We start from the raw sequence: 141,828 nt of genomic DNA on the forward strand, positions 1-141,828 counted from the left end.
GCTGGGTAAACCTCACCCTGGTCGTGATCTGCGTGCCTTTTTTTCAGTTGTCGTGCAAGAATATGCTCCACTTCCCGGGGGCTTTGGGGGGCCGGAGTTCCACTCACAAAGCACGCCGAAGCCCTCGGATCACTTTTACAGGACGCAGAGGCAGCACAGAGCCAAAGGCCACCGCTGCAGAGTGGCAGCTCGCACCGGGGGGCTGGCAGGAGGCTGCCCCCATGCCCACCTCCAACCAGCATCTCTTGCTTTTTGTCCCACCGGCGTGACATCTGCCAGAGGTGGTTTTTCCATGGCTGGCGGTGGCCGCTGGAGCATGAGCAGCGTGGAGCTCGCCTTTCCCACCGCCCTGGATGCGGGGTTGACCACTCCCCCTCCCTTTGAATAGGCAGCCCTGCTGCAAACACTATGGTATTTCCATCCTCTCCAGCTCCAGCGCAGAGGATAGCACCAGGTAGTTGGAAAGAGATCGGAGACAAGTGTGGGAAGCCGTGGAGGACATAAGCTTTTCCCCTGGTCTTTCAGCTAAGTAGTAAGTGGCGGTGGGGAGAGAGTCTCTTTAAACTCTTTCGTGGGTTGTAGGTACCTGTGTTCATTTTCAGGACATCTAAGATTTGTTTTGCCGGTGATTTACTTTTACTCTCTCCATTTCCAGTTTCACCCAGTAACTGATTCATGTGTTTGCTAACAGTACTGCAGGGTCTTATACAAATGTTGGAGCTGATGCTTCCCTCTAAAAATCCTTTCTTTTTTTTTATACAGAGTATATAAATTTTATATGTGTGTTTAGGAGAACATGATTATTTTCCTTATCTAGGTAGAAGGCTGTGCATTGGCATTATTACAGTGGATTAAATTTGCAGTTCCCTTTACGTTTTGAGTTTGAATGGGGGTTTGTTTGTTTTTGTTGCAAGGCAGGGGGAGAAGCAAAGTGCCCAGGGTCAGATGCTCCCTCGACTCCCTCCAGCCCCGTGTGTGGACTATCAGAGAAGGAGCGGACCCTCTCATATGGGGGCTGACTCCTGTCTTTGGAGGGATGCTTGTACGGGGTTTGCTGCTGCATCTCTGCATGTTTGCAACAGCAATGCCATCTCCCAAAGGGAAGAAAGTGCCACAGGTGCCAGCATTTGCTTTTGGGAGGAATTGGAGCTCTGAGTCTGACAGCTGCAGGGAAGTGCTGCCGTGCTGCTGCTGTTCCTTGGGAAGGGCACAATCCTGCACCCCTCGGTCAGCCAAAATGAGCCAGTGGGATTTGTGAGTCCCTGAGGAGCACAGCCAAGGCCTTCCCCCTTCCTATTAGCCTCTAAATCATCGCTTTGCATGCGGCCACTCATTTGGTATTACAGTTACCATCAACTTCCCATCCTGTGCTGTCAACTGACACCTTTGGGGGCTGTGGGCTGGGTCCAGAGCGGTTTCCTGCTTACAGGCCATTCGTGCTGCCTCTCATTTGGCTGCTTTTTTAAGCTCTCCCCCACCTGTCATGTAAACATTTTTCTGGCAAACCAGATTTTTTGGGCTACCTGGACATTTTTGCCTTGGGCAGTAGGGAATGGCACTGCTAACCCAGTGGCTGGGATTTTTGTGGGAGCCCACTGTGCATTTTGTGCACCCAGCATTGGGAAGCATGTATGTGTCCCTTGTCCTCAGCTTCACTGCTGAGTTCTGGGGTACCACGTGTCCCTCCACATCAGAAAACACCCAAGTGCTATTTTCTTCTTCATACATCTGGAAGCTGAGGCACAGAGAAATGGAAGTTAACCTAACTTTCTAAAAGAGTTTGGATACCTAATGAAGAGAGGTGCTTAGTGGGATTTTCAAAGCACCATCAGATCTGGGCAGGCTGGTCCCAAGCGTCCTGCTGCAGGTCATACAGGGAGTCTGGAGCAAAACACAGACTTACAGCTGGGCTGTCAATCCCTGACCAAGACTCCTTTGCTGCAGGGCAGATTGGACTCTCCGAGATGGGGAACGTGTGCTCATCATGGGGCCAGATCCTTCCCTGGTGTAGGAGATCCTCGCTAAACAGTGGGAAACTTACCCAGTTCTTTCCCCCTTTGCTTTGCCCTAGCTGAGGAGCTGGCCCATGAGGTTGTGCTCTAAATCTATTATTTCACAGAGGGAAATTCATAAGTGAAATAACAGATGACCTAATTAACCCCCCCACACCCATTCACATCTTCCTGCAATTGCAAGTAGCTGCTACGACCCAAGAGAGAGCTGCAAGATTTAATGGCAACAGCCTCTCTGGTTTAGGGTCTCACCTAAACCTCTCTCCTTGCCATGATCTGCTTTGTCAGCTCCCTATAGATTTGGTAGTACTGTTGACAGTGGCATTATTTTAGCTCAATTATAAAATAGCAGCTGAGTAATAGATGAATGAGCAGGGCAAGGGAGAAGTCTAAAGCAGAAAGCAGTTTACTACCAAGCCTAGAGAACAAGGGCTTGTGGGCGCATGTGTCTGGTCCAAATTGTCCTGGCACTACCTCGCGACAGCTGTCATCCATCTCAGCTAGAGTTTGTCCAGCCAAATGGAAGGCTCTTAAGGTACCATCATATCTCCTTCAGATCTGACAGCTACTGATAAAAGAAAGAGCACAGCGTTAAAGCAGAAAGTGATGTGCTGACAGGCAGCCCTCCCCTGCCCCTGCTAGCTGCATCGTTCCCAGAAATGGCGCGGACAACCTTCTTACAGCAATGCTAATCCGACTGCAATCACCACCGTGTCGTTAAGATAGTGGCTCAGGGGTTCAGATACTCAGCCTCTCACCCTCACTTTCTCCATATGACCTTAGCCAAGTCATTTCATCTCTTGGAGTATTTATGGAGGGTGCAGGAGGGCAATTGTTATATTGCTCTATTTACCATAACATCATTATTTACTGCCCTGCCTGGTTCCCCTTCAGTAAATCAGTTACTATCTTTGAGAACACTGCGAAGTTTTAAAATCATAACAAAGGTGGGGTCCCCTGATATGAAGCAGAGGCAGGAGGTGGCCGATCTGTTGAAAAGCATGGTTTGTAAATAGGCAGCAAGAGAAGCATGCTCATTTCTATGGCTTGTAGCCCTGCGTTGGGGATGCTTCCTTTATTTCAAGCTGGTGCCAGGGTTTGATGAATGGAATGAGGTTTTTAACATACCAACAGATCAACAAACACTCCTTCCCCTGAGAATCGAATTGGCAGGCGGCCTGGAAAGTGCCAGGGTTTCAAGGGTTAAAGCCTTGCTGAAGAATGTCATTTCCACGAGCCATTTTCCCCACCCCCTCAAAGATGATAAAATATTACTTGATGCAAAAATAAAATGGCTATCACTAAGCAGCTTTGGGTCAGCGAGCTGCCTGTGCAACACCCCACGGCAGATGGTTGTGCTGAAGGTGCTGCTTCTTATTTTTAAAGTCTTGATTCACATTCTTGAAGTCAGAAATATTTCAATGGGGTTGCTGCTGCCCCATCCTCCTGGCTTCCCACCTAACCCTGTGGAAAGGGAATCCTGTTGGTTTATTGGGATGGAGAAAAACTCCTGAATACTCTTTTGCAGCTGTTCCAGTTGTGGACCCCACAGTGACACCTTTAGTGGGTTGCCAGCCTGGGGCTGAGGGATATGGGATGGGCAGAAGCTGAGTGTGGTCCTACAGCTCAGAAGTTGGGGAGCAATTTGAGCTGCAGGATCTTACCACAGACCCATACATTGAGCACCACACTGGGAAACAGAGATGGGAGCTGCTGGTCTTGACTCTGCCACAGGAAAATCCCTGTTATCTCAGCCCTGTTCCTTTCTCCATCAAAATAATGTAATAGTAAAACACTATACAAAAATATTGTAAAGGGTCTTGATACATCCCATAGACAAAGTTTGCTTTGTTTTAGCATACATTTTTAACTCCTTCCTAACTTCTGCATGTGTGTGTGTTAATCATCAGGACAAACAGCTTTTTTCCTTTTTAAACTAAGCTTGGTAATTTGTTTAAAAAAAATAAACCTCTTGTAAAAAAGGAGGGATGGATGTTGAAATTAAATTAAAAATTTAATTTAGTTTAGAAATGACCCAAGAGTCTAATAGCTTTGGCTGGTACTTGATCAAGTCCCAAAATAAATGCTGTTTCTCCTGCACGTTTTCACAATAAGACAGGAATAATAAGAGCAAACAATAAGACTGAAGTCAAGCTGTTAAGTCATTAAGGATCTTACCAAATGGCTCTGATTCTCCGCTATTTATTAACAGCTCTCAGCAAGCCGTGGATCTTGATTATCTTGGTGTAAATCTGCAGTGATTTCCCTAACATCAGCCAAGTTACCTGCCACAAAGAGCGCGATCATTGAATTTAGTTCAGCTGCAAGCTCCTGAGCAGTCATTAAAGCTATCTAATGGCGTCCAAGGGGAGGAGAGGAACTATTTAGGCTCTTATTAGAGGAAGCTAAAGAGAAGAAAAATATCGCTCAAACATCAGGGAAACTTGCTGACAGTGAGAGATGTATTGGGCTGTGAAGTAGTTTCCTATGGGAAGTGGTGGAAGTTCTGTTAAAATTAGCCTGGACAAAGCATACTCGAGCTCCCTTTCTGCTGTCATCTTGCCTCCTGTCGCTGGCCTCCCATACCTGTTTTTCCAGAGCACAATTATTTTGTGCGTAGAATCTGCTCACTGCCTTTTTAGAGCAGGTCTTGTCTTCCACATCCTTTTTTTGCGGCCTGAAGCCTGCGTGTGTCTGTCATTTAACTGTTATCACCCACAAAATCTGCATCGGGTTGGGGGACTGATTTAACTTGCATTCAAGTTGGACTTGTCTTGAACAGATGGAGATGCGGGTGCAAATGATGTTTGCATTGTATTTCTGACCCCCTGCTTGTGCTTTTTAATAGTACAGCTTGCTGGGGAAGAGAAACTGAAAAAAGCAAACTGCCTTTGCTATAAATCTATTGGAGCCACTGTCTAGAGATGATAATTCCCTTTTTCCAGGCCAGGGCTTGGGAGGGGGTTGCTGGTGCTGCTTTACACTCTGGCAATCTTGATATTCTTTATTGCATGAAGCGTTGTCCTGGGTGTCAGGATGGGTTTAGTGCTTCTCCTGTCACCGAAGCACATGCTGCTTCAAGCATCAATGTGTGGTACTTTGCTGGAAGGTTCAGCGGGCAACTGCATCCTGAGAAAGATTCAAACGACACTCAGCGAGGCATGAAAGCAGTTCTCGAGAACCGGTGTGACTTAGGTGTCTTGATCAAAGGAAAAAACAAAACAAAACCAAAGCCCAACTGCCTATTGCACAAGATGCAAAGCAGGAAAAAAAGCTGCTGGTGGGGACTGGTGTTTTAACTGCTATTTTAACGCTGCAGCTTCTTACTTTCAGACACATGTGTGTCATTGAAATAGGTGAATCAGCCCGGCGATTTCTCCGTCTCCATTTTGCAGCGTCTGTCTTGCTTTGGTACAGTTTGGCAGCATTAATCTTTACTCCAGAGCAAGAGGGAGACCAGTTCCCTTTTACGTGAGATGGTTTACATTTGTTTAGGGTTAGGATCAGGGGACAAGTGTGTGACTAAGTGCCTTGCCCTTCATTAGCTGAGTTGCAGAAATGGGCTGCGTGCACCTTCTTTGTTTTACCCAGCTGCAGGCTGACCCAGCTGCAATGAGACTTAAGCAAACGTGTTTTAACGCCTAGTTAGAGCAGGCTGGTAGGGTGCACGCAGATGCTGAGATTAGTTAAGGCTTCTCAGCCACAGCACTTGCAATGTGTGTGTTTCTGGGTTGCTCTAAGCTTGTTGTTCTTTCACCGCGTAGGTAGTTTTCCATTTTGTGAATTAAGAAAAGAAGTTTAAAAGAAAAAAATTAATACTGGTGTTAGAGCAAAACATAGTAATAACAAGCAGGAAATGATGATAATAATTTAATACACATACACATGCAGGTGTTTCACATTTGGCCATTAGTCACAGAGCGCAGTGGGAGACGCTATCTGGAGTCCCTGTTTGCCGAAGTGGTGAGTGAGGCACAGCTGAAGCCGGCTCTGCCCTTTGCCGGCATGTTTGCAAACCGCCGGCTGGCCCCTGGCAGCAGCCAAGCCCCTGGCCCTGTGAGCGTGGCAGGAGGGGAGGGAATGCTGGGTGTGGGTCCCAGTGCCTCCGGGAGCTATTCGTGGGTGCAGCACAGAAGTGGAGGCTGAAGGCGACGTGGTTGCACTGGCTCTGTCTAGAAGACGACTTGGAGAAGTGTTTGCATCTGCAGCGGTTACAGTCGGTAGCACAGGAGGTCTGCAGAAATCAAAAGGGCGGTATTCCAGCGGTGTCGGAGCTGCTGTGTCCTCACAGAGGTTAAAGCAGTGGCGGCTCTTCCATCTTGCAGGCTATGCCGTGTATCAGCATGATGAAAATAGCCATTCCCCTTGGCTCCAAGTCATATCCTGTCTGAGTGAGCCCTTCTGAGCCCAGGCTACTCCCCCTTTACTCTTTCCTCCCAGCACCTTTGAGTCATATTTCCCCAAAATACAGAAAGTGCATTGGCCCTGCGTTTTCTGCTGTGCATTTAAAGGAGAGCGGGAGAAACAGCTACATGTATGAAAACAGAGCCAGATAGCACCTCCTTCACCTCGGCTACACAAGTAGGCTAATCAATGATTAAAAATCACGTCTAATGAACAGGACTGGTAGAAGGACTTGCTCACAGGAGTACGTCCCATGCTAGGAATGACACGTGAAACTGTGACATGCTCCTGTGGGTTGAAGATGGTTATTTAATGCACTGCAAATTATTCAGGAATAGAAGTCTCAGCAATGCAAGGGAGAGCTTTAGCAAGAGGAACGTAAGCTAATGCCAGAAAACAGAAGGTGCCTCTTGAAAACAGCAAAGTTCTTTGTGAAACATATTGTTTTTGACAAAACTTTTACAGGAAAGGTGTTGATCTCAATGAACTGGTCTCTTTTTTTTTTTTCTCTCTGAAAAGAAAAAAAATTGGCAAGAATTTCCCATCGATTCTACAGCAAAGGAAATATGATCTCATCTTCCCTCAGAGTAGCTCCATCAGCTTCCAGGTGATAATTCATTCACCATTGTCAGACTCTCAACAGTTTACACTTATGGATCTGTGTGTTTGCATTGTTGATACAACACATCAAATCACAATATCTGCTGTTAATACAGATATTTTTCCTCTTAACTTTCCCAGCTGAAACTCATTAAGATGATAGTCTGGTCCTAGCTTTATATGGCCGTGAGAAAGCACAGATTTAGCTGATGCTATCAATTTTTATGCCTTCTGCATCAGGGCATCTAATGTCCATCTCCATTTCTGCAGGCACCTCTGAGATGATGAGTTACTATATGGACCCAACCATCGGCAACACAGCCCCTTATCCTCTGACTCGCCCCGGAGTGATGGTAAGAAAGGAGTTTGGGTTATTTTTCTGTTTCAGTTTGTTTTCTCTTTGGTTACTGTGACTTTGCCAGCCCATTGACTAACACGGTTTGGTGTCCTCCACTAAATATTCCAAGGTTTTACGTAGTTCAGAGCAGTGCCTGAATGCTGAGTGTTTACCCGGAGCTTATCTGAGTCTCTCGAGCTTGCAAACCTCAACTGGAAGTAGGATCACTGCATCGGATTTCCTGCGCTTGTGTTTGGAGGAGGATTGTTAGGGTAACCATTGTCCTGGTGCCTCCGCTCCCCGTGCTGACCTTCACCTGCTGGGGATGAATGCAGTGGGATCAGCACAAAGCAGATCAGGCTTTGGAAAAGGTTCTGTCAGTTTTCTGGAGTTTTTGGACAACTTTGGTGCTCCTTCTCCTGAGCCAGCTCCTTTCTGTCTGTGCAGTTGATGGGTGGTTATGTATAATATATGTTTAAGTGTGATCCCGGGCCTGTCCGTGCCAACTGCCAGCAGCTATGGGACAACTTTGACAGTGCTTTGACCCTTATTTAGAGAAATCAGACCCTGATTTAGGGGAAACATATTAATAGATGTTTGTCCAAAGAAATGCTGACCAGCATTCAAGATAGTAGACAAGGTCAGATGAAAGCTGTAACTCTGAGCTGAGACACCAGGCTGCACATAAGACTTGCTAGAAAGCAAAATTTTCACCAAATTAGGAAAAAAAGACCACTCTGACATGTGAAATATTTCTAACATAGCTTGATATCTTTCCTTTAAATGGTTCCAAGCATGCATTTGGCTTTTAAATACTGATTGGAGATGAAGCAAAAGTATTTCCCTGCAGGGAAATAATAATAATAATAAAAATTGAAAGCATCCTGAATTTATTTGTATGTATGTCTGTGTTGTTATCCTCTTATATATGCTTTTGTGTACCATATATATTTTATGGTCTATGTATATATACATATAGGTATGTATACCATATAAGTATATATGATAAATATGTATATAAGGTGTATATATACACACACACTATTTACACACACTATATAGATACATATTTATAAATATATATGTATAAAATAAAATGAGAATTATATCCTGGGATTATTTCCATGTACCTATATATGCTTGTATATATAATACATCTATTTTCTTTATAAAGTATAAATAGAAATATATATACAATGAAAACAAATGTGTAATACATAATGACAGATATAACCTAGGTTTACATATGTGTGAGTGTACACACACCTATATCACACGTACAAACAATACATGTGTATACATATATCATGTATTATGTGTAAGCATATAATAATACAGTAGGTTCTGTAATATATATGTAATAATACATAAGTTTATATAAATATACACCTGTGTATATACTTCCTGTGCATACCACATACATATATACACATGTATATATATACATATATCTGTCCATGGACACATAGATACAACTAACATAAACACAAATAACGCAAATATAAACATAAACATAATAATCACAAATAATATCCATAGGAATATGAACATAAATGTGACGGCTTGCCCCAGTACCTGCCAGTGTGGGGCTGGGCTCCCCCACAGTGCCAGGCTGCGGCCTGGGCAGGGCCATGGCTTCTCCCTCCCTCCCAGCTCCCCACATTTCTTGGGGGGCTCTGGGGCTCCTGCCTCACACAGCCAAAAAATATAACTTCCAGCTGGGGGGGGCTGAAACGAGGCCCCCTCACGGAGGGTGTCCTCCCCATGGCTGGCCCTGAGGAGAGCCCCCTCGCTGCCGCCATCTTGCTGAGCACAGCCTCACTGTGGGCCTTCATTCTTTTTTCCCTCACATTTGTTTAAAAAAAGGGTCTTTTTGGCCTCATTGTGACACCCCTCAGCCAGGTGAATTTAGATGACAGTTTTTTCTGAGCAAACTCTGCTGGCCCAGGGCTTTGTGCCTGGTTTGGAGAGGGAGGGAACGGTGCACAGGGCAGCCATTTTGTGGTGCTGCGCCCCTGACGCTTTTCCCTCTCCCGCTCCCAGAAGCAAGGTGCTGCCGGGCCCTGTGAGGACCCCTGGGTGACCTGCGGCTTTCAGTCTGCCTGCTGCCAGCCGAGGATGTGCTGCCCGCTCTGGGACGAGCCTGCCACGCAAGAAGTGCCCACCGGCCTGGAGCACTACAGCACGGGTAGGACACCATACCAGCGGTGGGCTTGCAAACCAGGACGGTGCCTTTCCCCCCTGTGCCGTCGGGCTTGGCAGTGTGCCTAGGTGAAAAGACAAGCCTTAAAGGCCTGCCATACTCTTGTTTGTTGTCTAGCATGTCCCCCTTGTCTCCTTCCTTCTATATTTGCTTTCTTCCCCGGTCCTGACTTAATTTATTGGGGTGTTTTGCCATTAATACAGCCAAAGGGCACCTACTGCAGCATCACCGGGCTGGTACCTGACTTGCTGGCTGTTAAGGGTCTCCCTCAGTGGAGACGGGGCCAGAAAGCAGATAAAAATCTTAAAGCTGCTTTGCTTAACTGTTCTCCTGTCAGAGCTATGCTAAAGGATGGGAGCTTCCTTCTTCCCTGCCATGGCACAGGTGCCCAGCTGGGAGAACCCCTCTCCTCTTTCGGGTGGTTAATTTTGATGTCCTGTGTGCACCTCCCTTGCATTTAGGGATTGCAGCCCTGGTTACTGCTCCCTGGGGTCTTGGCAGACATGGGGGTCTCCCTGAGAATACCGTAGGCAAGGTGAACCTACCAACCTGCTGGCTGCATCTTCATCATTTCTCATGGTGCTTGCAGGACTGATGTCCTTGCCAGTGGCTTTGGAAAGTTGCTTTCATGGAAGGCTGCAAGGAGCCGGGGACCCCCCAGTTTTAATTCCACTGTGGTAGTAATTTTGGGTCTATTGCTCTTGGAGCTATCTCATCGCCTTGCCTCTTGGGAGGGTGGTGACATGCTCTTCAGGTAACCACAGCTGGAGATGTGCGGTCATGCTGAGCTGTCAGGGCTGCATGGTTACAAAGTGTTGCACAGATAAAGCAATCCACTGACTTGGACTAGGTGATCATCTTTAATGCATTTGTAATTTGAAAGTCGTTACAAAATCACCGGTGACTAATTCTTGCCCTGCACATTGTTCAACCCGTGAATCTTCAAGCTGAACTTGCAGTTTGGGCTGCTGCTTGTATAACCAACAGGCAGCGCAGATGTCTGGCGGGCAGTCGGTCCTCCTGCCTGTGGGACGGGTGATAAGGCATCAGCAAAGCAGCCCTGCTCTGCTGTGGCGGAGGAGAGGGCTCAGGTACGCTGTGGCACAGGCCAACCGCAGGAACTAAGTGAAAGAGCTCAAGTTGCACGAATGTGACCTTTGCAAAGGGCCAATATGAAGTTTATGTTTCACTTAAGTCCCACATAAGCCTATCATGAAGCAGTTAAATCCCATGTAAGCTTTTGCATGGCATGTGCTGGTCTTCTGTGACTTGTTCCCGGCTCGTTCGTTATGCACATTGGCCTCTTGGGAGGGGAAAAGCCCTGATGTTTAGAGACATTTTGCAGCTAAAGAGTTCAGCAGAACCAGTGACTGTTGCAGTCAAATGTATAGTTTGAAATCTCTCCTTGGCAAATATTCAGGCATTCCAATTTTTTTTTTCTCCTTTGGTGAGCACTGGTGTGTAAGCAGGAGATGGATGCAGAGCACTGTGCCTGTGGCTGGAGCAAAACTGCTGCCTATTCCCAGCCGTTCTTATTTCAGCTATTTGCTCAACTCCTGTGGGTGACCTCTCTCAGCATGATGTCAACTCTGCTCTGATGAAATCTGCCCTTGCAGCATTTGGATTTACTCAAACATTTTGCAAATCTGTGCCTGCAAAGTTTTCTTTGTATATTTTTCCTTACCCTCTCCCCTTTTCTGTGAAAGTGGTCTCTCCAGGGACCAACATAGCTGCAACCCAGATCTTCATTACCCCATGCTGGGTCTGTGAAATTTCTTGTTGTAGAGACTGGAGCCTGGTTCAGACCTCAGTGAAGCCAGTAAAAGCAAAAAAAGCTGTCGTTGTCTTCAACAGGTTTTGATCAAACTCTCAGTACATTGGGAGGTAGGACAGGCCTCTGATCCTCTTGCAATACCTAAGAATTACTTCACAGTTCTTCCTGTTGCAATGCAAGGTACTCTTTCTCTGATTTTTTTTTTTTTTTTTACATTGCTGTTTCTTCAGCTTAGAGCAGTTTCTAATTTTAAATGAGAGGAAACCCTCATTTGTATATATCGCTAGGAACAGTCTTTCATTTCTCCTTTGTGTTTTGGGTGCACATTAAAACCATTTGTCATCTATTCTTCTGGTGTACTAGAGGCTATTTTGGTTTTCATGGTCTTGATGTTGGTGAAAGAAACAAGTCAACAAGGAAAATGCAAGTGTGAATATATCCTCTTGCAATAGAAACCCACAACATGTCTAAAAGTTTTAGAGCTGCTTGCATTTAGAGAAGATATTTTGCCTTTGAAGCTTGGGTGAGTTTATTTACATTGTGCCTGAAGTCTGATAAGATTATTCAGTGATAGGGATAAAGGAAAGCCTGATGCAGATTTAGCTTGTTGCTAAAGACAAGAAGGGGTAGTGGTGGGGTTTTTTTGTTTAAAAAGAAAAAAATTTGTAAATAGTAAAGAGTCAGTTTTATTTGTTAGCTTGCTACCACAATCTGCAGTACATATGTTGGGACTGTTACTGCCCAGAGGATCGACCTAATCTGGACCCACAGCAAGCAAAGGGCACATCCCAGAGGTGGTAGAAAAAAACAGCAAGAAGAGAGCTGCTGCTGCCTGGTCAGGAAAAGTAGCTCTGCTCCTTGGAGAGGTGGGAATGGGAATGTGAAGGCCATTGCACCTTAGCTGAACCATCTGGCAGCCCAAAATTAAGGGTGCCCTGTGTCTGCCCAAAGCAGCAGGGTTGATGAAAATGCTGAAAGCCACACTTAGCACCGTGTGTTTAATTCATAAGGTAACACTATCCTAATATTACTCCCTAGTAATATATTTTTGCTGATACAAGGTTAGACAAAAACTGGAGTGAAGGAAAAGATTTGATAGCGGTATTATAATTCCAGCATGGACATAGTGCTGGCTGTGCTGTCTATTTGAGCCAAGGCCGTATTGACAAGCTCTTCCACTCTGAATGGGTTTGTTTTCCTTAGTGTTAGGTTAGATAAAACAGTGAGATAAAACTGTTGTTAATGGCAAGCAAGGGATGAAACAACTGGCTGAAGAAGTTTCTATGACTGTTGTGCTGAATTAGTACGGCTGGACTGAAGGTGCTGCTAGCCTTTTGGGCGCTACAGGAGCATTTGAGGGAGTGATCCTGCTTTCACTGAGGCAAATGGGATTGGCTTTGGGATTTGCAAGGCAAGAAATTAAATTAAAGCCTTTCTAGAGGAGTAATCACAGCTGTGGGTCTGATGCTGCCGTGAAAGCAGTTGAGCTGATTTTGGTCAGGCTTCCTGCACCAAGACACTGTCATGAACAAAAGGTATCACCTTAGGCTCACCCTCAATACCCAGCACCATTCAGGCCGGTGCTGTGGGAGACCAGCCTTACCCAATCTGTTGCCAGTGTTGTCTGGACGTATTAGCTTAGTGCCACCTCTCAACCCACAATATTTTGGGTTTATTAGCTTTGGGGGTGGCATCTCCCTAATGCAGCAAACCTGCATCCCACCCCCTGTTGCTTCATGGACACCGTGTCCCTGCAGCTTGGACTATGGTGGTGTTGCGCTGGGTTTGGCAGGAAAGCAAAGCCCTTGTAGCTGGAGCAACGCATTGCAGCGTGCCGCTTTGCTCCACGCCCACGCAGACAAGATAGGGATGCTCTCCCTTTGCTCCCATTCTGCTGACTGTAGCTGTGATCTTCCTTCAGGCTCAGCTCTCAGCTCAGCCTGGACTGCAGGCAGGGGTCCCATGGGGGCCGCCTGCATCTGTGGCAAACTCTCCCTGCTTTTCCCCACGTTGCCCCCTCCTTCGCTGCAAGACCTACTCCTTCCCTGGTGGAGATCTCTAGAGGAAAGCTTGTTCTGTGAGCAGTTTCTGGGCCGTCTTCCAGGCCCACGCTCGGAGGAAGGGGGCTTGGGGAGGAGGAGAGGGGGGGGAAGGTGAAAGCTGACCAGGCTCAGCCCGATGGCTTCTCCAGCTGCAGCGCATTTTCTGAGCGAAGCTTTTTTTTAAAAAAAAAAAAATCTGCATTTTTTTTCATGTCCTTTTATCCTATTTTTAACTGCGGCCTCCTTCCTTTTCTCAGCCTCCTCCAACACTTCCCCCCTCCCCTGCACTGCTGCTACCTCCCCCGCATGCTCTCCGCAGAGATGAATGGGCGTCTTTTCACAGGGCACGCACATCTGCTTGCGGATCGAGACCTAGCAGGACTTCTCATGCAGTTCTCCTGGACTGGTCGGTTTGTCCTCTCCCTCCTTAATAAATGAGGAGCAGACAAGGGAGGACGTGGAGGAAGGTGCAGGGGAACAGAACAGGGGGAGAAATAAAAGGTGTGAGCCGCCACTGGGAGGGACAAGGCGATGGATGCTAATTCATTTCAAGGCTCAGCAAAAGCTGTGTGCAAAATCCTGCCTCTGCCCAATCTGCTGCCAGTTATTCCCCCAAATCTGCAGCTCTCCCTGGCCGTTTGCTCTGGCCCAGGGGATGAATGAGCCCTTTCTGCCGGGCTCTGTTGTCATCCTCTGGCTGGTGAGGTGGCACAGTCTCTTGCAAGCCTTGGGGTCTGCCGCTGTTTATAGCCTGGTTGGAATGGGGGTTTCTCTGACCTTTTTTCCTCGTGGCACTCTTTGGGTGTTTCATTGGCTCCAGTCAAAGGCGCGTCACACCTCCTATACTTTGGCTCTCTGGGTTTGTTGAAGGACACGCATAATTTTCTCCATTAAGAGCACTTACTCCAATCTGTCAGCGGAGAGGAAAGATCCCTCTATGCCTTGTGAATGTATTGCAGAGCCATGGGCTGCCTGCCGTGTCTTAGACTCTCCTGGCCCTTTTGCAAGGGCCCTCTGAAGGATGCAGAGCAGTTACTGGTTTGCTCTTCTGGTCAGTGGGAGCTGGACTCAATGTCTGGTTTATGTGGATCTTAGTCATTTTGCAGGTGAGGAAAACACGTGCAGACAACCCATTGATACCTAATGATGCTCCCTCTGCATCCCCTGCTGTAACCTGCTGCAAGTCAGCACTTGTAGAGGTTTATTTGCATTGAAGCAACAGAATGACAAAAATCCAGGCTTTCACTTTTCTATTTGTTTCCTGCCTGACTGGAAAAATCCCTGTCTCTCCTCTCAAAGACAAAACCCAAGGGAGCTCCCTGCACATTGGGTCATCACCAGAGAATGAGTGCTGAGCTCTTTTCCCACTTGAGCTGCAGACTGGTGTCAGCTGGGGATCAGCTGCTGCGCAGGGAGGCATCATGCTCTGAACAGGGCGTTGGTCCCTTGGATGAGTCTGGATGAAAGCTGGAAGTTTTTTTCTTGCTTTTTGGGGTGATGCCTGCAGATTTGCTGAGGTACTCGGGTATAAGAGGAGGATGGGAGCTCACCAAGAGGCAAAACTCAAGTTAGTGTGCTGCACCAGGACTGTTGCAAAACTGAGCAGCAGCACCGGCAGCTTCAGTATGCCCTGGGGAAGGAATAACTGGATGTCAAGTTAGAGTCAAGGAGGAAAGGGAGTAAGCAACAGGCTATCCATAGCTTCTGTGATGCCTTGAGGATGACTGCAGAAGATGTCTTGTTTTTGGATGGTCTTAGAGTAGGATTGGTTCCTCTGTGGGGATGGAGTGAGGTGGATGTATCTGTTTCTTTTTCCGGAGAAGGCTCTCCTGCACCACCACTTGCTTCAGACAGGCCACACAAAGCACAGCTGCTTTTTTTTGAGCTTTCCCAAACTGCTTTGCCTACAGACCCATGAGCACTTGCCTCTGGGGACACTGGGCAGCAAAGCACCCTCTCTAGAGGGTTTGGGTTGCACGTGGCCAGCCCTTCTTGTAGCAGCACCTAGGTGGGTTTTGCTGCCCTGGCATGGAGCAGGGAGGGCAGCCTAAGTGAGACCAGCTACTGTTTCTTCTCTGGATGGGCTGGGCTGGCTGGGTGATGCCAGGAGAGCTATGTGCAGGGCAGGCAGGGGATGTGGGGAACATGGGGGGCTGGGACCCTGAAAACAGCCTGTTTCTTTCAGCTCCTGGCAGCATGAAGCACCTCTCTCTCCCTCCAGATGTTCGCTGTGTTTATAGCTGCTGAAGCAAGAGACTGAACTCTCTCATTAATACGTTTCTCTCTCCCTTTTGCTCTCTCTCTCTCTCTCATTGAAGCCAGAAGTCTCAGCTCAGAGGTTGCAGCTGGAAAGGAGCTGGGGGTGAGGGGTGGGAGAGAGAAGGGAGGTGTATGCAAGCCTCCCATCCCATTCAACTCCCCCTCTCCACTTTCCTCCCCCCGAATCCTCCCAAAATACACATGCCCTGAAAAAAGAAAAACACTAGCAGATTTTTTATTTCAGAAAGTAAACACTTAGGCCATGGGGGTCTGGAGGTTATGGGAAAAGAGGAAACCATTGGGCTAATCAGGCCGGGACACACTTCCCCTGCTGAAATAAACCAGAAATCATTGCATTACAGGGCGACGCCGTGGTTAACCCTGGTGCTGCCAACACAGCTGAGCGCTGGGGAGCTGCAGAGAGCCCATAGCCTGCCCACGCGTTTTCCCCTCGTCCCTGGTTTTTAGCCAGGGCGAAGCGCCGATGCGGAAGGGGAGCCAGCACACTCAGAAGCAGCCCTTTGGCATGCCGGCCCTTTGGGAATGATCCATTGGGAATATTTTAGTAGGAAATGAAACCTTTTTTTCTATGGTTTATGAGCCATCCTATAGAATTTCATAGTTATTCTTGCCTGAGAACTCTGCCTGACGGTTACAAACCTCTGCAGAGAGGAAATCTTTCTCTGCTTGAATCAGCGAGATTTGGGGGTAATTTCTGCAGAGCTTTGAACAGGTTTCAGAAAGCTCTTTTTTTCATCCTTGCTAGATTTGCGTTAGGTGTATAAACCATTAGATTACTGATTATTTGGTTGCAGACCTTTCAGGAAGGAATCCTTCCTGCTGTCTTTTACTCCTGTGTTTGTAGAGCACCCAGCATATGGGATCTGGCTGTAAGATGGGAGGAGACCCCTGCTGCTGCTGCAGGACAAAGAATAGCTGTAGTCCAGGTGTAAGCGAGCTAATGGGTCCTTTGTACCAGCTTTACAAAGAGATCTCAATTTACCCTCTCTAAGTTGGCCTTGGACTTCCCCTGGCTCCTTTCACAGTCTGAGTTGCGTACTATAAATGGATGCTCACTACCATGTACCACACATTTTGAGATCACTGCGTCTATCTGTGCTTCAGAAAGGCTAGGCTGGATCTGTAAGCACAAATGTTTATCACCGTAAATGAACACTAGAGATTGTCCGTTACTGTGAGCCTGGGTCTGTTTGATCAGAGCTCCTTGCTGCGTTTGCTGACTCCCTTTACAGCCTGCCAGGCTGAGATTTTCAGAGAAGACCAGCTGGGTTTTGCACCCAGCTCCCTGTTTCATCCAGGCTGCTTTAGAAACCCCACATCTTAGCATGATGCCCATGCTGACACTGTCTGTGAGGGAGTTCATGGCATAGCACCCTAAGTTGGTGCTCTCCCAAAAGCCTTCCCTCTGCTAGCAATTACTTGAGAGGGAGCATGACTGAAAGCAAAAGCCAGCACGGAACACTTCGTAGCCAAGGGAAAGTGATCTTTTCATTAACAGCACCCTAAGGTTTTACCTCATCTGTTACAGTGTAAAGGCTGGCGGTGAAAGGTGCCGTCACCGGTTCCTTGAGCCATCAGCCCAGCTCTTGCAACATTCCCACCAGAAGGCAAATCCCCAGATAGGGAAAGGTAGGGGAGCTGCAGACCTGCCCTGTCCCACCCTGCTATCTCAAGAATGCATTTGAACAGTAGCTGTTTCTGCAGCCTCTGGAGGTCGAGGCTTCAGATGGAAATCAAGCTCTATGGAGATAGTCCCACAGGGCAAATTTCAGAATTTGTGGAGCTGGTGGTCAGTTCAGATAAGCCCTTGAGAGCCCAGATACTTTATCTGAACCTTATCTGAGCTATTTGCATCACTTCAGTCTGAGAAACTGAGCTGTCAGACGTTTGGGGAGGGGGGCAAGTTGCATTAGGATGGTCTGTCTTTTTTTTTTCAATTGTTATTTCTAACATAGGGACACACCTCCAGGAGGATTGGACTGTCCTGTGCCCCATGCAGCTCAAGGAGCTTGTATGCAGGCTGGATGGATGAAGAGCAGGAAGGAGAAATACATGCTTAGAGCCATACAAGAGTAAGGACAGGATTAGGACAAACATTCTTAAAAGCCCTGTAAGGGTTTGCATCTCTCTGCTCTCTTTCTAAAATTGAACAGAAATAAGGTCAAGCTGCTCCCGCTGTTAATTGTGGATGGAAATGATTCTTCCTTTTCAGAGCAGACCCAGGTCTGAGCTTTCTCAAACATGGTGTGCTTTCTGCACCTTGTTTACTAGACCCTGTTTTGTTCACGTCTAGTTTCTCACCTTGTCTGGAGCTCCTGGGGGGCAATATAGGGTCAGTGCTCTTGCTGCTTTCCTAGCATCTCTCCTCTTCATTCCTGCTTTTCAGCAGTTAACTGTTTGACTGAGAGGACCCTGCAGTGACTGGTCTGTATAATGCAACATCCTCCTCCCAGACAGCGGGGCAGTTTCTTTCACTTGAGCTCTCAGTCCTAGTGGCTCTTCCCCAGCATCCACAGTCTTTTTATAGAAGAAGAGTTCTCAGGAGTGGTGGATTTAGGAGATCTGGCTGAGATCTTACAGCTGGGATTTGGAAGACTCTAGCTACATCACTTAACAGAAAATCTTTAGGCATCCAAATGCCATTGACTTCCATTGGACTGAGATGCCTAAATCATTCAAAAGGCTGCCTGTGAGCCACTGCATAGCAGTTTCTCATGTTGGAGATGCAGATGATTAATTCATTGCACATTTTATTGCGATGCTTAATTCATTGAGGTCAGGCGAGTGGCTGGAATTCCCTGGAGGATGTTGTACAAGTGCTTGATATTGTAAAAAAACAACACCAAACCCCGACGTCTTACGCGATACCAAGCTGCTAGCATGGCTGCCCCCTTGAAGCTGCCTGCAGTCTGCTGAACACGTGCTGGAGTTTACACAGCCCACGGGATGGAGCTTCCCCTGTGGGGTTTTGTATCAATAGGCTTTGAAAAAGTTGCAGCGGGTCAATTGTTGGCCATTTCACAATAGATGAAATAGGGTTTCTCTCTCTGCAGCTGGTTCCCGGGAAGGGAGGCTGCCTCTCTGGCAGCAGGCAGGGCTAATGAGGTTGTGTGTGTACGACGGGAAGATGGTTTCTCTGGTTTCGCTGCAGAAGAGCCATGGGAGACTTGCAGCAAGCAGCTTGCCGGCCTCCAAATGACTCGAGTGAGGTGTGGGAAAAGCTGGGGATGGAGGGTGGAATTTGCATGCAGGCTGTTTTTTTGGCATTAGGCTCATGAAAAGAGATTCTCAGCCAGCACGAGCGGCTCAGGTCCATCCTTTGGGAGCTGCCTTCAGAGACCTCTGATCCCTTCTTAGAAGCAGGGCTCCTCTTTCGGTGTTTTTTCTTCCCCTGTGATGCTGCAAGGGCAGGTTATAATTCAAGGCCAGGATCTAGCCTTTAGACCCTGAAGCCCACCGTGAGCCTGCGAGAAAACAGGGTTGGCTTCAACCTACTCAGTGGGAACGCTGCCATCGATTTCAGCAATGGGGAGTGGATGGGTGCACACACAAAAAAGCAATATAATAAAGTTCATGACAGGACTTCCCTTCCTGGAAAGGGAAACAAGGCCACTGGCATGGCATATGCTGTGTGAGCAGGGGCACGCAGGGTGGTAACAACCCTTGCAGATATTCATGCTTCCCGTAGCACAAATGGGATGGAGCAAAAGAAACTGCTCCACCAAAGCAGGGATTTGATTTCTGAGAAGAACTGGGCCAAACTACTTTTCCCTAACTCATCAGCAACTACTCTTCAGAAGTCAGAAATGCCTTTCTCCCCAAGTTTGTGTGATTCACTCTCCACATCCTAAGTTGAAGGGGGGCCAGAGAGCACTTGTTTTGGCCAAACTGATGTCGTCATTGAAGTAGAATAGGAAAAAAAGGAGAAGATGCCCCAAGGGAACCTGTTCATGGAAAAATTCTAATTTGGTCAGTTCCAGGCATCGCACAGAAGAGCCTGTGCTTGGGAGATTTCAACCCTGTTTTGCAGGCTCGAGAGGCATGACTAATTATGGAAAGTAGTGATGGAAATAAAGCTGGCATCTCAGTCCTGCCCTGGACTAGCTCCTTGCCACGCTGCAACCTTGGGGTATCTGCATCTCCTGTGAAACATCTCCAGAGACAACCAGACCTTCTCTTCCCTTGCTTTGCATCTAGTTACTGCCTAACCCCAGGAGACCAGATGCTTCCTTTGTCTGGCAGCTTTGGTTGTGTTTCTATCCAGGCAAACAGCTACTACATGAAAGTAGTAGCAGTTTCCCTTGCTTTACAGTAATCAAAATGACAGGATAACACGGCAACCCAGTAGCCGGCTTTGCCTTCCACTTGTGCCGAGTTCCAGGCTGGGTGTCAGCTCAGTCCCCTCTCTAGATGAACTGTGTCTTTTTTACTTTTCTTCTTGTTGCTGCCAAAAGCGACAGATCATTCTGCGGAAATCATCAATATTTTGTCAAAACGAAATCCAAACATTTCCAGCCAAAACTCAGCATTTTCTGGTGCTGGCTGTGTTGGTGCAAAAACAAATCTCCGTGGGAAATGCCAACATGGAAAGAAAATGGAGAAATAGATTGGGCTATTCTGCAGAATACTTCTCCTGGCTCTCTGATTCAGATGTGTGTCTGAGGGGCTGCAAGGCTGACGGTAGTTAAACCCAAGAGCTTCATCTGGACCCCTCGTATGTTTATTTAGACCAGACCGGTGTAAACAGACAGGCTCTGTTGACATGCAAAAGGAGCCTGGTCTGTGCAGTTTGTGCCACAAAGTACGCGTGCACAGTAAGCACCGACACTCGCTCCCTGCTTCCCAGTAAGCACCGACACTCGCTCCCTGCTTCCCAGTATCGGGATGTGATGCTTCATCCGAGCTACAGCTTCAAGCTAAGGGAACTGATTTTTAAGGTTTCATCCATCTGCTCTTGCCTTGTTTTATGTCACCCTGTCTTTCTTCCCCCACGTTTACACCTAGTAAGGCTGTCGGTCTGCCTCTGTGTTTAGTGTAGCAGATACTTCCATAACCATCCATCTTCCGAAATCCCTCTCCGTGGGCCTCGCAGTGCTGTAGTCAGCAGCTACAGTGGCACCAGATCACAGTGGGAGGACTTTCCGCTCCACACCCACCTGAAACAAAATGGTTTTATCGGGGTTCTCCCACGCCTGTCAAGTGCATCTCGATGCTCCCCTCCCTGTTGCTGCCGCTCCTCACTTCATTAGCGCCAGAGATGTTTATAAATGGAAGAGATAATATTTTTCGTTTCCAGTTTGGGTTTCCAGGGCAGCCACTTTCTAAAGCACTTAGGAAGTTTAGAGAAGACGAGGTTATATAAACGATTTTTCCCCCCTGGGCTCTTATTAATCAAGTGGCTTGTGGAGCCATTCCCATAGCTTTGGGATCAAGGGCACTAGCTGGGTGAGGGGAGGCAGGCGGTTAATGTAAGACATCTTTTTCTTGGCTCTTACCCTTTTTTTGGTAGGTTTGCGATGAATGAAGCAGTCAGACCTAGCTGTTGGGGTTTGAAAGCAGACAGAGGGCTGAGTAGCAGCTCCTAGGTTACATTCAAACTGTGTTTTCGTCTTGACTCTTGTATTAACCCCTTCTAGGCCTTCAAGTCATGTAGTATCTTTTAATGATGAGTTACCTGGCCCTGTTGATATGTCCCTGTAAAATCTGATCATTTGATGTAAAACATTTGCATTCCCTGAACATAGGCTAAATGTGATTTTAATAGCCATGGGCAATGAGTTGATCCTTGTCCTTTTATAATAAAACCCTATGGACAAACACATACACACACTGATTAATATATTTCCTGGCAAGCTCTGATGCATTTCTAAAGCTCCCCAGCATTTTCCCACTCAGGCTCACACAGCAGCTGCTACCCAGGATGACTGTGAGCAGCATGGGTAGCTCATGGGTTTGGGAAACAGGAGCAAGCTTTTGTTCCCATTAGAACAAATCCAAGCTCTGCCTCCTCCTCCTCCTCTGTGTCCTTCCTCCTGCTGTCTCTCCACCATGAGAGCTGAGGAATGAAGTCTTTCTGTTTTCCTTGGGTGCACAGAGCTCTGTCTGTAGCAGCAGGTCCAGCTGTTTCAAGCCTGGAGCCGAAGGTCCACAGGAAATCAGCTCATTAGTCTGTTGACCCACCTTCCCAGTTTTCCAGCTATGTTCTCTTGGTGTGAAAATAATGATTTAAATAGCCAAGGGTGGAAAATAATGATTTAAAGGAGGTAAAGGGGATATTCACAACTATTGCTGACTGTAGACTTGGCAGAAGGAAAGTGTATTTCTTCCGGGTCTTGGGAGCGTGTGAGAAAAGGTGTTGAACATCTGGAGTGATTTAGCAGTTTTGTGCTGTTGTGTGAGGCTGTGTGCTGCAAACACAGCTCACCCCAAAGCACCGGGATGGGTTGACGGAGCGAAAAGTCACTCACAGCTTTTAGCTTGAGCAGGTGCAGGCTGGGCATTACAGAAGAGCCATGTCGACCTCCTCTAGGGACAGGTGATGGTTGTGGTGGCCCCTGGCCTCCATGAAGCACTGCTGAGGACATTGCAGACAGCCCCCGTGACTTTTGGTATATCGACGGAATGAATTTTCTTGACTTGTCAGACTCCAAGTATCAGAGACACATTTTGTTTCATCTCACTCGTGATGCTAAAACATGAATCGGGCTTCCCAGCTAAAAAGGCAGATTAATTTCAGCTCATCCACACCTGAGACCTACCCCTCCCACAGAAACCTCCTTGAAGAGGTAAACTAACCAGGCAAAAAGAGGGTTTGTTTACAGATTACTTTTAATTGACACTTTTTTTCTCCCCCATTTTAAAAGCGCAATATTGAAAAGTTTTAGCTCAGGTTGAATGACACACCATTTTCCTTGTTTAATTTCTTTTCGTTGTTTTAGCCCGATGAGAAGTGTGTGAAAAAAAAATACCAAACTGGTTTGCATCAATCTGGAACATATTTAGAAAAAATATTTATGTCTGCTTTTTTCCTCCAACTACCAGCAAAGCACAAAAAAATAATAAATAAATCAGCTGTTTTCACAACTGCTGCTGCAGGCAGTGGGGGAGTACCCAGGGAAGCAAACCATTTTGTGTGCTAAACCCCCTTAGATCTTCTAAGTATTCCGAAGATACTTAAAAACCCTGAAATAAGTGGTGATGACGATGATAATAGCTGTAGATGGGTGACCATACTTCCACTGGTGTCGCAGGCCCCTGCTGACCAGCTGTCTCTTCCCCATTTACACCAGCAAGGATTTAGGACCTAGGCAAGTAATCAGGAGACCCTCTTGGGGAGAGAGGCGTGTTATTTAATTAGCTCTACAATGGACTGACTGGGAGGCACGTGGTGGCTCTAATGGAAGGAGATAGATGTCCTTTTAGCTGGGCTAATTGTTAGGAAATAGCAGAGTCTTTGTTCAGCCCCAGCATGTGGCCTGTGATCTCTCAGAGCCCAGGGCTGCCCGCTTATAATTTTAGACAGATCTATTCAAGCCTGCTCTGGAGCGCAGGGCCGAACAAGACGGGTATTGTTGCCGAGCCAGGATCGCCGTCCAAGAAAACCACCCCGAAAAACCCAAACACGTGTAAAGAGGAATATTTCTCTGTCGTTTATTCACTATCGGGCCGGGTTGCCAAGCGGAGACAATTGCAAGCGAGGAGGTTTCCAGCGCCAGGCGAGGGTTTTTCCTCTTTGAAGCTCACAGGCAGGCGAATCCTTCATGACAGGAGCGATGCAGCGGGCTGAAGAGTTGTCTCCAGTGGCAGAGCCTGCCTGGGGAAGGCAGCTTTAGGGCTTTAATTGCTAGGGTGGGTCCCATCCCCCAATTCCCTTGCTGTGGGCATGGTGTACGTGGGATACTCATGTCCGTTGCTGAATTATCTCCATAGCCTGGCTGTATGCACCTGTCATCTCACGGTCGTGGTGGGACGTGGTTTGGGCTGGAGGGGTCTTGGCTGCTGGACCAGTGTCTGTGCCTCCCAGGGTCCTGTGCAACAAGAGAGGGAATCTCAGTTCTCTTTCCTGAGCTTTTCTGTCAAATCTCTCTCTGGAGAGACCCTGTCAGTCTCCAGCCCCCAGGCTTTTCCTTCGGGACTGCTGAACTGATGCTCCCAGTCCCTTGTGAAGTGGGAAAGTGTTGTTTCATTAAAAAAGGGGAATGGAGGTACAAAGGTTTGTAAGAGGTCATGTGGAAATATTGCTTGAACCCCTATGTCCTGACCACAGCATTAACCTGGGGGTCATTGCAGAAAAGTGTTTTATTTCCCCGTGCTGACCACTTCCAACTGGCTGTGTGCAAGCATGTTTTTCTGGAGGCTGCCATTTGTATACGTGAATATGGCTGTGAATTTGTATGCTATAGGTTGGTGCTGGACTCACCTTCCTTGGGAGGTGCTCATGCGGCTCCTGGTGCCTTCCTGAAAGTGATATGTGGCTGTTACTTGGTATTTCTTGAATCAGTGGGTCTTTTTTTGTTGTTGCTGGGTTTTTTTGAAAGAGTGAAAGAGCAGATAAGTGTTAGTGAACACAGTCTAGCTGTCCAGCAGATCTGCTTCATTAGCAACAATCCTATTGCCCCTCCTTCATAATCCCTCACCTGTGCTCCAGGGAAAGGGATCTCAAGAACCGTCAGAAATCGGTTCGTAACCTCTGTTGCCAGAAGTCAGTGAATGCCAAGGTGAAATCACCAGCAGAGATGTGCTGCTTAAGTCTGAGCTGGCTGCACTTGTTTCTGCTATAAAGGAGGCTGCCCAAGAGATCTGACCAAAAATGAGAGCTCCGACGGGTGAGGTTTGATGTGTATCATCTGTGCGTGCTCAGAGCATTTGTGAATACCAAGAGTTAAACAGCAAAAATCCTCAGGTTATGTTTACCAAGAACTCAGTGCTGTTACTTGAGGAGGAGAGAGAAAACGTACCGAGAGCAAACAGCGCTGCAGAACAGCTTATGAGGATTTTCCATCCAGCCAGTTCTTCCAGCAGGGTAACAAGTGAGTGACAGCACCTCCCGCCAACGAAATTCAAGGCAGAATTACATTGCTCAAGCTCAGATTAGCTAATCAGGTTATGAATCAGCATGGGACCTCTGGGAAACCAATAGCAGGAGACACTTGAAGATGCTCAAGCAGCTTGCCAGACTGCTGACTGAGGTACCTACGGCGTGTCGACCGGAGCTGTTGCTCCCTCGCAGCCATGCAGGGATGTGTGCGTGCTGGAGTCCTGACTCCTAGCTGGCCACAAAGATGCTTTTGTGAGCCATCTCTGCTGGGAAGTTAATGAGAGCAGGAGTCAGGGAGGCTCAGAGGCAGCTTCCTCTGGTCGTGCCTGGAGGGCAATCAGAGGATGGTATTGTGGCAGCAGTGTCTTGGGGCTGAGCTGGGGCCTGAAGTCTGGATCTCCGCAGTGTGAACAGAAACTTGCTTTTAATGCAGACAGTGCGGAGGATGGGGACTTGCTGTGACTCCAGCCCTATAGTGTGGAGCGGTGAGGGGACCCCAGAGGCCACAGCCATCTGGGTCATGGAGGAGCCAATGCCTTTGTGGTGGTCATCACCTCCTAGCTGCAAATGCTAGATCTGAGAGCAGCCTGCCTTCCCTGCAGACAGCCCAGGAGGCACACGCAGTACGTGCTGACTAACAAGCTCTTCTTTCCATGTCCGTTGCTTAGCCAAAAAGGGGAGGCTGTAGTCACCAGGACTACTAATCCAGCCTCTTTTTACCAGCGTAAAACAACTCTCTGAAATACTTCCCAGCTATTACGGTGCTTGAAAGAATTTCTCATATCATTTTAAATTCCAGGAAAGGTATCTCCCTGGGGAACGGTCATGGCAGCTGCTTGCTCTTTCCTCTTATTGCAGAGGACCACCTCCACACCCAGAGCCACCTCCCTGCTCTTTCCTTTCCTGGAGTGGTGGTGGCTGCTGCTCTTTCCAACAATGTCCCCCTTACGATAAATCCTTTCATGTCTCCATTTCTCCCTGGAATTGCACGACACTTTCCCCGCCCCCGCCCCCTTCCCCTTTGCTCCTGATTTTTGTCTCATGCCCTCTGGATATTGTTTACTTGACAAAACATCAAACCAAAGCCGTGACCGCTTGCAGTCATTAAAAATGCCATGGCAGTTTTGGGGAAGGCTCCAATTTGGCTAATTGCTTTCTGCCATAAATATCCCCCTGCAGTTTTAATTGGATATGGTGTTCTTCATTTCCTGTCCATAACAGCTGGGTGGTGTTGCTCCGCATTATTACGTAGCCGTTGTGTTTCACCCCAGAGGTGGCCATGTTTTGGTAGCAGCGGTACTAGGAAAAGCTCCTTCTCCTGACTACTGCTTATACCTAATCCTGAGCCTGCTGTAATGAGGACTGGTAAATCCGAGGGAGAGAAGCTGTCCCAGTTCCATAACATCTGGAGGAGAGCCAGCAGCTGCCAATTTGCAAAGGGGCTGTGACAGGAGTGAATTTGGCCCTGCCAAAGGGTAAGAGCTAGCCCCAGCTAAGAGGGAGGTCATGGAAGTGCAGTCCCGCCTGCCTGCATGTTCGGAAATCACAGCAAAAGCTGCGGTCTCATAATACCATTCCTCGATGCTAAATGAATAATTATTATTATTCTTTTAAACCAAGGTTAGTCAGCGTCCCTGAGAACAATGTGGCATTACTGCCCGTCCTTTCTTTGTTCCAAACTGTTGAAAAACAGTCAGGCTGCATTGTGGAGGGAGGGCAGATGGTTATCTCCGATCAATGGCAAAATCTTTTGGCTATATTAATGGCAGGAGGGCTGTTCTCTGCAACTCAGCATCCTCCCTCAACAGGAGAGAGCCTGAATAGATATAACGTTGAATAACGACAGAATGGAAAAGGAGAGTGAGACTTGGATGTGGAAGAGGAAAGATTTTTCTAAAGCCTGTAAGCAGCAAATAGGAACCAGTTGCTGAGGCGAAGTCATGTTTGGCAGGTCTTGGACTCCAAATGGTCACATCCCAGCTGAAGAAACTAATCAATGGATTCCTTCCATGCCTTCTGCGAACACTGAGCCATTGAGCGGCTCAGCTGGAGTTCAGAGCCAGGGCTTTCATGTTGCAGGCTCTGAAGTGAACACAAATTAAGGCAGCCGCTAGGACAGAGTCGAGCTCGAAGGAGAGATTCAGCTGCCCTGGGAGGAATTCTCAGCCTGCAAGTCTCACCATTCTTTTCCTCCAGTTTGGTTTTTTTGCCCTGGTGCTACTTTTGGAAGCATTTCTAGTTTCCCTGCATGTAGGGGCTGCCATACATTGCACAAGCAAGATGAAACAGAAGTTTAGGGGAGCTTGGAGGGGGGGTGAGGTAGGGGAGTGGAGAAGCTCAAAGCTTTGCTGCAGCCATGCTGCACCAAGCTGTGGCTTAGTGTCATCGGCTTTGCAGGATCAGGGCTGAGCCAGCATGCCAAGAGCGTGTGTATCTTTCCTAATAAAAAACACATGAGCTGTGAGAAAGATCTTTATTAGAGTCTTTGTACCGGTCCAAAGGAGAAGGAGCCCCATTACAGGTGCACGGGACTCTAGCCAGTTCTTAAGACCATAACGCTTGCAGAAGAGTCTGAGCCAAATGCATCCGCCCACGGGAGCAAGGCAGCCGCTGCCTTCTCTGGTGCCACTTTTTTAATCCCACCAGCAGTTCCATCCGGGACCATCTCTGCTTATGAGAGCCTTCTGCGTGGCATCAACACCCTGTCCCTGTCAGCGCCCACTCGGGCGAGCCACGGTGACCTCGCTGCGCGCCTCCTCTTCTGTTTCAGTCTGGGGATTGTGGTTTGCTGCAGGATGCTGTGCTTGCTCTGAGCAGGGTGGATTACCGAGCGCCGCCGAATCGGGGGGAACACTTGGGTCATTTCAATACGGTTGGGACCGCAGGTGCTTTCTGATGGCTTCATCGCTGCGGCCAAGAGCCCACAGCCAGCTGTGCAAACCAGTCCCCCCCGTGCCAGTGCACACACACGCACACACTCTCCCACACTCGCCCCGCTGCAGGATTGCAGTGTGCCTGCGTGCATCCTCGCCCAGGAGTTTGCAGCGCATCGAGCAAAGTGTAGGAAGGGAAAGGTTGTCAGGCTGTGATAACTGCATCAGGTTTCTCTTCCCAAGCCTGCTCTGGAAGGGATCATACAGAAAGGCAGCTGTTTCTCCTGATCCCCTTTTGATTTTCAACTGGAAACGTTCTGCTAAATCTCTCCTCTGTGGTTGCTACCTTCAGTCATTGCTGTCCATCGCGTGTGGGGAAGAGGGGAAAGAAACCCAAAATGAAGGGCAGGTGCAAGCACATTATCCTGTACAGGGAGAGGCAACAGGGACCAAGTTTTATCCTTGCAGCCATCCTCTTTTCACTTTCAGATTTCCAGGTTCATTCCTCAAACCAAGGACCCACCACCTGAGCTTTTAAACCTTGTGTTCTGCCTCAACACAGCTCAGTTCTCCAAAGCACACAGGAATCAGTGGAAGGAGGTTATATATTGGTCACACAGTGAATCACTGGTCCTACTCTGCTGCTGCAGGAGTAGGTTGCCCATAACTGAGCTTGCAAGTAAATTGAAAACACGATTGCCTGTAAAATTGGAAATGCAAGTGCTTGTGAATGGGTGAGACGCCCGAAGGATGAACTTTTGGCTGGAGCTAGCTGCTTGCCCAGCTTTGCTAGTTCTCAGAGTTCTTGCTGGCTGTGTCTTGAGCTATCTGCCTTGGTAAAACCAGCTGCTTGTGCGAGCCAAAATCAGGCTCTCGATTTCTGGCCCCAGTACCTCGCAGCTTCTTTTAGTTACATGAACTTTCCTTCTATAAACACGCCTTAGGCAACTGAGCAAGGCACCGCTGAAGAAGCTAGAAATAACCCTGAGCCGTAACGTTTGCATCTGCAGCTCATCTTTCGGTGCGTTTGAAGGTTTCAAAGGTGTTTGCAAGCAGTACCCTGGTTCATACGGGTTAGCAGGCAGCCTTGAACCCTGGTGGCTGACTCAGGCAGCTGCCCTCTTTCCCCTGTTACACCCGGGCTGTTCACTTGAGCCCATCTCTGAGCAGAGCAGCCTGGTCTCTGCCAGCGTGTCGAAGACTGTTAAGACTTTCACAGTGAGAGAACCACAAAAGCTGGTTGCTAATGACTTTTTTTTTTTTTTTTTTTTTTTAACACTTGTACCGGTAAGTTGACATCTGTGAGTCATAATCTCCCTTCTGCTCTGCCGTTTGTGGTCTGAAGTTTGTGCTACCTAAATATAATAAAACATATTTCATGTGAAAAACCCATATTCTTCTGCTAACTTCATGCCGTGCCAGCATGATACTCATCTTGCATCTTGAAGACGTTTTTTATACACTCAGTTCCCAAACCTTTCTGGCCTCCTCTGTAGGATGCACACACCTGTGAACAACCTGGCCGTCACCCGTCACCACACGACTGAGCCTGGGCACCCACGCTCTGCCCTGGTCATTGCTTGTGGTGGAGAGAGCATCAGGCTGCTGCGAGCGTCACCAGTGATGGTGATGTGAGCATGAAGGGGCGATGCAAGTGTGAAGGGGCAATGCAAGCGTGAAGGGGTGGTGTGAGCATGGCAATGTGACCATCAAGGGGCGATGCAAGTGTGAAGGGGCGATACAAGTGTGAAGGGGTGATGCGAGTGTGGTGATGTGACCATCAAGGGGTGATGCGAGTGTGAAGGGGCAATGCGAGCATGGCGATGTGAGCATGAAGGGGTGATGCAAGCATGAACGGGTGACGTGAGTGTGAAGGGGCGATGCGAGCATGGCGATGCGAGCGTGAAGGAGTGATGCGAGCGTGAAGGGCCAATGCAAGCATGAAAGGCGGTGGTTCGTGTCGAGGCAGGCAGGTGAAGGCAACTGGTCTGGTTTCACGACACGTCGGTTCTCGGCAGCCGCCGGGGCTCCAGCGGCGTTTTCCCATGCTAGAACCGCAGCTCTCTCCGCTCGTGTGTCGGCGCTGGGACACCAGCAGAAGTCGCGGCAGAGGCGCAGCAGCACCCAACTTAGTGGGGGATGCGCTGTCCCCCCCTCCATCACCCCGTGGCCCCACCTCGCGCTCCCCACTCCCCGGACCCCTCGCTCCGCCGGACCCCGCCGCAGCGCCGGCTCCGCTCCCCGCGGCGCCGGGTGCCGGGGCCGCCTCCGGGGCGGGGGCAGGCGGGTCCCTCCCCGCCGCTGTCACCGCTCGGGGCCGGCCCAGCGCCCTCCCCTCGGCGGCTCAGCCCGGGCCGGGGCGGCGGCGGGGGACGGGCGAGGCGGAGCGGCTGCGGGGGAGCGCGGAAGGGGCGGCGGAGCAGAGCGGAGCGGAGCGGGAGAGAGGAGCGAGGGAGCGCGGAAGGAAGGAAGGAAGGAAGGAAGGAAGGAAAGAGGAGGAGGAGAAGGAGGAGGAGGGAGGCAGGCAGGCGCCCGGCCGCCGCTGCCCCGGGCGCCCAGCTCCGCGCACGGCGGGGCTCAGCAGCCGCCGCCGCCGCCCCCCGGTCCCGGCGCGACGCCCCCGCGGCGCTGCCCCAGCCATGAAGGCGGCGGTGGATCTGACCATCATCAAGACGGAGAAGGTGGACATCGAGCTCTTCCCGTCCCCCGGTGAGCGCCCTGCCCTCCCCTCCGTGCCCCCTCTCGCCGGGGAACCCTCTGGATCCCTTCTCCCCCTTTTGCGCAGCGAGGGCGGTGGCAGGGAAATACCAGAGCGGTGAGGGTTGAGGGTTTGTTGGTTTTTTTTTGGGGGGTGGGGGTGTCTTTGGGAAAAGGGGACGGAGCGCACCCCCAAGTTGCAGCGGAGCGGCGCCGCCCGGCGCTGCGCTCCCCGGCTCTGCCCCGCAGCACCGCTGGGGGAAGGTGAACTTGCTTCCCGAGCAGTTCTAAGACTTTTCCACCCCCACCCCACCCCACAGCCCCCTCCTTCTCTTAAAAAACAACCCGCCGCCCTTCCAGCCTCCTTTTCTCCTGGCATCCTTGCGGGGATGTGTGCAAGCACCTCCGCCTGGGAGGCAGGAGAGATGCACTCGGGGGGTTTGGGGTTTTCTACGAGCTCCTCGGTACCCCCCCCCCCCCTTTTTCCCGAGGGGGTGACCCACACCGGGGCTGGCAGCCCTGCACAAGCTCCTTATCTGCGATGTATGTTCCCCCCATCCCTCGCTGGAAATATCTTGTGTGGTCCAAACACTCCTTGTATTTGGGAATCCAGACTGCAGCGGTACCTCTAGATTTACCACATTTAAACCAGGAAAGCCCGCTACTTTGATTTCCCTCCCCCCTTTCTCTGGAACTGGGTAAATGGGGATAGGAAGGGTGTAGGAGCTCTCAGGGAAGATAGCAACATGTTACTGAAACGAGGCGTGTGTTGGGTTTTTGTTGTAGCGCTAAGTTTTAACTGCTGCAGGCTGTGGTTAATGCTAATAGTTGAGTTTTTACCATAATAAGGGCTGTTCACATACTGCTGTCGTCTGCCTGCCTGCTGACCCCAGACACTGAACTGATCCTGCCTCGCTCAGTCGAGGGAGAGGATGGGGCTTGGAGGGCCTGCAGGGAGAAAAACGGAATTCTCTTTCTGGGTCCAAGAGAGAGTGAAATGAGTCCAGTTGCTTCACCTCTCCCTGCTGTAATTCCTACTGCTCTGAAGTGATGGTTTGCTGGATTTTGTGCAGTGCCACTGGGGTGAAGAAAACTAAATTGGAGTTGGGCATTTCTTTGCCAGTTAGCAAGTTTCTAGGAAACCCAGAAAGGGGGCTCAGCTCCTGCCAGGCAAGATTTCAGGCTGCATGTGCGAAATAAAATGACAGCTGACTGCTGGAGTGCAAGGTGGGCCGGAGCAGCACAGGGGCTTGTGCTCAGACTTAAAATAGATGCTTGTGCAGGATCAGCTTGTCTGCAGAGCGCTCCGGTAAGTCAGCACATGCCTGGGGGTTCTGCCACCAGTGGGCTACATGGTGTCTGATGCTGGGAGAGCGGCTTTCCCATGATCCATCTTCCCCTCTACCTGCATGTAGAAAGAACCTGGTTGCCAGTTACAGCTATTTTGGTGCTCCGTGCCTCTCACAGCAAGGCTGAGCCTGGCTTTCAGGCGTGGGCTCAGAAGGACCAGACTTGCAATAGGATGCTGAGGAGGATTTTGCAAAGCACCTGTGCACATTAAATGCGAGGCTCAGCTAGAGCTGAGGACCTGTTTGTGCCTATTTCCTAAAGCTTTGCTTAAAAGAACATTTTACTGGAGACTCATTCCTGTGCTTCAGGTTGTAACCTTGGTCTGTTTGCTTGCAGGGGAAGAAAATGGGATGGGAAGAAACACCTGGTCCATTGGGGCAGGGCTGGGGGGATGTGGAGTTTATTTTTCAGTTCTGACCAAAGTATCTGTTTAAATTTACAAGTCTCCTGGCATAGGTGGGAGCGTGTTACAGAGGCGTCTCTGTTGTTTAGGTGTTTGAGGATTGGATCAATATAACTGCCTTGTGCCTAAAGTGAGGACTCAGTGTTTCGTGCTGCCTTACACTCGTTTTCTTTCTGTGAAAGCTCATTTGGAGCTTATGTCAGCACGCAATTTTTAGAGTTGACCCAAAGTTTAAACTTTGGCAGGAAGAGCGCTGAAAAACAAAAACGAAAAAGGTAAAAAAGAGCTGACTCCCTATTGACTTCAGCTGCAGTTGCTTCTGTTTTGGTGGCTGTGTTAACACTGTGAGCCAAAAAGGTCAATGTTGTCAATTAGCTGGCTTAACCTCATTTCCCCTCTAACTTTTTAGAGAATGCTGAAGCTTTCTTGCTTGGTCAGATTGATGTTGAGAGAAGGAGTAGGGATGCTGGTAGCTTATGTTTCTGGGATCCAGCAATGCCACATGTAGGGGGGCATAACTTATGCACATAATTTTTCTCTACTCCTGTTTTGGGGTGCATCTGAGGACTTTTAACTGCTCCCTGAGAGCTTGTTCAGGTCTTGGTCTTGGTTGCTGAATCTGCCATCAAATGTGCCCATTGCCCTTCTTTTCATAATGGGCATTGGCCTCGCTGAGGAGTCCAGCCCCTTGCTCCTTTACATGCCAGCAAGCAGCAAAGCAGATTTACTTCACGGTATCCATAGGGTTAACCTTACGCAGGGAGAGTCGTTACAGGCATAGGTTTTCAATTGTACAAGACGATTAATGCGCCAGGTGCTTGATGCCCCATAAAACTGCAGAGATGCGTTGGCTGCACAGTACCGTCCCCCTCTCACTCCCCTGAAATAAAACCCTGCAGCACGCCACACGTGCAGGCAGCCTCTGCATGGAAAAGTTGGATGGGATTTGCAGTGTGTCCAAAGGGTTTAAAAATAACTTGAAGGGGATGTGAAGTTGTACAAAACTTCCAAAGCCAAATCTCCCCCTGACCCTGCCGCCCCCACTGCTGTTGCCAGCAAGAATGTGTGAGTGAGATGAGTAGGTCAGGAGCCAAAAAACCACGGTGGTGGACTCCTCCTTTTATTTGCAAGTTGTATGTGCATGGGTTTTTATTATAAGGATCTGATAGTATTTAGTAGCATCACTTTTGATTGCAGACATATGACTGATCCATCAATGGGTTGGTGGGACTTGGTTTACTGGCTTTTTATCAGACAGTAAAAACCCAAACCATGCAAAAATCAGCCCCAACAGGAACTTCACTGTGCAACTGGTGAACACAGAAAAAAAAAGAAAAGTTTCCTCAAGTTCTGCAAAGCTCTCTATGCTCTCTCTCCGTGGTCAGAGTTAAAAGCAGCTCCGCAACCCTTGCTGGAAGCTGGCAGTGTGTAATTGGGAGTCCCAAATACTGAGGGGTAGCACTTTTTGCTAATGAAGCTACTGACTTGCTGCCCCCGAGGCGTACCACAAGGTGCCCTGGAAGGGCTTAATGGCCGGTGGTGATGCTGGGCATTGCAGGTGAGGCAGAGATGCTGGGCTCCCCATGCTCCTGCATCCGCTCCCCCTCTTGCTTCCTTTCTCTGCAGGTGTGTTACGGGTGCGGTGATGGATTTATTCCTCCCTGGCATCAAAAGAGGTCTGTGCACATGCAGCGTAGAAATCCTGACTGCCAGGAGATGGAAGGACCCCGTGTGTTTCGGTGCTTCACATGCTGTACCTTAAGGACAGCTGGGAGACAGACGCATTGTTTCCATTGGCCTGTGCGTGGGTGGCATCCCAGGGGTTTATTTTCATCTGGCAAGAGCCTTTCCCTCTGTTTAGGGTTTGGGACAACGTTGGGCTGAGGCTGAAGCAAGATTTCTCCTGCTGTGGTAGCTGCAGGGTACGGGGAAGCGGACAGCTTCTATGCAGTGTATTTTTGGATGTAGGACCTGCCTGAATCACGCTGCTTCCCCTTCCCAGAGCCAGGCCAATCTTTTTGTCCTTTGCTTTCAGTTTTAGTGCAGGCAAATACGGAGGTTTGCATTTAAAGCAAGCCTTCTGGAAAATGCATACCCTCCTCCACAGTGCCTTGCTGCAGGGAAATGGCAAAGTACTTGATGAATTAGAATACATCTTCATTATGGTCTTAGGATGGGATCCATCATCCTTCCCTCGATCTTGTCTAGGAGGGGCAAGTTTCCAGCCATACCTTCGCTCCCAGCTCTTTATATATATGCACAGAATAGGGTCACAGCTGGATCAGCCCATTCAAGGGGAGGTGATTTGCTGAGCTGGTTGGGGGTAAGAGTAGTGCGCAGGGACTTGGAACATCTTCTCTTCCAAAAAGGAAGACTTGATCCTGTGTTATCCTTGCACTGCACTCAGGCTTCAGGCTGGTCCCTACAGCTGTGGCAGCTGCTGGCTGACTCAGTTTCCCTGCTGCTGTTAAGAGATTGGTCTTGTTGGTGGCTTGCATGGTCACGTTGTCGCAAAGTGGGATGAAACAGTAGCAGAACAGCAGCATTTCCCTCTCTGCTTTGAGATGTCCTCTGTCCTCTGTCCCTTCCTCTGCATCTGTTGTACTAGAAGAGCATTTACCTGTCCTCGCCAGGATGGGCTGCATGCACACAAACTGCCAGAGCATTTGTCTGGAAGCCCAGCAAAGCCCGGGGAAAGGGAAGCAGCACTGAAGGGTGAATGATTTCAGGGATGCAGAGAGTTGCATCCAGCATCTTTCTGAATGCTTTTTGCTTCTGCATTAACAGCAAAGGTGAGAGCTCGGCTTTGGCTGTGGATTGCTCTGTGTGGGCATGAATCATCAGCCAACAAGGGCGAGAGACTCTAATAAATTGAGAGCTTTGGGCTCCTCTGGTGTTTTCAATGCTGATTGCCTGTGGAGGAGGTGAGAATTTGAACTGAAAAAGAGCAATTATCTTTCTATGCGCTTACAGAATGCCCATTACTGTGGTATCCAGCTAGGATGGGGTAATGAGAGTTTCCCAGGAGGGAGGGGACTATATGCACCTGGCTGCCACCAGCTCCAGCTTTAGTGTCAACTCTGTCTGCTTAAGGGACAAAACTGTGAAAAGAGGTGGAAGGAGGCCAGCTCCGTCGACCTTTCCTTCAAGTGATACACCCACGAAAGCACATCCCTGACTACAGCATTTTTAACCTGGATACAGGGAGTTAGATTTCCAGGGAGGAGGAGCAAAGCCCCATTCCTTCCATTTTATCATCATAAACTCCCCAAAGCATGTAACAACTGTGTAATTGCAGCGTTGTTACATGAAGTGGCCGCTAATTTGCCATGTAATTACAGCGTGGCATGCTTTGATAGGCCTTATAAAATGAAGGGATAACACAGTCTCATGCTGGAATGCTGCACTGAAGCTCTGCAAAGCAAGCTGAGGAGCCCATCGTATGCCACCCCGCTCTCCCAAATCCATAGCAGATTGCTGACAGGCAGGCAGCAAGTAGCCGGGAGTGCGCGTGCTCTCCAGTGGGACTGTGGCACGCTGAGTTTTACCGCGGGAGCCTTTTTATATACCGGCTTTTAAGTACGCTGCTGTGAAAAAGCGGTGACTGGATCCTCCTGAATAGATCCCTGTGGTGTGGCTGAGCTGAGGGGGCGGTGGGGATCAGGTTTAGGGTGCAGAGATTGTCCTGTGGTTAGACCCGGAGACTGCAGTTTGATGCTGGCAGCAAAATGGAAGGTGGCTTGGTGTTCTTCACCAGTTGGCGATGACAGCAGATACATCATAGGCACTTGGGGAAGAGGTAAGTGTAAGACCAGACTATTGTCTGAATACAGTTAGGGATACAAACTCGCAGATCTGTTATCCCAAATGGCTGTTTTCAGTTGTGGTACTGCTGTCAGCTGGGATTTTGGGGAAGGAAGGAAGAAATCCATGTAGATTTCTCCCAGACAAGGAAAGCAAGCTTTTTTGCACTGTCAGCTGGCCCTTGCATGGCACAGGGCTTAGGAAGGCAGGTGTCATTGCTGTCCCTGGAACGGATCCAGAGGATGGAGCTGCTGGCATCTTCCAGATGTACATATTTTGCTCAGGGGCAGACCTGTGCTTGGTAGGATGGTGCCAGGGGACTAAGTGAAGAGAAGAAGGAGGGGATGATCTGCCCGACTTGAGCCCTGGAGCCAGCGACTGACTCTTCGTTGTGCTGTGAGGTTGGGGGATCCCTACGGAACCTGGGGTCTTCCTTATGTGTGCCAGATTGTGCCTCCGTAGGTCAAGACCTGACTCCCCAGATTTGCCTTTTGGCTGTGAGGTGTGGGCCGGTCTGCAGCTTGTCCAGATCCGTGTAGCTCCACTGAAGCCGTGGATATATGCTCTGATCCAGCGTAAAGCCTCATCACTGCAGAAGCTGTGGGACAAATCTGTAGCCGATATAAACTGTACAGCTGTCTCACAGCCAAAAATTGGGCCTGCAGCCCCCTTTTTTTTTAAACCCACGACATAGTTATACATCTCAGCTCTTTTGTTCCTCTTCCGTGACTAAGCTGCTCGCTGCCTGTGTTTCTTTTTTGTTTTATTTTTATTTTTATTTCATTGTGTAGTTTATAATCTTCCAGCTAGATACAGAAAAAAAAATTGCAGTGCTGGCCAAGAAGGCTCTGGTTTCGCTGGCGTGGGGCCATGCTTACATCTCCAGTCAAAATACTGCTGGTTAAACAATAAATATTTATTGATTCTCCTACAAGCTCCTACATTTTTCCCAGGTGCAGTGGAATTTGCAGGGGGGCCACTTGAGTCCTGCCTATTGCAAAATTGCGAGATGGCTCCAGAGATAACAGCTTTCTAGTGGTCTCGAATGCGAAGGTGACCCTTGCAAAGCTGGGTTCAGTCCTGCTGTATGGCCCTGCACATCCAGCCTATAGATGTGCTCTCTTCTGCTCTCTTCTGTCCGGCCCAGCTTCCCCAGGTTTGAGGATTTGTGCCTGTAACTGCAGCAGACTTCGGTGGTAGTAACATGAAAATGTGCAAATTGGCAAGTGTCTTTACCAGCTGAACACCGAAGGGACTTGCATTCCGAGGGGATACAGTTTGATGTCAGGTCCAGAGAGGTGGCCCAAAAACCCCCAACCAAAAAAAAAAAACCCAAACAAAAAACCCAAACGAAAAAACTAACCCAGGGTGGTTTCAGTTTGTGATTTGGTTAAAAGGCACAGCCTTTGTATCTAGATTGTAGACACCCGCTGGATCTGAAAGCGTTTAACATTAACAGGCTGCAAATGTTTGCATGCAAAGGCTGAGCTGCTGCTAGGCTGCTTGTGTTTAGGTGGAGGCAGAGGTCTGGGTGCTTGCATTCAAAAGTGCTCGAAGTTGTTCTGTTCCTTTCTCCAATGTGGTGGGTGGCTCAGTAACTTTTGGTTTATTTAGCCCTGGATGGGGGGCAGACTCAGAGCTCTCCACCATTGCTCACCTTTTTCTGAACCGTGGGATGAAACTGCACCTAATTTTGTGTTGGGCTTTGGTGTGTTTTTTCCCCACTCAACTGGCAAAAATCTGAGCCCTGGTTTGCTCTTCTGTCCCACGAACAGCATCAAGTCATTGGGGCGATATCTATACGTGCAGGACTGAGCAGGTGATACATTTTTCCCCGTCACCTCTCCTGGTCTTGCTGACCGTGCACAATTTTTTGGCGTGCCTTGAATTGCTGTCAGTACCTGGCTTTGTCCGGCAACCTGCTGCATGCACTGTGCAGGTGGACCTGTTGTTTGGGAGAAGCTTGGGATGCTGTGCTGGTGCAGCGCAACCATTCAGTCCTGCATCTGGTTCCTGTAGGCATGCAGCCTGTGGATATTACAAATGTCCAGAATGGTATTACAAATGTAAGGAAGAAAGAGCAGCTTTATTTCCCAGAGAGGAAAATCCCCACATTTCTGTGGGTCCCTCTGGTTTGGGAATGAGAGTTGCAAATCAAGAGGTCACCGTGAGCCCTCAGCTGTTTGCTGTGTGCTGGCAGCAGCCCCTCTTGTGGATTGGGCTCTGTCTGGGTCGTCTGGGTCGCAGGGCTCTGTCTGGGTCTGAGCTGGTCAGGCTCCGGGGCTGTAATTCCTGTCCCCATCATCTCTCAGGTGGTGTTGGACACAGCAGCAATCCACTGCTCCACCAATCCCCTGCTTTCCAGCTTTTTTTTGCTCCTGGTAAACCTTTCCTGTAAAGCCAGAAGAGGCAGAGACCTCCATCTCAGGTTGCTGCTGCAGAAGACTCATCATTATTCATCATTAGAACACGCTGCAAAAAGTGTCCGGTGGGCTGAGCTGTGCTGGCTCAGCATCCCTCAGCACCCTGGGTGGGTTTGCAAGGAGGATTGCTCTCCTGTGCGTAGGAAGCCCTTCCCTGCTGAAGACCATGTTGCTGGGGTGGCTGTGGAGCTGCAGGCCGGCTCCTAACCCCAGCTAAGCGTTCAGAGCTTGTTAATGAACGAAATGCTTTTTCTTACACGGAGGGGATTTTAAATTGGCTCCACATGGATTATGTACGTTGTCGCACTTTCCCGGAGGGTGATGGCATGAGTAGGAATGTGGGTTTGATGAAAGAAGCCAGACACTGAGTCAAAAGCAGAGCAGCTCCCCCTGCACTCCCCTCCCCATGCCCCCTCTCCCCCCCATCTCATTTCAAATATTTGACGTGATTCCAAGGCATTCTTCAGATGGCTGGTGGGGAGCGCAGGAGAAGCCAGCCAGTGCGACTTTGCTTTTTTTTAAAATGCAGCATGCTTTGGGGGCCTCTGACTCCAAAAGATGTTGAAGAAAAGCTTGATGAGACCTGGGTTCAGGGGAAACTGAGGCGCAGTGGCCCCACTACCCTGCAGCAGTGATGTGGGAGCATCCCCAGCCATGTGGTCCAGGCCTCCCTCTGCTTGCAGTAGTTTTTCTTGTGGTCTGTGTTGAGCTGTACTGCACCTCTCTGAGTCCTCCACAGCGCCGCGCAGGCCAGGACCCATCTGCCTCTCGGCATTTCCAGTTTAAGTGTACTGGTTGAGTCTGATTTGGGCTGGGAGCGAGACTGGGAGGGAGGCACATGGCTCAGCCCTGCGTACCTCCAGGAACCAAGTGTCTTGCACAGCAGGATGAGGGTTGCGCATCCTTGTGGCGGCTGGAGTCCTGGGCAGGGTTTTCCACTGGGATGCTGCCTCTCCTGGGATGTCCTTGGAGGTCTCTGGATAAAACTGCTGACTAAGGGAAAGCTGCTGCTGATGTTGCAGCCAGTAGACCCCAGAAACTGAAGCTGGACACTGGGAAGTGCTTTGGGGTTTGTTTTCTGTTGCTTTTTTTTTTTCTCCCCTGTCAGCACCATCTATCACAATAATCAAAATGTGGCTTTTTGACCCACATGAAAGTTTTTTTTTTCGTAGGTGTCTGTATGTGTTTGTGCAAAACCACTGAATTTTGGTCAGTGTTCTGGAAGCAGCAAGGGGTTTTTTTCTTACCTTTTAGTTTTGAGAAATTGTTTACTGAAACCTGAACTGTCAGAAGAAACAACTTGCAAAAGCAGAGTACTCCTGGCTTTTTCCACTAAAAAATTAAAAAAAGATGTAGTGGAACACGTGAAATTTGGGTCTTATTTTTTTTCCTTCTCCTTTTTTTTTTTACACATTATTGTTAGAAGCGGTTTTAAAATGCAATGCCAAGAGCTTTCTCTTTTAAAATGCTCAAGGCATGTTACTCAACTGCTCTGTCTCTCCAGACCGCTTTGTGAGGTCAGTAAATGCAATTCCTCCTCGTTTGCAGCCGGAAGTGGGGAAAAACTCATTTACTCAATCCCCAGCATCAGCCCCAGGCAGCAGATGAGCCTGGCAGGTTGGTAGCAGCATCGTGGCTCCCCATGCCGTGCCCTGACCCTATAGCGTTTCCTGGACCTGTCCTTTCGAAGGGATGCGAAGAAATGTGCGCTTGGTGGCAGAGGGCTGTCCCCACTTCTGGGAAGCCCGGTGCCGCTGCGGCGCTGGGAAAGTTTCGCTTTCCAGCATCAGCAGTGGGGTTTCGAAGCTGTCACGGTAGCCATGGCCCGGCAGGGTGGTTAGTCACTGGGGCTGGTTTCCATCCCTTTAAGCGGCTCCAGATTTGAAGCTGGCTCTAAAGCTTGCAACTTGAAAGGCCCCGGCCGTGCGCCTGTTTTGCCTTTGAGCTGGATGACTCTCGCGTGTTCCTGCTTTCAAACAGCCAAGTGCCGGGACCATATGGATCCTATAGAGTGACCTGACTGCCCGTTGGACCAGCATAACGTCAGCTGGGTGAGGAGGGAAGGGAGCTCAGCAGGGAGGAGGAGGCAGCCCCGGCGCTGAGCTGCTCTCAGGGTGAACCAGCCCTCTTGCCACCAGCCTGAGCCATTTGGCATCTTCAGCCTGTGATCGAGGGCTGCTGCCTCTTCCTTGGCTTCCCAGGGAGTTTGCTGGCTGCTGGTCCCAAGCACTCATTGAAAGGCAGAGTTAGGACTAAAAACAAACAAAACAAAAAAAAAAAAAGAAGGTGGGGAGGGGAACTCACCCCTTCCCCAGAGAAAAAGAAGAAAAGCAAAGGGGACGGATAGTGTGCCTTTAAACAGCTGTGCGCCAGCGTGTGTAACTGCGCTCGCTAATCTGGTGACTAATTCAGTGCGCTGCAAAGCAGCAGCGAAGCTGGCTGCCAAGCCGGGCTGCGTCCCCGGCTGAAGGCTTGAGGAGTCATCAGGTCCCCTCCCTCCTTTCATCCTGCGCCCCGCCGGGCGCCGTCCCCCCCCAGCCTCCCCACCACTCCCCATGGCAATTTATTTACTCATCTGGAGGGCACAGCCCTGGCGGTCTCTTGACTCAGCAGTCCGGGGCCGATGGGAGCTGCGGGAGCAAATTCCAGGCAAGAAATAATCTCGTGACTTGTCTCGGAAAAGATTGCTTCGAAAAGATCCCCTTATGGTCACGGAGGACTCGGTGCCCGCCCCTCCGGCAGAGCCCTGACGAGGCTCCCGATTTCCCAACCTTGGGGAGTCGGAGCAGTCAGCCAGTGCAGCTCAGCGGGACTCATTGGACCTTTCTGCCTTGGAAAAAGAGGGATGGATTCAGAGATGGGGGATGGTGTGGGGGCCCTGGAGCCAGTGTCTGTCCCCCCCAGGGGCACAGGGGTATGGCAGGCTGGAGCTGGCTTCCCAGGGCAGAGAGCCCAGAGGTTGGGGTTATGTTGATTTTGGGGTCATTCCTCTTTTTTTTTTCCCCAGTTCTCACGGAGGGCTTCAAACCCTTCCTTCATCCCCAGGCAATTTGAGTTCTTCCATCAGAGTTTGTGCCGCAGCGGCGCTGGCGTTACGTTCAGTGGGGCTGGCGCTGTGGGATGACTTGCAAATCGTATTTATGCTTTTTTTTGCCTGCTGACTTTTTTCCATCTTACGTGCCTCTCTTGCCCTCTCCTTTTTTCCCCACCTCCTCCCCATCCAGAGTCACTTGAGTCCCATCCCCTTTTGAAGGCACTTTGGGAGGTCTGGTCCCATGCCCAGTGCCTTCCCACGGGTGCTGGGAATGGGGTAGGATTAGATGAAGTTGGGAATCCAGGATCTTTGTAAACCTGCATTTTTCAGGGAGGAAGGCTGGCCCCCCGGGTGGGCAGGGCTGCTGAGCTGACAGCTCTTGTGCCTCCTCAACTGGGATCAAGGCTTGGGAGCACGCAGCTCCCGGGGCTGTGACCGCTGGGACACGGGTCTCTACAGGCATCCTGCCTCCCTGGAAGGGTGCGCATCCACTGCAGCGGCCTTGCTGCTTTTGGAGATGGAGATGCCTGGGGAGAGGAACCAGCCTGTGGCTCCCGCTCCTCATACACTTAGGGTTTCCCCCCAACCCCTAAGCAGCAGGAGCACAGGACCAAGCCACCCAGGGCAGCAGGGGGGCTCACACCCCCGAGCCACACATCCAGAACCTTGTCGAAGCTCCTCCAAGCTTGTTATGGTCGGTGGAGGATTCCCAGAGTTCCTGGCCAGGGCTGCAGTCTCCCAAGTTGCCAAGTGACACCCCCTCCACCCCCTCCTCCATTTGTGTCTCCTCCTAATAGCCTCTTGGCCTGAGCAGCCGAATTCAATCAGCCCTTTCACCATCTGCTCCCAGGCACTTCTGCCGGGGAAGGCTCGGGGCCAGGGAGGCTGTAATTCCTTAATAGCTTCCGGATGCTGCGCATGGGGTGGATGCGAGGGCTGGAAGTGTCTCAGCCTCTCTCCCTCTCTAAGCTCGGGCTTCCTCTGGGCTGAACTGAGCACCGCTGGGCAGCACTGAGCACCTCCAGCCACTTTGATTTATCCCTGCCTGCCTTTTGCTCTCCCATCTCCCCAGGCTGAGGCCAATAGGTGACATAATCCCTGTCCTGGACAGCCCTTGGCTCTGGGATGGGGATGACTGAAGCTGATGGGGCAGCCCAGTTCATCTTTGGCTGCCTTCCCCAGCTCACTCCCACCTTCTTCATCTTCCCAGGGCTTTGTTTGGCCCAATCTCTGCACTGGTCCCTTCCCTGATGGGAAGTTTCCTAGAAGTAGGAGCTGGAAAAGAAGACCTTTTCGGGGTCGATCGAGAAGACTCTTGCTTCTTGTGCATGAGGATCGTGATAACCTGGAGATTGCATGGTGTAGCCCAGAAGAGGCAAAGTCCAGGAGCTTTGTGCTCACCCTGGATGAGAAGTTTTAACTCAGGGCTCTTCAGCTACCTAGGGTGCTTGGGAAAATCATCTTGTTCTTTGCGTTTGTTTCCTTGTCTGCTTAAAAATACATTAATACCAGGAGAATCGTTCCATGAAATTGATTTGGCACTGGTGTTTCTGTGGCTGTCTTTCTGGTGTGGGCTGGAGAGTTTTGATTCCCAGGTTTCTCTCAGGGCCCTTTCTGGCCTTTATTGCTGGAGGAGCTGAGCAGCTTGGTTCACTCTCCAGGAACAGGGAGGTGAAACAGTGTCGGGCTCCAGTCAGGCATCCAGGGATGGCCTTGTCCCTTGTCCCCCCTCCTGGCCCCAAGGCCGATGTGAAGTTGACCCTCGTTCACCTTGCCGCAGCGATACCTTCGCTTGCATGGCTTTCAGCCCAGCCAGCAAATTCATCCTCGGTTTGTGGTTGCTGCGGTCATCTGTGCAAAGCACGCCTCTCTGGGGGCTGGTGGGTGGAAATGTTCAATGTGCAATGGGTGCAGAGCGTGTGGCCCTTGTTTGTGGGCTGGGATGTAGATGGTGCTCATGGAGGTGTCATTTGGTGGCATTGGTGGAGTCATAAACCTGAGAGCTGCCTGGTGAACCAAGGAGATGGAGCTGGCTCAGGCAGCAAAGCGAAGAGAGCAGGTCCTTCGCTTTGAGCATCTTTTGCCTCTTCTGCTTAGTTGGTTCTTTCTCCCCTCCTGTTAAATGGTGCTGTGCTTGAGAGATGCAGCTGGTGTAGGGAAGGTGCTTGGAGTGTGCAGTGAATATTGTGAGCTACTCTCATTTTGATTTCAGCTGCAGGGGGCTATTGTGTGTATTTGTGAGCCACAGAGAGAGGGGAAGCATACCTTCAGAGAGCAGGGGTCAGGATACTTGCAAGTGTAAGTCTTCAGTGGCAGTAAATCCAGTGATGCAAAGAAGTAAATCTGTATCTAGTGCAGGGGAATTAGAGGTATGTGGATCGTTATGCTACCTGCCATCTCTTGGCAGCTGTTAGCAGTGTTGACTATTTGCTCTAAAGAGTTATAAATAATTTTGTTGATTAAAATGATTGATTATCTTTGGTCTAATATTATTTAGTCAGAGCAAACAGTGCTGAGATTTACCAGCCGCGCTTTCACCTCCCAACCCTGGTCTGTTTGCAGAAAGCCTGTGCAATTATTTGTTTGATTTCAAAGCGAAATACCCTAATCTCTCCTCTTCTTTGGTAACTGCAAAGACAACTGGACAGCTCAGCCTGATAAGGGAGGACAGACCTGGAGTCCTTGTGCGTGGTGGCAGGTCCCTGGGCAGAAGGGGATGAGGTGGTGAGATGGGGACCTGTTGGTCACCAGGTGAGGACAGGGTAAAGCTCTTGGGCTTCTCCTCCACGCCTACTCACCTTGCTCACTGAGTGCTGCCTGCGCTTCCTGGGCAGAACTGAAACACTCCTTGCTGTATGGAAAAAAAAAAAGATACTGTCGAAAGCCTGATGTTAAGAAGGGCTGTTCTGGGTAAGGCAGCAGCGATCCCTCTGCAGTCCGTGGGGGATGCGATACGCTGTAACTTGCACCCTGCCATTGAGCAATCCGCTTGGCTGTACGTCTGGCTGGCATTGCCCTGAAGGGAAGGGTTGGCCAGGAAGGCTGCGGAGGTGGGGGTGGGACAGGTGGCAGGAATCTGCAGCTGCAGAGAGATGTGGCAAGCTTCACCCCCATACCCTGCTGCCCTGGGGCAGCATGCGTGCTCGGGAGGTGACCCAAAGCTGCTGAGCCTTCCTTCCTTGTCATTAGCTCGATCCCTTCTGCATCACTGGCTTCGTGCTCTCTGCATTATGTGGAGATGTCCTGGGCTTGAGCAATGCCATAGGAGTATCTGAGGACACCTTCCACTCATGACCAATAGGCACTTTTATTGTATGAACACCACCAACGTGTCTCCAGAGCAGGTCCAGCCCTTCCAGCTTTAACAAACATTCTTGGTTTATGAATGAGAGAGCTGGTGAGTGGAGGAGAGCGACTTTGATGTGGACAGAGATATTTTGGGGGTTGAACATCATCCTAGCTTGAGGGCACTTCAGATTGTGCCTTGCCATGTGGTACCCTCGTGTCTGGCATGACGTGGCATTGACTCAGCCTTGGGGCAAGGGCTAAGGCCAAGACACAAGAGAGATCAGTTTTTGCAGGACTTGGGCTGAAAATCAAGTGAAGTTTGGGCAGTTCCTTGGGACAGACAGACCGGAAGCATTTGGCTGGGCGAATGCATGTCTAATCCCTTTGAGGCAAGGATAACTGAGGCTCCTTTTGGACCAGTGGGCTCCCAGCAGCAGGGACATCTGTGGAGTCCATCTACATCAGAAGTGTGTCATACTGTGATGATGTGCAGCACAAATAATTGATCGTTCTGGGCATGGAGTCATTTCATGTGGCCATGGATATGCAATGAAACCATCCCAAGCTGTGAGGTCATATGTAGCTGCTTACAAAACGTGTTGGCACGGCATGTTCTTCAGGTGTGTTTGAGCCGACTTAGAGGGGTTGGGATCTCTTTGTGGGGTGATGAAAGAGCTCAACATGAGTGAAGGTTCCTTGGCCCTTACTCCTACTGCGAGGGGACAGCCCTGCCAAGAGATCTCAGCCTTCCCTTTTCACACTTCCAATCCTGACAGCATCTTCCTCGCACAAAGTACAGCCAATTAACCTCAACCCGGCCTTGCAAAATCTTCGCTCTCCCTTTCTGGGAGACTGTCACGCATGGTTTGGCAGCCCCATCCTTCCCCAGAGCAAGCAGCTGGAGGCATTGGAGCTGAATCCCCATTGTGTCTGTCCGTATCCCTGGACGATGAAGGAGCCGGAGATTAATATCTGAAGGAGAGAGTGAGGGCTTGCTTGGCTAGAGAAATGCTCGATCTGAACTGCTCGGGTGTGATTACAGTGGTACCTTGGTAGCATCCCGTGTGTGCTTTTGCAGCCCAGGGTAAATATATGTCAGGTTACTGGCATGCATCCTTCTCTTGAGACAAATCCTCCAGTTGCATCACTTCTTCATCGAAGATGCCAGAAATGGCATCATCAGCCAGAGATGTGAGGTGAGAACAGCAGAAGTCCTGCTTTTAACCTGGTTGGAAAGAAATGTATGCTTTTACAGATATTGGGGAGTGCTGAGTGTGGATGACCTGGACCACTGTCTCTTCCGTGGAGTGATGGAGGCCAGCCGTGGGTTTGCTTTGGGAGGGCTCAGGCTGTGCTCTTGCAGCTGTGGAAACCTCCAGGGTGGTGAAGCCAGCACGGCTGGCCTTGCAGGTCTTCCAGCTCAGCCTGAAGAGAGCGAGGAATTTCAAGAGGCTTCTGGTCCCAGGCGTGAGCTGTTTAAATACCTCGGGCACCCTTCCAAGAAGCAAATGAATATCTAGTTGTTTGTTCGGTGGGGATTGCTGGGTTTTCGGAGGGCTTTTTTTTTTCTTTTTCTGTCATTGCTGTTGAGCAATTGGAGTTTGGCTGCTGGGGCTCAGGGGTGAGGAGCTGGGGTTTAGCTTCTTTTTTGCAGAGGAGCATCTCCCGAGCTGGAGCATTGATGCGGGGCAGCTGACACGGGCATGACCTGGACTTGCTATTTACACTTGACCTCCTTTTAGTCGGGGCTGGGTGTCCATTACAGGCTTTGCTGAGCCCACCCCGTGCTCCCATTAGTACGTGTGTGCCTGTGCATGGGGATTAGAGCTCTTTAGCAGCGTGGTTAGTGGGGATTAGAACGAATTATCACAGGGTGAGCATGTCTCATAGGTTTGCGGGAGGCAGGGAGCGTCCTCCCAGCCCTCCCAAGGAAGGGTGGGAGGCAAACAAGCCTGAAAGTGAGATGCTAATCCTATCTCCGGCTCATGTGAGGTTCGATTGGGAAAGCAGGAGGGTGAAGGGTGAAAAGGGCCTGATCGGTGCAAAAAAGGGCTTTGACTCCCGAGCAGGAGTGGTTTAGGCACGTGGAAGTTGTTCCTTGTTGCCGCTGTGTTGGCTGTAGCCTCCTGGTCTGGGTGTCTCCAGAGCACTGACCTGTGAGTTCAGCCTCTGCACGGGTTTTACAAAGGTTTAGTTAACCCCGGAGTCTGCCATCGGGCTGGCGGGTTCGGAAAAGGCTCGTGCAAGTTTTTAGTTGCAAAGCTGTAAATGTAAAGCGACAGAAGCCGTTTCGAAGCTGATTTGGGGAGGGGGGGGCATGTGTTAACGGCGGTGCTGGAGCTAAACCGCACCGACCTCGTGGCACAGCCTAACCTCTGCTGTTGCTTCATCTTGATGGAAAAATCTTTTTGCTGACTGCTTTGCATAGTTTTGACAAGCGTTGTTAAACCATGGCCGTGTTTCCCAGCCTGAGAGGTGGCAGCATCTCCTCAGTGCTTTCTTTCATCCGTCTGTGCTCCTCCCAACAGCTGAAATGGGGACGGAGTGAAGCCCTTCACGGAGGGAAGTCCTGCTTTGGGTTGCTGCAGAAAGGCGAACTGTAGGTCCCGTCCCTGGCTGCTGAGGCTGGGGAAACTTCCCTGTAATTGCAGCGAGCGTTGACTCAAGCCCTGTGGTTTTGCTTAGCTTCAGTCCAAGGGTTTCTCTAGCGCTTCTTTCCCTCCTCTCCCCCGCAAAAGCCGGGGAGGACTGAGTGAGCTGACCACCAGCCTGCTGTTCCCCTGTGAGCTCCTGGGACTGCAGGGGATGCCGCTTTCCCAGGATCTCCATCCAACACCCACATTATAAAGCTGGGAGAGAAAGAGAGGGATTGGAAAGGAGCTTGAACAAGGGAAGCAGGCAAGCTTGGAGGGCAAAGCCTGCGCCTTTGACACCATCAGGATGGTGGGTGAAGCATCCTTTCACCTGCTGGTGCTGCTGCCTGGTTCCTTGCCAGCTAGAAGACACCTAGAGCCAAAACAAATCCTCCCTCACCTTTTGGTTGCTTTGTGTCCGGTTTTCTTCATAGGTGTATCTCCCCCAAGCACCCTCTTATAGCAAGCTTGCACCCAGGTGAGGGTGTCTATTTTACAGAGGGTTGAAGCAACTTACCTCAAAGCCTGAAGCCAAGCAGAGCATCCTGACATCTCACCCTCATCTTAACCTTTCCCCTTCCTCACTCCCTGTGATGCTCTAAGTGCTTGAGAGTCCAAACTTGGAAGAAATGCTTTTATCTGCATTAAGGGAAGACAGTTTTCAGGCCCTTTATTTAGGGGAAGAGTTCGCCCCCATGACACACCACATCTCCATAAGAAAGCTGCTGAATTCCGGAAGAAAGCCGGCTTTGTTGTGCTTTCTGCAGCGCTAAGCAGTGTGGGCTTTCGGTTTCCTCTCTTGTTTTTCTCTTGAAGCCCAGCTTTCATCTCAGAGTATTTATTTTTCACTGCTCGAAGGAGAAAAAAAACACTTATTTTTATTTTTTTTTTTTCCCCAAAAGAAATATATTTATTTCAAATTAAAATAGCAAATGTCTGTGCCTTTTGTGCCATTCCTTGCAGAGGGAAGCAGGGCCGGTCTCTGGTGAGTTGCTGCAGGAAGGGGAACCAAATCTCCCCTCCATACTGCCTGGTCCTCTGCCTCTCTCCTCCCATCCCATCCCCACATCCCCAGCCAGTGCCTCTCCCTGTGCTCACCCCTTCTCCCAGTCTGTCCTTGCTTCCCAGATTTCCCTCTGTTCCCTTTTTTCCAGCTTTCTGTCCCTCTTTCCCTTTCCCCCCCCCCTGAATTTTGCTGCCCTTTCGGTCTGAGGAGCCCTAATTGGAACAGGCCGGCTCTTCTCCTGCTTCCTGCGTGGGAGTGAGAGGCAACGCTTGTGAAAACAGTTCAAAAGTGCAGACAAATTTTTGCCTAATCCTGCCTAAATAACAGGGGGCTCAGCCGGGGTTATTTGCCCGGCGTTCCCCGCTCCAGAGCGGGGGGCACCTGGGAAAGGCAAAGCTGCCCGGGGGGTGCGGAGGTGCCTGGTGGAGGTGGTGATGGAAACCTGAGATGGAGAGATGGTGCCTCCATGGTGCCTGGGCTGCTTTGGTGGGGAGCGTGGGAAGGGTCTCAGCTCCCGGCCCCCCTCTCCCCAGCCTCCTCTTATCCTGAGAAAGGTTTCTCAGCTGCTGAACCCTGCCAGCTGGGGGATGTTGGGAAATGTGTGCTCCGGCTTCCCCCATCACTAACTCTGCCCTAGTTTTGGTCCTGGTGAAGGCTGGGATAGAGGGGGATCAGCACGGTGGCAGGATGACCTCGGGCGGCGTTGGGCTTGGTGTGGGCTGGAGATGGGGAGCTGTGGGGCTCACTACAGGCACGTGGGAAGAAGGTAGGAGAGCAAACCCGTGTCACTCCTTGGAGAAGCTCTGAGAAACACCTCCTGCTCCGTCACGGACATCCAGCGGTGGGAGGACATCCTGCACTGTGGGTGCCTCGTGGCGGGGCAGTGCTGGTGGCTGTCACTCATGGGGCTCAGAGGAGGATCTCGGCTAGCTCCGGGCTGGAGGAGTGAGGTCTTCAGAGGGAAACCGGCACAAATTCTTGCAGCCCTTGGATGCACAGTCCCAGAGAGATGATTTTTCTCAGCTCTCAGCAAATGATACGGTTTGAAACCAACAGGCATCTTCTCCAAAACTTGTCCCCGTGCCTCTTTCAAGCCACCAAAAGGCCTGAAATCCTCATGATATCAGCATGCTGTGGGCTTGGTCTCGGGCCTGAGAAGGGGAGGATGAGGGGGCTGGGCAGGGAGCAGGGTTTTACCTGAGACAACAGCACACTGAGTTCCTGACCTTGGTGTCCATCCATCAGAGCAAGGCAGGAGGAGGCCACAGGGTCAGGTGGCTCCACTCTGACCCACTGTACATCCATTTACACGCAGGCTCCCGGGTAAAATAGTGGGGACCAGACAAGGACACACTGGGGCTTTTGACGGGAGAAAAAGTGAGTGGCCGAGGGGAGCTTTTAAAGAGGCATTGACCCCAAGTGGAAACTCGGGTGAAAAATGGCTTTGCTCCCATCCTCCTGCTCAGAGCATCTTTTTTTTCCCCTTACTGCCATTTATTTTGCTTATTCAATCAGATGTTAATGCTTTGGCGTGCAGCAGAGTCGCTTGTGTTTTAAGGTCAAAATCCCTAAAGTTTGTAAATCATAGTCTTTAAAAAGATCAGATGCATAGAAATAGTTTATACATGCGGAGCCTGGTGGGAGCAGAGTGGGAATTTGTCTGGGAGATGAACTTGGTGATCTTGGCCTCTTTGTCTGTTTGCTGGCTGGTTTTCTCTCAGGCTCCACAGCTGTTGGTACAACACCTAGCACAAGTGGGGTGGTGGGTTTTGGGCAGATCCCCCTTAACATGAAACCCATATAGGGATGCAGCACTGGTTCTTGGCAGTGTCAGGGTTGTTATCATCCTTTTGTCTTTCAGGAGTCCTGTTCCCAGGGATGTTGGGGAGCTGGAGGAAAAATAAGAGTCTGGTTTTGAGAAGCCCTTGGGGTCTCAAACTGAGCCCCCAGATCCCTCCTTGCTTTGGAAAGCTGCAGCCAGATGAATAGATGTCCCACTCTGCCTTCCCGCCGTGCAAGGCAAATTATTTATCTCTGCTCTACAGATGCTGGAGATGCTGGTGACATAATTTTCCAGAGTGACTGAAACTCCTGTTAGTATTTAAAAATCAAACTATAACACCCTGCCTGGTCTCCCAGGGGGGAAATCAAATGCAGCCCTCGTGTCAGTGCAGCAGCAGCAAGAGGAGGACATGGCATCTAGGCAGCAAACTGCACGTGGCAGCCGTGTCGATGAGGCTTTAATGGGTCTCATAAAAAAGATACAGCAGACCAAGTCTGGGATGCAGTGCCGTGGTCTCCTGGCCCCTGCTGCTGCACTTGCTTTTCGGATTAAAACCCTGAAATTTCTAAACTGAGTTTAGGAGTAACAGCTGGGTTTGGTGCTGGCTAATGCTGCTTCCCATCCATTTCTTCTGAGCCTGTGTGTGTGCATGCATGCGTGCATGTGTGTACTTAGTGGATAGCGGGAGGTACCCAAAAGGAGACGTTTTATTTGTGCAAGATTTGATTAAAATCTTGGAAACAGGTTTCAGATGGCAGTGAAAGCTGAAACCAGGGGAGCTAAGCCCAGGTTGCTTTTGTTACCGAAATTCTGCTTGGCTCTGACCTTGAGGCATCCCAGACTGGAGGTGAAGGACTTCTCAGTGGGTGCTGGAGGACATCACCAGGGCTTGATTCTCCTACCTGGGAAGTAACTGCCCTGCACCCAGCAAAGCTGCAGTCGGCAGAGCTGGGTAGAGCCCGTTGTGCTCCCTGGCCATGCAGGGATTAACAAAGAAAATGATACTTAAGTAAATACAGTATCTCAAAACCTGCAGAGGCAGAATTTAGATTAAAAACTGCCCGTCCCCCCTGTCTTTTTCAGATCACACAGCTAAGGCATGTCCACAAACATGTATGCAGAGCTTTACACACACATTTACACGTGTGAGCTTCTCTATCGATGTGGGACACTGCTGACTAAAATAAGGCTTCTACAAGCGTTTGCAGGCTTGGGGCTTTTTGGCTGGTTTGTCTTCTGAAGAAGTTTTAACTAGTACCTACAATCTAACAGGAAAAATGTAGATGAAGTTTCAATCCTAAATCTGCCGGCTACAACGTATTTTGAAGGAGAACCTTGAAATGCACATTTTGGTTTATTTTGGTGTTTAAATAGAAACTCTCTTTTGGCACTTTGCTTTTTCTTTTTCTTTTTTTTTTTTTTTCTCTTTAATTTGAAAATAGACTGTTTGCTTCTCCGATGACCTCTCCCTGGGAATCACTTTTAAGTCTTCCCTGTTTTGACATGTTGTTTGTGCAGAGCTCAGCATTCACCTTACTAAACCGAAACCTTATCCCCCGCTACTGAAAAATTGATTCGCTGGGTATGTGCAAACCCAGCCCCATGAATCCTGCAGGAGAAAACGGGGGATTGGTGGTAGGTACTCACTTGTATCGCAGAGATAAAAAAATTTTCACACACCTCACCTTGCCCTGCTGCTCTTTGTGGCTTGCGTGAGGAGGTCACAGGTTTTTCACAAGGGAATCAGTGTAAAAATTGGGGTTAGAAACGTTTTTTTTTTAGCCTAACTGTGACTCATCTTCCCATAGCACCCGGGAGCAGTGAACTGCCGTTTAACCAGTCGGCAGAGGGGAGCGGATTCCTGGGTGGTCCCTGTAACCACAGAGCACAGAAAGCAAAGCATTAAAATGTAACATGAGGATGAAGGGAAAGGGGCACTGAACCACTTTCTCCCACTGTTATCTCAACACAGCAGATGGGGAACAGAGATAGCGAAGGTGGCTGCTCATTTTTCCGTGCCCTCTCCAGCCAAATCCAGTAAATAATGAAGTGTAATTTGCCAAATAGCCTTTGAATGTATTATTTGCTTTCGAAGGTCCTGATACTTTCTCTGTGGCAGGCAGTCCTTGATTTATGTGGTGGGGTTGAGGGGAGGAGTTGGGTCCTGAGGGACTCAGTGTTGGGAATTTTACTAGTCTTACCTGAGCAAAGAGTCGTGCAAATCATTACTTGAGTGCCTTGGTGACTAACGCTGGAAGGAGCTGCAAATCGAGGGGGTGATTTTGCATGTCTTTTACTTGGGGACGATGAATGGAAGGTGCAAAGATGGGGACAGAAAAATTGCCCTTGTTTGGCTTGGCAGTGGAATTGCATTTGGTGCATCCAGGTGACAATTTGGGGATGCTTTGCAGCATGTCAGCCTCACCCTGTGCTATGGAGCTGCACGTGGATGCTACTTGCCCCCACCCCCAGATTCCCACTTGCAAAAAAAACCCTCCAACATCACATTGTTTGGACTTGGATGCCTGCAAGTATGGCTGTGGAGGGACCTGAGTGGAGCAGGAGCCCAGACTGGGTTAGACTGGAAGGCGGTGTTGTACTAGGCTGCCTGTGCTCGGCGGCCGCAGCGCTGTCTTCAGCCCTGACTCGCATTAGGGATGCACTCAACTCTGCTTGAAACAAATGCTGGCCAGCATTTTGCAGGTATAATGGCTGATTAAATCAGAGCTTAAATTAACTTAGAGCAATGGTGAGCCGAGGTGGCTGGGGTTTCCACAAAACAGAGAATTCTTTGATTTTTGATGTCTACATCCAGACATTCATGAAAACATCAAAGAGCTTGTGCATGTTGTCATTTTTCCACTGAGAACAGTTTTCATTGAAAAATTTCCAATAGGCTACAGTGCTAAACCCGTCTCAGGTGGAAGATGTACGTAGGAGACTGATAAAGTCCAGTTGTTTGAGATGGTGGTTGTATGAGGCTTTCCTTCTCCGTGAAAGATGTTTTTCAGGAATGCTTAAAATAGATGAAGAAGAGCCAAACCTTTATTCTGATTGAGGAGGGTTTTTTTTTAACTGGTTGCCTTTGTTTATGAAAATGTTTGGCTACAACTGTCTGCCTCCTTCCAAATAAATTAGAAAAAGCAAAAAAAATAAAAAGAAAGGAAGAGCTTTGCTTCTCATCAGGACTTACTCCAAGGCCTGGCTCTTGGCTTGGTCCTGTGCTCTCCCATGGGGGCGGCTGAGCATTGTTCAGTGACTCACCCCGAATCGCGTCGCTCCGTGCTATGGGCTGCGCATGATGTAACTCTGTCCTAATGTGGGATTTTCCAGCTCTTTGTTTTCCTTCCCTCCTTGAATGGGTTTTCTGCTGGTTCCTCATCCTGCCTCAGCCTGCTGTCAGCTTACTTTTTCCAGGATTGCCCATGATTCTTTTAAATTATTTTTTTTCCTTTTGCTTTTCTTTGGACCGGGATGCCCAGAGGTGGAGTGGTAATTTGGAGATGCTTTTCTCTCTGTTTTCTTGTTCACCCTAATGTGGGACTCTTCACCTTCATTGGTGTCTGGACCTGCTTAGCTGTCTCCCAGGCTCCAGATGGGGGTGATGAAGCCCAGCAGGCTGATGTCTGGAAAGGTCTTTGATATCACCATCTCATTTCTAGTAGCGCATTCATGGTTGGTTTGTAGGAACACCACGTGCACCATGTAACCTAGCTCACCAGACATGGCCTGTTGATGCCCTTTAAGTACAGGCTTATTATCACAGAATCACAGAATGGTTTGGGTTGGAAGGGACCTTAAAGATCATCTCATTCCACCTGCCCTGTCGTGGGCAGGGACACCTTCCAGTAGACCAGGTTGCTCAAAGCCACATCCAGCCTGGCTTTGAACACTCCCAGCGATCGGGCAGCACATTCCAGTGTCTCACCACCCTCACAGTAAATTCCAAGCATAAGATTCTTTTCTCTTGTATTTAAGATGCCTGCTTGTGGACTTACAGGGTGTAGGTGTAGGGGGTAGAGGGTCTGGGTGTGAAAATTCCAGATGATAAAAAGATGTCTCTATTTTTCTGACAATTTAATGGCCAGCATGACTCCTGTCATCTTTCCCAGTCCCATATCCTTATGACCATTTTTCTCTCCTGCTTCTTTCAGATATGGAATGTGCAGATGTGCCTTTATTAACTCCCAGCAGCAAAGAAATGATGTCTCAGGCATTGAAAGCCACCTTCAGCGGCTTCGCAAAAGAGCAACAGCGGCTGGGAATCCCCAAAGGTAAGACATGGTTTCCCACTGAGCAGCCGTGGTAGCCGAAAAAATTGTGGCCTCTGCCAGGCTGCACTTGTCCACATCTGCCATCTCTTGTGTTGATTCTCTTCACGTAGTGTTGCCTTGTTTTCTTGGCAGCTTCAGCTAAAAAAATCTGGACATACAGGCAAAACCTTTTAGTACCACTTGCCAACTACACCTGTCTGATGGATTGTACCTGTCTGACAGATTGTGCCCGTCTGTCCTGCTCAGTTCTGCTGGGTGACCGCTCCTGCAGCTATGGGGACCTGCTCCTTTGGAGACACCTCCAGGACTCCCATTTGCGAGTCATCTCCACTATAGGGAGAAGCAGCAGAAACCTTTTACCAGAGGCTGATGACAGGGAGAAGCCAAACAAAATGGAGAAATGGGTGGCAGAAGGCGTCAGAGAACTGGTGGGATTTTTAAAAGTCCCAAATAAATCCAAAGCTCATTCCTTGTGTGCAATATGTCTGCAGGAGGGCTGCCCCAGACTGTAGTGTGTAGTATGGCATTCCCCCACCCCGTTTTACCCCTGTGCCAGTGGACATCCAGGCTGTAGGGGACGAGGCAGTGCAGTGCAGCTGTAGCCCTGTTTGTGCCCTGTTTTCCTGAGGAAATGGCCTGTGGTTGCTCATTAATGGATCCCTTCTACCACCCCCTTGCTGCAGATCCCCAGCAGTGGACGGAGACGCACGTGCGGGACTGGGTGATGTGGGCAGTGAATGAATTTAGCCTGAAGGGAGTGGATTTCCAGAAGTTTTGCATGAATGGAGCTGCCCTCTGTGCCCTGGGCAAGGAGTGCTTCCTGGAGCTAGCGCCTGACTTTGTGGGAGATATCCTTTGGGAACATCTGGAGATCTTGCAGAAAGGTGAGTCCTGGAGTCTCCAAGGTGAATGGCTCACACCGTCCTGGGTGACTTGATTTTGGGCCTTTCCGAAAAGCTTGGCTTGCGGTCTGGCTGTGCAATGAAGTGTTCACCTGGGGCTTTATTCCCCATAAAAGCAGCTTTCAAAGCCCAGCTTTCCAGTGGGATTTCAAATGGGCATCCCAAGCGGTAGTGGCCAGTGCAAATCCTGGCACTGCTTGAAAGAGGAAGAGCATTTGTGCCAGCTGCTTGGCAGGAATCCACAGTGGGCAGGGACACTCTGCCTGCCTGGAAAAGGGATTTTCCAAAGCATTCTTCCTCAGCTCCCGTTGTGAATTTTACTACTTCCTCCGGTAGAACTAGGTACAACAATACTGCTGAAATCCACCGTAATTTCCCAGTTGCAATTGGAAGTTGCTCTGCTTTGTTTCATGTCCCAAAAGGTATAAAGGCGTTTTGTTAAGAGTGGCAGTGTCCCCAGCCACAGAAGCCATCTCTGCCAGTCCCTGCATGACAGCATTCGAGGGCGTTAATTTTCATGACTGGGGACGCAAACATGGATTTTGGGTGTTGATTTTCACAGTGTCTGGATGCCCAAGCAACACTTAACCTGGGGTGGTTTCTAAAGAGCAAGTGAAGAGCTTAACACCTGTAACTGAGCCACAAGCAGGAGCAGCAGCAAATCTAGCCTCTTTCTGTAGCTCCTTTTTGTGGGGAGGGTTTTGCTTTCCTGGCATATCCCTTGCACTGTTATACTGACCCCTGCGTGCATGTCAGCAGGCTTGTACTGGTGGCAGGAAGGGGAGGGGGAGCAAAGTTATGCCTTCCAGGAAACCATTGACAAATGAATGTTAATTGCTGATTACTAATTTTACTGCTACCTGTGGTTTGCAAAAGGTAAACACAGCTCTTCCCAGGGTCTGTGTATGACAGGCTGTTTTTCTGCGCTTTGACTCTATATCTGTTCTGTTCTTCTCTTTTTGCATGATTTTTATTGAGTGCTTGTATCAACAGAAAGCAGCTAAACCAAACAAAGCAAAATGTTGCAGTCATCCCAATTTTTCCTTGCTATAAGCCATGCTTCTAATGCAGCTCTGCCTCCCCGCAACCCTTCGTTTGTTTGAGCTGTAACACACTGGAGAGGGGGTCCACGCGCTGCAGGTGCTGACTGGGGCATCAGAGCTGGGTTTGCAGCTCCTTCCTGCAGATTCCCCAAGGCATGGAGACGAACTTGGTGCTGTAGTTTCATGGTAAAGTCAGGATCATGTTTCCTTATAGCATTGACACACACAGTATTCAGATGCTGCAGCTGTGAGGATGCAAGAGGTCTGAGATAGAGAGGAGCTTTTGCAGAGAAGCTGGAAATCTTTGTGCCTGTTGCAGCTTTGCTTCCAAAGGGATGAGAAAGAAGAAAGCTGTATTTCATTGTCTCAACACTGTCGGCGTAGCCCTGGGAGCCTAGAAACCTCTGTTCTCTTGTTCAGTTTTACTGGTGACTTCGTCACTTCTTGCATAAGCTATCTGAGCCTTAGCTTCTATGGTGGGTTCTTAACACATTTCCCAGAAGGGCAATGTCTGTGAAGTATTTGTAGAGTAACTAAGAAGAGTTTCCAAGAAATAACCAGCCTCACCCCAAAGACTAATTTCTTTTCCCTGTAACTCATAGAACTTGTATTCTGGTAGTACATCTCCAAACTTGACAAGATCTGGGTTCTGTTGTGCTGGTGCTCTACAGATACAACGTGCAAAATTGTCTGTGCCACATCCCTCTCCACGCAGGAGGACATGGTTGTTTCCACTTTGCGGCTGGGGATGCAAAGTGTGAAGAGGTGAAGGTTTTCCCAGGCTCAACCGTGGAGCCAGGGTCCAACTTGCCAGCTCCCATCTCTTCCATCGTCCCCAGCCACCCACCATCATCACTTGGGTGTGTGGATGCTGGGAGTGGTGGTTAACCCCAAAATGTTGAGCTTTACCTAAGCGGTGCGACCGCCGGTGTTGGGTCATGCTGGGACAGGCTGTGACCTTGCTGTCCCTTCAGCTAACATGCCTCCCTTGTGAGTGCTTTCTGAGAGTGACTCATGTACCACAGCCAGCTCAGGGTTTAAAAACGGCAGCAGATGGGCGACTTTTCCCTGCATGGATTTGGGTATTTTCAGGCATATTTTTCCAAATTTCTTCCTAAAATAACCTCTTCAGTTACCAGCAGTCAGCAGTGCCCTCCACTTGACTGTAAGCATAGCTGAAGGTTGCTCTCTTTCTCTGTGGTCACCCACCCTGCCCCTTGGCAGACACCGTGGGGAGAGGAAAAGAGCATTTCTCATTAGGTCTCTCTGTTTGCACAAAACCTCCTTTTGTTGGAGAATATTTTCCACCCTGCAATCCCCAGGAGAGAGGACCAAAATTAAGCTCCTTGCAAGCAAACGTGCGTTATCTTCAGTTTGCTTCTCTTTAGCCTCAGCAGAAATAAACATAACCCAGAGTTGTCTGTGGTTTTTATTTTGGTTACCCTCTGCAAAGAAAACAAAATCTCCCATGCGGGTGTCTCTGCCCACATACCGAGCTGGAATGATTAAGGTGTTAATGGAAAAACTGGTCAGGGTAGGAGCAATGTGGCTTTTACATGGGAAAGCAAAAAATTCAACGCCAAGCCCAAGAGTACCAAAGTGCTCGGAAAAAGCAATAGAAAGCGGAGAATCTATGCTTTGATGTGCTACGCGCTCTTTCTCAGTGAATTAAGCCTGTAGAAAGGCTAAAATTTTGCATGCTGCCCATATATACGCCGTAGAGTGTCTTGTTAGGAGTTGGGTGACAGACAGAGCAGCAAAGCTTTTTGGAGCATGAGATCTTCTGCCTGCATCAGGTGCAACGTGGAAGGTGCCTTGTAGGCTGGGAACTAGCATTGCTTTGGGGCTGTAGGAGTTGGTTTTGGTATGTGTTGCCCACTCACTTGCACACACCTACTGCTGGTCTCAAAATAGGGGCTTTTTCAGGAAAACAACTGGCCACCCATGGTGGAGTTTTTTTCACAAGCTCACAGATGTAAGCGTGATAAGCAATTCTCAAGAGAATGAAAGCTGACAAAAATCGAGGCAAGCAAGGAAATTATGCAACTAGTATTTCAGAACCACCTGAAGCCTCTGATTGAGAAAGTTGTTGTTTTGTTGGGGTTTTTTGTTTTGTTTTGTTTTGTTTTGTTTAAATTTGGGCATGCCTGCAGCCAGAGTTCCCAAAGGAACCCAAGTGCATCAAGCACTTGTTTCAGTGGGATTTCAGCTCCTAACTCATTTCTGTTCCTTTGAACATTCTGGTTTAACCCAGAGAGGAGCATTTTAGGAAGTTCAGACCTCTCTGTATTACAGCAAGCCTTGCAAAGCATAATATGCCGATGGACGTGTGACATTTCCTTCCTTTCCTCTTTGCAGAAGAGGTAAAACCGTACCCAGCAAATGGAGTGAATACAACATATCCAGAATCCCGCTATTCTTCAGACTACTTCATTAGTAAGTCTCAATCATCAGTATCATTCTGGTGCTTCCAGTGCTGCCTATTAGAGATTTGTCTGCATCACATGAAGACTGTACCATGCAGTTGTTGCTCTGTTGTGGCAGAGCGTGCAGAGTGCGTAATTTTATCTTTCCTAGGCTTTTGGGTTCATTTAAAAGCCATCTGTACTTTTGGGTGACTGCCTTGAGATGCCATAATCTGACTTTGCAAGCACTGCTTGCTTGAAGCTGTAGCTCAGCTGACCTCAACACTCCAAAACACGGGGAATTCTTAAGAACTTATTAAAAAATAGAGGGAATGGGGGAAGAAGGCTGAATTCTGGGTTGCTAGGAAGGAACCTAGCAAGGAAAGGGATGAGTCATCAGTCTGGACTCCTGCATTTCCCATTGCCATTGGTTTGAAGATGTTCTTTAAGGGCATTTGAAAACTGTGATGTATTTCATGAACCAGCACAAAACCCCAGCTCACCTGAATTGGGATTCCAGGCTCTGGCCAGTGAGGAGAGGTGACTGTGGAAGCGACTCATCTATTAAAATCATCAGTGAAACTTCTTTGCCCTATATCCTTTGCTGAGACTACACTCTTCCATGATTTTCCACCTTTTTCCCACTAGCAGCTTGCTTGAGAGGAGTTTGATGTAATGCACATTGGTGATGGTTGAGGATGTCTTATTTTTCTAACTTGCTGCAATTTTAAGACACCATTTATCTGTAGCTTTTAGAAACGTTAACTCAAAATTAGTGCCCAGTTGTGCCAGGTATTTTATATGCAAAGGCAGTCTGCTTTTGCACTGCAGACCTCAAATCTCGCTGTGCTGTGGGAGGCTGGAGGGGGAGCAGGCAGCACCCTGGTTTCCTTGAGCTGTTTGGGTTTGTGTTGCTTTCTGACCCTCCCGTTTTGCTGACAGGTTATGGCATCGAGCATGCACAGTGTGTGCCTCCCTCCGAGTTCTCCGAGCCCAGCTTCATCACAGAGTCCTACCAGACCCTCCATCCCATCAGCTCGGAAGAGCTCCTGTCCCTCAAGTACGAGAACGACTATCCCTCAGTCATTCTGCGTGACCCAGTGCAGACGGACTCCCTGCAGACAGACTACTTCACGATCAAGCAAGAAGTAGTAACGCCAGATAACATGTGCATGGGACGTACCAGTCGAGGTAAAGTTGGACATCTCCCAGGGTTTTCTTGGGTTCTTGCGATTCTACCTCTTTCAACACAAGTGCTGCCTTCCCTTCTGTCGGAGATGGTGCTTTGGGGGCCTCGAGGCCATCAGGGAGCTGTGCGATGCCAGTAACAAAGCCATTTCCCAACAGATATACCTTATGGGTTGAACTCCCATGGATTCCCTGATGGCTTTGAGCCCTCCCCTTTTCTCTCCAGGGAAAGTATGAAGAAGGTCTTTCTTTTCTCTACTCTGCTGCCTGCTTTTACAACATCTGCAAAAATGTGGCATTTCTGGCTCTGTACTTTGATGTCAAACTTCAGTGAAGTTGAAATAGGCTTTAAGGTTGTTAGGGACTGCTGTGTGGCTGTATAAATCTCATTTTCCTAGGAGACCAGGCAAAACCTCACAAACTCTTCACAAGTTCTCATCAGGAATTACTGTCCAAGGCTCTGAAGGATTTTATACACGATGATCCGAAGTCTTTATCCATTGTCTCCATTGAGTTTGATGGCTGCTTGCCTGAACTGATAATCTGTTCTGATGAACCCAAGCCCTGTGCTTTGTTAGGAGATGCAGATGTCATGGGTTGAGTCAGCGACAGAGCTGAAGGACCCCCTGAATCCTTGTGCTACAACCCTACCTACAACCGAAGAGTTACAGGTACATGATTCCTGTTTGAGATGATGCGATTTAAACACCTAAACACTTTAGAGGATCTGAGCCAAAATACCTTTTCAATTAATATTATTAAATTCTGAACACATGGGGCCCAGATGCCTGACTACTTTGTAATTACATTGCTTAATGCAAGGCTGAGGATCTGGCTTACAGTATGTATTCAAAGCAAAAGTTTAATCCATAGAGCTCAAAGTCACTTACAAAGGGGGTATCATTATCTCCTGATTCCAGGTAGGGAACCTGAGGCACGGGGAAGAGATCTGACCTGCCTGCGATCACACCCTGAATAGAATCCAGGTGTCTCCATGCCTAAAATTCATTATAGTAACGTGTTGCTGTGAGCCAGGTTTGATGTTGAACATTTAAACCCATTCATCCAGCTACGAGAGCTGAAGATATGCTGGCTCCCTGTGAAAGCCAGAGCCCCTTTGCCCGTCTGCGTCGCATGTGCATTGCTCAGTGGAGCTCATTTTAAGTTTCTCATTCTTTTTCCAAGCTGGGAGAGCTAATGACAGGAAAGTTATTATTTGTATTATTACCTCTGCTTCTGCTGCTGGCTGAGTGTTAATATGAGAGAGGTGATTGGATGATATGGTGAGCCAAAAGGGCAGCGGTGTTAGAATTTTAGGTGAGCTCCTCTTTCTGGGTTTTTCTGACTAGCTTTCATCAGTGTCTTTCCCTTTCCTTGACCTTTTCTTTAACATAGGTGATTTCATAATAATTCTCCTTGAGATGCAATGATTCAGGCATGCTTTTGCAATCGTACCTGGAGGCTGTTCTCCCTGGCAAGCCTAAAAAGGCTCCAGGGCAGGGAAGAGTGAGCCCTTAACTTCAGCTCTGCGAGGGGGGGGATCAAGGGCTCCTGGTGTTAGAAAACACTTCAACATACTGATTGCGATTGAAGAAATACAACAGGCTATGGCTGTGCTTACACTAACACTTTCAGCCATGGAGAAAGACCTTTGGGTGGCATAAATCCTCCCAGAGTGGTATAAAAGAAGCCTTAACGTAAAGCAGAGTCCAGTTCATTTATATTTACGTATGTCTTTACCTTCCGCTGTCTGAAAAGGTTAGTCTGTCGCAATGTCAGGCGCTTCAGCAGTGGCAAGTTGAGGATGAAGGTTTTCCAGACAGTCGCCTTTTGGCTTGCTTTGTGTCGGCCTCAGGAGGGAATTTTGTGGTCCCGTGGGAGTTGTTCCACGCTACCTTATCGGCGAGGGCGTCTGGCTGGAAAGTGTAGCTGCCAAACTGTTTTAAGTTTCTCCTGAGTAACTGCAAGGCCTGATTTTTCCAGCTAGGTCAAATTTAGGTGAATTTTCAACGAATTGACACAAGTTGCATCTTTGACACTGGCAGATTTTTAATTCCTTTGCTAAACAAGCTTGTGCTGCAGTACTTCTTAGGGGAGTGGTTATGCCAATTAATGAACACGCGTAAAGTGGTGTTATATATCAGGAAAGGATGGAAGTGTATTCTGTGACATTCTCAAAAAAAAACCTAAAAGAAAAAAAATAGCATGAATCTGAAACATGGCTGTTACCAGCAGATTCAGGCCAATGGATCCAAACTTCTGGGCCAGCAATCGGGGCAGAGCCCACGGTAGTTGTGTCTGTTCACAGCAAGTGCTCATCAGACTACAACACAACAAATATTTGGGGGAGCATGCCAGCATCCTTCCACGTTCCTGTTCCCCAGTGATTTACTATCTGGGCCCAAGCTGCGGGTAGCTCTGCCAATGGAAATTTCTCCAGGAGTTCTTGCACAATCCCAGCAGCTGTTTTTAGCCCAGTTTGGGAAATTAGTGAACTTGAATGATCCTGTTACGCTCTTAGTTTGTCAGTAAAGATGTTGAGCAATCAGCAGCGTACGGGAGATCAGAGAGAGCAATTTCAGTTTGTTCTTTGGATCCTTTTTTAGCTCTCTGTTTTAAGTACAGAGGGTATACTTATGCTGTCTCTAGTGGGTGTAAATCAGCATAGCACTGCTGAGGATCTGGCCTCTCGTGTTCTGGTCTTTACTAAAAATACCCCAGAGAGTAGCCTTGATACAACCCAGCTGTGCTCACCTTACCAGAACTGGAAAAACAGCAGTTTGAGCTTTCAGCCTTTTCCTCTCCTCCTCCATCAAATCTGCTGCTGTTTGGGGATTTGGGGGTGGAAGCTGGTTGTAACATATGGCGATAAAAGGCTGCTGTATAGTTTTGTAGGAAACATCAAAAGTAAAGTAGCCGAGTGTCCAGTGCCCATGAATATGCTTGAGCAGCATTTATATAAGGCTGGCAGATATAATGTGGGACTTATTGGAGACCCGTATCTTTCAGCAGCAAGAGTGAGAGGTCCTGGAGTGCCCATGTTTAGGTATCTGAACTGAGCCTTGAATATCTGCGTAAAGTAAATTATTTCTCTGCCATTGCCTTTTTGAAGGGAAGACAATTCCCAGGTAGCCCCAGGCATCAGTCTTGGTTAGAGAGTCAGGACTTCGGGTTTTTCCTCCGACTTTCTCTGCCTTGCTCTGCTGCCTGAACTTCTCTGGGGCTCAGATCGCCCTTCTCTGAATTAAGAAGATATCAAAGTATCCCAGTTTCAGGCTGTACTTTGAGTTTGTTCAGAGATGAGGTGTAGTAGGACAGCATCATTTGTCTGGTTGCCTTCTGCCCACCGAGCGGGCAGGCGAATCATCCCTCTCCTGGCCGCGGCAAGCCAGAGCATCCCTGTGCTGGCCAGGCACAGCTGACGTGCTCTTCCTTCTCACCAGGTAAACTGGGCGGCCAGGACTCCTTCGAGAGCATAGAGAGCTACGACAGCTGTGACCGCCTGACACAGTCCTGGAGCAGCCAGTCCTCCTTCCAGAGCCTGCAGCGTGTCCCATCCTACGACAGCTTTGACTCGGAGGACTACCCCGCCACCCTGCCCAACCACAAGCCCAAGGGCACCTTCAAGGACTATGTTCGAGATCGGGCCGATATGAACAAGGACAAGCCTGTCATTCCTGCTGCTGCCCTTGCTGGCTACACAGGTAGGGACATGCTCCTCAGGGAACCGCATCTCTGCTGAGCATCTTGGGTGGAGCATCTCCACTGGTGGAGGGCAGAGCCTCCAGGGTCTCTGGGTTGCCTGGTGTCTGTGTTGCTGGTTGGGGGGGTTTGGAGTGTCTCTGGGGTCAGTCATACGCATGTGGGCACACCTGAGGGCACACAGCCCCTCAAGGCTGCATGTCCTTCAAGCATGGGCATTCCAGACCTCAGGGAAGATGTAGGACCGGGCAGACTGCAGCATGTGTGATGCCTTGGGTTGTCATTTATACCTAGATGGCTTCTGGCTGGGTTTGGTAGGAACTGGTGTCTGATTTGTATCGCTGAGAACACAAGGTAGTAGAGAGCCCTTTTTTCACCTTCTGACACTTCCATGAGATGTGCTGGCCACTTGCTTGTGGTTTTCCCACATCAGGCAGGAGTGGCTGCATTTCTGGCATTGCTGTGTGTGATGTGAAATAATCTTCTCCCCTTCTGGCATGGAGGAAGCACTTGGTTTTTGCACTTTACCGTGGTGCCAGGGAGGGATGGGATGGTGTCAAAGCAGACCCAGACATTTTCCATTCCCTGCACTGGGAGAGGTGAGAAGGTGATAGGCCATGGAAACTCCGGCTTTTCCATATGACAGCCCTCCTCCAGCAATCTGGCATCTCATGGAGAGAAACCTGGTGGGATGGGGCTTCCAGCTAAAACTGAGATAATCCTTTCCAGTCCTTCTGTGCTGTGTCTTTTCCCTGTACTGTAAGTAAAATTCACAGAGCAGCCTGCTGCCAGTTCCCCTTTTCCTTGTACATACTGATCTCTCCTGCCCCAGCTGGTAGCAGCTGTGGCCCGGAGGAGCCAAGTGGTGGAAATAGTTTGTGCCGATAAAGATCATCAACAGGTTCAGAGTAGATCCTGAGGTGCGGCTGTCCCTGAAATCTCCTCCCACGCACAGCTCATCTTAGGGCTGATATCTAGTTTTTTGTAAGGGGCGGGGGGAGAGAAGCAGAGGGGAGGTGAGGTGGAGAGATAATTTTAGGAGCTATGTGTAAAAAAGGAGGTGGTTTGTTGCTATAGCATTAGTCAGACAGAAAGCTCAGCCCTGCTTGCTGAATGAGCCTGTTTCGACCAAGTGTATGCAAAATAAAAGTGTGCTCTGCTATTCCTGAATGATTTTTGGCCGGAGGATGTGGTGGGGAGAGGCATGAGTGGTAGGAGGGGCCGTGCCCTGGGACACCATCCTCCGCACTGTGCCATGGAAGTTGATGTTCCTAAGAAAAGAGACCAGTGAGCATAACTTGCAGTTTTTATTCCTATTTTCCCAGATCACGCCTTTCACTACAGCCTGTGGAAGTGTTTTGGGTACCCAGGGCATGGGCAGGAGCATTGGTTGCATTTTAACAGCCGGGGAAACTGAGGCACAGGGGCACGGCACTGGCAAAACTAACTTTATTTTCCGAGCTGGATGTTTCCTAGAATCCCAGCTGTAGCTGATGGAAAAGAGCCGCCCCCGCAGAGAGGTGATGTTCCCAGCTCCCTCCGCCAGCGAGGAGCTGAAGTCAGCGGCTGGCCCCTCTGTTTTGCCAAGGAATATTAGCACCCCAAAGACTGTCCTTGGACCCGTGCCGTCAGGAAGGGGGGACTTCGCTTAATGCAATGCCAGAGCACACTTCCAAACGCTTTGTGCTGCGTAATATTTTCCCTTGCCTCATTTCAAACCCTGTTTTGAGCCGGGAAGGTAATCCCTTGGCCCAGACCTTTCCGTGTGATCAATAAGTGGGAGCGCCTGGTTTTTTTTTTCTTTTTTTTTTGCATTGCTTCACTTGAGCATCTTTAAACGGGGAGAGGAAAACCAGAGGTTTCCAGAATCAGCAGTCACTTGGAAATCCTTGGGCTGGAGCACGGCTTGCTTCCTCTGAAGACTGCTAAGCAGTAATTCAGTCCTCAAACCATCACAGCCTGCATTTACTGTTGGCAATGAACTTTGGACAGGTGATCTCTGCAGGTGTGTGACCGGAGAGGTCCTCTGTCCCTTTTTAAAGCCCACTGACCTGTCAGCACCTTAAATTTTCGGTGCAAAGGGAGCACAGTATAGGTGCAAAGCAAAGCCCAGTTGCTGTGAAAGCAGGTCACAGTGAGAGCAAGTGAGAACACATTGCATTACAAACTGTAGGAGAACTGGGCACTCTCAAAAGTGTTTTGTATTACCATATTTCTGGAAAAAAAAAAATAAATAAAAATATCCAGGCTGGCCACTGAGAAGTGCTGGACCTCTTTCTTGGGCCAGCTGAGCAAGGAGTGTGAGGACTCTCGGGCAGAACTCCTAGGTCCTTCTTTTTTTGCTTTGCTTTACATTACTTTTACTTTACTCGGGGGAGGAAGTGCTGTCTAGCAGCTAGAGCAGAGGAACTTAAAGTCTGGGCTCTGTTTGCAGCTCTGGTGAGGAGGTGGAGCCTCCAAATGAGCAGAGCAGGGGATTACCAGCCCAGGGTCCCAAAGCGGCGAGGACCCCTGCTTTCCCTTTCTCACGCCCATGCCTCGAGTGTGTGTCCAACACCAGTCACCAGCCAGTGGAGCACCCGACGTGCCATGGTGTGCACCTTGTAGGGCTGGAAGGGTGAAGCCTGGGAGATCACGTCCTTCATCTCCAGGGCTCTCTAGGTTGACTTCAAGAATTGAGTTCAAGACAATATTGTTCAGGTTTTGTTACCAAGGGCCTTTTTTGCCGGTGGCCCAGGGAGGTGGCACAGCACTTTATCGCAGCCATGGTGGCAGATCTCTGATGGTATCTGCCCAAGGAGGCGCATACTTTGGTGAGAAGGTGCATTTTGGCGGAAGCTCCACTTGCGTTTGATGTGTTCTTCACCTAGCTCGCAAGCAGCTTTACAAAGCTGCGTTATCTGCCCCCACATCTTGACCTAATTTAACAAGTTGCCATGGTTGCTCGGATAGAGGTTGATGCAATTTTCTTATCTTTTTTGAAGGAGAAATGTAATTGCTCAGGAGTTGGTGAACTTCAGTTTCCATAGCTGCAGTGAGGGCCAGCTCTGGACACCTCTGGTTTTGGAGCCAGCTCTCTCAAAGCTTGGCCAGCTTGAGTCTTAGGTTAAGCCGTATTTTATTTTTTTATGAGATGACGTAGGAAATGGAGACAGCGTGTCTATTAAATTTAGGCAAGTGGTGTGTCAGGATACGTCTTCTCTGCAGGCAGATGTGCTAAACCTTACATGGGCTTAGCTGAGCTCAGTTTAAGCTTCCTCCTTCATGCACCAGTGCAGTGTTTGGTGTGGGCGGGCAGCTTGTGCTAGGTGCGTGCTGGCACATGGGTGTAGATCCCCCACCTGAGGCCAGCAGGGCTCAGTCGAGCTCGGCTTTGCAGCCCAGCCTGTGGCTGGTCCTTCACTGGATCCTGCAAGCCACTGCCTCCCATGGGTACCGTGGCCACCAGCATCCTTCATGAGACCTGATGCCACGTGGATAAATGCGGCTGGTCTGTCGTGGGCAGCCCACGCAGAGGGCAGGTGGTGTGGGTCTGATCGCATTGTTCTTTGGCCTTTCTGCCCTATATTCATTTTTCCACTACACTGACCTACTTGTGCAGCTGCCCTCCTGGTGTTTGCAGGTCCAGCAGAGGTTCAGACCCTCCCTCTGTCCCCGTGGTTGGCGATAGCCACTCAGGGCTGAATTGTTTTCGGCTTTTCTTGAGAGCCCCAAAGCATCTATGTGGGTTTATAGCCAAGACGTGGTGTTTGCTTTGTGGTACATAGGGCCTCAGCACCGTCTGTGCGGGCTGGGGCTTTCCATCTGAGTGCTGTCTGCATTGCCACACCAGAGCTGTCACGTGCCGAGCTGCTGCTCCACATAGCTGAACAGACAGAGCAGAGCAGTTCCCCTCGTGTTTGAGAGGCGAATGGAGGAAAGAGGGATGAGAAGGGTGAACTGAGTGTACACCAAACCTTGATGCTTCATCTGCAAGGCTGGCTTTGCGTTTGTGATGCTGTCCTTCGTTATGGACTCGGTTAGGAAGTTGCCGAATGCCTTTACATACAACCTCAGCACCTACAGAGTTAATGCCTCCTTCCCTGCTGATATCACACATGACCTGAGTGTTTCTCTTAGTTGCAGATTGCTGCTATCTTCATTCTCATGCTGCCCTTAGAGACAGAAAGTAGTGCAGGGAATAGCCACATCTCACAGGTGCTATACTGCCCAAGCATCCTGAAGCGCTTCTGTCTTCCAAATGGTTGTGTCCAGGCTGGGTTCCAGCCCTGATCCTTGCTATCAGCATTCACACTACCATGTTAATAGGGCCCAAATTTGCCTGTTAAACCCATGTGCCCTGTCCAAATTGTCTGCAGTGCAGAGCCTGAAGACCTCAGCAAGCCTCTGCTTCTGAGTGATGCTTATCTGTGACGCAGAAGTGAAAACACGCAGCTGCTGTTTTGCAAGAAATTCAAGTCAGTGCCAAAGAAAGTGGGTCTCTTTCAAGACAGCTTGTGTGCTGCTTCCCCTCTTCTTGGTGCCTATGCTGCTGGCCTGGATCTTCCACCAGTGAACTCCCAGGACATGCTGTGGTCATCCTCATCCAAAAATCCACCAGCAGCTGCTTTGCTGGCTCCTCTCCCACAACGGTCCGGTGATCTGGCTGTCCTTGTCACCCAGAGTCTGTGCAGTAGCTTTCCTAGAAACATCAGCATCCTTTCTGCTTGCCTGCACTTCTGGAGAAGTGTGCCTGTTACGAGCAACCGTAGCAACGTGTGTCTTGGGTTAGGGGAATCAGAAGCAGCACAACAGCATCTCAGCCCCCCATGCAATGCAGGGGATGTTGTTAGCATGGTCATCCTGGGTCATACCTTTTACCTGGCCTTGCAGGGTGACTTCAAATGTGACCCGCCAGCAGTTCCTGCCCACTTTCAGCCTCTGGTGCAGGGCCTGCAGGGGTCCAGCAGCCCATTTTGCCTCCACAAGGTGGGGAGCTCGAGGGTGGGGCTCAGGGCTGGTTTAGTGGCTTCTCCACCTGCCAGACTTGTGCAAATGACAGTGAAATCAGCCGCATGCAACATTGCCCAAGCGTGACAGCAGCTCAGCTCACACCAGAGCTGCTACAGCCCCTGGCAGCAGCATCTTAGCAGCCCAGAGGTGATGGCACAGTACCAGCTGTGGCTTTGCCTCTCCTTCGAGCAACGAGCTGGAGTGTTGCAGGGCAGCTCTTGGCCTGCAGGACCACCTTCAGGGGAAGATGGGAAGCTCATGAAACCCCTTGAGCTTTGACAGTTGCCTCTGAGTGAGACCAGTCCTTCCAGCATGTCATTCCTCGAAACACAGGAGATGCATCAGGAAAGTCAAATTGGCCCAGACTGGCCAGCCTGGCTGCTGTCCTGCATGGCCAGAAGCATGTAGCTCCCCAAAAAAGGTGCTTTCTGGGTCCTTACCCAGTTTCTCCATGGCTGCTCTTGGGAAATGCTTCTACCTGAGCTCCACTGCTGCCCTCCCACCACTTCATGGTGGCGTGACTACCTGCACCAGTCCGGGCAAGAACTGGGGAGGAGGTGGCTGGGCTTGGTCAAACAAGGGAGCGATGGGGATGAGCTTTGCTGTCCTCACACTGGGCGAAACTGGGGACCTTTGGTGCCACAGTGCCCTCGAAGGGGGCTCGGGCAGGGCAGGAACATGAGTGAGACGAAGGCTGTTTTGGAGACGTTGCTATGCCCAATTGTTTTGTTGGGTTGGAACCACAAACCACAGAGCGAAAAGCATAGGTGCGCCGCCTTTTTTTTTCTTTTTTTTTTTTTTTGGTAGGGTTTTTTCTTTCTTCTTCTTTTCTTGTTTGAAAGAAGGAAAACAAAATAGAGGCCGTTGAGAGGGGTGGGGGTGTGAAACCGTCTCGAGAGAGAGTGGGGATGACATGTTTCGGGCTGTGCCTTCCTGGGTACTGCGCAGGCGCCTGTCTGCCCAGCCGTGCGGTGCCACCATCACTGTGCAAGTGAAAGTGGCCATCGTGCGTTTTTTGCTTTCAAACCCCACCAGAGCCACCGGGTAGGAAAGTGGTAGGGGACCTCCAATCCCCATCAAAGGAGGATGGCACAGGGATGGGGTGGCGCCAGACCCTTTGCTCTGGGGACACCCATGGGTGCCATCAGAGAACTGGTGCCAAAGAGGCACTGCTCAGCCAGCAGTTCCCACTGTAGCAGCTGGTCGTCATCCGGCTTAAGAAGCATATTTTCCCCCTGACGCGGGAGAATTCCTGCGGTGTGACACTCCCCGCTGAAGGACCCTGTTCAGTGCCACCGAGGCCAGACAGGGCCCCCATTGTAGCCCTGTTGGGTGGGCGAGCCCCTCCAGCCAGCACTATTCTTAGCAGCCTTCACGGGTGCCGGAGGTCTCGGTGGGGTGGGAGGGCATCCCACCACCCTCTTGAGTTCTCGCCTTGTCTTTTGTGGAGTGGGGGCTGCCCCTCTTCCCCAGCCAGGGCTGGGCTTGCTCTGGGAAGCCCCGGCTTGTGTGCAGCGAGACCGGCGCCATAAAAAGTGGCTCATGTCCCTCCACCCCACGCTTCGGGCTGCGTCCAAAAAAAAAGGCCGGGGGAACACTCCGGCGGTGGTTGTTTTTGGAGATAACCAAGGCAACAGGTTGCGTGGTGGGATACACCCGCTGAGCTACACACCGGCCTTGGAGCAGTCGGTGGGGCCGTGCGTGCTTGTGCCGTGAAATGATCCGGGCCAGGCGGTGGTGGGGATTTCCAGCCCTGGCCAGGGACTGAGTGGAACCGTTGAAACAGAAGGGATGGAAAATAGGCGCTGCTCCCAGCTCCTGAGGGGGTGGAGGGTTGGGGTGCAGGAACAAGCCTGGCAACTTCATGCTTGTCTTGATAGCTTTGGGGATGTGACGTTGGCGGGTGGCATCGCTGCATGAGCCAAAGGTCCCCTCGAAATACCTGTAGACACTGGGTAAAAAAACTCCCTGCTCCTTGCTGGTCTGCAGAGCGGGCTAAAGCAGCTTCTTTCTGAAGCCGGCCCTCTCAGCACTAATTACAGCTACACTTGCCCACCAGATGATGCAGGGACCTCCAGCATCCCTTCCCTGAGCATTTCACCTTCCTGCCCTGCAGTCTCGCCAGAGCTGTTTTCGGGCACGCAGGCTCGGGCATGTGCCGGGGTTTGGTTCCTGCCACCTTGTGCATCGCCTGCCTCGCTGACATTTTGGAGTCATGCCCCAGCGGCAGCAGCACATCTGCAGGGCCTCCGCTGCCTTCCCCTCCAGCAGGGCGTGTGTTTATAGGAGCTGAGACATGCCTGCGAGCCCTGCAGTAAACACATTCTTGACATAATTGCTTGTCCAACATAGAGGAATTTGGGGTTTTACGCGTGTCCTGCAGGCAGCTCGGAATAGACCTTGGGAATCCCTGTTCCAAGGATGACACCGCTTCCTTCAAAATCCCAAAATACCCGGCAGAGCGACACCTGGTGCAGCAGCCCTACCTCTCTTACTGGAGAGAGGGTGAGAAATTGCTGGGTTTCCCGACACCTCTCCATGCCAGCTGGCAGCCAACCTGCGAGCACCAAGCGTGAACTGCGCTGGCTGCTTGGCTCAGGGTTAACGACACTTGAACCTTGAAAGGCTCCTGCAGAGCCAGGGTGGTCCAGGGGTATTTCGAGGGCAGTTGCTTACCCGAACCTGCTGCCTAGGTGATGGTCTTCCATCCATCTTATTTTGGGGAAGGAATAAAAAAAATAAATCCTTGTTCTCAGCTGGGCAGGAGAGAAATCAATGTGAGGTGATGAACCTGGTCTTGCTTCAGTTTTGTCTCCTAGGGCTGTTTCTCTGTTAACCTGATTTGGATGCTTTCTGTGTGTGGGTAGGGAATTGGTGTAAAGTCAGATGGGCCAAAAGAAACTGTCCCCAGCCGAATTCACCTGCGATTCCCTGTGGAGGAGCTCAGGCGGCAGAAATAACCTTTTTGGTCCCATGTTTTCTCTGCATTTAAAGCTCGCTGCTATAAATAGGTCTAAGCTTTGAGATGCGGTGGCATTTCAGGCCAGGGTTTTGGCTCTTCCCTTTTTGATGAGAGGCAAAGGCGTCATCTGAATTTCCTCCCTCATTTTGGAGCGGATAACCCAGCTCCATCCCTACCAGAGAGCGTGGCCGCGGAGTCAACGTCTTGGCAAGCTCCTGCCGAGAACGGCGGGCTGGAGCCTTTCCCTGCTGAGTGTCATCTTCCCATTTACAAGCAGAGAGAGATGCTGTGAGCTCCTTGCTTTGTCCTGCCCCTGGCTGTGTGATAACCCCAGGGCTTGGTGGAGGATTCGGTGCCTGCAAAACCCTGGAGTGATTCCTTAAGGATAACAGGAGCGAAACGATTTGGGGAGGGCTTGATGGGGCACAGCGATTCCCCCGTCCCAGAGCCAGCTCTCTCATTTCCTCCTCCCCAGCAGCTTGTCTGCTTTTGAGTCATTTTAAACCTTGTGGAAAAAGGGGAAGAGCCCTCTCTTCCCTCCGAGGGTTATCCTGCAGCCACAGCTCTGGCAGTCTTCATTGTCATTCATGGAAGGAGGCTGTTCTCCATCCTTTTTTCTGAGTACAGAACTTTTTTTTTCCCCCTGCTTGAAGCATGTGCTCATTGCTGTCAGCAGGCAGGTTTACCCCAGCCTGTGCAGTTCTTTTTGTGATAAATCATTTCCTCTGACCTCTGGCTCTGTTTATTATTATTATTGTCATTCTTCTTATTAATGATATATTCTAAGCTGTGTTTAAAACATGGCAAAATCTCTCCTGAAACATGTTGCCCAGAGCTTAAGTGCAGTATTTTGGGTGCGGCTGCATTTGGACGTTGCTCATCAAAGGGAATTTGGCTTGAAGGCTTCTCCTCTACCTTTGGTTGGGACACGAGTGCGAAGAAGAGATAAGTATTTCGAAATCACTCCACGTACACAATTAATCCAGCCAAAACCAGGCTGCGAAGCCGCAGGCTCTCAGTGCAGTGCACCGGGTACTGCAGGTTAGATGTGTCGGGCTCAGGACCCCGAGGCAAATTGCTGTTGGCCAAAATTAGCACCCAGCGGAAAGATGGAGACTGCGGCGTTGTAAGGAGAGGCTGAAAGTATCTGGCATGGGATGCTGCGCGCCGCTGCGTGCCTCTCTGGCTGGATTAGGGGAAGCAGCAGCCGCAGGGAGGTTTGCTTATGGCTTTGCTAAGGCTGTGCCAAGACCATGATGGGGAGATCCACCCGTCCTGAGCTAGTGAGATCTGTCTGCCAAGCCAGGCAGCCCTTGTCTTTGCCACACAGAGCTTAGCGAGCCGATGTAGCCCATTCCTGCAGCAACATGCCCCGGAAAGAGGCCAAATAATTTTCATACCTGGGTCTCCCTTTATCTTGGTAAACAGTGATGGAGCAAAGAGTCAAGGTCGGGAAGCAGGAGTCTGCTGGAGTTCATGCGATGGCTAGCAGCTTTTTGGCACAGGGGAAATGATGGTGCTCTTGTGCCAAGACAATGGCTCCTTACTGTTTGGATGCCAGGAAAATAATCCTATTTATGTAACTCGAAGTGAAGCATTCCAGTGCATGAGTATTCAGCTCTTACTGCAAATAGGAAGCTCTTTTACCTGCAGGATTTAACTCATCTCAGCCCAGACCTTTCCCTGTGGCTGCTGATGTTGTTTGTGGGGGTTTTTTTTGATAGTAGAAGGTCTGTTTTTTTCAATGGGCACCATTTGCATGTGATTCCCCCTCCCCGGGACAGAAGGAGCTGTGCTTTTCCTAACATTAGTGTCTTATGTTTCCTTTGTCTTTCTAGGCAGTGGACCCATCCAACTGTGGCAATTCCTGCTGGAACTGCTCACTGACAAGTCCTGTCAGTCCTTCATCAGCTGGACGGGTGACGGCTGGGAATTCAAACTTTCTGACCCAGATGAGGTAGAGTGTCTTGGAATTAAGTGCACAGCCCAAATTCCTTTGAAATATTGGTGTGGATAACCCTCCCCGCCTGCCTTCAGGGATGAGATTTGCGCAGTCACGTTATTCTGGTCTTGGGTATGTGTAGGGAAACTGGTGAATTAGAGCCCAGCTGGAAACTTGTTAAAAATTGGGCTGCAGTAATATCTAGGAAGCAGTGATTTGTGCCCAAAGTTGGTGGGAAGTAGCTGAAACACCGCAGAGAGGCATAGTGCCAGGGCTCTTCAAATAGGATGTGTACAGGTGGAAGGGGGGACTTCCTACTGGTTTGGGGGAACAGATGGGACGTATGTTCCCTTCCCTGACTTACATATCCTCATAGAGTCCTCTGCAATGTTCTGCCACTGCATGGAGGTTGGTTTTCCCAAACACTAACGCTTGTGACCCATCCGTGTCCACCTTAAAGATGAGGAAAGTGCTCTCCCCTGCCTCGTGTCTGGCAGCGCTGCTCCCCAGTAGCTCCACTGAGCCAGACTGATTTTTCCTTCCCTTCCCTGCAACGCGCATCCCCCCCTTGAACTCTCCTCACCCCTCTCCCAGGTGGCCAGGCGATGGGGCAAGAGGAAAAACAAACCCAAGATGAACTACGAGAAGCTGAGCCGCGGCTTGCGCTACTACTACGACAAGAACATCATCCACAAGACGGCCGGGAAACGCTACGTCTACCGTTTCGTCTGCGACCTGCAGAGCCTGCTGGGCTACACGCCCGAGGAGCTCCATGCCATGCTGGACGTCAAGCCCGATGCGGATGAGTGAAGGTGGCCGGCCGGGGCGGAGAAGATCACCCTGTGTCATTTTGGAGAGTCGATGGGACTTTTTCTGTTGGTTCCTTTTTTATTTTTGCTGTTATTGTTGTTGTTCGTTACGGTTTTTTTTTTTAAAGAGCAACTCAGATTTGATGCTTTGAGGATGTTGGGAGAGAGGGTAGTGGAAGAGGCAAACTTTTGACTGAAACCTAAAAAGTTTGGTTCGGAGAAGGATTGGGCTTTTTGTTATTGTGAAAGCTCCAAGACAGGCTTTTTTGGAGTGAAATTCTGAGTTTTAAGAAAGCCAGAAAAATGTAGCTCACAAAAAGATAACAACAACAAACCCCTCCCCATCCCTTACTGTTCAGAAAAAAATATTATCAAATGATCCCTTTGGTTTTTGTGTTATTCACACACAAACTGACAGTTCAGGAAATGACGGTATTCCCAAGCATTTGAGGATTTTAAACTTTTTTTTGGGACGGGGAGAGAAAACCAAAGTGGGTGAATATTCCTGCTTCGGGGAGGGGCAATATAGAAGAAATCCAAGAACTGTTTCTCGTTCTTGTTACATCACCTTTCTGTCAGTTGGCTTCTTTTCTACAAAAGGAAAAAAAAAATTTGCTAGGAGGGATCAAGACTTTTTTTTTTTTTAAATTTGTTTAAAGTTTTATTTTATTAAATTTTGTGCCAGTATTTTTTTTTAAATAGTCTTAAGCTCTAAGATGGTCTCAGTATTGCAATATTGTGTGTATTTGTTTCTGTTATGCCAGCAGAGAGTTTTATCACAGTGAGGAAAAAGAAAAAAAAAAAAAAAAAAAGAATTAGTTTATGTAGACCCCACTGGAGAAGCGTAGTGCTACTACTTGGCATCTCCGAATCGTATGTGAAGGAAAATTAACTCCAAACTGGCTCCTAGTGATGCTGGCTGGGTGTGCCGCTCTTGCTTCCAGTCCCACACGCTTTGCTCCGCCGTTTGCTGATCAAGCTGGTTGAAATTTCCGCTTTTTTTGTTGCTATTAAAAAAGAAGCCTTTTTGTATTGCTGCATTTTGTGCATGAAACCTATGAAGATCTGCAGGGAAAACGGCTTTTTGCATTTTCCAAATCACTTTTTTTTGCTCAAGGAACACTTTGGTGCTTTCAGAAAATTTGGTTTGGTTTATTTTTATTTTTATTTTTATTTTTTTTGGAGAGAGAGGAAAGTGGAGAAATTCCCGTGATTTGAATGTGGTAAATGGAAAACACATAAGTTGGGGGAGTGGGGGGTGGGGGTGGGGGGGTGGGAATCGGGAAAAAGTTGAAAAACCAAAGGAAAATGTTTTTTCCGTCCTGTTTCGACCAGCTCTATCTATTGATGAATGTCTTAACTGTCCTAGGCACACTCAGAAAGGGAAATTGTCCTTGCAAATGGCTCCTTTACTGCTCTTTGTAAGCCTGATCCTGCAAACCTGTCAGGGCGTGATTAACATGAGGCGTATGACCGGTATTGCCGCGGTCTCATGTGCTTGCCCCACCGGGTTGCAGGATCAATCCCAGGAGGAGCTGCTCCGTCTGTCCTGCAAACCTTTTACAACTGGTTTGCGTTCAGAGGGGTAAATCCTGCTGCACCGAGCACTCCTGGGATGCTCTGAGCAGACAGAGGCTGACGACCACCTTCAGCGTGAGTTAAGAGGATCGGGTGCTGAGCGTTTCGATATCCAGGGGTGACCCCGAAGGTCCAGCTGCCGAATGGGATCTTTCCCTCCTGAGAGCCGCTGGGCGTTTTCTTTTTAAAGACAGTATTATGTGTTTGGACCGAAAGTACCTTCTTCCGATGTTGCTCCTCTGCCCGTCTGTGTGTTTTAGGTCGTTGCATTCATTACAGGGGCACTGTGAGACAGCAGTGAGGGGTGAGGCGGGGAGAGGCTTTCCCAAAATGCTCACTGGGCAATGCCTGCCGGATACAGGCTGATGCGTCGGGTCGGCAGGACGGGACTCCGCGTGCAAAGAGCTGAAATCCATGGGCACGTAACCCCCTTGCACAGAGGCAGTGTTGGATGGGGAGCTTGACCCCAGGGCAAGGTGATGCTCAGGGGTGCTGAGCTCTCCTCCACCTCCTCCAGAGCTGGGGGGGCCCAGCACCTCTGTATCTGGTCGTCTGGGGGCAAGTCAGCCCCCAAACTGCTGCGTGCTTAAAAAAAAGGTGAGGGTGGAGGGGAAATGAGTGGGCCCAGGGGGAGCTCCAGGCAGGGGGGATGGAAGCAGACGGCGGTTTAGGTAAGGGAGTTTATTAGTTGTGCTGTTAGCTCACGGTGCTGGGGCTGCGCATCATCCCACTGAGCACAGGGAAAGAAAAGGGTGGGATGGAGGGAAAGGAAGGCAGAGAGGATGAAAGGAAGGTGAAAGGAGCTTGCACCGAAGGAGGAAAGGGACGCTGCCCACTTGGAAGTTAAACTTCAGCTCACCGCCTCGAGCAGACAGGGAGGATGGGAGAAAGAAGAGCAGCTGAGCTGGAGAGAGGAAAGGCAAACATAGATCTGGATGAGGCCCCGCACCAGCGAGGCACCAGGGCAGAGCTCTACCGCAGAGCCAAGGCTCGCTGAGCAGGCTGGAGAGGGAGTCGAGCAAGCTGTGACAGCCCAGAGGTGTGCAGGGGCGGAGTTGTTACAGAGCATCCCAACAGGATAACACCCCAGGGGTTGGATTTTCAGCAGTTGGGGTTTTTTTAGGCGTTCAAGGTCGCTGTCCTGCGTGCAGCTGCAAAGTGCCCTTAGCTTACCCGTCACAGGCCACCTCTAGCAGCGCTTTGAAAAATCGCCCTTACGCCCTTAGAAAGGGTGCTGCCAGGAGGCCAGGCACCCTGTCTTCTGCCCCTGGCCCCATGCCGTGTCCCAGGAGGTGTCTCCTGCTTTGCTCAGATGCTCCACTGCAGCTGAAGTGCCTTTTCCAAGCAGACAACAGGGATAAAATTTCCCTCCGATGGTCAGGTATCGGCCCCGTCTTTCTGCCAGGCCGAATCCCATGTTCACTCCGCCATGCTGATTTTTTCCAGGTTTCTAAGCTGAACCTGTGTGTTCCTAGTGATTTTGGCAAGATAGTTTAAAGGTTAGAAAGGGTGAGTCGTGGAAAGCAGCTCTGTTTTTTGGAAGTAGCCCCCGGCTGGAGCTTCTCCATTGTTTCTCCCAGCTGTTTGCCATCCCAGCTCGCAGCCGGTGCAGCAGGAAAAGGGCAGTACAGCCCTAGGAATGTCAGGTTCATCATTTTCTATTTTCCTTTACTTTTTATTCCCATTCTAGAGACCATCCCAGAGAGGGCTGTGTGCTGTTTATACACTGGAAATTTGCAGATTTGTTTTTGTTTCCTTTTTTTTTTTTTTTTTAATTCTCTTCTGCTTTTTCATTGCCTGTTGAACTGTTGGCGAGGGGTGTACTGAGCCAGATGCGCTGGAACCCAAACCCTCTGTCCTCCTGTTCTTTGAGGCCGTGAAAATTTGGTTAATCCACTCACATGTGCTGGGCCAGAAGGATGGGTTTGAGAGGGATGATGGAGATCTGCCAGGGACAGGACTCGCTCCTGTGCTGGTTTCTCTGCACGGGAGCAAGCTTCACCCTTGGGAGATACACATGGCTTTTGGAAATTGGGTAATTTTGTCTCGTTTTGGAATGTCTCAGGTGCTTTTGGTGATTTTTTGGGGGGGATGTTTTCTGTGTCCTGCTCATGATGTGCTGTTCTGTGGGGGGACATGTCCCCTTGGCCCCCCCAGCAGAGCCTGAGCCTGCCTTGGGAGCGTAGCGCTTGCAAACGGCTTTCTGGGGCCTCGGCAGTCGGTATGTGGGACTTAGTAAAAGGGAAAAAAACCCAAACCCTGATGAAAAATGCAGGCACTTTTTCTGCTGCCTGTCCCTCTCCATTTCTGTGTGTAGGATGGCCGTACCCTATTTTATTTCCACGCTACCACCATCCCGCTCCTGACGTGATTGCTTAGGTGGAGAAACAGCCAAACAGGGTGAGGAGTAGAAGATCCTGTATGGGAGAACCTTCTCACGTCTTTCCAAACCAACACCTCCTCCAAAAAAATGGTCCCCATAAGCACCGATAAATTCAGATGCTGCAGGAAACATCTCCGTCTTCTGACTTTTGCTTTTCTGGAGGGGTTTTCTGTGAGGCTTTAGGGCTTGGTTGCTTGTTAACGTCGCAAAATTGGGATGCCTTGGCGTGCTCTGCTCTCTGGTAGGGTCTATATAACATCTGTGAGCTGTTGTCTACATTCCAAAGAGGTTAAAATAAATGATAAATCTATGTATACATATATGTTATAATGGAATATCTCCAGGAGTTAACTGCCTCAGTAAAAAAAAAAAAAAAAAAAAAAAAAGTCTTTTGTTTTGTTTTGTTTTGTTTTTACACATGGGATTTTTTTTTAAGCTGATAAACATAGAAGAAAAAAAAAAGAGATTGTTATATTGTGCTGTTCGACTATTTTCCAACTTGTATTTTCATATAATTTATATTTTTTAAAAGTGGAAAAAAATTTTAAAAGCAAGATTAAAAAAAAAAAAAGGAAAAAGCAGGTGCTTTTTAAAAAAACTGAGCTGAGGTAGCTTAGAGATGTAGCGATGTGTGTGTGTGTCCGTGTGTTGTGTTTTGTTTTGTTCCGTTTTTAAAGGATTAAAAAAAAAAAAAAAAGTCCCTCCTACATTGAATTCTTAAAGAAGGAGGGGATTGGTTTTGTTTTAATTGCTGATGCTGGCACATCATTTTGCTGGAGAGTTTTTTATATACTGTAGCCTTATTTCATATCGTATTTTAAACCATGTGGAATTAAAAGAAGAATAATTCATAACCTTCAGTGTCGGTGTGCTTATTCATTGCCTTTACTTTTTAAATTCGGGGAGCAAAGTGGAAAACCAATGCAAACACTTAGAAATCCCAGTAACTTTTTTTTAATTATTATTATTGTTACTAAAGAAAAGTGTGTGGTTATAGGAAATAAAGGTCTGGCTGGCATTGCAGCCTCTAGCCTTGGGGGCTGGAGAAGGGGGATGCTGTGCCCCACCGGCTCCCTCTCGCTTTGGGAGCACAACTTGTCCTCTCCGGCTCCTCGGAGACTGTCACCACTCCTCATTGCTGTCCCAGGGACAATTCCAGGGTTTCAAAATGGTCTTTCATCTTGAATCGTCACTGGGAGCTTGGGATATCTGTGGTTTACCACCTCAGATGACTTTTGTAGTATATTTTCTTCAGCAGGCCCTTGTGAAATAGGTGTAGCCAACTGGCAAAGCCCCGTGACCGCCAACTCGCCCTCGCTGCGGTGTGAAGATGCTACTGGGCACCCCCGTTCCCACTCAAGACCTCAGGCTGTGCTCCATTAAGAGAGGAAATCTGCCTTTAGGCTCCCGATAGATCAAATTAGACCATTGTGCTTCAGATCTTTGACAAATACATGTATTTTTATATATTTTGTTTTTCCCAGCAGGTTTTATGCTGGCTTGGGTATCCCCTCATCCTCATCGAGCCGAAAGGAAATCTGTGTCGTGCCTGATTGGATGGGGGTTTGATCGGAGCCCGTTAGTGTGTAGGTCTGGAAGTGCTGATTAATGAAGCTGGCATCTGGGAGAGGTTCGTGATCCAGGAGCTGATGCTTATTCATAGCGCTGGTGAGTCTGCGTGATGGGAAATTCCCAGAGGACAATATCATTGACGCTTGTTTGCTTGAATCAGCATGACGTGGCTTGGACGAAGCGTTCAGAAACATGCTACGCAGATTTGTTGAATACTGAGAAGGGCGGAGAAGTCATCTGCGTAAAAGAGGATGCAACGGATGAATCCAGGAGAAGAAATATTTATAATACCTCCATTTATAGTAATGCAGTTTGCAGCCGTGCAGGAAGCCAGATGCGCCAGGGAAGGACTGAAGGATGAGGTGTGGAGCACCACGATGGTCCTCGCTGCAGCCATAGCGTGGTCATGGGATGCCTGTGGGACACCGCTGTGTACCGAAAGCTCAGCTAACCTCCAGCGTAGTAACACCAGGGTCTGGCAGAGGGGCTGGGTGAGACTCCAAAACGGGAACAACCCTGGGGACCAGCCAGCGGGTGAGCACCCAGCCTGCTCCATCCACGTTTGGAGACGTGGAGCTCCAAGCAGGAGCGGGGCTTGCCGTTGCCTTCACCGCCAGCCAAGCTGCCGCAGGACCTTGATCCTGCCGTCGCAGGACCTTGATCTTGCCGTCGCTCTTTTCATCGCAGCTGGAGCCAGCGGACCAGCCGGTGTGGCCTCGTGCTCGGCAGAGCCCGGCCGCCCTGGGTAAATAAACAGCAAGTGCAGCTCCTTTCCCATCCGCCGCTTTCAAGTCTCTGCAGCCGCTCCATGCCAGCGGCTCTTCAATGTGTGGGAGCAGCTAAAAAGCAAAGGGGTGACTGTGCCCCCCCGTTTGGGGGGGGTGTTTTGCCTCCCTTGCAGAAGGGCTGTGCAAGCAGGGGAGTACACAGCGCTCTGCACATCCTTGCAAAACCTGAGGATGCTGCTGGTCCTTGCAAATGAGAGGGAAGGAGAGGGATTAAAAACTGAAAGGGGAGCTGAGCCGCAGGCAGCCAGCATCCTCATCGCCCCTCCCAGCAACTGCAGACTTTTAAGGCTTGCACTAAAAATACCGGCCGGTGGCCTGCCGGGGGAAGCCCCCGTGCACCTGGGTTACCAGCTAGGGAAATGACGGCCAGCAGTTAACAGCCCCGGAGCTGAGCACCCCACCTCCCTGCTCACCCAAAGGAAGCACCGGAGGTGGCAGACTAAGCAGATGCCCCCCCTTGATGCCCCTGTCCCGCCCTCTCACCTCTGCTTCCCATGCCGAGGCTCTCCGGGCCAGCACCAGCTGTAATAAATAACCTGCTTAGGAGATTTGGGATGGGGAAGCTGAGTTTGGGGAGGGAGCTCGAGCTGTTCCCGCAGGAAAAGCATCCCGGCCACAGCTCTGCACCCCCAAAAGCAGGGCCTGGCTGTTGCAGCAATGCACCCTGCGAGCAAGCTGTTAGTAAAAGAGCATCAAAGTTTAGCTTGAGGGGTGGGTTTACTGAGAGGGATGAGCTCCCCAGCAGGAAAAAAACCTGCCTGCGTGGGGAATAGCACCCGTAGGAGGGTTTTGCATGGCTTCTTGGCCCCAGGTGCTGTTGTGTGGCTGCTCGGGCGTGTGGTTTCAACAAAGCCAGAGCACCAAGCAGGGTTTTTCCAGACTCCAGCATATATATGTGTCCAGGGACACGTGCATCCAGCAGCGCAGTGGAGCAGGAGGCAGGGTGTCCCCAGGGCCGGGGGCTGGTGCCTGCGGGATGGAGGGGCTCTTCCACCCTTGAAAGCAGCCGCATTGCACCAAGAGCTGCTGCTCTAAATAGAGGCCAGAAAGCAAACGGGTATTTTTCAGGTCGGTGTCTCGAAATGAGACATCTAAACTGGCGCTTGAGGGAAACAGAGATTGAAACAGGAACCTAGATTACTGAAGGCTAAACTAAGGGAAGGGCTCTCTAGAAATCTCTGAGATAGAACAAGAGAGGTGGAAGGAGGCGGTGAAAGAGGAGGAAGGTGAATGTAGGGGAAGGCAGCAGAAGGATGGAGAGATGTAAGGAGACAGGGCGGGGCACTGCGGGAGCGAGGTGATGAGTTTTACCCCTTCCCCGGGTGATGTGGGGCATGCACACCCGCGCGGATGCACGCACCCCCTTGCACACGCATGCACCCCCTTGCACGCGTGCTGCTCATGGCTCGCTGGGGGCAGTGAGGGCCTTACACCAGAATAACTGGAGATTTAGGGCTGCTGGGAAGTATTTAGATGTTGGGCCCTATCCACCCGCCTGGGGCTCGCCTGCCCGGGGCGGTGCTGCTGCGGGGGGTGCCGGGGGTGCCAGGGATGCCTTTTGGAGTCAGCACTTTCCGCTCCACGCGCTGTTTGCTTTCCGCGGCCGGCTCCCTCCCACTGCGCCGAGGCCTCTGAACACTGTCCAACAGCAACTTTCCGGCTCCTCCAGCGGCCTTTTCCCCGCGCCGGCAAGCGCTGCCGTCCCCTGGCCTCGCTTGAAAGCCAGCCCCACAATGAGCTATTGTGCCAGGCTGCTCCAGAGGGGAGGCAGCGACCAGGGCCAAAACCCAGCTGTCGGGGGGGCCGTGTGCCTGCCAGCACCCAGCTGCCTCCTGGGGAGCCCAGGGACACGGCTGCTCCCCAAGATGCTGCATCCCTGGGGTGGGGATGCTCCTGGGATGCTGCGCGCCCTCCTTGCCTGCAGCATCCTTTGGGGTTTGGGGTGAGAGCAGGACACTTCAGCCCTGGCCACACTGACCTGAGTTTATTTCTTCCCTAAGCAAGCACTGTGTTTGCACGGGCTAAAACCAGCATGCCCAGATGCCTCCCCCCAGCTTGAATTGCCCTTGGTGGACCCAGAGTGCTGAGACCCGCTGCCTCCCCCTCCATACCCCAGCCCAGCTCTGCGCAGGTTCTTGGTTGCCTTCCTACACCCCCCCTCTCCCTCCCATTCCCTTCTCCTTCCCCCCTCCTGGCATCCCAAACCCACCACCCTCCTGCCCAGGGTCATCCCTGGCCCCCTCCCTCCCATCTCCTCCTGCTCCAGCTCTGGCACCGTGGAAAAGGCATCGCAGGAACGGTGCCATGTATTTTCAGCTTCCATTAATGACATTTACCAGCTGGAAAGGACGAGGCGAAGCCAAAGCCATGCAACCCGTTGGCTCGGTGCAGACCACCAGTGTGCCCGCCACAGACCACCAGTGAGCTGGGGGCCCTGAGCCCAAACCCCGGCAGCCCTGGGGCTGGGGGGAAGAGGGGTGTGGGTGGCTGTGTGGGCTGGGGGGGATGGAGGGGAGAGCAAAGTGCTGCTGAGCTCACACTCTGCCAGAGGAAGGGGTTTCTTTCCGAGGGAAGCAATCAGCCTCTCAGGGATTAGGCGCTCCAAGGAAAATTAAAAATAAAAATCTCCACCTGGGATTTTCCTTTGGGGTATTTTGTGTTTCTCCTCTTCCCCATCCCTGCAAAAATCCAGGCTGTGGCTTTGCGCTGGTGATGGAGTTGCTGTTCACGCCAGGGGCTCCACTCGAGGGGGCTGAGCCCTTTGCTAAATGAGCTCAAGACATCAGGGAGGGGTGTTTTCCAGCAGGAAAGGGGGTTGCTGCTGCTCTGGAAGGGCAGGAGGGGTTGGCAGGTGTCCCACGGTGCAGGTTTAGGAGGCAGAAGCTGTGATGTGGAGCTGTTAGGAAGTTTTGCCCTCTTTCACCTTCTCTGCCTCAGTTTCCCCAAGTGCAAACCCATTTCCCAAGCCTTCCCTGGCTGGCTTAAAAAAATCCACATGAATGCTGGGGGTCCCTGTTTGGGAGCGGGGTGGGATGGCTGCTCCTGCCAGCTCCACCACTGCTATGTTGTTTCACCAAAACCTGTTTCCAGTTACCCATGTGCCTGGCCAGTATAAACCCGATGGTGCAGAATAAACCCATGCCCACACCTCTGACAGCTTTTCCCCGGCTTTTCCCCAAATGTCTCCCAGGAGGGTGGGCTGGGGGTCACCGGGGGATGTTGTCTGGGGTTTCCCTGGGACGCTGTGCACAAAGCCTGGTGGCCGGGACCCCCGGGGCTGCGGGGATCAGGGTCCTGTGGGAAGGTCAGTAGGATGCTCTGCCTGAACCGCGCAGGGCACTTGCTTCCTATGAACAGCCTTGGCAAGTGGCTGTGTTTTTCCAAAGACACCTGCCTGGGTCCCCAAAATGCTTTTCTGGGAAGGTGGGGGACAGCTGAGGCATCAACACAGAGGATTAAAAATTAACCCGGGGGATTTTGGACCTTAATGATGTACAAAAGCCAAACTCAGCTCTGCAGAGCATCGTCTCATCCAGCTTGAATCCATCCTGCTCTTTCAGGGCCTGGTGGGCTCAGGGATGCTCGAAACGGGCTCGGTAGCAGTGCCAGGTGAAGGCAGATGGAGGCACTTTGTCCCCCTGCCCCGAACCCTGGGTGAAGGTGGCCCTTTCTGGCCTGGGCTGGAGGCATTTTGCAGCCCTTGGTGTGAGCATCTTCAGCATCTGTTTCCAATCCGTCTGCCAGCTTGTGCTCCTCTCCCCCTGAACCCCCCCTAAAACCCCTTCTCCTCTGCATCCCCCCAGTCTGGGCAAGCGGAAAGCCCTTGTCGGAGCAGAGCTCCCCGTAAATCGCCGGGCTTTGCATCACTGGGCTCGTTTTTCATTGTGAAGGCACCAAAGAAATAGCAAGCGGGGGAAACAGCACTCTGGGCATGAAACTGGCACAGCCCCGGCTCGGCTTTTCTCTCCCCCGTGAGAAGCAGCCCCCAGCCCGGCTGGCTGGCACGGGGCAATGCGTCTATTTATTTTTCCCTTTCCCCTTTCTGGGTTCGTGGTGTTGCTCCTGTGAGGTCCCACGTGGTGGCTTTCATGGCAGATCCAATCCCCACTGATAAAAATAGGAGCCGAGGGCTTCATGCCAGCAAGGGAAAGAGGAGAAAGAGGGAATGAAATGCAAAATAAATAAAAAAGGCGAGCGAGCAGCACTGGCTGGGCTGCAGGAGGGCTTGTGGATCCGAGGAGTTGCTAGCTGCCATGTGTGTTGATAGGGGGGAAGGTCCCCAACGGAGTGATTTTGCCACCATCCTTGGGTGACGCGGGGTGCAAAGCCACGGAGCTGCACTGGTTCATGCCCTTAAGTGTAAATCTCGATCCGACAGCCTGTCTCCCAGTTGAATTTGGAAATCTCTTGTCACTTGACCTATTTAAAAGCAATGCCAAGCTCTTGGCTGGGACGTGCTGAGGGGTTTAGATCCCACGGTGTCAGATCTGTTCTGATTTCTCTGGGCTGCCAGCAGCTCCTGCGGTTACTCCAGCTGCCCAGCACCTCCTCAAGCCCCCCTGGGACTCCCAGCACCCATGGGTGCCTTTGCAAAGGGCATCTATGAGTGCTCTGTGCCAGCTGGGTAATTCAAAGTGGTTTCAGCATCTAAGCAGGTGTGAGACAGTTGGCAGTCTCAGATGTTATAGAAATAATGATTTTTTTTTGCAAGATTTTTGTTGCTGTGTGAGAATTTGCTTGGTGCTGCTGTGGGGTTTGCCAGCTATTGGTAAGACCTGTCCTCATTTTTGATATCTGTGCATCCTTGTTCCCTGGTAAAATAAGGATAACAACCAAAAGGGTGCCTGGTCTCATGGCTCTGCCAATTTATGAAACTGATTTGGGGGTGAATTATCAGGGGAATACGGACCAGGAGCAGCAAAGACCATCCCCATGCTGTGACAGCTTTTGGGCTCCAGCAGCACCAATATTTACAGCCAGAGTGGTGGAGCTGCAAAATTGGCTGCGATTCAGGGCAGAGCAAGGAAAATGATTGGAATGAGGCTCCGGGAGCTTCATTTCTCTCCCTATGGGTAGGAAAGGGCTTATCTGACCTGCAGGCTCCCCGCCTCCGCAGGGAAGAGAAATTTGGCAGCGGAGGGCTGAAGGATCCGGAGGCAAAAACCAGGCAGTGAACAAACTGGAAGTGGAAATGAGGAAGATGTCTTTGGTGGTGAGGTTCATTAACTGCTGGAAGGGCTCGCTCATGGCTGCCATGGCTTAAATGGAGCCTGGGGGGCTCTTGTTTGGTTCACCCCCTCCCGAATATTTGCTCTAGCTCAAAGAAATGCATTGATGTCTTGTAGCTGAGGGCACAGCTTCTTGCGGAGATCCCATCATGCTGCCAAAGCAGAGCTGCTGACAAGAAGCCTGGGATTTTCACCTGAGTTTTGGGAGAGTTTTTGCAACCAAACCATATTTTGAGCTGGAAACACACCCCAGTGCCGATGAGAGGCCCATCCCTCCCTAATCCCAGCATTGAGATGCTGTAGCAGTAGCAAAATGAGATTTTGCATCTTTTCCTTCCCAGCCACCAACGCAGCACAAAGCTGGTGCCCGTCCCCAAAACCTCACAACCCCAACCCAAAATGATGGTTGTCAAAAGACAACGCAGGAAAAAAGCTATGGAGTGATGTGGCCACCCTCGCCTGGTCACAGTGAGTCATCGGCAGCCTCAGGACCGGAAAGGCCGTGCCAACTGCTTGCTCACCCACCAGCAAAGGGAAAAAACCAAACCAAAACCCAAGGCCAGCAGCTCAACAAAAAGCCATTTGCAAGTCTTCTCAGGAAGAGTCACCCAGTGCGCACACAACACGATGGCAGGAAAACGCGATGCAATTTCCATGGGAGCATTCCTGGTGGCTGCCTGGGGATCTGTGCAGTCGTTCTCCGTTAAAATTAGCAACGAGGAATGTGCAATTCCTACCGGGATGGCTTATGGAAATGATAAACAGAAAGAGAACAAATAAAGTTTTATGTGTGGATTCAGAAATCTCAGCAGCTGGAGCATTCATTCCCCCACCATGAGCATCGGGCTTGTAAGGGAGGGGGGAAAAAAATAGAGCGCAGGCTGCTTCCAGAAGTTGCACATTTTAGCTAAATTAGTTTAATAAACAATTTGGTTTGTGATTCAAACTTGCCTAACCACACAAGCAAAACTGATACAAATCAGTCGTAGGCTGGTGTGCGCTCGCCAGCTGGGTTTGCACGAATCTGCAAGCTGGTCCTCTCTCCCCGTGTGCAGGCGCGGAGATGACCCATCGAAGACAAAGGCTGGATTAGGCTGGGAAAGTGGATAGAAGAAAGATCTGAAGAATTTAGCCCCAAATCTTGCCTTGGCCATGACCAAAATGAGGTGGCACAGGAGGAGCACCAGCACAGAGCAGGTGATGCTCCTCCAGCCCTGTGTTGCATGAGGACCTGCATCCTTGTCTCTTTGCTGAGCACATCCCTCCTGTACCCGTCTTTCAGCCTTGCTGACAGTTTTCTCAGACATTCTTTTTAAGCCGTAGAGATCTTCGTTTTGGGTTGCTGTAACTACAGAAATAAACACAGAAGTTTCTGGTGGTGCATAAAAATGACTTGTGGTTTTTGACCGACCAACTTCTGTGCATTCAGCTTCCAGATGCTTCGAAGGGGATGGCTTTTCAGAGAGCGCTGGTGACGTTGTCTGGGAAAAGTAGGGCTGTTTAAAGCCATTCAAAGTGGGGTCCCAAAATTTAGGACGTGGTGTTCTAAGCAGGAGCTGATGGAGCTATGGAGAGGGAGGTCTGAGCTTTGCAACATGCATGAAGGTGCAATGGGAACAAATGCTGGTGCCGTTCCAAGTGCAATTCTTATGAATGATGACGGTGGTCTGCAAGGACTGATTTGTTCAAAAAGCACCTAGATGATACAGTTCACATCCAAGTAGATATTAGAAGTGCTTCCAAATGGGAATTCAGTTGTTCTTACCTTCCCTGTTTTTCCCCCAAAGCACTGAGAGTCACTGGATAAGTACCCAGACTCAGATGCCCATTTGTTTTTCTTGTGCTCTGGTGTCATGGAGAGGTCCCAACAACAGATGCCCCCATTTCTGCTGGGCAAACCTGCTCTGGGAGCTTCATCTCACCCAACTGCAGCCACCAAACCCGGGCACAGTCCCTGACTCATTCCTGAAGCCCCAACACAGGGATGTGATGGATGGCAAGAATAAAATCTTGGGGGGCTCCAGCCCTGTGTGACCTGATGAGGAGTCCCATGGTGTCCTCCTGTGAATGAAATCCCAGCCACCAGCAGATGCATTTTTGGGAACATCCCTTGGAAAACCAGCCAGGGAGGAGGCCCGCAGATCTCCTTGGGGAAAAGCAAACCCTGTAGCAGAAAAGCGGGTGGTAAATGAATGAAAGTCCAGCAAAGGAACTCGGAGCTGTGAAGATCTCAGCCTGCTAGCAGGGCTGCCTAACCTAAACCAGATTTCTGTAGGAAATAACTCAAGGACATTTCCACCACAAACTATGCACTGCTGCTGCTTGGATAAGTTCATACACCGTCATCCCAGTCTATTTTTTCCCCATCTTCCCTTCCAAGCATTGTTCCAAGCCCAAAGGCACTGCTGCAGCCGGCTGGGTGCCCTGGGAAATAACTTTCCCACCACTTTCTCTCTCCCCATGAAGGACACGGGGGGAAGCAGACAAGAGGTCTCGCCGAAGTCAGCGGGAAGTACGCGGTTGTGTGTGCGTGTGTTATTATTTAGGAGCATGGCTGGGGGGAGGCGACGCTGGCTCTTCATCCCCATCACCAGCAGAGCAGAGCTGGGGTTGAACCGGTTGCTCAGGCTCCACGTGTAAGAGCGTGGGGCGGGCTGGGAAGCAAGAAGCCTGGCTTGAAAGTTGGGATGGAGAAGACAATATCCATCTGCTTTCCAGGAACAGAGGATGAACTCAAGGGACCATGACCTCAAGCAGAGTTGAAGGGGCCAACGCAGCCCCAGCTTGCTCTCCTCTTCCATGGCGGATGCTTAGAGGCGTAGGACATGTCTACCCTGCAGCCCCCTGGCTCTGCCAGCTTCTTGCTTGCTTGAATTGCTGAATGAAAGAAAAACCTGAAAAGGGCATAATTTGCATTCCTGGAAAAGGCAATAGTCCCTCAAGACAATTCCCTAGGTGAGGAATAGGATTCCTGAAAAATGGGTAGGTTTTTTTTTAAAAGATGTCTGCTTGCCATAGAAATTCTGGGATCGACGTTACAAAAGAGGGGAAGGAATCAGCACAGACCCACACAGAAATACTCACCGTGTGGGAGTAAATTGGGTAGAGTTTGACTTTTAGCTGAAAAATAACAGTTTTCTGAGGGTGGAGAGGAACCAAATTAAATCAAAACATGTTTTGACCAGCTCTCCAAAAAATCCCAGCCTCTTTCTCTCCCAAAGGCTCCCAGGTACTGGAGGCTGTAATCCAAGCAGCTTTGCCAGCATGGCAGAGGGGCTAATTCTTCCATCCTTTGCACATCTTGTAGCCCTTTCTGCCTGCAAAAGCAAGTTCTGATCTTGCTTTGAGAACTGTAACCCTCCAACAAGATGACTTCAAAACCTGAGAAGCAGCTGACCATGGGTAGGCACGAAGAGCTGCGTCTTCTGAGATGAAGCTGACGATGCAACATGGACAGGATCGAAGTGAGGGAGAAGTTACCCATCACTGGTAGGCAGAGGGATAAGCGGGTAAAAGCAGGTAAATATTGACTGGGAAAGTAAGTCAGATATGATTTGGTTGCTGGCATCTCCCCCAGGTCTGGAAGTAAGGCTGTGCTGATGTTTTGGGTGGCAGAATTCTCTGTCTCCAAAGACATCCCAGCCCTGAGGATCCTTCTGCAGGGAGCAGGGGGTGGAGGTGAAGATGGAAAATGTCCAGAAAAAAAATTATCAAGCTCAGTGGGTTTTCAAAAGGGTTTGCAGTCTGGTGTAATGGCCGTCAGAGGTCAGCGCTGATGGCTGGAGGTTTTGGTGGCCATCCAAGGCTTTGGAGGTGACCAAGAGGGATGGATAGCTCCATCCGCCTGGGTGGAGGGAGGGGACCCAGCCAACCTGCCAAGATCTTGCTGGTGCACGGCGATGCCACCAATGTACCACAAATAATTCATGCCCTTCCAATGCCACCTTGTTTTTCTGGGCAGGGAGAAGTCTTGTTTCCAGGAGCTGGAAAGGGGGCAAGCCCATGGGGTTTCATTTGGGGGTTTTCCCCCTGTAGGTCCAGGCTGGCTGGTGTGAGGGCAGTGGGAACTCTCTCCCAGTATCTATCGGTCCCTCAACAGCAGCTGCCTTGGCTCAAAGCCCAGGAAAGGATTTATACCGTCAAGAGCAAAAGGATAAACTTCACCTCTGCATTGCTGACAGCTAAAGCTACCTGGAAGAAGAACTTTATTTTTTAATGCGGTGTTATTTGAACATCTGTTGGAGAAGGAGTTTGGGGAGCCCGGGCATTTCCTCCTGGGGCTAATCCAATTAACCCAGCCTGGGGAATGCTTTATGGGACAGCTGTGGTGCTCAGGTCCCCTCGAGTGAGAGTGATGGAGGCTTTAGCCCTCCCCAGGGAGATACGGCTTCACCTCTGAAGCCCAATGGCAGGAGCACAGGAGCTCCTAACCCTGAGATTGGTGTGCATGGATCGGGTAATCATCCTATTGCTGTCATCCCATGGCCCTGGAGATCTTCCCAGCTTTCCTGATTCCTCCCCAAATCCCCCCATTATCTAGGATTTGGGAGGAGCCAGCTCCGGTCTTTGCAATTTGAACAAAGTAAAGCAAATAAAAGTCTATCGAAAAAAGCAAAATTGAATTTAGTGATCCTTTCAATAGGGAAGGGATTGAAGTTAGCTGACAGTTGCTGGCGGGGGTGGAAGGTGCTGGCCTGGGAGGTGGCTTTCTGGATGTCCCCAGGATTCCATCGGCAGACAGGGAAGGAGGAAAATTGCTTTGATCTGCTTCATTTCACGATTGCCTTTGCAAGCCTCTTACCATCGCTCCCATTCCTCCCCGCACTGCACCACTGGGTTTCCCACGGAAGAAACAGGGACCTGAGCATGAAGCAATCCTCAGCAGAGAGCGGGGAAAGCGGGGGGTACCCCAGCAGCGGCCGGTTCTGGGGGTGCCCTGCTGCCCTGCTCCCACCCTCCCGGGGAGCTGACTTCAAAACGCCAGTTGGTAACGTGAACCCGACTGCCCCGTAGGAACGAAGGGTTTTACCAGAGCTGGTACCAAAAATTCCCTGAGTCCCTGAGCAGCGCGTAAGCCCTGGGAGTCTAAACATGTTCCCTGGCATTAATCACTGGTAATAGAAACCAGAGCTGGCTCTTGTCCCCGCTGAGTCAATGCAACCCTTGACGACGCATTGGGAAATACGCACGCAGGCTGAGAACGGGGCATGAAAGAAATTCCAGGCAGGGCTTTTTTTTTTTTCTTTTTTTCTTTTTTTTTTTTTTCCTTTTTTTTTTTTCCAAGTGGAATTTCGAAATTGGAAAAACATAAAGGGACTAAAAATAGAAACAACAACAGCAGAAACCTCAGCGATCTGCTGGCCCTGAACCTCCCTCTTTCTCCTTCTACCTCCCTGATGGTCCCTTCCCAGTCCCTACACACAATTTAGCTGGGCTGGGGGCAAGGTAGGACCCTGGGGCAGGGAGAAGCCTCCTGTGAGCCTACACGGTTGGTATCTGGCTTCCTGGCAGCCTGGAGCAAAGGGTGTCCAGGTGGGATCGGAGCTGCTCCATCCTACGAGAGCTCCGCGAGTCCCACGGTGATTTCAGGTCCCCCCGTTTGATGTTAAAGCTTCTCATCCCAACCCTTCTGCTGTGAGAAGCAGAGAGGTCACCCAGGGGATGGGGTCCAACCCCTCACTCCCAACGCTTCTCCATCCCTGGGCATTTCACGTTTGGATCTTTTTCCCCGTCTCCAGCCGTGTTATATGGGATGAGCTCAGCAAAAGATCGCTGCGAGACTAATTGCAGTCGCGGGGACCATAGGAGCACTTAGGAGAGATGGACTCTCACAACACTTAATGAGGTTTCACTGAAATGGCAGCTAAATGATCTCCTCTCCCCAGTATTTAGGAAGCAATTGGTAGAGGCTCCTGATGGGGAGATAAATCTTTCCACAACTTTATCGGATGGTGCCAAAAAGCAAAAGGATTGTTTTCAAACCAGTGTCCGTAAGCATCTGCAGTCACCAGGGTGTTTTGGAGCATCAGGGCTTGTCATCCATACAAAGAAAATTGCAATCAGGAAAAAAAAAAAACCACCCCACCCCAGACCCCCAAAACAACCATCCTCCCTCGCTGCAGATTTTTCCCACCAGAAGAAAATTTGGATGTTTTATAAAAACGTTAAAAAAATGTGATGACAATCCCAGCCCCTGCTGCAGCCTCCTGCTGATCCCTGGGGGGGTGCTGAACTCCAAACATCTCAACACCCCCCCCCCCCCGGGTTCCTCGTCTCATAGGAAGTTACGCCTCTAGCAGAGGTTTTAGTGCATAGTGGGAGCGTTTTCTCTTTGAATTCCTGCTGGTTTGACACTGATCCAATGGAGGGAACATCGTGCCTGGGGATGGCACATGGAAATGTTACTTTAAGCATTTTTTTCTGGCAGAGCTCACCTAGGCATGAAGTTTTAGCGTCTCTTTAAGAGAATCAGGGAAACTGAGGCACGCACAGGCACAGAAGTTGGCTGCGAGTGCCTGTATCCCCCAGTGATGCTCCTGGGGAAGAGGAAAGCTGAGATTGCCCCCTCCTTTCTACCTTCAACGTTAGCCCCCATCTTTCCCAAAAACATGACAAAAAGAGAAGGAAAATCAACTATTTTATAAAAACCTCTTTTTTCAAAGGCCCCCGTGAAAGCACTGTAGGAACGATACTGTGTATTTGCATGATCGCAGCATCTGAGAGCCTCTCCGAGGGAAGAGGTCATGTTTATCTGTGATCTGTGAGAAAAAATGGGGCAAAAACCGATGGTTCCTGCCCACGCACTGCGGCGTTGAAAGATATACTCTGTCCCAGATGGATGCAATTAAGGGGAAGGCAGCAAGAAAAAATATTACGCAGGTGCTGTGGGACGTTTCTGGAAACTTCAGACACTGCTTTTCCCAATGCTTCAAATCCCACTCCTATTTACTGAATTATTGCTGTTTTCCTGCGCGCGCAGCCCGGTCTGGGAGGCTGAGGAAACACTGGGCTGGTGCTGGGGGATATTTTACCTTTTTTTCCTTTTTTCCTTTTGCTGCTTTTCCCAGTTTCATGCCAGAGAACGTGCTTCTCGCAGGCCCAATGCTCAGAACTGCAGCCAGGCATTGGCACCGCTGTTGGCACCTTGCTCTCGCCACGTTGAATTCATTTCTCTCACTGTGGCACTTGTGGCTTTGAAATAAACCCCTTTTTCACTCCAATTATCCTACCCGGATAAAAATCCCTAAGTTTTTCCAAGGAAAGCACCATGGGGATGCTCCTCGCTGCTGGCTGGTTGCTGTTGGCCAGGAGAACTTGGGCTTTTAGGATTTATTTTTTTTCCCTCTGGCAGAAAGGGGCTGCAGGCTGGTTCGGGAGGCACAGCGTGGGTGGCATCGCTGCGGGTGGTGGGCATCACACGTGCCTGTGGGGAGCCGGGCAGCGACTTTGATTATGGCCAGGATTGCACCAAAGCTTGCACGGAATGCACTGCCTCACCCCCAGCATACGAAGGGGAGGGCAATATCCATCCCTGCTTAGTGCCTCAGTTTACCCATCTTAATAAAAGATCTCAAAAAGCACTTCTCTCTGGGGTTTTTTTGGCAGAAGGGATGCCCAGGCTCTGAATTTAGGTCCAGCGCACAGAGCTGAATGACATCAGTGGAAAGGATGGAGGAATGGGAAAAAAAAAACCACCCCAAAACTGGGGGAAAGTTTTATTTCCATTGCCATGCAAACAGCACAACAACGACAACAACTTCTCAATGGCACCGTTTTTTGCAGGGACAGGAGGAGACAGTTCTTCTGCCTCCTGGTATTTTTAGCAGCTGCTGCCCCTGGGCATTTCGCCCTAATCAGTTAGGCGCTATCTCATGTTAAGAAATTTCGGTGACAATGCATCTTGTGCAGGGTCATTTCCTCCAGGGCAGGCTCCTGCTGGCCACAGCAACACTGCGAGCTTCTGTTTAACATCTGGTCCTACTTCTCCCGTGGCCTTTTGGGTCACAGGCTCTGCCCAGCTCATCTCCCCTTTCACCCTGGCTTGCTCGGTGGGGATGGGGAGAGGGAGCATCTCTCCCTCTGCATCTCCCCCTGTTGCTGCCTCCAACACGCCCGTGATGAGTTTTGGCGTCTGGATGTGCTCCTCGCCCCCGTGCAAGGTCATCCGTGCAGGTCACATTTGGTGGCACTGGCCTTTGACCTGTTGCTCCCAAAGAAAGCAGCTTTCCCCATCAGATAATTCTCTCTCCATCAGTGAGACATCGTCGCTCCAGCACGGTGCAGTGCATCGCTGAGCCTGATGATGTATGAGCATGCTGCCTGCTTGGCATCCACTCTTCTACCCAGAATTTTGGGTCCAGCAATCAAATTTATCATTAGCGTAGAAGCGCTGGGTTGTAGCAAAAGCTCAACCCTTTATTAGACATTGGAGAATCTCTACTGCAGCTTTCATGACCTTTGTGGAAACTCTGTGGCTCCTGTCTGGTAAAATCAAGAGTTTGGCTGCCTATCAAAAGTGATCAGCATTCCGCTTTCTGATAAAATCACTTTGGTAATGACACAAGAGAATACGGTCCTCAAAGTTGCCGCGGAGATGGAGGTTCAGCAGCAAAGCTTATGGCCCTGGAGCCTTGTTTTTGACGTGAAACCCCACAAAAATGTCCATAAAATTCCTTCCTCACTGGTTTTGTAGGGCAGTGTCTCACCACTGTGTGGACTTTGCCTCCTGACTTAATCGGGTACGGCCAGGTTGGGACAGGCAGGTCCCCATGGGCACCTCTGTGCTTGGGCAGGAGGATGGGGCATCCCTGGGAGATCAAATGCATGGTTTTAATTTTCCTCTTGATCCGTAGAGAAAAGGAAAGCAGGAAGATTTATGGCTTTCCTTCTCCTCCTCCAGGTTTATAAATAGCTTTTATCAGGTGCTGGGCACATGGTGGCTTTTGGGGGAACAGCGGAGTGGGATCAAAAGCAACGTTGGGTTCCTCCTCCTCTCCTCTTTCAACATGTCTAATCTCTGCTCCCATCTATAAACGGCCACATTAACCTCTCCGGTTCAAACTGGAGGTTTGCTGCGTGGATTCCACCGCTTGAAACCCTGGAAACCAACCCCTGGCTTCTGCGCACCAGCCCCAGCTCCCCGCGGCTTTGATGTTTGCTCCAGTTCACCCTGGGAAGTTCAGGTTATCGCATTTCCCTGGACAGGGAGAAGCTCCAGGAGCCCACCGGAGGTGACCCTACGGGCACTTCTTGGTGCTCACACCCTTAAAAGGGTCTTTGAGGTGGAGGAAGGCAGCTTGGGCAAGAGAAAAAAAACAACCCCAAAAAATAAAACCAAGGACGATGGTTGCATATTGTCATCGCTCAGGAGTGGGTCGATAAGTGGGCTGCCTATAACTTTGTTTTTTACCTTGATTTTTCACTTAAGACAGGATTTGTATTTTTTTACCGTGCTATTTTCCTAGAACCTTTTGCTTTAAGATTGAAAATTGTAACTTCTAAAAGACAAGTTTGGTTTGAAAATGAACAGTTGAACCGAGCTCGCGACCAACAGCTCCACCGAAGGAAAAGTGTCAGATAAAAAAGGTGGAGGTGGCAGAGAGGGGAAAGGGGGTTTAAAAAAGAAAGAAAATTAATTTCTATGGCTTGTCCTCTTTTGCCTGAATTGCTACAGGCCTGTCCTTCACGGTGGCACCGCCTTGGGATGCAGGAAGGGCAACAGTTGGCTTTACCAAAAAGCCGTTAATCTGAATCACCAGGAAAGGGAAAAGCAAAAAAAGTTTGGATACCAAGGATTAAGAGCCTTTAAGGACACTTTACAGAAAGAAAACAGCTTCAAAACCTGCAGAGCCCTGTTTCTGTCTTATAGCTTGAGGTCCAGCTTTGAAACATTGTCTTTCATCCAAAATGCTGATGGCCAAAGCCGGCGGAGGTGCCACCATCTGCTGAAGCCATCAGCACATGCCATGACACCCTCCCTAAAACTGCCACCCTACGATGAAAGTACCCAAAAATCCTCCCTGGGAGAAGTCCTGGGCTGCCCCTGGAAGGTGTCGTGGAGGAAAAAAAGCCCAGCCACGGTTTTCCATCAACCTTTTTAAATGCTTTTGGGGCAGTTTTTTTTCCGCAAACGGCATTGGTGCAAGGCTGGAGCTGTGCAGATGGCACATCAGCCGTGAGCATTTATCCCCCCCCCCCCCTGCTCCAAGGCAATTATCACACGATCATTATCTCCCACCAGTAAAAGGGGTTACAGTGCAAACCCAGTGCAGGAGCTAATCCTTGTGCTTCCCTGTAGCACAGCACCCAGGGACACCCCAACCCAAAGATAGCATTTTCCAACAGGGCTATAGCTTCCAGATGGGCTGGTGGTAAATTTGTGCCAGGATTAACTTTTTGAGACCCCTCTGAGTTTGGAAAGTGGTTGGTTATTACTTTTTGTTTGTTTGTTTTTAGATGTCAAACCCAGGAACAAATAGATGAGAGAAGTTTTCCAGCACTTGATGATTCAAATCTCCCTCCCCTTCCACTTACAAAGGGTTGTTTTTTTGGTTTTTTTTTTTTTTTCCACAGATGCCTTTACTGATTTCAGCGTAGCTTTGCATCAGAGGAGCTGTAATTGGAGGATTAAAAATCTTCAGTAAACAATGCTCTACATTTGGAGTAGATTTCCAGGTGATAGATCTCCACGAACGTCAGCAGTAATGGACATGAGGTTGGAAAATCATTGTCAACAGAATTGCAAAATGACCAGCTGCTGGCTTAAAGTTGGTCTCTTAAAGCAAAATGATGAAACAATGGCTTTTTAACCAATTACTGTGTTTTAAAGATGTTTTTTATGTCCAAGTGCTTGGCCTTCATGTCCAAGTGCTGGAGTTCTGTGTCTGACCCATCCTGGCAGCCCTCCCTTGCGTGCCCCACGCTCCGGGCTGATGCGCAGTGTTGATTTTGACGGGCATGGGGCATCTTTGGGGCTCACAGAATAATGAATCACAGACTTTCCCCTGCTGCTGTTTGCCCAGGGAAAACAGGCTCCGTACACCCACCGAGGAGCAGGACCTTCCAGCCCCTTTCAGAGATGACCTGGCCAGCTGGGTTTGAGGAATTTGAGCCCACTTGCATGACTCTCCCCAAGCCCCGTGGCCTTTGCATCTGCTGTTTTACACAGTGTCTTCTGTATTTAGTTTAGATGTTTTCCAGACTGACCTTATCTCCTGGGGCTGGCCATTCCCACCATTACGGGTGCCCCCATCCAGCTCCGTGTTCCTGCGGTGAAAGCAGTAGCTGAACCCTGCTACCAAACCCATCCATCCAGAGCACAGGGGGAAGAGCTCAGCCATGTGTTTGACATCACCTCCGCGGTCGACATGAGCCAGCAGATGCCAAATAAAAACACCAGCGAGCAGTTTCAGTCCTGTCCATCTGCCCAAGAGGTCCAAAGCATCGTCACCAACAGCTTTGGGCTGTGCAATCTCAGGCCATCGCCCCCAACAAGCTCCTTTGAACTCCAACCCGCTGGCCCACGGCAGCCACGAGCGAGCGTTGTTTGAACATGGTTTTAATCTGGTTGGAGATATTTAATGAACCGACATAGCTTGAACTGGAGGAGATCTAAGCCCTGCCTGGCAGGTGTGACGGAAAGCAGATGCTGTCTTCCTTGGCTTTCTGGCTTTGGAGGTCCTGGTGGGAAAAGCCTGATAGGAAGCATTTGCCCAGAGGTTTTGTGGTGTGGGAGCATCCGTGGAAACTGGGCGAGGTGAGGGGGGAAGGCAAAAACCCACAGGAAGCAGAAAGGAAGCAAAGGGGAAAAGGAGCATAACTAGAAAAGGGCACAGAGAGATGAGATGGAGGGGACGAGGCACCAGGAGAAGGCACCAGATCCTCAAGGAAAGACGAGGGCTGTGGAGCTTCCCTGCTGACTTCTTGTTGAGAGAAAAGATTTGCAAAAAAATTGCTATTTTCCCATTTCTCTTCCAAAAATTACTTATTTCCAGCAAAACCCAAAGCCAAACTCCTTTCTCATGGACCATATGTTGTAACCGGTGTGATTTTTAGGATAATTCTTATTTAACCTGCTCATCCTCAGTTTTTTAAGTCAAAAAGTAATCTTACAAAAAACGTGGTTTAGCTAAGTGGAAAACAGCGTGAAAAGGGTTGTATTTGCTGCATAATTTTCTGTGTTGCCAGTTTTTGTTGCCTTCTAGGATAGACTGTGGAGCTCATAGCCCGTTTCTCCCCCCTGGCTCTCTCCAGCCCCACTGAATTAGGGCTGATTTATCCCAGCAGGAGAGACCTGGACTGTGGCCTGGAAATGGGAAAAAGGAACAGGTCTGGCCCCTGCAAAGGTGAGCAAGGAAAATCTCATCTTTTTCTGGCACACCCACAGCTGCAGTTGTCTCTGCACAAAGTCTGTGTGATCTATTAAACATCTCAAATAAGGATTTAATTTAGTTTTAATAAGACAGTTTGGGAGATGTTAATTAAATTGAGTTATTAAAAACACATGGGCTGGACTTGGCTAATACGTTTCCTTTCTTTATTAAGTCCATTAAAAAATAAGGAAAGGTGGGGGAGGGAAGCTGTCTTTAGATGCAGAGACTCATTCAAAAGGCTTCTTTTTCCCTTGTTGAATTAAACCTGTCTCAAGCATACTGGGATATGAATAAATACCAAAAAACCAGTTAGGTGAACTTGAACCCTCCCAGGCTCAGCATGACGTGGCTTAAGGATGAAGTGACTGTGATGAATCCCGTCAAACCTAAGTGCCCAAGTGGTCTCAAACCCAGAATTTCCTCGCACCTCCATCCCTGCTGCCCCCCACTGTTGGCTTGTTGATGGGAGCGATGCTGGAGGGATGCAGCCGCGCATCTCTTGCGTCCACTCCGTTATGCTCTGGTCAGGAAAACTACAGGAATGCAACTTTTTATCATCTCACCTAATCAGATTTTTCCTACCTCTGGCAAAAAATGCTGCTGGGAATCTCTTTAGCTGAAAGAATTGTCAGGGTGATTTGGTTAAGCTGAAGAAAAAGTCCCATGTGCTTTAAAAATGACAAATATTTTATTAGCTGGAAGTGTAACCAGCTGTAATTAGCTTAGCAGTCCTCAGTTAATAGGTTTATAAGCTTTAGAGGATACAATGTAGTGGTGGGACAATCTGAACTGACCGATGTAGGAAATTTATCCTGTAATTCCCAAATTAACCTATTCTTTCTGTCTGGGCTATGCATATACATCTCCTGGAGCAGCATGTGGTCCTGCCCCAAGGGCTGCAGGGGACAGGGAACCCACTCAGGCTTCAGCCCAGCTCTCTCCGAGTAATTCAGGGTGCTGCATTATCCTGCTTTACTCCTTAATTTCTCTGTAATTTCTTCTTTTTCCAAAGCACCTTGTATCAGTGTTGGGAGTCACGTCTCCCAGCTGCAGATGAGGCTTGGCAGATACATGGTCCTTCTACACCCTTTTCTGCTCAGCGTGACGATGGAAAGGGTTTAACATCACAGGGGCAAAACAAAAAATATCTCAGGGACATGATTAAATTCACCAAAGCTTTGAAGTGCACTGGAAACAAAAGAAAACGTTGGAAAACAAACAAAGACAGCCTTGTCTCCATGCCTGTCCCCCTCAAAGATCTCCACAATGGATTTCTAATGGCTCACGGTGCAGAGGTGCCCGTCTGCTGGCTCCGTTGTTGTGAAGATTAAGATGTTAAATGAATTAAAGGCATTAAAAAGGCATATTTATTTATTCATCCCTTGTGCCACACAGATGTTCACTGAGCTGGGGTGGAAAAGATCATTAATCTCAACTCAATGGCTGGGGAAACTGAGGCAGGAATGGGGCATGTTCTCTGTGGGGTGCTTCTCCATGCCTGGTGGTATTGCAGTGATGCTGGCATGAAGACATTGATGAGTATTTTTAAATGTATCCCCAGGGAAGCTGGATTTAAGCTAAACATCTCCAGAGCCAGGTTTTGGAGCAGCTATTGGATTTCCATGGCCTTAAGCTGGGCTTTCGCTGACCCGCCTAGAGCCACCCACCGGGGGTCCCATGCCGATGTCCCCATGCCCCAAGGATGCATGCAGTGGGGAGACGTCACTGTACTGCACACGTCTCCTCCTCACAATGGTGTTTATCCTCCTGTCTAAACAATCTTCTGCTTATCCCGGTTCCTCATAGCCTGGACGATCCTGGAGGAAATACAGGGGGAAGGGATCAGGGCTTGGGAAGGTTTCTGGAAGTGCTGGTGAGGAATGACTTTTATTTTCCTGGTGCGGGGAGAGGGATGTTTTGACAGAAATGGATGCGAGAGGTTTTGTTGAAGCTCAGGAGGGGCAGGGATTCAGTTTTCATGGAAAACTCATACATTTCCAGGGGACTTGTTTCCTTCCCCACCAGAAGTAATGGTTAATTAAGAAGAAAAAAAAAAAATACATCTTTTAGCTTTTTGGCCAAAACGTGAATTTCTTCCCAAAATTCCCTTGTTGCAGTGGGTGCCCAGGCTTTGGCAGTCCTGTTGCAGAGGAGTGTGCAAGACCCTTGCAAAGCCTCCCCATCCCATGCCAGCCAGCACCGTGCAGCCTTTTCCCCATCCTCCCTGCTCTTCCTTCCCCCACCCCAGGCACAGGGAGCCACAGCCACCTCTGCTTCCGAGCGGAACAATTATGGAAATCTTTGGAAATGCTGCGCTGCCTTAGCATCCAGCTAAGGAAGGCAAATGAGCGTCTTGCAGGGGAAAAAAAAAAGGATGGGTGTTTGTGGGATTTGGCATATCCACCAATTTTCCAGCTTCTAAACATCCATAAATCCCTGTTGTTGGCTTCTTCCCGTCTTTGCTGCTAAGGTCTCACATTTGTCATAACCCCATGTGCTCAGAGCTCTCCTGCTCCTCTAAATCCCTTTTCTCATCAGATCCCTGCAATGTTTATACCCTGGAGCTTCTCCCTGGGCTTGGAAGGCAGCAGAGCTGCGCTCATGCTCTCTTCATAGGAAGAAAAATCCATCCTATAAGTGATACGTCTTCCCCTACCCTAGGTAAAACAGATCACCCCCCAGACAACTTCGGATTGCCCTGGGGAAGCTGGTCCTGGAAATGCTCCCTGGAGTCATCCTGAAGCACCTACCACAAGTTCTGCAGCTCTGGGATTTCACACGATGTTTCTTGCCATCCCCGTGCTGGAGCCATCTCTTCCCTGGAGAAGAGCAGCCGCCTCTGCAAGCGCTGCAACGCTGTCCTGAGCATCTAGAGTGTCCTGTTAAAAATAAATATGCGACCTCACGTAGCAGAAATTGCAGGGCCAAGCGTGGGTGAGGGTGAGGATGGGTAGATGTGCCTCGCAAAGCCTTTGCTCTCTGTATGCAGCAGGGAAGACCACAGAGCCGGCAGCCTCTCAGCAGCGTGAATGAGCCAAGTCGCTTTGAAAGCCTACCTGTGTTCCGAAAAACACCCCAACCAGCCCGTCTACGGTGAGAGCCACCAGCCTGGGCCAGATACATGGAATTAAGGTGGCTTTCTAAAATAAATTTGGAAATTAGACAGGTTTTTCAGGCCACAGAGCCTCCCCATTTCTCTTGTGACACCTTGCCTCAGTTTCCCCATCTGTAAAATAGGTGGGTTCATGCGGGCAGCGTCGCATCGTGTGGGCTCCATCAATCCAGCTGTGGCTGGGGGACATGCTTTAGGTCTCATGCCATCTCCCTCCTCCCAGCACAACAAAGCAGCCTGTGTCCTCTCCCCCGTGCCCTGCGCTGGGGCCCGGGCTCTGATAAAAGCTGCTGAGTTTACAAACAGGGAGGCTCTGGTTTCCTGAGCCCCAGCGGCGAGGGGAGCGCGTGGGAGGCTGCGCCCTGGCTCTGTGCAGGCGCTGGCGAGATGGACCTGGGGGACGTGGCGGCTCCAAGCGTCTTTGGATGGTCCCAGAAGAATCGAACCTCACGGGTGTTACAGCCACCGAGCTGAGATTGAATTCTTCTACATCTCAGGAAAGCTGGGGGGGGGGGGGGGGGGGGGCGGGATGAAACCGGTGCCCCAAGCTTTTTCTCTCCAGGCAGCCCCAAGCCTGTGTGCTCGGTGCGGTGAGGACACGGCATGTGGGAGCATCTCCACCCAACAGCCTCGGGTTTGCAAAGCACTTCAAAACTACTCCCATAGTTTCAGGGCACTGATTTTGGAGCTGCGTGCCCGTGTCCCCACGGGATCCAGGGCAACAGTCCCACAGAGACAGCCCAAAGCAAAGTAGCACGTGAGAAGGATCCCACCCTTAGCGCACCAGCACGAGTGCCCACCTTGCTGATGTCCACCCTTTCATCTAGATGACCAAGAGATAAAGAAACCCACAGCCCCGACTGTTTCTGTGCAATGACCTCAATATAAATAAAGGGAAACTCCCCTTCCCGTAGCTACCACTACCCAGTCAGTAAATGAAAGAGCTTTTCCTTTCCAATCACTTTATTTCAGATCTTTTTAGATGTTCAGCCTGCACACAGCTGGGCTCGATGTGCCACGGTGCACGAAGGGCTTGGGGAAGTCTCTGGACATGGAGGAACTGTGGGGTTTTTGGGTTTTTTTTTTAATTGCACCATCAATGTATGACCCTGTTCTTTCTCTCTCTGCTTCTCCGTATTAATTAGAGATGGAGTTTATTTCCCCTGACTGTAGGCTGCAGATCTAGGTAGGAACTATTTTTTTCCTCCAAATGAAGGAAGGAGCAAAAAATGATGGGGGCATCCCCGGAGATCTCATCAATAGCACAAGAAGCATCGATGCAGCTGGGGTCTTGTGTAGGGACTGAACTAGGGAACTTCAAAGGGAGAGTTAATACAGGGAGAAAATACTTGGCATAAAGCCATGCCAGATTCCTACAGCTCTCTCAGAAGGATTCTGGCTACTGGATCTCCAGCCTCAACTACATCAGCTGTAATTTCCCTGTTCATTTGAGCTGGTCACCAGCACCATCCTTTCTTTTTGTCCTGAAAAAAATACACATAAACTCCCATATCACACCACTCCCCTCTTCCCTGATGCACAATTTCTTTCACCAGAAGGTGCTACCCTGCTTGCAAGAAATCGCTTCCCTTCCACAGCTGCTGCTTGTTTCCAGGAGGAGTTTCAGGGGGAGGAAGGTAGTGCAGGATGGGATTTACCTGGCAGACGGATGCACGGTGCTAAGGCAAAGCTCATTTTGCACAGACTGAGGCAGGTCTAGCAGATGAGTAAATAGTCACAGCACGGAGAAACCTCAGCCTATGCTGGCAGCAGGACCAAGACGAGGGTGGGATGCTTTGGATCCGGACCGCCAGCTCCACCTTAGAGAAGGTGACATCCAGACATGGGCTTTCCATGTAGAAGGCATACCCTATTTTGCTTTAGAGTTAAAACAAAATTCAAAATGAAAACTGAAGTCTATTTTTTTTTTCTCTTTCTTATAAGATCTAGTTTTGCCAAAACCAACACATGCAAAATCATACTGGGAGCTGCTTCTGTCCCTTCCTTACCAGTGAGCGGTGAAACCTCTGGAGGGCATGTGCCAGCCTTTAGCTGGGTCTCCATCGTGTTTCCATCCTCAGTGAAGATGTGGTTTCCTTGCAAACACCAGCTGTGATGAACCCTGTCATGATGCGGTGACATTTCCACTAATTCCCTTATGTGGGATTATTCCTGTTATCCATCCCTCTGCCCTGCCCCACCCCCACCCCCCAAACAGTGATATCAATGACTTAATAAATAAGAAAGCATATGAGATTTTATTTTGATATCAAATATTGATGAATAGGAGCTCTATGGAAAAAAAAAACTTGGCTTTTTTTTCTATTTTTTTTGGTGAAAAAATCCGTGTTTGCAGGCAGCTGCTTCCTCCCGCAGATGAGCCCACTGCCAGCCTGGCCGAGCAGACAGCCCAGTGCTGAAAAGCCCAAAAAACTTGGGCTGGGCTCCGGGGTAGGAAACATCTGGAAATATATTTGCCTTGCCTGTCATAGCTAGATAAAGAATAAATGTTAAGCGACAGCCGTGGGCTTTGCACATCTGACAGCCCAGCCGGAGCTCCAGGTGGGATTTTGGGGGGTAATTCTCCATTGGTGGGTTGGGACCGGGAAAAAAAAACAACACAACCACAAATATTGGAGCTTCATCAGCCGTGACAGTGGGACCGGGGGCTGACGCAAGGCTATTGTTCGCACGCTGCTGTTTGCACGTTGGAGGGGGAAAAAACGACTCGTGTTCCTCCAGCGATGAGTAGACCCGGGGACTGACGTCCCCACCTGGACCCTGAGGTTGAGGGCTGGGGAACCGGCAGCAAAGATAAGTATTTATACAGCGTTTTGACTAATGAATGGCTTTGAACGGGGGTTTCCTGAAGCCCTCGCTCCACCCAGCTTTTGCAAGGGTTAGATTAATGCTGGGAGGGTTTTTGTTTGGCTTTGTTTAATTCCCACTGCTGGGACTGCACCGGGGGGTTTTGGGTGGTGGGAGGGGACCGTGCTAGTGGGGATGTTGGATGTGAGATGGAGTCTGGCCCTGTGGGTAACCTTTGCAGACTATGGAGTTAACAATGTCTCCCCCCGAAATGTTTTTAAGTAAAAAAAGTGGAAAAAATGGGGATAAATCATCCCCCTGAGTGGTGCAGAGAGGACGATGCAGGAATGGGCCACCTTTCTGCCCAAGCTGCTGAGCACAACCTCTTTGGAGCAAACCCAACGGGGTTGGTTCTCCTCCTTTTTGCAATTTAACGCTCTTTCTGGCACAAGCAAAATGCCTTTTCCCTCCAACTCAGCTCTCCCTCTGCGGGGACAGCATCACGGTGGTGGCCGGGGAGCCCTCACGCTCATCCACCAACTGAAATTGGGGTCGGGTGCTCACATTGTCTTGACACACCTTTTGTTACTGAACATCAGGTTATTTTTTTTTTTTCAGCCTGAAACAAATCCCTTCAGCAGAGAGAAGCCAAACCCCATCCTGTTTTGGCCCAGCTCTGTCACAGAGGTCACTGGCAGGGGGGGAAATGCCTGAGAGCTCTTGGCAGCACCCACGCACCAGCAAAAGTCCTTTGCCAGCGTTGCTAATTTACCTCCCCCAACAACAAAAAGTATTTGGGCAAAAGGTCTCATTTGCTGTAATAAACTGTTTCGCACACGATACAGGACATGGTGTAAATTTGTGTATTTTTTTTTCCTAATACAGTGCACACACAGGACTTGCCCCCATCAAGGCAGGGCCATGGTCATGGACCACTGGGCTACAACCCTCTGCTTGGTCTGGAAGAGAAGAAAAAGCCCATTTGGGGCCCAAATCTGAGCCTGGATGTTGCTTTGGGGTCACGTAGCATTTTAGGGAGGTAAAAGGACTTGACATACCCCAGATCTTCTTGCTTGGTGCAAAGCACGCCTGTCCCGGAGGAAGCGTAACAGCCATGGGTATAGCCAGGGTGTGATCTGACGGACAGGCAAACGACGCGGGAGCTGCTCTCCCACGGACAGCACCCATTTTTCCTCTGCTATGGGTGACCAATCTCCAGACAAACCCCCCCGGGTTTGCAAGCTGGTGGCACGCCTGCCCTCTGTGCCATAGCAACGGGATGCCTCACAGCGCATCCCGGCTCAATCCACCTTCCCCCAAATTTTGGGTACCTTACGGATTCACCAGACCCATCCCAAGCCGCTGTCCGTCTCTGGATGAATAAATAGGATTTTATGGAGGTCTCTGAGGAGTGGCTGGGACCGGCTCCTCCCGAGCGCCGTAAACAGGAAAGCGAGGAAGCGAGGAGTCGAGCCCCGGCTCATCCAGGACGCGGGGGGCGCGGGGGCTGCCGGCACACAATGCCCTGCCGGAAAGGGGGATTATAAATACCTGGGGTCAGGGCCGGGCTCCGGCGAACAATAGGGAGCGGGAGGATGGAAAAGGCTGGCGAGGATGAGCCGCTCGTGCTGTGGGGCCAAGGCTGCTGTGCTGGGTGGTGACACAGCCACGCAGCTCAGCTCCCGGGAGCTTGGGGGGTGACACCCCCTCCCACCCCCCATCAGCAGAGCCTGTGTTGGTTTCTGTGCGGCGTTGGCTGGATTCTGGGGTATTTGGTTTGGCACTTGGAGCTCCCTGATGTCAGCTCTGGGGTTTCCACTCCCCACCAAGAGATGCATGGACCCCCCCCCTCCCCCAGATGCTGGTTTGCTGTAGCGGGGGTGGCAGGGGACACGGTGCCCAGCTGATGTTGGACAGAGTGGTTGAAAATACCACGATGGTTTCATGCTGAGCATCCCAACAGCCTGGAGAGGAAGGCTCACACCTCCTGCTCCACACCAAGGCTCGCAGGACTTTGTAAGGACACCTGAAATCTTGCCAGGACCTTACACCAATGCAATTTTGGTAGTGAGGAAGCTGCTCATGAATAATGTGGGCACCTTAGGTTGCTCTTCCAGAGCTGGCTGGAAGTGGGCAGGCTTTCCCACCCTGCTTCAGCTTCTGATGGGGTTATCTGTGCGTGTTGCCATGTTTCCCGAGGACACAGGAGGCTGCGACGCTCCTCAGATGCATAATCCACTCCAAGAAGCCACCTCTGCTCCACGCTAATCTAAAGACGTCAAAGGAAGCGACAGCCACAGACAGATAAACCCAGATAAAGGGGGATGCTGCAGCCCAGCTCACCTTCAGCAGGGAAGGTCAGCGATAGCTGGCTGCTGCGGGTGCTGAGCATCAGGACCTCGCTCGATAACGAAAGCCAGGTCAGGGCCATCAAGAATTGCAGGAAACATCTTGGCCGCTCATGACCACTGGCAAGAGCGTCGCAGCGGTGCTGGAGGGGAGCCCGGCCCCTTCCTGCAGCCCAGACGCGGCGTGGTCCCCGGCATGGGGATGCTCAGGAAGCTGCTCTGCTGGGAGCCGCCTCGCAGACAGCAGCTCCTGGTTCAAGTACCTTCATATACACTGATTTTCCATTCTGGCCCTTTGGAGAGGCATGTTGGGCATCCAAACATCCCCCTGGACTTGTATTCCTGCCTGAAAGGGCTTTTAACTAGTGGTTGTGAAAGTGGTTGAGCATCACTGCTAGCAGCGCAGAGAGCACAATGAATTTGGCCCTGGAAATCCCCAAATTTAGGTCAGAAGCTGGACTGGGATGATTGCTCTGGTCTCAGGACTTTGCACCTTGAGCTCAGCTGCCAGAGCAGAGGCTAAGCGTGGCGAGATTGCCTTCTCCAAGACAGAGAAATCTCTTTTCAACCCCCCCAGCTCTCTGCCAGCTCTCCCCTCATCACTGCCCCCATTAAAGATTGCATTTCCCATCTCTCCCCCTTAATGGTCTCCCCGAGGAGATGCCTAATGCCTCTGCCCCCCTAGGAATTAGCTAAATGGCAGGGTTAATTCAGGAGGGGGCAGCGGATGCTGGAGGTGCAGATATCAATTAGTGATGACAGTTTGGAAATGGCTGGGGATAAGATCTCCCGACATCCCTGCCTCGGAAGCATCCCTTCGGAGCCAAAATACCCCCAGGTCCACTCCTGTGGGGTCCTTTACCTCTATATTTTATAAGTTGAAACCCAAATATCACAACAGAAGAATGCCAGGAAAAACTGTTCCCTTTTTCATTTCATAGAGGAATGTGGAAAAGCAATTTAAAAAGCCCAGGAGAAATAATTATCAATTTTCAGACACAGCTGCCTGGAGCCAGTGGGGTCCTGTGGCGCACGGGCATCAGCCATGGCAGGAGGGTCAGCATGGGGCTGTCCCAGCCCAGGAGCTGAATTTCACCCCTGAGAAGGGGAATTACATCCATGCAAGTTGTATTGATACAAAATAGCTTTATACAGGTACAAATATACCCCAAATACAGATTATAAATACATATAAAATATCCTGGCAATTGCAAACAAGAGTCTAAAATGTGTGAGAGATGCTGCTGCAGGAGACTTAGAGGAGTCTCTATAGCCAAATCCTTCCAATTAACTGCTGGTACTATTTAAAAAAAGTATATAAATTTTTTTGAGGGGTTGGGGGATGCACAAGCAGCTCTGACATTTTTTAAGGCAGTGGGTATAGAAAGGACGTATAGGAAGACATCAACATCACTTGAAACACTTTTTGGGCCCTCTAGTGGTGTTGGCTATGCTGAGGGTCAGCTCTGCTTCCAGAAAACCCACCAAAATAAAGGCAATTTTCATATTTTGCCTGCTATTTTTCCTTAAATGAGGAGCAAACCCCCAAATACTATTTCACACCCCCCCGCTTCTCTTCTTAAAGCACACCTATGGAAAAAGCTGTGTGTCCGACCAGTGGAAACCTTTCTCTCTCCACCTTTTGCACCAATGAACAGTGAGCGAAGAGTCATTTCAAAGCTGAAAAAAACCACCTTTTGAAAAGGTAAAGGAGGAGTGATGCAGCAGGAGGAGAAAGAGGGCTATGTGGGGTCCAGGCTCTTTTTCTAACCTTTATTTTTCCCACTTTCCATTTCAAAAGAAAATGATGTTTCAGGGGTCTTCGGGAGCTTTGAGGGACGGTGGATTTACAGAGAGCTTACGTGTTTCTTTCCAAGTCACGTTTCTAAAATAAATAGATGTTTATTTTGGTTGCAAGGGAAAAAAATATTTTAATTTTATTTCCTGGCTGGAAGCTGCAACCATTTTAACAAAGGGGAGAATGGGAAAAAGCAACTTGAAAAGCATCCTCCTTGTATATTTAGGGGTTGTTTATTAAATAAACCATAGGTAAGAAAATAATCCCCTGCAGCCACTCTGTCCATCATATCCTACCCCAGTTTTTCAAAGGAAACATGCAGCTTTATGTTCTGCCTATACATTAAGTACCCTCCATCAGTATTTATGCTGCTGTAGCTTTGTCAGTCAAGGGTGTGATTTTTTTTTTTGCCAGAAATAGCTGTTTCTAGGGCTTGCATGGGCAGAAGCACTGTTTTTAGTGTGGGCTGTGACAGGTTTTGGGGGGGAATTCTGCTGTCTGTTACCCAGACATCCACCCTTCTGGCATCTTCATGGTCAGCAGGCAAAAAAAAAAGAGGATGCAGGGAGCATTTTGATGGATATCCAGGGGGAATAATTCTCATGGAGACCCATAGCCTGTGCTGGGAGCGGCTTTTAGAAAAATCTTCCATGCCATATTGAATTATCAGCCTCAAAAAGACTCTCCCATCCCTCTCCCATCCCTCTGATGTGAAGGGGCGGGGGCTGGGCGGTGTGTGACATGAGTGGGTCAGTCCTCAGCAGGCCAGCAGCTTCTGTGGGTGTTTTCTTGAGGCCAAACCCCACCGTTTTCCACCTGCTCATGTGTTGCAAGGGGCTCGAGGCATCACCGACTGCTGGCTGGAGCTGGGGTACAGCTTCGCACTGAGCGGTCCATGGGGAGGGCGGGAGCAGGGGTGCAAGGGATGGGGACAGGGCTGGGGAGGGCGATACCCCGAGGTTGGGCAAGAAGGTCAGGGTTGTTCTTGGATTGTTTCAGGGAGTTACATAACCTGCAGGGTTGACTGGTTTGGATGGGTTTGGTTTCAAAATGTTTTTTTTTCTTTCCAATGCAATTTATTATGTGTGCACACTGGTGGTGTGGTCCGAAGGGCTCTGCATAAGGGACCCCATCTTCAGCATCCTTCAACTCCCCACCATGAGCCCCAGTCTGCCCTTTTTACTGGTTTGCACACGCACACCAGTCCAGTAGTGCCACTCTGACAGTCCTTGGGGGCTTCCCGTCCACGTCCTGGTTTGGGTGCTGCATGCCACTTTGGGAAGCCTGTGCTGAAAATAACAGAGTGAGCCTTGAAGTGAGGATGGGACAATGCCCTCCTCTCTTTAATTACATGATGAGTGATAATAACGTTAACAATAATGATTACTGTGGATGAATGCAGAGGAGGTAGGGCTGTGCTGAGCATCATACAGACCAGATGAGTGATGGTGCTCAACTGTCGGTGTAACAGCAAGATGGCAAAAGGTGAAGGATGCGGCGATGCCAAAGGGCACCCTTCTTTTTATAGGTTTTTCTCTTCTCTGGAGGAGAAGCCAGGTGGGTGGGGAGGCTGTGTTAAGCCCTGGATGAGCGAAATGGAAAGAGAAGATAAGGGAGATGGGATGCTGAAAAGGATGAGCTGGAGGAGGAGGGTGGATTTGCCAACACACCCACTTCTTCTGGAGGAAAAATGTTTTCACTGTGCTACCGGCTTAGCATCACGGGCTGAGTCAGTGCTCCAGAGATGAGTGTGTGGGTAGACCTGGTGCCCTGCAGCTCCTGGGTGGCTGGTGCGGGGTGAGCCCCTGGTGAGACCTCACAGAGCCTGGGCTGCCAGCTGGGCTCTGAGACACAGCAAGCAGCACAGAAGGTTTAATAAAAGTCGAGAAAAAAGAATGGGAAAAAGGCTATCTGAAGTGGATATAATCCACCTTGTGCTGGTGTACACCAGCGTTTCACCAGATTCATCGTTATTAGGTGAATTATCAGCATCTGCCCGCACATCTGGGCATGGCTTGGGCTCTGTGGTGTTGGGCACAGGGTGACACAAAAGCAAACAAGAGCTTTTGCTTTTTTCCTCCTTTTTTACAAGGAAGATGCTGCCCAGTTCACATTCCAGGGTGAATCCGTAGGGGTATGCATCTGGCCCAGCATCTCCACTGAGGCACAGCTTTTTTTTTGGGAAAAAAGCCCAGATCCAGATGTTGCCAAGATCTCTATGGAGGCAAAGCTGGTTTAAGATGCTCCCATCCCTAACCACTTCATTTTTTAATTACCAAGGGTCTCTTTATGCAGGCAACCCTCATGAATGGTGCCTTTGGGATAAATATATATATAAAAAAAAAAAATAATATATATATATATATATAATGTTCCTTTCAAATTTGTGCAATGCTGGCCCTGCACCACAGGATGGGTGTTTTGGTGCTGGGTTTTACCATTAATCTCCATTTCTCCATCTCTCTGGTGGGGTGATGGTGGTCCCTCCCCAGGACTGCAGGGGCACAGAGGGGACCGGCTGTGCTGTTATTTTTGGATTGCATTACACGTCTCCCCAGATGGAAAGCCTCACTCTCCAGGGGACAATAAAATGGATTTTTTTTTTAAAAAAGAAAGGTCCTGACCTCATCAGTAAAATAGTAACTGCATTTCTGGGGGAGAAAATCCTTTTATGAGGTGGGGAAGAGGAAATTTGGGGCTGGGGGGATGGAGCTGGAGGGAAAATAGGGATTAAATGCACTAACCCCATTCAGTCAGAGACTGTTGAAGGTTACAGTGGCATAAGGAGAGGCCATAATAACATCAGGCTTTATTAATAAACTGGTTTTTAGTGGGAAGATGGGCAAAAAGGATGAAAGCGAAGTCCTTGGTCCCCAGGATGCTCCAGTTCTTCAATGCTTGGCAAAACAGGCTGAGAAAGGTGGAGGCTCTTTCCTTTTTTATTAGTATTTGGGTTGAATTGAGCCCAAATTGCTCCTTTCTTCTGAGGCCTTTAAAGTATTTTCTCATGGAGGGGAAGGCCTTGTGGCTGATCAAAAAAATATTACTATATCCATGGAAAATTGAGATTTTACTAAATGCAACTGTCACCGGAGTTGGATGCTTTTTTTCCAACTTTCCCATACAAAGAAAGCCAGGAAGTCTGAATATTTCTGATCCTAGAGGTTTCTGGTTTCTAAAGAAAAGTCTGTTTTGGGATGAAAAGGGAATGGAGAGAAAGGGGAGAGTTTGTTTTCGTATGAAGATGCTGATTCTCCTGGGCAGACCTCTCCATCTGACTGAGACACAAGCAGGGACTCAGTGAGAACACCTATATATGTACTTTATTGCATGTATTCTTTATTATTTATTTAATCAAGCTTTATTGGGATACTTGAACAGGCAAGATACTTCTCTTTTTAATGGGCAGAATACAGCTTTACATGGAAAAATACCATCCGCCTTCAGAAAAGGGGGACTTTGTCAAAATAGACAACGATTTGCATTTTTGGAGATGAACTTGACCTTTTCAGCACATTTTCCTCCCCTGACTCATTGTCAGTCAAAATTTCCCTGGACACAAGACTGTTTTCTCACTGGTTTACCACCAGCCCCTAATTTACTCCATCAAAACCATAACAACAAGCTCCAAAATCTTCCAATAAACATGAAATATTGCAGCTGGCTGTGATTTATCCCATCCATGCAAGCAAGCCACGTCCCCACGCTGTCCTCAGTTTCCCTGTTTCCACAAAAGTTTTTTTCCACCCTTGCAAAGTACATCATGACTTTGTCACCCTCCTATGAAAAATGATGCAATTAAAGGCTTTGATCTGCAAATGGATTTAAATCCCTCGAAATAAAGCTTGTTGCAGCATCTGAGCCAGGAGCTCTTGTGTTTCCCTCTCTGACCTCAACTCCTTTCAATAGATTTGCATTGATCTGCAAGTTTTTACGGGGAAGATGCTCCATCTCTATTTGCAAAATACAATCTAGAGGAAGGGCTTGAAGCCCATAAAGCCATTTTCTGCTCCAGCTGAATTGTCCCCCAGGTTTCTCCACCATGTAACTGCTCAAGAGCCGGAGCAAGACACCAGCCCAACAGCCTCCCTGGTACTGACTCTTGCGGTTCCTAGCTCTCAGCACTTATTTATTTGTTTTGCCTGTTCCAGGGTCCTCTGTTGCTATTCGGCTCTTTATCTTGATCACCAGTGCTTCGCTCGGCTTCTGGGCAAAGCATCTGCAAAACAAAACAAAACACCAAAAAATTAAAAAACCTCACCCTTCTGTTACCAGCAGGAGCCGTTACCAACCTGACCTGCAAGCAGAAATGAGATGGGGAGCACTTTTCACATCTACCCGAAACTGCTATCACACATACGTCTGAGTCACTGCGCTGTTTGCCTCGGGGTTTTGGGGTGTACATGGTAACACTCAGCATCTCAGCACGAGAAGACTCACCAAAATCTCTTTCCTGCATCTACAGTATTTGCTTTTCAGAGAGATGCAATGTAAAAGAGATGCTTAAAACAAGGGACAGGTCTCGTTGCATGGAGAGCATCCTGCCCAAAAACCTCCTCGACTTCACTGATCAGCACCACTGACAATATGGCCCAATATGATAAGAAATGTGGGTCCCTTGTTGACTCCTTGAGATGCAGATTTATGAGAAGAGCATGAGCTGTGCCCTTTTGAAAAGTTTCAGTTTGCAACTGTAGAAACTTTGGTTTTAACCAGATTTTGGCTATTAAAAGTTTGCTCTGATGCTGGACCTAAAGTCAGACCCAGATGCTCCATCACCAGCTGTGGAGCTGAGCAATTTCATGCAGCTAGTCCCTTCTTTTTCTCTCTTCCTCACTCTCTCTTCTCTCTCCTTTCCTTTTTTCCCCTCTTTTTATCTCTTTCTCTTCTTTTTTTCCTATTAGCAGACTACCTGCAAGGCGGTTTCAGCACGGCCGAACTCGGGTGCGTGAGTCAGGTGTGGGAGGACCCTCTTTCAGTCCGTAGGCAGCAAACTGCTCCTTGGGCGTGGGGTTTTCAGAGGCACCACCAAAAGTCACTTGGACTTGGACAACAAACTGCTGCTTCCACCCCTGTAACCCTCCCACAGCAGCCACAGGCGGCAACTTTTATGAGACCTGTATCTGAGTGAGGTTTAAGCTCCTAAATCATCCAGAAATCTCAATTCCTTGAACTATATGGTCTTCATAATAGCTCTGATTTATTGTGGGGTTTTATTTCTGTCCTCATGGTGAATAAGTCCATTTTTTCCCTTTATCCTCTCCCACTCTGCAAATATCTACCCGGAGCTGTCATCCCAAACCATGGGAGGGCAGAAGGTGCTGGAGAAGGCTGTGGGAAAGGGGGATGCAAAGAGAAGCTTCAGTGTTGGGCTTTACTGGGATGATTTTTGCTTCTTTACCTTTTCCCACCCTGTGCAGCAAAATAAATCCATGTATTAATAAGAAAAAACCCCTCAATTAATAAGAAATATCATCAGCAGCGTGGTCCAGGGCAGGAGAAGATGGTGAGAAGAGGAGTTTGCAGACTACACCACTCCTGATATTTGCAGTATGGGCTACTGCGCACCTTCGTAATGGAATCCAGTGGGATCTCCTGCGGGAATCTTTGTGTTAGCCTTTTCCCTGCTGCTGCTCGGGATCACAACTGCTGCTGCCAGGATGCTCACAAAATCCTCTTTGCACCAGCAGATGCCAAAAGGCTTTTGCAAAGCCACCCTATGCTGTGCGCAAGGAACGGACCCAGAACATCAGCCCGGAGTTTCTGTCCACACCTGGTTTTATTTTAAAGTTTTTTTTGCACCCTTGAGTGTGCTCCATGCCCACAAATAGCCAGCAAGCTGAGCAGGGAACACGCACTGGAAAACAATACTTGGCCAAAGGTTGCTACCAGGCAACAACATCAACCAAATGTCAGCTAATTATGGGGGGAAACCAACAATTTCTGCTGATATCTATTTTTCAATATCAGCATACTCATCTCTGCAAGGTGGTTAATTATAGATCGAGCTGCAAGAGGTTGCAAGCAACAGCGGCCACCCCGCACGGCTGCTGTGCTGCATTTCCAACTGGATTTATGTGTCCTGGCTGGGTGGGAATGGATGATGATCATCTCGGGGCCAGGATCTGGAGGACCAAGTCTGCAAACAAGCGGGTAAATCCCATCTGCATCTCTCCAGCCACTGCGGGGAGGCCGCGATGGGGCTGGGGGTCCTGTTTATTGGCAGGGTCCTGACCTTCCCCCCGTTTATGACCCCCCCGGGACCTCTGCATGGAAAGGGGATTTGTAACGTAACACTAACAATAACACAGCGCAGACAGCCGTGACAGGGTCGTTTTCTCCTACACGCCGCAGCTGGCTCCCTGGGATGGAGACGTGCGGGCGAAGGGCGAGGAGGGAGATGCTCAGCACGCAGCTCATTAGCTGAAGAGTTTTTTTTCCCTGAGTTCTAGCTCCAAGCTTGATCTGCTCTTTTTTTTCTTATTTGCTTTTAAAAGAGAGGAAGCTCCTCGACACCGGGGATGGGAGGGTGGTGGCACAGCACAGCCGAGCCGTGGTAGGTGGCTGTTCTGTACTGAGCCATATCTGAATACAAGTGACAAAGAGCTTCCCCGGAAGGTTTTGGCTTGTCTTGGTGAGCAAGTTCAAGTGGTTTCCTCTCTGGAAAGATCTTGCTCTTTGCCCCCTGTGGGTTGCAGGATGGAGGAGGGAAAAAAATGAGAAGAAACTACCAAATTCTGGGAATGCTGCGGATGGAGAATCCAACTCAGTGCTGCTTTCACAGCCATTTTCCAGCCCAGACTATACAGGGTGAAGAAAGGAAGCCCCAGAACTGCCAAAGAGAAAGCGGGGGGTGGGGGGGGTGGGGGGTGGGGCGGGGAAGGGGCCTGGACACTCCCCCCAAGCCATGTTTCCAGCCCTATTTACTGACCACAGGCAAGCCCTGAGACGTGCCCATGCTGCAGGCAATTTTTTCTCACCTATTAGGATAAAAAGATGGGTAAAGGGCGCTCAGCATATTTACATCCAGCCACCAGCTGTGCTTCAGATTTCTAGTACAGCCAAATCCCTCCGTGCCTCGGTTTCCCCAGCAAAGCATCATGCATGGCAGTGTGAATCCCATCTCTTCATCCCCATCTCTTCATCTCCATGTGCCCCATGGCATCATTCCTTGCTCTTCGTTATTGCGTGGGAGACGCTGAACCACGGGAAAACCAACACTGTGGCTTTTTTCTGCACTTCTGGGCGCTTTTCCTACTCCAGTTTTTAACCGAAGCCTTTGTATATGCAGAGAGTCTGGCTCGTCCAGCCCTGCTGGTGGTGGTGAAGCTCCTCTCATGGCAAATCAATATTGGAGGCAAATGCAACCAGCATCACCAGCCTTCCTTTTTCCCCTCCGGTGTGGAGAGGACCTCAAAGTTTACCAGTTCTTTTTATACATCCTCTGGGAATGGGTAAGGACCTTCTGAGCCTCTGAGGTGCCTCGAGGTGATGTTTTCGAGATGGAGACAGGTCTAGAAACCTCCTCAATTAAAAAAGAAAGTTGGGTTTCATCTGTAGTGATGGGATTCTGGGAACTCAGGCTTTTAGGAGAAATGTAAAGCGTGTTACACACAAGCAGCTCAGGCGACCTGGCAAATTCAACAGGCTGACAGAGGAACGTCATTCGGCTTTTATAGCGCAGTCAAGCTTCCAGCTTTCATTGAGACAGAGCCAAATGAGGTTTGCTTTTGATCTTGAAAGGCAGCTGAGGGATGCTCCCCAAATCCTTCCCCACCCTGAATTTACAAGGGGGCTGTAATATCTGCAGGTCCACCTGATGCACCTACATCTCCCCCACCCCAGCAGTACCTCCATCCATGCTTTCTTCTGCAGCAGGAGCCTACAAGGGCACTGTTATGAGCAATTTCCATGTGATGAACCCACAGCCACGTCACCTTGGCGCAAGCCCAACCGCATGCAGTGAAATCAGCCTGCAAACCCAGTATAAACCAGCCGAGGACTGTCCCACTACACCTGCATCACCCAGCACAGCCCTTGGAGAGGTCCTAAACGTGTAGCCTGAGTGATGTGGTTGTACTGTATCAGCCTTCTCTGAAATGCCCCTCTGGAGCTGCAGATGCTTTGGGTTTCTGCAGAGGTTGGGCTTTGATTATGAATGTGGACAAGATGGACATCAAGAAATGACACCTAGTGGTGGAGCACCAGTCTGAGGAAAGCCAGGAGGTGGTTTCAGAATAGCTGTGGGGTTTTATTACCGGTAGGTAAAAATAGAAATGGGAAGACAGCAGGAACTGCAAGAAGGACAGGGCAGGCTGTTGGAGAGGACTGCTGGGTGCAAGGGAGGAGTAAAGGAGATGCTATGACAGCTTGGCTTCAAAAGCAAAAGGATCTGCAAACAAAAGATGGGCTGATGACACTATATAATATGTAAACACCTGAGCCTTTTAGGTTTCCAAATCATGTATCAGTATAAACGGCAAATTTACAGCCTGTAGATGGCTGTGGGAAGGGTGGTTACTCTGTTGGGTGCCCACCTAGCAGGGGAAATGCCCCCACAGTGCAGGGAGCCCTTCATTTCCTTGGGCATCTCCCCAGGTAAGTGAGCCAGGCAGGACCCATCTCGTGTAGTTACAAGCTCCTATCAAAGTGGCAGAGATACCTCCCTCTTCCCATGCATCACGTATTCAGTGGCTGAGGAAACCAGGGACATCTGACGGGCACAAGAGACAAGAGGAGCGCAGAAAGCACCCTTGGCGCAAGCCCAACCGCGTGCAGTGAAATCAGCCTGCAAACCCAGTATAAACCAGCCGAGGACTGTCCCACTACACCTGCGTCACCCAGCACAGCCCTTGGAGAGGTCCTAAAGGCTCCACAGCTGGGGTGAACCTACCACCTCCCCATGGACACAGTCTGGGAGGTCTTCAGCTGCCAAGTGTCCCTTTTTCGGTGCGAGGCATAGCTCGGCAGTTTGCAGTCACCCTGGTGAGACTCGGACTTGGACATCTCCCATCCCCAAGGGATTTTTGGTGGCGTGGGTCCCCCCTCCTGCCTTCCTCCCACCCCGCTTCTCCCACGCTCTTTCTCTTGGCACCATCTAGTGGTTATAGGGATGGAGATGGCTCCTCTGCTTGTGGGTTGGGGTCAGGAGGCCACCCCCTCCTCTTCCTCCTGCCTCCAGCCTGGCTTCACCCTTTGGGATGCTTTGGGATGCCTTTGGGATGTTTGGGATGCTTTTGGGATGCTGGAAGCATGAAAGACAAAGCCTAAAAGAGAAAGAGACTTAGGGAAAAGTTAAAACTCGGCTCTCCTGGCTCTTGGGATCTTCGGGAGCTATTTCCAGGTGGCCCAAGTGGTTAAATTTCGATGCATGTGTGATCTGGAGTGAAAGGCTTATTCCTCAGGGTGTGAAGAAGTGATTTTTTGCTTTCCCTCTCTCGCCCCCTCCACCAGCCAGTAAACAAATTCTTACTGATTTCTGCAGATCTGAAGTTTCCACTTGGATAACTGCTTAAAATTGTGGCGTGGCTGAGTTTTCTCGCGGCAGATGTGTGTCTGGGGGTTTATGTCCAGCTCGGCGTATGCTCTTTGCAACACCTGCACAGTCCACCCAAGCCCTCACAGACTGGTTTTAGGATATCTTAAGCAGCAAAAAAAAAAAAAAAAGCAAGCATTTTTCTCCATCTAGCACTGAAATTCTGTCCTTCTAGGATTGTTTTCTATTAAAGTGAAAAGAAAAACACCCATGTTCTTGTAAAGATGCATTCCTTAGATCCAATGTTAGCAAATGATGCTGAGTTAGGAACCTTAGGAATAAAGCTGCAGCTCTTAGAGAAGTTTATATAGAAAGATGCTAGTTGTGTGGGGTTTTTTAATTTTTTTTTAATGAAACCTTTAAAATCTTCCAGCAAAAGAATTTTCCTTAAAAATACAGAATGAAGAGATCAGTTATAATTTTTCCAACCATGACTACGGGTTTCTATGCTCCTCTCAGGAAATTCCAGATGAAGGAACATATTTCATTCAGGGAAGAAAAGCCAAATGTGAAAGGAGAAAACTGCTAGAAAATTTTCACTTAGCTCAAGGGCTTTGAAACTCCCTATGTCTCTTTTTCTTATAATCCTAGGAAAGAACTTCCACTTATCCCCACACCAGAAGCACTGCCGCAAAGGTCCAAGGATACATTTCCATTTGCCCTGACATCCTCCAGACACAGAGCATCTTTGCTTTGCTGCTTATGTTCAGTGCAAGCAGTAGCTCCGCAGCACCCAAAATCCCCCTATGAACGTAAAATAGAGATGGGTGGTGAGAATGTTTGCAAGGAAAGGATTTTTTTTTTTTTTTTTTTAAACAGAATATGTGATTTCTGCTGAATCTGAGAGAGAGCAGTGCTGGCCAGGGGCTTGGGGGGAGGAAGGGGGATTTAGCTGTGTGTCTGCAAGGCATCAGGAGGATGCTGCGGGTGGAGAGGGCTCCTGCAAGTGATGGATTGCCTACAGGGGCTGGATCCACGGTGATGGATGGAGGTATCTGCAGGCAGGCTGTGAGAGCTTGGTGTTCTCATCCCAAACCTCTGCATAACCCAAAAATGAGCTCTCGTTCCCCCCCCCCAGACAGGGACATCCAGGCAGGGAAGCGCCTGGGCGAGGGGAGATGGGAGCTGCAGCCCCTTCGCTCTAACAGGGGTGGAGAAGACCCTTCGTTTAGATCCCAAAATAAAGTAGATTAGTGGATCCCGCTGGCCATCACCTTGCCAGACCTTCCTCCCACCTCTTCCAGGCTATTTTAATCAGTCACTAAAGTGTGGAAGAAAAACCCAATTCCGTCATTTCCTATTATTCAAAAATAAAAAACAAATGTTGGGCCGTACAGCCCAGAGTTCAGATCAGGGGAAAATCCACAAATCTCTCAGCCGTCTGGGATCTTTTGTTTATCGCTGCTCTTAATCCCATTTTTGGGTCTCCCAGGCTCAGGCTAGAAAGAAAGACAAATGAGGTGCGTACGAAGCTCACCTGATTAACTTGGCTAATTCAATGATTTTATTCTTTTCCAAGACTGGTTTGGAAAGGGAGCGGGAGGAATTTGTGCAGGCAGTGTCCCATCCTCATAAAGGTGAAAGAAAAGGGCTTTTTTGGGGTGGGGGTGGGGTGTAGGTTGCATAGGACAGTCTGCAGGGAGGATGTCAGCAAAAAAACCACCACTGGGTAAAGACTGGCTTTTCATTCCACATCAGGTTTGGCCTGAGCCAGCGCATCGCATCATGCTGCCACTCCCAGCACCGCGCAGTGCTGCAAAAATAGCAGCTTTTCCCACAGATGCCCATGAAATCTGTGCTGTGGATGGAGACCAGCTATTGCAGTGCCATACCCACCCAATTTCCCCTGCTTTTTCTGCACTAAAAGGTAAAAAAGAGGAGATTTTGCCATGCTTTTTGAGTTTGGTCCCCGTCGTGTCCCCCCCCCCCCCCCCCCAGTAAGAGACAACATGGCTATTGGGCACTCCTGGCAACCCCAACATTGTCCCCAGCATGTGCAAACATTCATGTGGGCACTGTGTCCCATCCCAGCCAAAAAAATCCCCAAATTTTCCCCGGGACTGAGGGAGCCAGGACTTCTCCTTATATTTCTTCCCATGTGAAATCCAAGCCCTGCAGCAGGCAGGGAGGAGGATGCTGCATTCATGCCTTGCTCATGCTGCAGGAGCTGGGTGAGGGATGGGGAGAAAATGTGAAGGCAGACATGGGGACTGTCAAACCTGCTATAAATTGGATCTTGGAAAGGAGAACGGATTAACTCTGCTTCCCAGGATGGAAAAAACCCTCCCTTCCAGATGCTTGACATACATGCATGTTGTAGGCTCTCCTGCAAGGAAAATGCAGCAAAACACCCATCACTGGAGGCTTTATCCCAGATTTGATCCCCCATCCCTGGGACACACCTCTGCTCTCTTTCTGCAGATGATGTATTTTAATCACTTTATCTCACCAGGTCCTCATTCCCTCCCTAAAAAAAAAAAGCCGTCCCCTCTCATCTGGTTTGGGTTAAGAGTCTGTCTGCTGAGCACATCGCCGGGGGGCTGTGAGTTCAGCCCCCTCCTTGAGCGACGGGAGCCCAGGGCTACTGGTGGGGGCCTCAGCCCCAGCCCCTCGCACCCCTTGTCGTGCCCTGTCCGCCCCCGTGCAACAAGATGCTGCCTCCAACATCTGCTTCCAATCGCTTCCTCATCTGACCAGTGCTGGGAAAAGCCAAGTTTTTGCTCGCTGCAGTTTGGGGTCTTAAAGGCAACGTGTGTGGACAAAACCCACCCCCTGCCCGTGCTCTGGAACCATCCAAGTTAAAAAAAACCACACTCCAGCAGGTTTTCCCTCTTTATTGAATAGCAAAGTAGGGGGGTTTATTCCAGGTGAGCAAGGCAGATTTGAGATTTTCTAAAAAATTCAGCTTTTCTCCAGGTGTGTATCAGCACAAGCCGCGGTTGCTGGTCCTTGGGCTTTAGGCAGATGAGTGATGCATGTGCCCATGCAGGATTTGTGCCTTTGCAATTCCTTCGGGATGGTCTTGCATTGAGAAGGCAGATCTTGGAGTTGCCTTTATTTCTTGCCTGATGCCCCGACAGCCCTTTTGTGCTCAGCCCATCCTCAGTGTGGAGCTGAAACGCGACATGCTGAAAGCAGCATCCCACCTCCTGGCATCAAGGTGGCTGGAAAACCTCTTCAGGGCAGTCGTAAGAGGGAGACAAAAAGCCAACAGCAGCCGCAGATTTGGACTGGAGACCTGGTTATGTGGAAAAATAAGGAAAATGTTGCCTTTCTCTGATGAGAAGCACAATATTTCAGCTCTTCTTGTATTGGCGGTTGAGTAGGGAAATGATGTGGATACGAACAGCCCTGGAATTCAATATTCATTTGCCACTGATGGTTTGAACAGGATTTTTTTTTTTCTCTTGGTGAATTAAATCCCTTATCTGAGCAACCCACGAGGCTGACCCAACTATCAGAACCGCAAGGATAGAGACAGAGGCCGTTTTTCCCATGCACAAAATACACTTGGCCTTTGTTAAAGTGAATTTACACAGCTCTGCAAACAGCAGGCAGCTACACCGGGGTTACACTCCCTTTGGCTTGATCTTCACCTGCACCCAGTGATGCTCAGCAGCACCCATCCCGGCACGGATTCTGTTTCACGGTGCAGCATCAGTGCATCCAAACCCACCACAGCCCTGTCTCCCTCAAGCATTAAAAGCTGGAGAGAGCATAAAAGAGCCTTCTTTAAAACACTCAAGATGTACTCAAAGTGTGGCTGCAATGAGCTGTGAAATCTCAGGGCAGCGCCAGGGCTGGGAAAAAGAAGGGGAAAATCTCTTCCAGAGGTTCAGAGGGCCCAAAACTTACATTTTCGTGGCAAAAAAAAAAAAAAAAAAAAAAAGAAAAAAAAAAGCAGAGAGTGATTCCACAGCAGGAAAACTCTTCCTTTGCCCCACCGTGAGTGGGATTAAGCCCTGGAAAAACCTTTTGGTAGAACTGGTTGCTAAAATTAGCCTGGAGAAAGCTTGGGAGAAAGGAGAGCATGAAAGCATCTGCATTGCTGGAAGAGGCTGAGCTGACTGCGGGCTTCTTGTGTGGGGTTTGAAGAGGTTTGGGCCATTTGGGTTGGCAAATTTGGCTTTATTTGCCCCAAAATTGAAAGGCTGGCAGACGGCTGGCCCTACCCACCGCCTGCCTGCTGATCCGTCGGGGAGAATTACTGTTGATATTAATAGCTGCCCTTGATTTCAACTTGCTGACACTGTGAAGATGGTTTTAATTAAAACTCATTAGCAGCAAACTGTTCCTGAAAATGAGCACGGCTAACCCAATTACGGAGCTGGTTCCTTGACGATGCTGCTCTTCCCAGAAACCCATCCTGGGCACACGTGTAAATCCTTACCCTCCTCCTACTCGAGTGCTAAGAAGAGTGTAAATCCCAAAAGGAAAGCTGAAAATTTCGGGTGCTGGAGTGCAGGGAGGGATGGATCGAGAGGACACAACCCTCTCCATGGGACCAGTCCTGCTTGGAGATCTGTGGTCTGTGCAGAGCAGTGATTTGAGCTCTGCAGGCAGTTTGGGGTGTGGAATAGCTATTTTGGGTCAAGATTTGAGCTTGTCTCCTGGGCATGACCTTGAGCCTGGGCTGGGAAGCTCAGCTCTGGTGCTAGGTGGGATCCCCGCTGTACAAAGCTTTCCACGGAGCTGGAGCAGGGCAATGCTGTCAGGAACCAGCACCAGAGCCAAGACCTGCTCAGGAGAATGGGAAATGCCATCAAGCTGGAAAAACTGACCCCAGCACATGCGTCAGCTGCATCCTCGGGTGAGTGTGTCCCATGAACTGGCTCTGGAGAGTCCGAGCATCCTTAGCATCCCCACTGCTGTGTTTTTTGGGTGTCTCCTCCCCATCCCTGCCTCAGGCTGGAGCCTTGAGCTAGGAGCAAAAATTATGAATGGTTCCTTCTCCCCCTCCAGCAGCCCCTTTCACTTCTGCTTCGCCATCCCCCACGAGCAGCTGTTTCCTATTACCATAAAAGCTGACAAGGTGCAGGGCTGGAGCGGAGCCTCCTTTGGCAGGTAATTTTGACGAGAGGCAGAGGGCCGGGGCCGGGTGTCTCTGATGGGTTTCCGGGGCTGTTATCAGCCCGCCGTGACCCCCTCCCGGCTGCGTGCCGGACCCGATTCCCATGCCGAGAGGGGAAAACCCTGGTGGCTCTTTCCTCGCTTGGGAATGGGGATGGGACATCCCCAAAGAGCGGCTCAGGCCTGTGGGATATCTCCAAACACCGTTGCTTTTCATTTCAATCCCCGTCGGTGAGCGTTTCACCTGTCTTCAGGAAATATATCTCTGGCGCACCCGGCTTGGACACATTTACAACCTTTTATCTCTCAGCAGCAGAAATAACACAGCTGTGCACTGGAGATGGATAATCTGCTCAAGCCTTCAGCCACCCTGGGATTTCTTGCTGTGCCAAGAATATGGTACCCTGCCCTTTCCCCTTGGCTGTGCACAGCATCCTCACCCGCACAGAGGGATGCAGGCAAGGCAGTGCTGCCGTGGTTTGGGTGGGATGCACAGCCCAGCTGTCTCTCCAGCTTTTCCCCAACGGGGCATCTGTTCATGCAGGAGGTCATCTTTATGATGTGAGGCCAGCCAAGGCTCAAAGATTAAATATATTTATTAAACAAAATAAATAAATAGATGCCCTGCCTTCTGGGTGCCCACTGATTCACTTGAACAGGCCTGAATAAAAGCAGCATCACCGCTTGGAACATGACCAGTACCCCTGTACCCCTGAATTAATGATGGATGGATGGATGAATTAATAACTTCCTTGCCAGTCAGACACATTAAACATAATTTTGTAGCTCTGCCCAGGGACTGGGAGATGTGATTGGAGTCATGGTGGCTGGAAAATACATCATGCCGCAGGGGAGAAGGAATCACTGGTGGGGTACAGGGGCAGCAAATGCAATTTGTCGCCACCCTTTCCCAAGCAGGCTGTGAGAAGTTGTTCAAAGCTGGGAATCCTGAATTGGAAAAGACGTCATCCTTCCCAGCTTGGCTTGGAAGGGGTCTGCATCCCCCCTTTCTCCTCCTCAGACATTGCTTCAGCTGAGATCATGACAGTTTGGTCTCCCTAGAAACTCGGTGTTGGCCTCATTTGGTTTTTCCAAGCATGGCTTATCCATTTCAATTGTCCTTCATTAGCTGGCAATCACATAATTGCCTTCCCTTTAACTTCAGCCCAGGCTGTGCAGGCAGCTCCCCGATGTGCTGCACATTCCCCATCGCCAGCCTCATTAGCAGGGAGATGCCATCCTTCTCTAATGAACTTTCCAGCTCTGGCCACCCTACCTGGACCCTGCTCCCTCTTCCAGCACCCACCCAGCAAAGCCCAGATGAAGCAGGGGCAGACCTGGGGTCGCAGAGGGATTGACCAGCTCAGCGATGGAGAGGTTAATGCACTCTCTTTCCCCAAGGACATCTCCCCGAAGCATGTGTGTCCTGCTCCCCCCCAGCCACACACACTCAAGTCTCGGTTGCAATCCTGTTTGCATTTTGCTAATAAAACCCACCGGTCCCCGTCCTGCTTAACATCAGCCAGACCCCATTTCCATGTGCCTGACAGCTTCCAGGGCTGGGCAGTACCTGGGTGTCCGCAGGAGGGAGGACAGCTCTCACAGTGAGCTCTGGGCTCATTTTTTTTCCAGATTAGCTTAATTTTTTCCTAGCAATCCTGCCTCAAATCTTAAGGATGCTTCTTTGGGGTCTGCCTGGAAATGTGATGCTCCAGAGCATCCTCCTTCATTACGAGCACAAACTCCCACCTCTTGCTGGACCCAAAAGCACTTTCTCCCATCTCGGCAAATATCTTCCTGCAGCCCAGCGCTGAGAAGAATGAAGATTTTGGGGCCAATTGCCTCGTCGTGGTGATTTTAAAGGAAAACAGCAGATTAAAATCTCGCCGAGCTGGAAGGATGGAGTCCAAGTACAACACCTGAATGGGGCCTTTTGCACTGAACCCTCTTTGTGTGCCTGTTGCGACCCGACGTCAAGCTGGAGCTCTTTCATACTGGCGTTTGTCCACTGTTGGGTTTAATTACGGGACAGGGGTGTTTTTTTAGCTAAGGTGTTATCTGCTTCTCTATAAACAGCATTACAGGGAGAGCTAAACTCCACAGAAATGGGGCGAGCTTCTCCATCTCACCTATACTGGGGTAGAAAGAGGAGCTTCAGTGCTTGAGGTCTGGCCAAGGGCAGACAGATGGAAAAAGCCAAACAAGCCCAAGGTTAATTTGTCCTCAGGACGTGCAGAGTGAGATGCTGTGCTGCCCTCGGCCTGCCCCTGCCCCCCTGTCCTGGGGCAGACTGATGGCTCAGGAGCTCTTCCAGAGATAACAATGCTCCCAAAGCCTGGGAAGCATCGCTCTTAGCCACCTACAGTGGCTCCAAAGGTAAAATGTGTAGGAATCAGCGCTAGGAAGGTGGTAATCGTGTTCTGGGTGTTATTAACAGCAACACCTTACCAGCCGATGCTCCAGTAGAATACTACAGAGCCAAATTCAATGCCCTGTATATTTGTGCGTGCATTTTTTGACATATTTTTTCCAAAAGCACCACTTCTTCCAGAAGCAGGACCACTTTCCCCAAGCTCTTTGCAGTAGCGTTGTCCTAGCTACATTCTCGTGGATGTGCAACATGCTGAGCTTAGGGGGATGGAGGATGCATGGAGGTCTCAGGACGATGTGGGATTTGATCCTTAGGGAAAACCCCCTCGGTCCAATGAGAAGTTTGACTCCAGTGGTGGTCTTGGGTTTGAGAAGCGCTTCAGGATGAAAGGAGTGATAGAAGTGTCAAATATTATGCTAAATAGCTCTGCGAAAACTCCTGGATGTTTTAGGAGTGCTGCCAGGTGGCGAGCTGAATAAAGCCAAACTCTTCCAGCTTATTTATTTTTTGAAGGCTTAACGTTGTTTAAACAGTAAGGTCAGAGCAGATAACAAGGCTGGGAGCACAAGTTCCCGGTTCCCATCCTCTGCACATCAGGCAGTACTTCCACATGGAGCCGTGCAAAGCTGGAACCCCCAAAAAGGGGAGCAACGGTAGAAAATCTGGGGTCTATCCGGGACATGGCTGTGCTATCCGTGATGCATAAGCACAGCAGGTCTTGCTCTGCCCATAACCCGTGAGCTGCAGCCCCATGGCCCTGAGATGCTCCCAGAGTGGCCCAGGAGTCCCCAGCCTGCTCCTGCTACCCTGTGCCACCCCAGCTCCCAGCGGTGGGGTACCGAGACAGAGCTTGGGAGACCCAGAGGACACGGAAGCAGCCAAGCCGGGCTGAGGTTGTGCTTGCAAAGCTCCCTCCTGTCATTTACTGATCCTAATCAGGCTGCAATAAAACCTGTGATTGCACATCTCATAAGCGAGATCACAGGGAGAACAGGAAATGAGCTAAGTTAATCAAATTAGATGAAAGACAAGGAAAAAGGAGTCTGAAAATCCCATCTGGGGAACAATTTTATTAGTGTTTTGCAATCCTGTAGAACAATTTTGATGGGGAGTGCTGGAGCATTAATTCAGCCAGGCAGTGCCACTCAACAACCACACTGTCCAAGGCCAGGGGATGAAGGTGAACACCGCTGCCACCACCAAAGTCCTGGTGCTTTGGGCTGCACGAGAGAAAGTTAAGAGATGTTTCTCATTGTAATGTTCTCCCTTTGCTAAAATTCAGATAAACCTGGACTTCCCTTCCTTGTAGATCAAGACGGAGTTTTTTTTGTCTCTCCCATCAGAGCCCTTGTCCCGTTTCTTTGCTTGTGCTGCTGTAATTGAGCGTGGTGGTGAGGAATCAGCTCCCTCCTCTCCCTGCTCTGGGTTACAGAAATGCAAATGAAAGGAGCAGGACACATCTTCCTGTCTTGATCTCACATTTGGTTCCTTCTTCCTGCCTTTCTCTGAATTTCCTTAACAGAAGGAATGAATATTTCATTACATTCCTTCTGGCATTGACTTCTCTTGCAAGTCACCACAAAAGCCTGGCAAAAATAGAGAAGATGAATGCAAAGTATTGTGTATGTATCATATTAATCCCATAACTTTCAGACCACCCAACAATACAGAACACAGGCTTGACGCTCGATGGTGATTTTGCCTTTCCCACTCTTATCTGCTTTGGGGTCCTGCTGCCCCATACAGGCTCAATCGTGGTCGGTGGATGACACCGAGCTTTGACAGAGCTGGGATCTCGTTGAGCCTTCCCATAGCTTTGCAGATGTAATGCTCAACCCATATTTTGCAGCCTCTGGAGGAGACATCTCAACCAAGCATCTGCTCTTTTGGCATTTGGGAAGTTGAGTGCTCGTCCTCTTGAGGACCAGATGAGAACCAAGCAAGGTGGGGATGGTTTAAAGCCAGGCCAGGATACGTTGGTCCCATCTCTAAGCAAATAAAAGACAAATGCTGGAGTATCTGTGCCCCTGTGTGGACCAGGTTGCTTCTCCTGTCCCTGTATCATGGAGGAGTCAGAGTCAGGCTAAGAGAGGGGGAGAGCTCTTCGGAAAAATTTCCCATCTGCAGCTTCATTAATGCAGCTAGGTCAATGTGTTAAGATCCAGGGACCCAGAGCCCCAGGTCAACCCTTCAGCATCACTGTTGGTAGTGATGGGGTTTGGATTTCATCCTATGCGATCCCTTCCAGAGCTCAGGTTAAACACATCGCAGGACAGGGGCCAAGGAGCCACCAGTGCTCCCAGACTCACAATCCCAGGCAGTCTGTGCAGAATCCAGCTCCACATACATTGCCAAGCAAACCAGGATTTAACGAAGCCTTGACCGCCTCCCAGCCCCACACAAGAGCTCCTGTGCTTTAGCCCACCAGGAACCCACCGCGACCAGTCTCCTAGCCCCCCTGACCTGCCTTAACCCTGTTTCCCTCGGTGTGCAAAGAGGGGGGAAGAGTTTGACTTGCAAATATTGTTTCAGTTCCTCGTCAAGAATTGAACATTCTGGGCAGCATCGTGCTTCATTGGGGTTTCTCTACCATCCACTGCCACCTCCATCCCCTCCTGCACCACGCTTGCACCCAAAGAGGTGCCACATACCCAGTTTTGGGGATGTAGTGGATATGCTTGGGTTGCAATATCTGTCACAGACACAGTCGCTTCAATGACTTGCCATGACCTTGGTCTCCACATATCCATGTCAAACATCCCCATCCCCACCACGCAGCTGCCGTGCTACTTCAGTCGTAACATATTAACCATTTTTGGTTTTTTTTTAGGGGCAGAAATCCACACCCACCTTCAGTACCAAGTAACCCAGTAGAGAGTTTTCTTAAACTTTTTTTTTTTTTGCATGTAGCATCTTCAATTTAAAAAAAAAAAAACCAAACTAAAACTTTGTCAGAAAGTGTTAGTTTTGTCACAACTGAAACCATTTGCAGGAAAGGGCTTTCAAACGAGCTTCCTGTTTCAAAAAGAAAATTAAAAAAAGCTTTTAGAATGTCCTGAAATTGTCAAAAACATCCTGTTTTGACATTCAAAGAAAACTTGCCTTTTTGCTGGCAGCAAGTTTGTTAAAAAAATAATAATTTGCAGAAAGAGTGGAAAAAAACCCCCAAACCACCACCCCACCCCAAACCATATATGCCTCAAAGATCTGGGTGAGCCCAATTCAAAGCTTGGGCGTTTTGATTTATGGGTGTTGAAATGGAACCTGCTCACTTTAGCAAGTGACAAGGTGTCTGGTGTCTCAAAATATGGGGAAAAAAAAATCCCATCACAATTGGGTCACGTGCGTCATTAACCATCTGATACTGCTGGGATCCAGGTTTATGGAGGAAAAATCTAGCAATAACAACATGAACTACCTGCAGGTCCTAGTTAGCAAGGAACTTTTTTTATCCTTGGAAATCAATGCAATCCTATTTTTTAGGACATTCAGGAGAAATAGGGAAAGCAAGTTTTAGGAGCCTGAATATGGTTCTGCTGTACCTAATGCTGCCAGGGCTTTTACTCCTGGAAGCTGCTTGTCACCCTGAAAGCATCTCTGGGGTGTTCAAGACTGAGAATGCCTTTGGATTGGTGTGAATTTGCCAAGTTTTTACACCCACCTTAAATCTGGGTGCTCACGACACCCATTTCAGAGCCTGGATGTCAGAGGTGTGGTCCCAAGGATGCTGAGCCCAAGGTGTTTGCAACCATCTGTGAGATCTGGACCAAACCACAGGAGTGAAAGCATCACCAAGGAGCCAAGCAAAGCTCAGGTCAGGGTAAAGCAAACAGAATTGATGCTATGGGCCAAATGAATTTATTTTCTGAAGTTAGAAAATGGTTATTTTGACATTCAAGAGGACCTTTGGCAAAGGAGTAAACCCTGCTTTGCTTGCTCTATCTTTAAGACCAAAATATCCTTGAAAAGTAAAAAAAAAACAAACCCCAAAACAACAGCCCCCCCAAAAACCAACCCCCAACACTCAAAGGTCCTTTTGGAAAGTGGCAAGAAGAAGAATGGCTTGTCTCGACTTTTTTTTTTCCAAATTTGCTCAAAATTGTAAGTTCAGTCTGAGCTGGTGAACAGTTTCCTTTCTACCCCTCACCAGCCTCCTCAAAATCTGCCATATTTTAGCAAATTTGCACACCTTATGAACACAGCACATTTTAAGATGAGAGATTATTCCCTACAGCCCCGTCCCTGCCAGGTTTCCAGTGCCTTAATGGCACTTGGAGATTTTTGGTAGTAGAATGGGATGCTAACAGTTAATGAAATTAATGATTTATAAGCCCTGGCATACTAAATTCATTAAGAAACAGTGGACAAAATGCAAATAAAGGACTAGGGAAGGAGAACATGTTGCTAACCGGATTTCAGATGATGAATATCTGAGTTCACATGTGATGAAAAAGCAAAGCTATGAAAGGTGTCTGCAGTCACAAAACAAAGTCTATTAAGCCTACTTGTTCTGGATAGTATTGAACAAAGCTCGGGAGAAAAATTGGATAAAATAAATGCTTTTGATTTTCTAATGTGTTTTGAGCTAAGGCCAAGGGCTCAGATGGTTTTCCTAAGAATTACACTTGGTTGTGTGCAGGGAAATAGCTCTTTACACTAGAACAATCTCTGGAGCTGGTGAAATGCATCCCAGCTGTGGGCTGTTGAATTCAGATGTCACTTCGGTCTTAGCAAAGCCTTCCTCCTTCGCAGATGCAAATAGCTTTAGTCTTCAGAGTGCTTAATATTAAGCAACAGCCCTAAAAAGCGTGGGTTAGGTGCTGCATAAAGCCAAAAGTCCTCTCTGTCCTAGAGATGCTGCTATAACTTGTCGGGGCCGTGCAACCTGCGAGCATCTACCCGCGCTCTAGATGCAACAGGAGGGGGGACCAGGAGGATGCTGCAAAGCAACCCTGCAGCAGAAGTGCAAAGCTGCTGCTGGAAAATGGGTTAAAACAAGCTGGTTTTGGGTGCCCTGGGGATAAGAGCATAGGTATCTCTGCCTTTTAGAGGTATCAGCTTTGACGCTGGCAACAGGCTCAGCAATACTGTACCCCCCACCCCCCTCCCCAGGCAACCCTCATTTCTTCCATGTTCCCCTTTTGAAGCTTTGTTCTTCCTTCTCATTTCTTCTATTTTTTTTTCCCCCTTCTCTCGGGCCAAACCTTTTTGCCAACATGTTTCCCGCTTGCAAATGAGAGCAAAAAGAAGGTTTTGGGGGAGAGGAGGGATCATATGGACATTTCTGGGCCTCTGATAAAGGGATGGGGGGTGCTGGCAGCTCTGTCAAACCACGGCTGATGGTTTTGTGATGTGGGCTGTGTAATGTCCCATCTGGGAGAGAGCCGAGTCCAAACTCACCCACTCACATATTTTCCGGAGATGTGTTACTGCACATATGTTCAGAGGACAGGAGAAACCTGTTAAAGAGATAACCTCGCCGCATCCCAACGCCACCCTCCTCCGAGGTCTGCTCCGTGTGCAGGATTCTTATGCTGCTCTCAGCCCTGCGGCCAGGGAGACGGACGAGCCTTGCCAGAAAAAGAGAAGGGAAAGTGCTCGCTGGCGTCTGGCCCACATTTACACCGTGTCAAAGCTCTGAAGCCACTGGAGATTGGCCGTAGGGTGACGTGAGGGCTCCACACTGGGTGCAGCAAGTGGGTCCTGTTATAAGAGGGTGGCAATGGCATCCAATAGCTGGCTGCGTGCTAGTTCTTGGCACCGAGGGCTGGATCTTGCCCTCCGATATGGCATTTGCAGGTTTATACCCATATCCTTGAGAAAATGACGTATGGGAAAGAAGAAGGGCTGTAAGGTAGTGAAGGGCTCACAGCAGTGCATCACCTCTGCTTTGCATGGGGGGAAACTGTCTGTCGACGGATTCAGTGCAACAAGATAGGCTGACTAACAAATAGACTATTTATTATCTCTCAGAGCAGCATCTCTCAGGTCTGGACTAAAACTCAGCCATAAATGCTGTCCAAGCAGAGGAAGAAACAACACGTATTCCCCCAAAGTCTTGGAAAAACCCTTCATTTTCTTGAGAACCTCCGCCGAGATTGATAAATCCCAATTTCCAGCAGCCCTTTGCCCCTACATCCCTCCGGTTCAGCAACGTAGCAACTACCCCAGGACATGATAACAGCCTGAAAATATTTAAGGGATGCAAACAAGAGGAGGAAAAGCACCAGGGTGTTCCTAAGAGCAAGATCTGCTGAATGTTCAGGAGATCAGAGGAGCCCCGCAGGGGGAAGGGGTATGGCGGAGCTGACATCCCAGCTCATTGTGCCGAAGAGCTGCCGTGGATATTTTCCTCCTTGCACATGAAAACCTTAATGTGCATGAGTTTGCATGCTCCTCTGTGACCCCTTGATGACCCAGATGGTCTCTTCTGTCAGACATTTTATAAGCTTTATGAGTTTAGGAGCTTTAGGAGTTTTAGGTTCAGAGCTAAAGCTTTCTATAGAACCACAATTTTATTTTCAGAAAAGCTGAGTATTCAGCAAGGCAGGGAAGACGCTGTGAATTCTTCACACGGGGTGCTTTAACCTGCTGCCACCCCAGGCTAGGGGTAGCTGAGGTGGTGGCACCTTTCCCTGGTCTCATCCAAGAGGTGTCACCCAGCGTGTCCTCGATGCAGCACATGGGAATGGCTGGGAAATGGCCCTTGCACAGCCTGACGGGGGATGCAAGCGCTTGCTGCTGGATAGTCCAGATGGAGCTGGGAAGCAAGGGCTTGGCAAGCGATTTTATCACCTCTGCTCATCTCAGAGACCAGCTGCCAGACTGCTCAAAGGTCAGGGAATTAGAGATGGATATTCGAGGAGTATTGTTTGCATCTCTCACTCTGTTATTATGGAAAAATGTTCCTGATCATCCATTTCATTTTACACCAGGGTATAGCCTAGCTAGCCTGAAGTTGGCAGTGACCTCTTCTTGAAGCGCCAAGACTCTTTTGCACACATGCAATAAAATAAATCACTTGAATTAGTTGCATTGCAACTTACTCTCTCTCACACCTCGGCACCAGGAGGCTGGAGCCAAAAAGCCATCGCGGTGGGATGCTCAACCTGCAAGCCATTGGCCCTGAGTGGGTTTTGTGCCTCCAAGGCTAGTGATTTTATAGCCTTTTTGCTACAACCCATTAGAAGCCCCCTCCCCGTGCTCTTTCCTTGCTCTTAATTGACATTAAATCATCCTGAGCTGGTCTTTGCAAACAGAGGATCTGTGGAAGATGCAGGTAATGTGGAAAGCGAGTGGGTGCTTAGGCAAGAAGCTTTGATAACACGGTTATTGATAACACGGTTAGGGCTAAGCTCCAAGCCACCAGCTTTAGGGATGTATTTGCACTTCAAGCCAAACCTGAAGAGGATAATATCAGGCCTGTACCAAGCCCTGGCTGCTCCCTCCCGCAGTAAGCATCCATCAGGGAGCCAGCCCAAAGTACTTGATCAAAATTTGCTGGGGGGAATCCAAACAAGAGCTTTTGCAGGGTTAAAACTAGCAGGGCTTGGAGCTGAGGATGAACGGAGAGGTTTGCCAAGTAACCCTGGGGCTTGGTGGCAGCCCCTCCAGCTGGGGACACGGGTGGGTCAGGGCAGAGGCACCCAGCCAGCACAGCCGGTTCCCTTTCCAACCTTGGTCTGGATCCCGTAGGTGTGTGTGCTCACGTTTATTACGTAGTGGGTTGGGAAGCAGCCGCAGCAGCGGTTTTGCTGTTTCCTTGCTCTGCTGGCGGGCTGAGAGCTCCCACCTTGCAGCCTGTCCAGTTATCCTGGCAGTGATGCTGGAGTCTGCTTAGGGAGGGACTGGGGCTCCACAAAGCCCAGCTCAGTGCGTTAAACTGTGCTAATCACCAGTGACAGATCATATCTAGCCTCAGGAGATGTTGTTAATGATTTTAATCGTCAAGCAGAGGAGCAATGCAGCCAGAACCCACCGGGGCTCACAGCCACCCTGGCATTATGTGGCTGTAACAGAAAATAACACCTAGTTTTCCTGAAATCACTCTTTTTGATTATGATAGCTTCGAGGCTATGATAGCACAGGACAGGAGGCGATGTGCTGGGGTACCAAGTCCCATTCTTGCTATTGCGGGGCAAACCCAATACATACTAAATTCATCATGGTCCACACAGCCAGTACTTAAAACTCCTGATTTCCCGTATCAGGGCTGGGTACTGACCCATTTTTCCACGATAGCATGTTTGAGCTGCTTTCCTCCACATACCACTCATAAGCTCCCCAACCCATCCCTGCATTAACCCATTTCATCCGGGGCTTAGCATCACCCCATCCACCTTTGCACCAGCATCCAGAATATCTTACATCCCAAATAACTCCTTGGCTTGCTTTGGAAATCCCTCAGTCCTTACTTGTTGGAGCACCATTCCGAACATCCAGCCTCAGATATTTCTGGCTTGCTGGTAGAGGAGCAAGAGCACCCATTAATAAAATGGTTTCAGTGCTTTTTCAACAGCATCTGTGCGAGTCAGAAGAACGTTTTCACATCTGCTGCAGAGAGCAGGGACTTTCTGCAGAGGAAGGTACATCCTTGGATGTGCAGATGTTCTGGGGCTCTCTGCTATGCTCGTGGTGCATGGAAGCAGCTTGTAAGCATGCAGTGGGGAACTGCAGGGCTGGGATTTGTTCACTTAGCTGCTTCTTAATACATAGATATCTGGCTTGTGAGTTTGCGTTAGGCAAATTTGCATGCGCATTGAATATGTGCAGAAATGCGCTCGTTCAGGCTTTGATGTCTGCAATATTTAACATCATCTGTTTTCCGATCAACTTGTCTTCTCAGCTCAGGATTTCATTCGGGGATACTTCTGCCTGATGGCTACATTTCTTCCGACTTTGTGCAACATCTGGGGAGTTTAACACATGCTCAGGAGGGCAGCACGCTATTAATTTGACATTAAGTGGTGGGCCATGTCTGAGGCCATTGCACATTGTATTAATTACTGAGTGGCTAATAACAAACTTCTGCCCCTGGTATTTATAGAATAATAAAATCTGTCCATGACACTGGCCTCACATCTGGTGAAACTGGCAAACACATTTTCATTTACCTCCCTTTCTGGAGTGTGCTAATAGCTTTCAGATTTCCAGGGGGACAACTGGAGATCTTAGAGTCTTACGGACACATTGCTAATGACTCTGGAGTGAAGAGTGAGCTGAGATTTGCACTTCAAACAGGACCAAACCCCTCTAGTCCTCCCCTTGCCCAACATGGCATCGAGGCTCAGGGATAAAAAGCTGGGATTTTGGTGTGCTTGGCTGAATGAACTGTTTACAAACAGTTTGGAAACTTTTCTCCGTGTTGTTTCACAAAATAACAGCATCCCTGTAACCATCAGTGTTTATAACATCCCTATGAAGGATGCTGAGCGCTGTCTCTGCAGGTGCTGGGAATGGGTGCCATGGGTCTACGTAAGGCAGATATCACCCTTTCCATCTGTAAGAAAGATCTGGGAGGAGAAGTGCTTTCAGGAGGGACTAAAAGGGGCTGCTATGCTATTTAGGAGAGAGCTTGTGCTTTAGGAAAAGCCGTACCAGGCTGTCCCTTGTAAGGGACTCTGCTGTAGCCTAGTGAAGGCTGGGGAGCAGAATTAGGGGTGGCTGCAGGTAACTGCAAGGCTGCTGTCCTGCTCTATGATGTCCAGGACAGACCCTCAGGCAGGGGCTGAAGGATGCTGCCCTGCAAGAGGAGGCGAGCAGGACCAGGGCAGGGCATCTTGGCTGCTCCAGAAGAGAGGCTGGAGAAGGACCTGTAGTGGGGAAACTCAACCTGCCCACTCCCACTCTTGAACCTAGTTGTTGCAGGTGTGGGCAGTCTCCTAGAGCGTATTCCTGGCTTAAGCAACTTTGAAACCTCACCGTAAAGCAGCTGCTGAGGCATTTCTTCCATGCCCAGCATGTTGCTTCCCTCCTGTCTTGGTTTTTAAAGGCATTTAGCAAATCCCAAAGAAGTTGGCATTTCTGTGCTAGCGGCAGACTGGGGAAAATTGCTGCAGGGGTGGTTAGGTGGTGTCTTTAACCTAAACAAGTAGGAACCACTTACGGGAAGGTAGGCACGGGCCATACAGTGTTATCAGGTCAAATATTACAAACTGTCTGGATCAGTTTTGCCCTGAGGTTGATGCTATCAGGTGGAAATCCCTAGGAAACGGCAGTCCCTGGGGTAGTGCATCATTTGCTGCACTTTTCTGTTATAGTTGCATTCCTCCAGAGCTCCGTTGCAGGTTCGGAGAGCCTCAACCGCCAGTCTCCAGTCACAAGCTCCCAAATAACATGAAAGCAATGGGGCTGGAGGACAGTGGTTGCAGGATATTTGCCCATACCTCTGTGAGGACTTCGCTGGCCAAAGGGCTGCTCTTCCCTCAAGCTTTTGGGGAAAACCTACCATGGGATTTGCTTTTGTACTTGTAGGGGCAGCAGGGAACAGGTTAAGGACAGGGAGCTCATAAAGTGGCAGCAAAACTCATTACCCAAGAGGCTGCTCATAACGTCTGATCTGTGCACAGAGCTGGGAGGATGCGTCCTGCCGGCGTCCCCCCTCTCCTCCCTCAAACAACCGCTGTTCTCCGAGATAGAGCCCCGGTTTGTCCCTGCTACAGCCCCCCACCAGCCTCGCTCGCCCGGAGGAAGTTATATCACCCTCCAGGAATTGCTCGGACGCACTGAAGGTATGTGCAGCTTGTAATCGTCTTTGGCGCTGGGCCAGGGTCCCCCCCCCTCTCTCCACGCTATCAAAGATTCTCTGTCTCCTTGCCAGTCGGGAGGGCATGATGTCATCCAGGCACCAAAGCGGGAGCCACGGGAAAATGGAGCATTTCTATAATCCCCTCGTCTCTTAGTCAAAATCCGTCAGTTCCTAGGAAAAGGCTTCCCGTGGCCATTCATAGGGTCTTATTACTGGAGAAGCAGCCAGAAATAGTCTCCCTGTTGCTGCTTGTAAGCACGAAGGTCGCTGGGATGGGGTGAGCCCCCAGGGAAGGGCTCCCAAGGAGATCCTGCAGCCCGAGGTTCCCCTGGGACGGCGCCTGCTGCGGTCACTCCAGAGTTGTGCTCGAAGCCTTGAGTGATCACCTGGAAGAAGTGGTGATAAGCTTTACCTGGCAAACAAGCATCCTGATGAAGTGAAAAAGCCTTCTGCAAAGGTAGCACAGTCCATCCAATGGTGCCAGAAAGCTGCGTGATGCCTCTCCTCCCTTGTGCCTTGTCCTGATGAGAACCTTATTTTGGCTTGCAGGAAGCTCATGATCTTGAAGCCCACCGAGGAAGACCGTGGTATACTGTAGAAGGTGGACAACTTCTTCTTGACCACTGGAATGATGGCTTTTGGGGAATCATGAAACATCTTCTGGCCACTTCCAAGCATCTCCCACTTTCATGCCCCATATCCCAGCGAGCAGCAGGATGAGGTTCCCGTGGGGCATCAGGGAGCACTTTAAACCAATGTTGGTCCTTTGAGGCTTCCTGTCTAAAATCCCCTTTCATCTGATCCCCTCCCCAATGCCTTTTCCCCACACACAAACTTGTCACCACTTCTTCTCCCAGCTCTGGAGACATCTGCTTTGCCCATGTCCTCTAGAAATGCTGAGGGGAGGGCGAGCTCGTTGGGAGAAATGTCATAGTTCTTGCTGCCTTTAAACAATAACTTCTGAAAACATCTGAAACAGACATAATTCTCCTTTTCAAGAGCCCTATCTGAGCAGCTCCCCAAATGCTTGGCTCTGGCTTCAAAGTTGGCGTTTAGCTATAAATAAATAGCATTTCATTAAAAAAAAAAAAAAAAAAAAAAAAGGAGAGAAATTAGCCAAAAAAACTTATACAAGCAGAAGCTTAACCAATGCCAGATAATGGGGCAATATGGATTTTTATTTTTATCCACATGGGTCCATGTGCTCTTTATCTCCCACTGTAATTTATCCTTATAAATTAGGTTCACGATACTAAAATAACGTTCTACCCTTTACCTACCACAGAGAAAGGCAGCAGAGTTTCAAGTGCTTTGAGATCCTTAGATGAAAGGGACAACAACCTTGACCAAACAGCCTATTACTAATAGTTAAATGCATGCAAACACTTTGCTGAGCAGGGAGAATGCATGTAAAGGTGAATCTTAACTGGTCCTTAATTGGCAAATTTATACCCATTAGGCTGATGCTGGGTAAGGAGAGACTACAGTTACTGCTGTCGTCTGTCCTGAAGCGGAGTTTTAGTGTCCCTTCCAGAATAAGCTTAGCACCTGATGGTGTGGGCTCTTTTTCTCCCCGTGCCTGGAAGCTTCTTCCCACCCCAAGGGCTCCCAGGGGTTGTCCAAGCCGTGCAAACCTTCCTCCACCTTCTCTTCTATCACCTCTTCTTGTCTATTCTTTGAATGATGTCCGTCCAGGATCTTAAATCACTACGGCGTTAGGAGAAAAAGTTATCTCAAGCTCCCCATTCATCCCTAAATGATCAGCCGAACTCGGTGGCTGGGGACTGTCCTCCCCATCCACCCGAGGCACAGCCACAGGGGACGAGGCAACCCTCCTGCCCAAGTTCACCTGATTGTCCAGCAGGAACTTCAGGGCTTTTAAGAATAACATCTCTTGGAGTTGGGCCAGGATACACAGAAGCCAATGCTGCTGGGTCAGGAAAAAGCAGAGGGGTTGCAAAGTCAAACCCTCAGAGCTACGAATGGCCACTGAGCCTGGCTCTGCCACTTGAATTTCCCCCTCTCCAAGGCTTTTCTGGGGGGCTGGGGCTGCGTTTCCCTCCTGTTCAAGGGGTTTCTGGACTCACTGTTTTCTTTTGTGGAGGTGGCACCAGGAGCATTTGGTTTTCTGTCCGTACACACGCTGGATTTGCTGCTGCTTTCTCCAAGCCTAAGTTTCCTCTAGCTTCAACATTCCCCAAGGAGTAGTTGTGTCCGACTTCGCAGCACAGACAGGTTAGTTTGGGATTTTGCCTCCTCCATCATCCTTCTGACACCTTTGTTCAAGATGCACTTTTGACTCTTTACATTTCACCCATCAGCAGTGAAAATTCAGACATGGATAGAAAATGGATTTACCCTGCTGACCTTACCGATTTCAGCAGGGGAGCTGCACACCTTTTGCTAGAAATACTCACACCTTTCGGAGGCAGTTGTTGTTTTCCATGACCATGTACAAGCCAAGGAGGCAGGAGACCCCACGCTTTACCCTTTCCAGCTGGAGACAGCTGGCTCATCGCTGCACGGTGCCTGGTCCCAGCTCATCCTCTGATCTCCTCCAAACCTGGGGAAGCCTTGGGGATTTGAAGCCTGTTGGGATGCTCGCATGAAACGCATTTATCATTTTCCCTCAGGAAAGATATGAGCAGTTCCTAACTGCAAACACAGCCTGGGTTATTAATACCCAAACCACAGAGGTGAGAGTGATGTTCTCGAGAAGACGAGCTCTTTTCAAACCTGCTCATCAGCGGCACATGCACTTGCTGCCTAAAATAGGTGCCACCTTTACCTTTCTTCCTCTTATTCCCCAAACTTTAGTGCACTGAGGTACCGCAAAGACTAAGTATGGACTCTGCGGTGTGGCACTCGAAGTAGCATCAAATGGTGTTTGAAAGAGCAGCCCTGGAGGAAGAGCATCGCTAGACAGTGGGGATTTCCAGTGACTCATAGCTAGTATCAGAAATGCTTTAAGATGTTGAGGAAAAAGGGAGCTGAAGTGCACTGGGCTGGTTTTTACCTGCAGTCACCTGCTTATCAGGCATGCCTTGTAGCCCAGGGTAGATTTTTTTTTGTTTTTCTCTGAAAAAAAGAAGTGCTTTTTCTTCAAGTGCACCGCAGATGTGGCTGTGAAACCCCCGGGAGCTGCGTAACATGCCTGGCCAAAAGTGACTCCTGATGTCAAAGGCATGCGCAGGGCTTTACCCCTCTGTAAGCCTCTGCCTCCTGCAGCACCCCAAAGAACACATAAAAAAATAAATAAAAAAACCACATAGAAAAATAAAAAAGTAGGTCAAGATAGGCAAAGAAATAGTCTGCATTCTCTCCTCTGCACTGCAAGCATTTTTCACCTTCTTTTAACCCCCCAACTCTCCCAAAGTAATCATTTTTTCTTTACCAGAAATATACAGTTCCCTCCATTTAATTTAATTAGAGCTGCCTTTGACCGTGGCCTTCAGACCTGGAAGATGAGTGCCACATGCCGTGTGTTGCTCCTAACCCCAGCAGCTCCCCTGCCTCCTCAGGGACTCTGTGCAGGACAGACAGAAGATTAGTGCCTGAGAATGCCTCATCCAGCCTGAGTGCATGGAGATAAGAGATAAAAATACGTCTGCCTTGGGTATGTGCCTGCTTTCCTCTGCTGCCGGAGCTAATCATCTGATTTTTGCTGGACGGCAGTCTGTCAGCGCCACCTCTTGGTCCATGGCCCGCTGGCTGTGCTCATCCCACCGCCACGGGCATCTCCATCCCACCGCCATGGGCATCTCCATCCCGCCACCATGGGCATCTCCATCTCGCCACCATGGGCATCTCCATCCCACTGCCATGGGCATCTCCATCCCATCACCATGGGCATCTCCACCCCACCACCACGGGCATCTCCATCCCATCACCATGGGCATCTCCATCCCACCGCCACGGGCATCTCCATCCCAGCACCATGGGCATCCCAATCCTGCCGCCGCAGGCATCCCTGTGCCACTGCCACGAGCATCCCACCACCGCACGGATGCTTCCCACCTCCCTCCTCAGTGTGGTTTCCCCAGAGGGTTCAGGCTGAGGGTATGATAATATACCTGAGGTCTGCAAAGCATTAACGTGAGGATATTGTCAGATATATGAGCTCATCAGGGAAGCAGGCCAGACACATTTGTTACCGGGAGAGAAACTACTTCTTGCCCTGACCCACTTCCAACTTGCTTTGTCTTTATTGTTATCTATCAGCACCTTCCTTACTCATTTGGAATAGCTGGTTAATTCCTGTCCTTGACCACCTTCTCCCCTGAATCCCCTGCAGCTGCTGTAGGACCTGGTATATCACAGAGAAAGGGGATTTTTTTGTCAAAAGTGTCTGTTCTCTTTTGATTCCACAACATTAAAAAATAACAGGTATTTCCAAGCAAATCAGTTTGCCTTGCCAACAGTGGAAATTTTGGCAAAACCTGAAGATCTCTCTGGTTTTTCTTGTTCCTTTGAAGGAAAATACCTTGTGAAAATCAAGGCCAGGATGCAGGAGGAAACCAGGAAGGAATCAGTGCAACCTGGCATCACTGGTGCATGGTCAGAGCTATTTTCCTGGGAGGACTAAGTAAAGCAGTTTTGGTGCAGAGACCTCGGAAGACACCTGAGTTTGATCTGTTGCTGACATCTAATCCCTCAGCTTGTGAAACTTCTCCTACCCACCTATGAGTTGTTCCCAGTGGATGCGCTGGTGACTCCCCATAGACTTTGGGAGAGGAGGAAAAGCTCAGATCCCCCCAAAATGTTTGAAAAGTAAAGGAGATGCTTGCAGTCTTGGACTGCAGCGGTGACCAGAGATGGAAGAAGGCTGCAGACCAATTTGAGTGATGGTTTCATGCCTGTGAATCTATGGAGAAAATAACAAGAAAGCAAAAACATGGAAAAACTTGGCAAGCTCTGTTGAAACACAGAAACTTCTCAATTTACCCCCAAGTGTATTATCTCCTTGAGCAGAGTAAGAATCCTCCCCAGGTCTGCTGGCCATAAGTAATGGGAAGAAGTACCATTTCCATCCATGAAATCAAGGAAATGCAGTCAGACAGCAACAGACACCAGCAAGGGCTCAGGGATATAAAAATATCGTGAAGATGGCTTTGGGAATGGATTCATTGCTCGGATTTTAAGTCACCCCTGTCTTTTTTGAGATTTCATTTCTTCTTTACATTTTTTCCCTTCCTTTGTTCTTCCTTTCTGCATTTTTCTTTTCTAATTTTAACGGGGACACAGCACAACAAAGTGGGGAAAGGGACAAAGGCAAAAAACCGAGTGGAGGTGCAGAGGTGAATTTTCTAATGAATTTGGCTAATGAGAAAGATGCCTTAGAGAAGATTGCTCGATGGCAATTTAAAGGCTCTTTCAAAAGCCAGTTAAAGCATTTTCCAACTCCCTCACCCGTGACTTTTAAATGCTTTTTTGAAGTCTGATTGCTTGAGTTTGGCTTTCGAGGCAAGAAAATAGACTAAAACCAGAGAGAGCCTCTGGAAAGCCAGGCTGTGCTCACCGATGCAACGTGCCTTTTGGCATCGTTTCCTCCAGCAGCTCATCCCCCACCTGGGGCCTTGACAAAAGAACTAAATAAATAAAGTTTGGAGAAAACAATAAAGAACAAAGGAGACACCACCACCACCACCACCACCACCACCCCCCGGCTTCATAACCATCTCTTCCCTTCCTTGGTGACACCCAAAGGATGGGTTTATCCCAGTTCAGCAGAACTGGAGGTGTCAGCAGGTCCTGGAGGATGCACAAGGAGGGGATGAAGAATGCATCCAGGTTGTGCCTCTTCAGCTTCTCTAAGCTGCCACTAAATTAGCTTTCAGTCAGACTTGGGGACCTCACAGAGCATGTGGAGGGATGTGGTTAAAAGGTTTTCCCTGCGTGTAGTTGGAATTAGCAGCTG

The 141,828-nt window shown here is 49.6% G+C and overlaps 1 protein-coding gene across 2 annotated transcripts; it reads left to right on the top strand.

Annotated features, from left to right (window-relative positions):
* Positions 1-392: 392 nt before the first annotated feature.
* On the top strand, positions 393-79,017 carry ETS1 (ETS proto-oncogene 1, transcription factor). 2 transcript variants are annotated; one of them, XM_055728500.1, is made up of 10 exons: positions 393-532; positions 7,287-7,369; positions 9,397-9,541; positions 54,138-54,257; positions 54,941-55,141; positions 58,561-58,638; positions 59,550-59,798; positions 63,239-63,499; positions 73,290-73,408; positions 73,988-79,017. In XM_055728500.1, exons 2-10 carry the CDS (start codon positions 7,298-7,300, stop codon positions 74,201-74,203), a joined length of 1,461 nt encoding a protein of 486 aa, XP_055584475.1. In that variant the 5' UTR covers positions 393-532; positions 7,287-7,297; the 3' UTR covers positions 74,204-79,017. The 2 variants fall into 2 exon arrangements, with proteins under 2 accessions (XP_055584475.1, XP_055584474.1); XM_055728499.1 differs by lacking the exons at positions 393-532; positions 7,287-7,369; positions 9,397-9,541 and adding an exon at positions 29,870-30,271.
* The last annotated feature ends 62,811 nt before the right edge of the window (positions 79,018-141,828 follow it).

The sequence above is a fragment of the Falco cherrug genome, chromosome 17 (genome assembly GCF_023634085.1).
Source record: "Falco cherrug isolate bFalChe1 chromosome 17, bFalChe1.pri, whole genome shotgun sequence".
Taxonomy (NCBI): Eukaryota; Metazoa; Chordata; class Aves; order Falconiformes; family Falconidae; genus Falco; species Falco cherrug.

Bases quoted from the DNA above. Each gene is read 5' to 3' on its own strand.
- ETS1 (XM_055728500.1), top strand. From the start codon at position 7,298: ATGATGAGTTACTATATGGACCCAACCATCGGCAACACAGCCCCTTAT. The intron at 7,370-9,396 runs GTAAGAAAGGAG...TCCCGCTCCCAG, and splicing joins TGACTCGCCCCGGAGTGATG to AAGCAAGGTGCTGCCGGGCC. The intron at 9,542-54,137 runs GTAGGACACCAT...TGCTTCTTTCAG, and splicing joins CCTGGAGCACTACAGCACGG to ATATGGAATGTGCAGATGTG.